Source organism: Salminus brasiliensis, chromosome 21 (genome assembly GCF_030463535.1).
Source record: "Salminus brasiliensis chromosome 21, fSalBra1.hap2, whole genome shotgun sequence".
NCBI lineage: Eukaryota > Metazoa > Chordata > Actinopteri > Characiformes > Bryconidae > Salminus > Salminus brasiliensis.
In genome coordinates, this window is record NC_132898.1 from 23,064,030 (window position 1) to 23,208,208 (window position 144,179).

The following is a 144,179-nucleotide window of genomic DNA, read 5'->3' on the forward strand; positions in this document are numbered from 1 at the left end:
AAGCAAAAGAACTTCCCAAGCCAGAGGATAATGCTCACCCAGACATGGACCTTTCAGTTAAACGGGTGCATACCTCTCAGGTGTCTAAGCAAAGCACACCTTTATTGGATGAACAACAGAGACGATGGGAGAGCCGTTTAAAACAGGACTTGTTACCTGATTTTTCGAGAAATTCTGAAAAAAGACGTTTAAACCGAAAGTATTTGGAATATGGACTTTGGCCTGATTTGGAGCCTGGTGAGGTACGCTCAGACTCTGAGGAGGATCGAGAACACAAACCAAATTCTCCTATGCCTTCGACTTCCATGTCCTTCCCCGAACGGCATCGTGGGGACAGGTTACCAGAATCTAAGCTCACCGCCTCACTGGAGAGGAATAAATTCTATTCCTTTGCTCTTGATCAGACAATCACACCTGATACTAAAGCTTTGTTGGAACGCGCTAAGTCTTTGTCCTCCTCAAGGGAAGACAATTGGTCTTTCCTGGACGGTGACTCTCATTTTGCTAGTTTCCGAAGCAGAAAGGATACAGAAAAGGTAGAGTCAACACCACGACCAACACCTTCATGGTACATGAAGAAAAAGAAAATTCGAAGTGAATCTGAGGATAAAATAGATGATAGAAAGGAAGATCCAAAGCCAGAAGAACAAGAACGACGAGAGCTCTTTGCATCTCGCTTTCTTCACAGTTCTATCTTTGAGCAAGACTCAAGGCGACTTCAGCATCTTGAACGAAAGCATGAAGATTCTGAACATGGCTATCCTGCCCAGCAAGGCCAAACGGATGGCCAGCCTGATTCTGAACCAGTGGTTCTCTTCCATGATCGCTTTATGGAGTTAACAAGGCTGCAGCAACAGAAGATGAAAGACCAAGCTCAGCAAGAGTCAAAGAAAGAGGAAAGTGTAGATGAGAAAGTTAACAGTAAATCAGAGGAGGAAGAGGAACCAACCCAACAAGGCAATACTGCTGAATCTAATGTACAGCAGACTGAAGTTAAACCCATCAGCCCTGTGCAAGCTCTTCAGATAAGCCCTGTCCAAACGCTTAATGTAAACCCTGTACAAGAAACTCCGATTTCCCCACCTGTTTTGACAACTAAAGAGATGTCCCCAAAACAGGAAGCATGTAATGTCGAGACCCCTTCTCCTAAGCAGGTTGATCTACCAGTAAAGGAAGAAAAGCAGCCTGAACCGCTCTTGGCGACTCATCCACTCCCTCAAGAAACATCAGAGTCAAATAGCTCCGAATGCCAGGAGGTGAAGCCTTTAGTTAATGAGATGAAAGTAAACCCAACTAATGTTGTGGAAATAACTAATAGAGATGTTGAGCCGCTCTCCAATAGTGAAATGCAGACTGCTGACCCACAGGTTATCTATGAACCAGAACCTGAGCCACAAACCAAGCCCCCTGAGCTACAGAATTCTCCATCCCCTATGACTGTCGATGAAGCAGACAAGTTGGAAAAACAAGAGCCTGTAGCCAAAGGAACTGAACCTACAGTCAAAGAGGTTGACTCTAAATGTGCTGATGGTTATGGAGTGGAGGAACCAACCTCTCCTCCTCCAAGGTCAAGAAATAAGAAAGCCAAGGCCTCACCTCCCACACCAGTAGTCCCTTTGACCTCGCCAAACACACCAGATAAACAAAGCACCCGCAAGAGTGAACGCATTGATAAAGAAAGGCATAAACGTTCATCTTCTCCAAGAGGGGAGTCATCTAAAGCAATTTCAGACAAGTCAAGCAAGTCTCCCATCCATAGTCTTGACCCAGAGCAATCTGTGGAGCAAAATGCTCCTCCTGTAAGGGCAAGGCGCAGGAATGTACGTTCTGTTTATGCAACTGTAGTTGAGGGTGAATCTGGCCCGCAAACTGGCAAGGATGTTGAATCACCACGCAGTGCACGCAAACGTGGTATGGACAAAGATGGCGGACAACAGCAGCAGCCTGAACCAGACAGCCTTACTGTGCCAGCAACTTCAAGACGGGGACGTCCACCCAAGAATCGACGCCAAGGAGATGAATTTCTAGCTGGAAAGAGTGAGCGGTCAAAAATAACAGAGACCAAAGAGATGGACATAAATGAAACTGGAAATAATGAAACGGTCACTAAAGTGGGCAAAGGAAAACATTCCCCCTACGTATCCAAAACAACAAATCCGAGTCCCTCATCTGTGTCTGGACTTGGGAAAAAAGGAGACAAAACAGATAAAGTGCCCGAGGCAAACGCTCAAAAAATAGAGCCTACGGAGATGGATATGGATTCTCAGGACAGCACAAACCAGCGTGAACGGGATCCTTCAGGTGAAAATAAGTCAAAGGAGGAACATAAACCACAAGGTAGTTCTGAACTAAAGCAAGAGAAAGACCATGTAAATCAAATGGAGAAAGACCCTGGAGGCCAAGAAAAACATGAACCAATACAAGAACATTCTTCTTTGGATAAAAGCGGAAGGACTAAAACAACTCGAGTAAACCGCAGTTCAAAGCTAATGACCGAAGATAAATCTCTTGGTCTCAAAAATCTCAGAATCAGGCTTGATGTGACAGAAGTAACTGTAAGGCTTCAAACGGGTGAGAATGAATCTGGACATGATGAGTCTCCTAAAAAGACTGTGCCAGTTACATCCCCCAAAGACCAGTTACTGGAACCTAAGTTTGTGAAGGATGTTGTGGACGATGGAAATACTAAAGAAGAGGCTGTAATGGCTCCTGCAAAGGTCAAAGATCCTCACGAGGCATTGTTGTCACGTCAGATGGAGCTTGAACAAGCTGTGGAGAACATTGCCAAGCTTACAGAAGATCCTACTCCACTTCAATTCAAAAGCCCAACAGAGACCCAACCCCCTTTATCTGAACGTGTAGAGGAGCCTGTTCAAGAAACAGAAGACGAAAAACCTGCTAATCCTGCTAGTGAAACTGAACTTGCTGCCGCTATTGATTCCATCACGTCTGAAGAGGTGTCTTGCAATCTGCCACAAGACCCAGTCATCAGCTCTGTCATAGATACAGACCCTGATATTCAGACTTTAGTCCCAGACGCTAAAGTTGCTGAAAGTAACTCTGGCACTGTCCAGGAGGAGACCTCCAATGCAGGAACCCCTAGAAAAGGTAAAGGCAGAGCAAAAGCCCAGAAGAGAGCCAAAGGTCAAAAGGCCAGTGTAAACAAGAAAGAAGCAAGCAAAGAGATACCACTGGATCCAGAGAGTCCCTCTGTGAAATCTCTAGAATCCATCCCAGAGTTACCAACGGTCACCGAGTCTTCACCACCAGTTACTACTACTGTTATTACTCCTTCATCTAAGCAGGATATGAACTTGACAACTAATGTCCCTGATGTCCCAAAAGCAACAGAGGTTCCTCTGAAAGAACAACCTGATCTCCCAAAGTCCTCTGGTCCAGTAGCCAATAAAAGCCCAACTTCCCTCAAACATCTGTCCAATCCTTATGAGTGCACATCCCCTTCCCTGTCTCCCACAAGTATTTGCCTCAAACCTTCACAGCCAAGACTCCCAGTTTCCCCTACAGACCGGTTGAATCAACCCAAAGAGACTGCGGTACTATCCCCTTCAGTAACACCTTCAGTTCCAACAGAGAATCCGGCATTACTCTCAGATTCCTCTCCCCATGATGCCAACACCAGTGATTTGCGTAAAATTCTTACCAAGCCAAGAAGTATACCTATCCCAGATATTAGTCCAATTCCTGGGAGCATGCATGTAAGGGAGAGCGATGCCAAGGGTGCACCACATGAAAATAGGCACATTTCAGCCCAACCAGTAGTTCGACCACCAGCCTCCTTGCCATCTCCAGAGGCAAAGCAAGTCTTTAGTGAGAAGTCGGTCATTTCGGTCATTGCCTCCACGGCTACCTCAGTCATTAGTCGAGTTGGCAATTCCTCAGAGTCTGAGGAGAAGCCTAGCCTTCCAATCGGAAATCCTTTTGTTGAGAAACAGCCTCCAAAACAGATGTACCAACCAAGCATGGATGACAGTAGCGCCTATCATGGCCCAACAGTTGGAGAGGAAGGTGGAAATGCAGGTCGCTACATAGTGGAGAGCACATCCCTAAGTACAGGCCCTACTGCCGGACTCCGGGTGAATACCTCAGAGGGAGTGGTAGTGCTGAGTCACTCGGGACAAAAAATTGAGGGACGACAGCGGATTAGTGCCAAAATCAGTCAGATTCCTCCTCCTAGTGCTGTGGATATAGAATCACAGCAGCTGGTGTCCATGCCCCAGATCAAGCAAGACCTTTACAGTGCCTCTCAGCCAGCTACACCTAAGGGTTCCTTACCTCCTTCAGACCATGGTCATGCTTTGAAGTCACAGCCAAATGTCCCTTCTATTAAGCAAGAAACTGGGTTAGATAAACTAGATCCATATACTTCACTTCAGAGTGGGGTTGTAAAAAGACTACAGCAGACATCTGGACCTTCACAAGTAATGGGTTTCCATCACACAGACTATGGTATGGTGATGAAACATCCCAAAAAAGGAGAAGGAAATGAATCTCTTAATGTGGAAAGTGTGAAACCTGCGTGGGTGTCAACTATCAGCCCTGCCATAAGCCCTCACCTGCCCTCTCCAGCTGGAAATCATGTTGGGTTTATAGCAGGCACCCCTACAGATAGAGCCCCTTCACATATTCAGTCCAAACAAGAACCACGGTCCCCACGGAAATCTGGGCACCCCCATTCCCCCTTTGTGCCTTCTTCAATTGGCTCTTCATCTCCTAAAGGTGTTTCTATGGTATTGCCCACTGGTTTGTCCACAATGTCTCAGTATGTCCCAAATGTACATCACTCTGAACAGTCAGTGATCATGCCCCCTCACAGTGCACATGGAAACCTTGGAAGAATGTCCCCTCACCGCGTAGGTCAGACCATTCCCATCGGTCACCTTTCTCAGGGAGAGGTGCGAGTTAACACGCCACCGCTGTCGATAATGAACTACAGCATTCACACCGATGGCCTCGGCTCAACCTGGCCCCCTGGTCAGCAGCGCCCAACATCTCCCCAGGCTGTGGGAAACAGAGAAATGGTCCTCAAAGTTAATCCAGCCAATACAAGAGGCCATGAAGGAGGTGAGGATGAAGCAAGACGATTTCACCCAGCAATTGGAAGACCACCAACGACTCAGCTGAAGCCGGAGTCAATACCAGCAGAATACCGTGGGCCGATTCACAGTGGACTGCCACTGGAACGATTTAATGTGTCACCAAGAGACATGCGAATGCTAATGCATCATCAGCAGGGGGAGCGCCCAGCTGCAGAGCTTCATCAGGGACATATTGCTGAGGCAGTCCCTCCAACCTCAACCCCCACCAGCATTACGTCATCTCATTCTCCACGAGCACATCTATTACAAAAGAGTGTGGCTGACAAGGATGCTCTGAAACCGTCTGAATTGAAGAGGAACACGTCACCTTCTGGAAAAGATGGAATGATGGGAATTAGAGGTGCAGTGCCTTCCATGGCCTCTCCCCAGCGGGTACAGCTTATTCCCTCAGGAGCTGTGCCACCCTATTCTGAGTATTCAACGATGTACACCAACTTGCGCACTGTCCACTCACAGTTTCCTGAAAGTTCCCCTTTAGCGATTGCGCAACCTCCTCGCAATATAACTCCCTCACAGGTGGGTAAAACTCTCATGCTAAAATACTTGTGCTGCATATTTCAGATTTGAGCTGCGCTGACGTGTTTTTGTTTTTGTCCTGCTAAGGGTGTTCAAGAATCAGACCACAGTCAGGTACAGACTGAAGGTAAAATGGAGCATGTTGGACACCAGCAAGTCAGCATGGTGCAGCTTCTGACGGTACGTTATTCAGACCAAAGTGTTAAACACTTGGAAGAAATGTTTTTCTCCAGGGGACGTCCAAGGGAGGTTAGAGTATAAATAAAGGGTTCACTGCTGATTTTTGATTGGAGGTTTTCTCTATATTTGTCGAAACAGAAGTACCCAATTGTGTGGCAAGGCTTGCTGGCATTAAAGAATGACACTGCAGCTGTCCAGTTGCATTTTGTGTGTGGAAACAAGTCTCTTGGCCTTCGATCTCTTCCTGTGCCAGAGACTGGCGCTCACCTCCGTATTGTTCAAAGGATGAGGTTAGAGACTCCGCAGCTTGAGGGAGTGGCTCGCAGAATGACTGTAAGTTCCTAAATTAAGTAAGACTTTTTATTATTATGTTGTTTTTAGGGGGCACAGGAACATTTATTTATTTATTTATTTATTTTTGTCCATCCTTTTGTAGGGTGAGAGTGACTTCTGCCTCTTGCTGGCCATGCCCTGTGGTCGTGATCAGGAAGATGTCGTGAGCCAGACGCAAGCCCTCAAATCGGCTTTCATCAACTACTTGAAAGCCAAGCTAGCTGCAGGCATCATCAATGTGCCCAATCCTGGCTCTAATCAGGTATGTGCTTATTGTTCATATTCATGATGCCCAGTTTGGGATGTGATGAAGCATGCAGATACATTTTGTTACTTCTGAAACATCTACAACTTCTTAATATGTTTAACTTCAGTATTTAGACATGTTGTTTTAAAAAGGTGTTGAGATGAAAGTAGTAAGGAGGTATTAATATTAAAACGTTATGCCCCCTCCCCCCCCTTCCTTTTTTTTTTTTTTTTTAGCCTGCCTACGTGTTGCAGATATTTCCTCCATGTGAGTTTTCAGAGAGTCATCTTTCACGACTCGCTCCTGATCTCCTCAGCCAGATCTCCAGTATCTCCCCTCATCTTATGATTGTCATTACCTCAGTGTGAATCTGCATTTCCTCAGACTGAGCTCTACCCACATCAGCTCTCACCCTGACTCGCCGCCTCCACAGCTGTGTTTGCATTTACAGCCTGAAGGAACTCTGGAGATATTAGTGTTGTTTGTCTGGAATCCTACATATCAGTCTTTAACTCTAGTTCGTCTTTCCTCTGGTGGCCATCCCGTCTCTCCGAACAGCTCAAGGATTTGTCTGTCTGCAACACCACTCCGGGTTATGTACAAGCTAATTTGACCATTTCTGCTGTATTTGTATTTATTGGTGAATTTTTATTTTTTTGCGTATGGAAATTCTTTGGGAAATCAGGATGTTTTGAAGAACAAGGAAAAAAGAAGAAAAAAGGTGACGAACTGGACGCTAACTTTTTTTTTTCTTTTCTTCATTCTTCAGTGATTCAATTCTATTAATTTTTTAAACAGATGGATAATAGAAATCATTGTAACAGACTAATGGGTTTTTAAGTAACCATGCACATTCATTGGTCAGTGCGCCTTCTGAAGAGGAAATAACGTTGGGAATGTACATTTCAGGGGATCTTCTCATCAGCCTTGCTTTGTCACTCACTTTGCTAATCCAGATTACAGCAGACTCATCCGTCGGCTCAAAACAGACAGCCAGCTGCAGGACTCTGGAGTTTTCGGATTGCAGGACTGTAAATATTTTAAATATTTAAAACCCTGGCAAGTTGGCTTAAAACCAGGAGAGTTGCCCGTTATTATTTTCGACCATGGAACTAACCACCGAAATCTTCAGTGGAAGAGATGAGCGAGGAACATCGACACAAAGCCGAACTTAAATTTGTGATGTAAATACTTAGACTTTTGGGCTGGCAGCTCTTGCGAGGGTTTGTTGCGGGCACTTCAGTTTTTCTTACTCAAATAAAAAAAGATCCAGAAAACTTGAATATAACGGTCACATGCTCTCTCATTTCATTGTTTGTGTTTATTGATCCTCCATGAGAAAAATCATTTTGTGTGAAATAAATGTGTCTAACCAAACAAAAACATCAACAGTAATACTTTTGTGTTTTTGGTGTAAGAACAGAGATGGTTTTACAAGGTTTGGTTGTGCTAATTTGGACGAAGGGTTCTTCTCGAAGGACACATTGTTAAAACCATTTGAAAATTGAGGACCGGCTCCTGTGGTTTGGCTTCTAGTGTAAAATACTGTTGATGCACACTGCTGTAAACTACAATTCAAAAAGTAGCTGTTCTCATTTTCCTTCACATATCAATATCATGACATATAATGAATCATTGACTTCTGGTGATATCTTTTTTTTTTTTTTTTTTTATTATTGCAGATTATATCGCAGAACAAGAAAAAAATCAGGTTTTGGGGAGTTTGGGCTTTCAGGAATGTTGAGATGTTGCATTTAAAGACTTTGTTATGGGGAGAAAATACACTATATGGACATCCCTGTGTAATGACTGCATTCTGCTACACCGCCCCCAGAGCAGATAAGCATGAACCTGCTGTTTCTGGACAGTAGAGACAGTTACTCCAATTTCTCCTCAGAAAAGACAATGAGCAGGAGTCCCAGCGCTTTTGTCCATATAGTGTAATTTCTGCTGTGGTTTGAGGAACATATGTTGAGTTTGGTCGAGTCTGGTAACACCTGCCACAGAGGAAGAAATACAGAACAAAGCCTACTGGATAATCCTCACATTGGGTTTAAGTTATTCAGCTAAACGGGACATCCTGCTTTATAAAAACGCTCTCGGGGCTTCCTCAGTGTTTCAGATCATCACTGGACCCGAACAGCGCCACCAGCTGCTCCTTATATGAAGCGATGTTTCTCTTCATAATCTCTTTACAGGGACCCAGCAAACGCTCAAACGCCTGAACGTCGATCACTGAAAGAGAAACAGAGACACTACAGGATGAGCCACACGGAGGACAGACAGCTTCACCTAAGATACACTATGGGGGGAGGGTTACAGATAACAAATATCTGGCAAGTAAGACAGTCAGTCAATACAGACAGTCATGATTTTACATCACTGTGTTCATTAAAACACCTTCAAAGTTCTCCTCATGGAGTCTAGTATTAGGTATAGTTCTCATCCAGCACCTGGTTTAATAAATCAGTTCTTAATGATGGTAAATCAGGAGAACTGCTGCTGCAGCTGAACACGTCCCCGCTGTGCTGGCTGGGGATGTCCAGGAGAAACCTGGAACCAAGCCTAGTTCTTCAGACTAGCTCTCAAGATCTCAACTACTTTCTTCAAACTAAGAAAAAAATAATGTAGTTCGGTGCCTAAAACGTCTGAACAGAACAAGAATATGATCTCAATTATAATTTTTAAATCTATTTGTTCCAGAGCCAACAGATGCCTAATTTTCTGGAATGTGGCCTCGCCATTTAATCTTAATTTAATTTAATTAAAGCTTATTATTAAAGTGATCATTTGTTTAATAACATTGACCTTCATTGAGTTTCCTTTTATCTAAAATGTGATCAACCAGTGTCTGAAATTTGCTGTCCAAGTGTTGGTGTGAAGCTAATGTAGCTAACATGTAATAAACACTTGTATCCCACCAATTAGCCTGGTGCTAACTAGGGCTTCTCGCTGAAAGCCAACGAGTTGAATCATCACTAGAAGAGCTGTCAGTCGACTGAGATTCTTCATGTCAATTCATATTTATTTATGTAGAGTTTTTCACACGAATGTTGTCACAAAGCAGCTGTATAGAGATCAGGGTTGTATATTCGGGCGGGGCTGAATATCTGAGTCTGACTCCCTTGCTAAAAGGAAATGTCCGTGACAACATGCGCTGGTGGTTCACTGATGAGGCAATCGAGTATTTCAGAAAGGGTCTAAAGTATGGAGGCTTTTCTGAAGGAGAATTCTACCAAACGTGAGCAAGCTCTGTCTGCAAGAACCCGCTCAGCATTCAACAAAATCAAACACGGCAAACCACCACCGAACATGGCCTTCCTCCGGTTATCTGGGCAGACTGAATGCAGGCAGTAATTCTATTGACAGGCTAATTCTAACTATGTGCTCTGAATATCTCTGCTGGGTCGGTCATAACACGGGAAGGTAGGACCACGCATCTGCCCTGTGATTTCTATAGGCCAGGCCAATCTTTCAGTTTACACCTGTTAGATGTTTGTTGTGCAGGAAAAAGAGACTGAAGACAAACATTTGCTGTTTAGTCTAAATCCCATTCATTTGTTTACATCTGAGATTGATGAATATTTAATGAAAAGTACAGTCAACTAATAATTCTGTAGAAATCATTATTATTATTATGATTATATGATTTAAACTGAAATATAAATATATATTATTAATTTATTTTAATGTAAATACATGCTGTCTGTCTCAATATTCCACAAACCCATATGACAGCTCAACATTATATGTTGGTAATTACAGTACATACAAATAGTCTGCAATCTTTCATCATATGAAGCGTCTCCTTTACTGATTTTTAAATGCTCAAAAATGTTCCCATATGAGAATAAAAGTGGAATCTTCCACTGACAAAATTCTGACCCTAGTGCTACTGTAGGCCTAAATACTTTCATAGCTAAAAACAGTAGCAGTATCTCTACAGTGTTCACACTTCAGTCCATGTATCTACCTGAGTCAGAAACCACACAATCGAGTCTATAAGAGATTACTGAACACCTCCTCTTGTTCAGGTGGAGGTGTGATGAGGAGAGTGTTAGCGCTAGCAGTTAGCGGCATGCCAATTGGTCCTTTACGTGTAGCTCTAGTGTAAAATCAATAAAGCCCACTTCTGACACCAACGTCTGGTTTGCTGAGTAGTGAAGAAACACCATGCACTCTTACCTAAACACTTGGTCTCACCCACTGCGTAGACAGACGCCGCTCTAGGTTTATTAGTGACCAGTGCCAGCTCTCCGAAATACTGCCCCCTGCTGCAACGGGCGACTTCCACCTCCTCGTTATCCTTCTGACCTGCTTTAGTCTGTGGAGAACACACAGTGGGCCTTACTCACCAACCGTCCTTCTTAAAACCCACTTTTGCAGCTTTCCACGATTCTGGAGCTGCAGTCTTTTATTTTAACCCAATTGATCCAAACAGAGAAGAACCGAGTCTAACACACTTCAGGTCCTGTGCTGAGAGAAGCTGGCTGGACTGGATGAAGCTCCACGAGTTCGGAGTTAGCCTACACCCCTCTGATCAGGGTGGGGAAAGTTATCGATTCTAAGATAAATCGCTGCACAGAATCAGAATCGGACAGTTTCGCAGACTAACACTAAGTCTAAGCCTGGACTGTATGATATTTTAATGGGAACGCCACTTGACCCCACAGACAGACAGACAGATGGACAGACAGACAGATGCTGGACACTGTGATTTACTTTGCTTTTAATCAGAATCTTCACCACTCCAGACTCCACTATGTAGAAACAGTCTGCAGCGTCGCCCTGCAGAGGAAAAGAGCTCTTCTTATATCAGTGTGTCAAATATTTATACTTATCAGTTTAGATTTCTCTGTCTTTAATTTAATATTACATTACGTACAGAGAAAATGGTAAATTAAATATTACATTCAATTAAATTAAATTAAAATGTATCACATGATTAAATCTCAGTGACATCACTAAACCTGTTTAATAATCAGCTCCCCGTCTCTGAAGGCTTTCGCTCCTAAAACGTCAACAATCTTCATTCGCTCAGACAACTGGGAAAAGACAAGAGACAAAGACAAGTGCATATTATTATCTTAAAATCTGATAGAATAAAAAAAAATCATTTTATGTACTATTTAAATTGCTCTTGTTTGATTGGTTGTTTGAAAACAGCTGTAGGTTATAAATAATCCTTATTCACAGTGAAGGTTAAATGATTTCCATTGCAGCGGTAACTGGGCTGTCATCCCAGTTCCAGCCCTGAGCTGACTTTAGTGTCCGCCTGCACCGGGTGTGTGTGTGTTTGAGCAGAACACAGACAGAGAACAAAAGCACACACTGACCTCCAGTGACTTCAGCAGAGGAACACACTCGATGAAGGCCTCGTACATCCTCCTCTTCTTCGCATTATTTCTCACGATTAGTCTGTGAAACGTCGCTCTGTCCTACAAACACAACACAGCAGAACCTAGACCTTCATGGATCCTCACTGCTTTACAGGTATGCTTTTAAACAGGGTATCATATAAAAACACGTTAAATTACCAGTGCCCACAGCGCCCCTGGCTGGGTGGCGATTATAGTGGCCGCTCGTGGAGTGTTGTACATCAGCGCCAATTCCCCAAAACTGCCTTTATTATCGTACTTCCCCACACAGCGGCTCACTCCATCCTTCATCACCTCTATATCATACACTCCCCTGAGAACAGAGAGCGAAAGAGAGGTAATGAACATGTCTTATTGTGTTGCTCATTAAAACACACTGAAAAGCGGTACACGTAGACTGGGAAAAACAGTCATCTTAAGTGTGTTTAAGGTGACAGGCACTTCAGGCTTGAAGATGATCAGGCTATAAATTCCTGTGGGGTGTGTGATGGGATTCATAGATTGAGAAGAGGTGGTGCAGTGCAGTGAAGGCCTTGTTGGACGTCTGGGAAACGGGTCGCAGAGCAGATGGGAATGATTTGCAAAAAAGAGTGATTGCATTCATGCGCACCAAAGGCCATAGTGTGAAGGAAGTAGCTGAATTTGCAGGTGTAGCCAAGCATACGGTCATACGGCTCTACCAGCAGTGGCAGAAATCCCAGTCTACATGCAAGCGGGTTTCGCGGATTGTGAATGAAAACTGCTTGTCCGGCGATTCCTGTCCGGCAATTTTGCCTTATGATCGTAGACTGTACATCTTGATACACCTGCAAATCCAGCTACTTCCTTCAACCACCTCTTCTCAATCTATGAATCCCGTTGGTAACCTCTCCAGTATTTATAGCATGATCATCCTTGTGCAACACCACTTGTAGGAGCCAGGTGGTTACCACCACTTTACACAAGCAAGATGACTATTTGTTTGTCGGGGGAGCTGATGGTGTATATAGAAACAATCACAATAAGACAAACCTCTCAATGACATAAAAATTATCTCCATCATCTCCCTGGTCTATTATGTGCTCTTGAGGCTTCACGAGCACCTCAAACATGGCATCCAAAACCTCAGAGAACTGCTCCTGAGAGAGAAAGATAATAAACTGCATAGTTTTTTAAGAGAAAGAGAGAGAGAACATTGAGGAATGTTTCATCTCTGTATTTGAAACAAGAATTTTTTATTTTATTTGCACTTTTGACTGGATAATGACACAGAGCGGGATATACCAGTTGGGTCCACGGGAGGGCGCCCATTCTCCTTCAATGCTTTAATAAGACTGGATACTTGTGCTATTTAATGTGTGTGTTACCTTTTCCAAAGTTTTGAACAGTAGTATGTCTTTGCAGGCTTCCTGCAGTCTGGAGCGCTGCTGGTCAGTTTTAGGGTGGATAACCTTAGGTTCAGAGTCATCATCCTCATCGTCATCTGGATTATATGCCTCTGCACAAACTGAACAAATAAATTAAATGAAATGATTACTTCAACGATTAAAATACTGAATGAGGAATGTGTAACATCACCAAGAATCAGAAGAGCTGGTATTTGATGGTCAAGCTGGTGGAAGACGTCCAGGTGAAAGTACACCCTATACTGGTATGGAAGCTGGTTAGGATGGCTGAACAGCTTAGCTCTTGACCAGAACAGTGTGTGTTTTCATTTGAGTTTAAATGACTAGCTGGTCTATCAGAATGACCAACTTGATGTGGTGGTGGTCAAGCTTGGTCATACTAGTTGTCTATCTTGGTCAGGTTGGTCATGCTGGTCAACAAACTTGGTTATACTGGTTGACTACTCTGGTCAGGTTGGTCATGCTAATCAACCAGTTTAGTAACACTGGTCAACAAGTTTTGCCATACTGCTTGACTATCTTAGTACGGTTGGCCATATTGGTTGACTTGCATGGTCAGGTTAGTCATGCTAGTCAACCAGCTTGGTCACACTGGTCAACAAGCTTGGTCATACTGGTTGACTATCTTGGTCAGGTTGGTCATGCTAAACCTTTAAACTTATATGAAAACACCCTATGCTGGTCAACCATCTTAACCAGCTCAGATCGACTAGACAGTTTTTTTCAGCGGGGATATGATGTACTCAATATACACAGATGCCTCAACACCACACATTAATACACATTATAATGATCAGTACAACAATTGTCAGAATGTCAATTGTCAGTAAGTTCAGTACATCTGACAATTGCGAAATCTACTTTACTGAAGCAGCTTTACAACGACCCACAACACACAATCACACATTATACACACCTTACGCAACAGAACAACACACTGAAAAGCAATAAAACCGCCCTTTACACCCACCTGATACTCTCCGATTGGATTTAGTGGGAGGTGGCGCTACACAGAGAGAGATAAGGAGATGATGAGATCAGTGGTGTCATTATTACCAATCATGATGATCTGATCAAAGCTAGTGAGTCCAAAAACATTGAATGTATTTAATGTAAAAAAGTGAAAAACATTGAAGAATATAAAATTAAAAAATAGAAACAAATTAAAAGATGGGTTTATCTGTAAAACTCTACATGACATTAGAATAAACACAAATAAATATAAAGTCAGTGGTCTGTGCGAGTGTTAACCTGTCAAACTATATATAACATTAGAATAAACCCAAATAAACAGAATTTGGTTAGGTGCTGTTGGTAAGTAAAGTTACTGATATGTCGGTTATAGGAACACAGGTTTGAGTGCTGATCCAGCAGCAGCTCCATGAGCAGCTCACTGGATTTCCCTTAGTAAAGTACTGATTAGATAAACTAAGTGTTGGATTGGAACTTGTGATGCTGGCCACCCTCCAGGAGAGCACTGGGAATATACAGTAGTTTGATTAGGCAGTGAAAACGCTGCTCATATAAAGGTGCTAAAGGGACTGGTTTAGGAAACCTACGTCTAAATGTGAAATCATCTGGGAAATCATCATCTTCCTCCTCATCCTCATCCTCATCCTCTTCCTCCTCTTCCTCACTGGACTCTGTTGGTGTTGTGTCTTTATCAAATGCCACTCCTCTTTGCACTGGAGATCTGATAGCGTTCCGACAGCTGATCTCAGCATTGCGACGGCTCAACTCTGCTATGGAAAAAAAAATGATGACAATAATGATAAGCCTGTTTAGTATTGATCAGCTAAAATAACACAGTCCAGGTCAGTATTGCAGGATTTTAAACTGGAAACCCAATGCAGTGTAAACCAATCAGCCGTAACATTAGTACCACTGATAGGTGAAGTGAAAAACATTGATTATCTTCATGTACAGTGGTATCTGTCAAGGGGTGGATCTATTAGGGAGCAAGTGAACAGTCAGTGCTTGGAGCTGATGTTTTGGAAGCAGGAAAAATGGGCAAGCGTAAGAATCTGAGACACTTTGACAAGAACCAAACTGTGGTGGCTAGACGACCGGGTCAGACCGGACCTCCAGTAAAACATCTGGCAGGTCTTGTGGGGTTTGTCTGACATGTAGAGGTGAGTACCAACCAAAAGTGCTCTAAAGAAAGACAACCGGTGAACCAGCAACAGGGTCATGGACACCCAAGGCTCATTGATGCTCATAGAGGCCCCACCTCACAACTTACAGGACTTGAAGGATCTGCTGCTAAAGATACCCTCCAAGGTCTTGTGAAGTCCATGCCTCAAATGCTCAGATACGCTGTGGCGGCACAAAGGGGAGCTACTCAATATCAGCCAGGTGGGTCTAATGTTATGACTGATTGGTGTACCTGTCAACAGAGTCTCACAAACTTCAGGATACATTTTTCTGAAGCAGACTATTGCTACTTTAGTGCCCTAAACATGGATGGAGACAAAGTCTAGTCATTCACTCACAACACATACCAATAGGGCAATTAGCAGAGATAGCTAACATCAGCTATTTAAGTCAAGTATCTTTATTGACATTTACAAAACTTTGCATATCCCAGCTTAGAAAGCTGTGGTCAGAGTGCAGCCATGCTAATGTGCCCCCTAGAGCTAAGAGGGTTAAAGGCCTAACTCAAAACATATGTATGAGTGAAATATGGTATCAGAGCGGGCCAGTGAGCTAGTTAAGCATTTTTCCTCCCCGATAGGTGGGGTTGCAGTGAGGTAAAGTAATAATAATGTTCCAGCTAACTGGAAACCAGAGGCTTTGTCCTTGGGTTCCATGTTAGCTCTACATATGGATGCCCACTTGAGTAAGTGATGGGACTATGAGGGATTAAACATGGTCCCCAATCAGGGTGGTACACTGCACACGGGGCCTAGACGGGATCAATTTGAGATTAAACTGGGCTTTAATGATTGGGCACATTTGGGAAGCCGAACGGGGTCCCAATACAAAGCATTTAGGAACCCAATCAGAGCCCATGCTCATCTGAAACCCACCTGGAACCCACCTAGCCCACGGTTCACCCATGTGATATTAATATTAATGGTTAATATTACTTGGCACCACTTACCAGCACACAGTGACATTATGTGACATATTTTAAGGGGGCCAAAAGCTGTAATATTGGTATAATATTAAAAAGTGCTTTTACGCTGCCAGCATGGTTGTGATTGTGCCTAATTTCTGTTAGTTCTTTTGTCTGGTCATCACTATGTCTGCACCACTTGTCAAAACAAAGATACAACCCAGCATGTGAGGCTTAAATGTGACATGCACATAATTGATAATTATTAATAATTAACAGTATTGGATGATATGTAAACAACATTACTGGCCACATCGCCCAGCCCTACCTTCCGCGTTTCTCTGTTCCTTCAGCCGTGTAAAATACTGCACTGCAAAGTCCAGAAGGTCAGAAGGTCGCTGCTTCAGCACCTCCACGGTGTAGCCTTTCAGCAGATCTGTCAAACCAGCCGGAATCTCCACACTCATACTAACACTGCAGCCGAGCACACTTTCTAAACACAAGACCACTTTCTGAGCTCAACTTCATGAGAATTTCACAAACATCAGATCTGCTGGAGTGGCGAACATGCAACAGGATAAAAAAAAATCACAGGAAGTACTTTCAGGATAAAAAATATTCAGAGCTCAAAAAAGCCCAGTAAATCCTCTGATACGCTCTCCAGAAGCAGCAGCCAGCAGAAAAGGATGAAATATCTGAGCGAGGGCACCAAACTAGCGTCCGCAATCATGTCTCATCGATGAACAAGATCAATAACTAGTACACTAGCATAGCTACACCTCTGGGACAAACACAGACATAACTGTTTTTTTAAAGCTTTAAAATTCTGACATTTTAATTAAAGAAAAATATGTACACACACATTTTGTTTATTTTTAATGATTTCCACGTTTTAGAAGAGACATGAAAACTATGAAGTCGCTCATCCTCTGTGAACCAAGCGGGACCTAACTGAACTTGACCGGCTTGCCTACCAGCATATTTAGGGGCAGTGTGTAATGGAAAGTATTGATTGTGGTCAGGCCCTGTTCGCTAAATTAGATCTCAGTTCGGTGACTGGGTTAAGCTCAGCGGCTTCCGTTGGTAGAGCAGTATTTACCCCTTAAAAATCCCTCAGGCGTGTTATTACCCAACAATGGCCCCAGCAGTTTCTACAGACGTCCCCGAGTTACTGAATGATACATGTTAGGGTGTGAGAAGCACTGGAGTGTTAAGGGGTTGAAGAAAGCATTCGGGGTGTGCTTAGCACTGGTAGCATTACCCCAGATATAGCTCCCTCACCCAAGACACGTTCAGTATCTTCAGGCTAATGTAGCTAACACGTTTAAAAGATCACACACTCTCCTTAAACACACCTGTGGAGGAGTTCAGTAATCTCTAATTTTAGACTTTATGTTCATTCTGACTCACTGTTACCAATTAACACAGGCTTAAGAATGGACAGGTTTCAGGCCTCAACATGGCTGCTAATGCTCTTAGCTGTTTCACTACAGACTGCAGTCCTCATTTATAGAGAACAGCGGGTCGTACATATTCAAGTCTAACGAGGATTACTGAACACCTCCAAACGGTTTAAGGAGAGTGTGTGAAGATTTGGAGTGTGCAGTTAGCACCATGCTAATGGATTCCATTTTTCAGCAAACATGTAGCGCTAAAGCTAGTCTTGGCTGTACATTATAAAATAAAGTAGGACAAATTGGTGTCTTATTTCTTAAATCCATATTGGAAACATTTTTAAATATATTTTTAAAAAATTGCAATGTATGAAAATGGGCACAAAAAAAAGTTTGGGCATATATTGAATAGATTTGTATTAAATATATATTTAAATAACTATCTAGATATATAGCTAGTTGGGTCATTTAATAACTACCTGTATATTAAATGACCCAACTGCATCTAAAAACCATCATTTGCGCCATGTTAAATGTATATTTGCTAATGCTTACCTTTAAGATATGCTACATATCTGTGTTTAATATTTATGTATTTGTAATTTGTAATAAATGTATTTTAAAGGATATTTGGTATATAGGCAATCAATTCAGTGTAAAATGTATTTATATGTATTTATATACAAAATGCAATATATTAATGCAATATACATGTCCATATATTTGTTTCGCATATGGTAACAAAAATTACCTAAATTAATAAAAAAAACAAACAGGAAAGCTAATCCTGGTTGGTTTTCCACATCTGAACCCTGATGACATGTTGTTGTACATCACGCTCCATTGATGTGCCCTGGAGGATATACAGCAGATTCACCCACACCCCAATGAACTGCACTCAATCAATATCCAGACAGAAGTCCTAAACAGTCTGTTTATTATGCATGATAGACTGAAAACAACAGCAGCATGCCTGCACTAACAAAGGCACATGCCAACAGATGATAATTAATAATGCTGAATGAGCTGAGAAGGACCCCGACACAGTTATTCTGTACTGGTGAAGTTCGGTTGGTCGGTTGACGGATTAGGCATTTGGTTATTCCGCTGTGAATCCAACGATGTGACGTGACCATCATGTGGACAATGAAACCGTAATGCACTTTTTGGATGAAGAATGGCAGATTGTGCCGACACGCACACAAAACACCACAGAGAACGCTGCATGTGCTCTGGCTGGTTTTATACCTGGGTACCTTCAGGAATACTCCAGCATTTTAAACCTCACTTACAGTAGAGGTCAACAGGCAAAGATGTTCGTAAATGAACCTGTTAATCTGTATACACCACACTGCTCTGATCTGATCTGTTTCCAATGGCACCTGTCAAAGGGTGGATCTATTAGACAGCAAGTGAACAGTCTGATGTGTTGGAAGCAGGAACTGGGAAATGGGAAGGTGTAAGAATTTGAGCCGCTTTGAAAAGAACCAAATTGTGATGGCTAGATGACTGGCTGGGTCAGAACATCTCCCAAACATCAGGCAGGTCTTGTGGGGTGTTCATAACGTGCAGTGGACAGTACCTACCAAAAGTGCTCCAAGAAAATAGAACCGGTTTACCAACGACAGGGTCATGGGTGCCCAAGTCTCACTGATGCTCATGGAAGCCCCACCTCACATCTTACAGGGCTTAAAGGATCTGTTGCTAATGTCTGAAGAAGTCCAGATACCACAGGACACCTTCTGAGGTGGCTGATCAGTGTGATTTGCTCCTTCAGAGATGGGACTAGTTTTCCAGAGTGAGTAGAGGAGGTGCAGCAGATGCAGCAGACAGGGACTATGTTTAAAAACACTGGAGTATTCCTTTAACAGTGTTCCAACTACTGTTTTCTTTAACACACAGAGATGGAGATTGAAACAACAGAAGTGTGTTTTTTCCCTGAAGAGAAGACAGAGACTGAATTCACAGCCTGGCACGATAAGGCACATCAACAGTCCTCTTCAACACCATTAAAAATAAACAAACAAACAAACAAAAAAAATAGATAAGTCAAATGGCTGAAGTCCCAACGTTCAATTGTGTGTGTGTGTGTGTGTGTGTGTGTGTTACAGCTTACTAATGGTGTCTGTCAAGGCTGCACAATATATTGCATGTGAATTGTTACCAGAGTAATAACAGTAATACTAATTATTAGTATCTACCTATTAATAATATCTATGGCAGGTGTTCATGATATTCATGTAACCCACCTAAGTACTGCTATCCTGTCTGTATTGTACAGCCAAACCAAAGCCCCATGTGTATGTGTGTGTGTGTGTGTGTGTGTGTGTGTGTGTGTGTGTGAGTGAGAGAGTGACATTCAGGTGCCATGTCTGGCTCTTTGGCCTTCAGTATTCATCACAGGTTTGGTGCGGCCCAATTCAAAAACTTCATGGCCAACTCAAATCCTAGGAAGCATGCCTGCAAAAAGAGAGAGACATATAGAGTTAGAGTGTGAGAGAGAGGCAGTCACACACGTGTGTATGTGATTTTATATATAAACACTTTATTGTTTTTCCTGCATCTCCTGCATCTCCAATGATTTGACTCATCACCTACGTAATTACAGCATTATTACAGGTATTTAAAACATAATAAAGAATAAGAAGAACTATTATTATTACACTTAAACAGCGCCGTTCACGTGTTTAGAAAGACAATTTACAATTTTCTGGCTGTACTAAAAAGACCACATTAAATTAATGAAATCTCTAGTTTACAACATGGAATAAATAGATATAAATATAGAATACATTTATTTACATAGTTATTAGATACGCATTTTTTTAGATATTTCAAATCAATACAAAGGGGTTTTAATATTAAATTAAATATTAAATGCAAATTAACAAATGTTCTACAGTATATATTTATATATAAATGCAGTTTGTAATTAAATGCTCTAAAAAATCATGAGCTGCAGTCCACTGAGAACTGCAAGGGCATGTCAGATGGCAAAATGATTGGCAGTAGCATCAAAATGGCAACTTAAACAACCCCCTGTCAGTAGCAGCTGAACAAGAAAAAGTCTAAAATGCTTATTAGCTGGTATTGTTTATTATTATGGCCATTTGCATGTTTTAATAAAGTGGTGATACTTCACACACACTTATCTCGCAGCATGAAGCTGATTTTAGCCTTAAAAGAGCCGCAGTTACATTCTGCCTCCTGTAAGTTCTGCACCATTTAAGGTGGAATGAAAAATTCCAATCAGTAGCTGGAGAATAACTCCTACCTCACTGGTGCACCGTGCTTGTTTACATAAATCACCAATATTCAGAATTTTAAGGCAGAAATCGCTATACTGAGGTTATGTGACAATTTGGCACAATGCGGCAATGGTCAAAAGCAAATCAGTACCAAGAGCCCTTCCAGCTTCAAGTACAGCTCGGCTTGACCTGCCATCTTTTAAAGTCCACGGAAGACAAGCATCCAGGTTTTTTTCTGTTTTGGCACCGAAGTGGTAAAACGAACTTCCCCTGGGTGTCTGAACTTCAAACTCAGACTGAAGACCCGTCTCTTAATAGTAATTGGGGAAGTGTAGTGTTAAGTATTATGGTTTCCATACTGACTTTCGTACTTAGAAGCATCCAAGCTTCTAAGTGTGCTTTCCAAGTGTCTTTTGCATCCTAGTCTGTACAAACTAGCTAAGAATATTTTGTGAGTAAACAGTGAAGTGAAATTTAGTAGGTCGCTCTGAAAAAGACCATCTGCTAAATGCAGTTAATTCATCACAACTATCCAGCAGATAATAGAAGAGAATCATGAAAAGGAGTAGACAGGGGCTCAAGTGTGTATCAATCATAGCTGGTAGAGAACTGGTGTTACAGAAATGTGTGTGTCGACTGCTTTGCCTTTTTCGTTTTATATACTGATCTCTATGCTAAGAGAAGCTCTGTGTAGTTCAGGGATGTAAACAGACTCACAGCGTTGGCGGGAAACGCTCGCAGCATGACTGCATTAAAACCCTTATACAGCGAGGTCACACCCTCCTCTCTGATCAGCTCCCTCAAGACGTCCCGGAATCCATTGGGGTATTTCCCCTCTGGAGCTGCAGGGGGCAGAAAAACAACACACACGGCATTCATGCTCAGACCCAGCTAATCAATAAGAAAGCCAGCTTTCTCTGAGGGCAAGTTCATAGAACACACTCTGACCTCTGAATACTACATTCACCACTTCCATATATGCAGTTTGCAGTCCTGTGCAGTTATTATTATTATTATTATTATTATGAAAATCAAGAATATATAACGGAATCCTCTCTGTTGCAGAACGTTTGGTAGCTTTTTGGTAGCTACGGTTAAAACAGTCAGTGGAACTGCACAGCCTGGATTTCATGTGAATTCCATGTAAACATCATGACTCTGATCCATGTCTTCTGACCAAGTCTATAAACTACTGATCATCAGATGTAACAAGAGTCTTCTCACCTGTCTGAAAGCGTGATTTTAATACGTCGGGGGGAATCGCCACAGCCCAGTTAAAGATCCCCGCCATACCGCCGGCAAACAGCACACTGGGCACGCTCAGTTCAGTCGGGCTTTAACAACAAAAAAAACACAAGCATAAACACACAGAGAGACAGCCAATCCACACGTCTCAGCATGTCAGCTTCCAAAAATAAAAATTGGTTTTATACCTAGAAATAAATGTAGATGTATTTTTTTAAACCTAATTTCCTCCCCAATTTAGATGAGCCAATTAACCCTCCAACTAACTAGGACCCCTCCCATCACTTTCAATGCTTCAGACACTAGGAGGGTGAGGACAAGCACTTGTGAAGCCAGCCATTGCCTCTTTTCTAACTGCTGCCAAAAGCATCACCACTACCCAGAGGAAATTGATGGCTCCCCAGCACTGGTACATTAGACGCCTGCGGCAGGCAACATCATAATGAGCGTGATGAGGGGAGAGAGCGCCATCTACCCAGCCTTGAAGTGAACCACAGAACTAACATTCACAGCTCAACACTTTAAGGTCTATGTTTAGGCTTATTTAGGGGATTCTGCTGAACAGGACTGACCTTTGATTATCTGGCTGGAGCCCTATTTGGTTGTGACCAGTTTTAGATGGGTAGGTGAAGTGATGTAATTTTACTACAGGTTTACACAGAATAAAAAAATCTCAGTATAAATGACTGAGGTGGGAGTGGATACTCAATTTACGCACATCTGCCACCTCCAAAAAAACATGAGGATAATAATAATAATCTTATAGCCCACTTAAAATAACACCGAAATATTAACATTTGAGTTTAAAAATTAGCAGCATGAAAATGTTCGTAACGTGTGTAGGCTATAAGCTAGGCTACACAATGACTTGCCTAATGCTGCCAGCAGCATCATGCTTCTGAGGATTTGACTGAGGTTTGCCACAGACAGATATATGTTCCATGCATGCCGAAACTAAATGTCTCCTCAAGCGTCTTTATACTTAAGAAAAGCTGCAAAAACTACTGTTCCACAGGACATGGTGGAATATTTACCCACATGTCGATTCGCAAGGGCTTAATATAACCTGAGGTTATTTTTATGGTTTGTTTTACAGAAGGTAAAGAGTTGGAATATGAAATGGGCGTGCAGTGCATATAAATGGTGGACATGGCACATTTGAGCAGGACTAAAAAATCACAGAGAAACTGTGGTAACTATTTTACCCCACCTCCCCATGTAAAACTAGGCCCATCCAAACAGGGCTTAGGAGAGAAACGGCTCTTCATGTCTTGAAGACATTGACATTTTTATGTCAATTTAAGTTCTGACAAACCTCTTGCCCTCCGGTGTGAGGATGTTCTTCAGCCACTCGTACGTCATGAAGTACATTCCACTGGCCGGCACGTCTGAGACACAGAGGGAAAGCTGTCAATCACCCACAGAGGTAGGAGTCAGTCACCCCTTAGCTGATATTTTAAGAGTTTCTGCACTTTTTTTTTGTCTTGGTGCTATCATATTTAATGAAATCATTTAATGAAAAGCTCGGTTTTAGAGAAACCCAGTTGTACTGTTGACATTGGTAGTGAATGAAATCAGATGCTCCCTCACAGAAAGTTATTACACTAAATGGTTATGAATACGCTGCCTGATGCCCGAAACACTGTTTTACCAGAGTCTAAATGGTAGAGGGATACATGCAGGGCGTTGTGCAGCCAAAAAAATAAAAAAAGTCCCCAGAGAAAACGTATTTGTTCAGATGTGCCTCTATTTTACAATCATCAACTCAGAAAACACATGTAGGTTCACTGGTGGGTTTGGATAGTAAAAAAAATGGCTAGATTTGTGTTGGAGTCAGTTAAAAGAATCTGAGTAGGTATGTTTCTCCAGAATAAATCACAATTTCACACCAAACCCCCACTCTGTATGTGTTCATCTCAAACACTGCCCTTGTATCCTAATGTATAATCTTATGTTTCATTACTCAGTCTCACTCTGCTGATATCCCTCATTCCACACAGTGATGATTACATTACTGCATCAGTCCACAGCGGCCAAAAACTGGCAAAAGCTCAGATACACAGCATCAGGTCATTCTTTCTGAAACTGACCAGAGTGAGTTCATTCCCCAGTCAGAATAAATGCCACCCAAATGCAGCACTACAGCCTTTACTAACCACAACAACCTTTCTCTACTCAAACAAACCCCAATTATACATGCCTGTAGATTCAAGCTGCACAATTATATTGTTTGTTAATCAGGATATTAGTCTTTATAATACCGGCAATAGTATACTAGTCCACTAGGAGCCCTGTTGTTTACTGTGTGTTCTCAGTATCCTAAAAACAACCACAGCACCAGAGGAGTTTCAAGACATCCATATAATCATACAAAAGGAAGTTATTTTGGTTAGCAATGTCACATCACAAATAGTACACTGTTATCATGTAAAAACCTTGTATCTCCAAAATCACAACTTTACAGGAGAAGGAAGAACCTTCTAAACTTGCAATGGAAGGTAAATATCAAGGGAAAAAGATTTTATCCCAAGTCGTTTAGAAGCATTTCTACTGGTCCATTCACCATTCAATTATAAAGAACAACATAAGGAATAGAATAGAGTGTAAAGCTTCAGGTTTAGGTGTAGCTGGCTTTGCTGTGTGGGGTAATGATGCAGTTAAAGGAGAGTAAACAGTAGAGTACCTCTCATTAAAGTCAGTGCGGTGCCTTTATAAATGCTCCTAATGCCACCTTCCCTGTAGATCTGCTTCATGCAGTCCATCGGCCCGGCGTATTTCACCTCTCCGGAGGCCGCCTGGATCTATGGGATGGAAGAAACAGAAAACACGCACACAGCTTAGGACCTTTCGTGCTACTGAAAATGTTGTGTGTTTGAACCTGGACACTAGTGGTTTCTGACACTGTTATCTAAAAGTATGGACAGAATTATGAAGCAGAGATGAACACAGTAGCATTCTGAAGCATGAACCGTGTCTCTGCAGGTCTGACTGAGGGAAATGTATGCAATTTACAGCACATCAAACATTGTACCCTGATGTCAAGAAGAACCTCCTACAAGAAGCCCAATTAGGCTCAATTTAAGCCGGTGATGAAGGACAGACCTGCTGAAACACACATACCTGCAGGAGGCATTTAATTCTTTCTCCAGGTGCCATAATGGCTGTAGTGAAAACACCAGACAGCATACCAGCTGCAAACAGCTGAGGATACCTGAGACACAAACACACACACACACAAACACACACATACAGATGTAGAACCAGGTTAGATATTAGAAGCCATGCTTTGTCAGGTTTAACCAGCATGTTGTCATGCACTCACGAGAGAATATCATCAGGGCTTTTCTGCTGAAGCTTCTTTCCCAGACCAAAACCAAAGAAACACACAGCGAACATGGGAGTGACTCCAATAATGGGAGCAGCCATGCCCTTATACAACCCTCGAACACCCTGAGAAAGAGAGAGAGAGAGCGAGAGAGAGAGAGAGAGACTGTGCATCAGTGCTGTGAACTGCAGACTATTTTCAATCTGCATCAAAATTGGTTTTATTGGCCAAACTTGTCAACTAGTATAAACAAACGTGTGGATCACCATGACCAGAATGACCACACAAGGCCTCCAATATGATCAAGCTTGTGGACCTAATGATCCTAATGGCCAAGCTGGTCGACAAGCTTGAGCAGTATGACCAAGCTAGTCAACCATTATGATCAAAAACATTGACCAGCATGACCACACTGGTCCAAAAGTATAACCAGCTTCACCAAACTAGCTATTCAACTATCATGAACAAGATGGTTGACCAGCACGAACACGGTGGTCCACAAGTATGTTGAAGAGTGGTTGACCATCATGACCACACTGATTGACCAGCATGACCATCAAGACCATCTTAGATCATCAACTGGTCTTGCACTGGATTTTTTTAGCAGGGTAAACACATTTTAGAAATGTTGCCCACCTCCTTTGCGAGGGTCTTTTTGAAGCAATCAAAAGTTCCGGCATAGTGAGGTGACTGACCCGGGCCTGGCTTTGGCTGAGTCTGGAGCCGCACCTGTGAAGAAGAAGAAGCAGAAACATCATCTGAAATATCTTTACAATATACCTTTACAAAAGCACCCATGTTTCTCTGAATTTTGACAGACTTATTGCGCAAATTAACAAAAAAATGAAAACCTATGACATCAGCAGAGGTGTCACATCTACAACACATGTAGGTCAAAGGTGAACAGTCCATATACGTCAGACAGGGCTCAATAAGGCTTAAATAAGGCAAAATAAGACCCAAACGCAGACATACAGTGTATTCACCAGTATATATAAACCAGTGTGTACTGCTTAAGGGAAACCTCACAGTTGTGGCTTGGAATGACTTTGTGGAGATGAATGACCCTGGACTCAATGCCCTAACAGTGCAGGCTGAATTCAGAGCTGGATTAGAGTCTGGGTTATTTTACTGGGACTATTTTACACACAGAAGAATATTATGTCTGTTTAAGCAGAAACGTGGAGCCAAATGTGAGTTTTAATGAGCTATAATCCTCCGTCCCACCTTAAATACTGCAGATCCATTCAGGCGCCTGCAGAAGCCAAGCAAACGTGACCCTTACAGTATACGAGCGAGTCCGACTCGCCGTTCAGTTCACACTCAGTTCACACTCAGTTCACACTCAGTTCACACTCAGTTCACACTCAGTTCACACTCAGTTCACCTCCTTCATGAAAGTAAAAGCAGGTCCGTGCTGTTTTACCTTGATTGTGTCCAGTGGGTGTCCAGCAAACACCAGACACACACCTCCAAACCCCCCAGCGAAGAAATTCTTCACAGGACTTATAGGCTGCGGCTGCTTCGACATGTTTGGCAAATCTTACGAAGACAAAAGAGGGTTTAAGCAGTGTGGATAAAGAAAGAGAGGAGTTTACTGACTGACAGACCTGCTGGCCCTGTTACCGCTCAGGGGACAAAATAAATGCGGTATAGAGACCTTTCACCTACATATCCGCCCGGACACATTTCACTGTGGCACTGCTGCTCTCACTACAGAACTGTAGAGGGCGCGCGAGAGTGATTAAAAAAGTGTGTGTATATATATATATATGTGTGTGTGTGTGTGTGTGTGTGTGTGTGTGTGTGTGTGTATTATTATTATTATTATTTAATTTAATTTGATCAATTTTTTTTTTAAATATAAAAGTTTATTTACTTAAAAGTAACAAAGTGAACAACGTGACCGTGTGACATTTTCTGTGATATTTTTGTAGTATTTTTTATTTTGAAATTTATTACTAACATTTAGACTAGTGTGTCAAAAAAATATATTATAAATATATATTATTAATAATAATATTTCATAAAAATGAGTTGTTTCTGAGATTTAAATTTAGAAAAAAGAAAAAGAATTCTTTTCTCATAGTAAGTCGATTTTTGGAGGAAAACAAGACAACACACAGAGAGAGAGAGAGAGAGAGAGAGAGAGAGAGAGAGAGAGAGAGAGAGCAGCCACAGACATGTGATCTGATAGATATGTATAAGAGAGGTAGGGGACGAGACATGAGGTGATCTGTATATCTCGTGAACAGACTAAAATAAATAAAAAATCCACCAATTTACAAAATTCTTTGCATAATTTATCAGTTAAGATAATTAACAAAGTCACAGAGACTTGGTGTGAAATGCTCTGTTCTAGAGAAATGTACTGTTCTCAGATTGATCCAGACGTCTAAACCTCTGAAAGTGTGATTAGAATGACTATCAATTCCAATATTACTAAAATTATTCTTATCTTCTCAACAATAATCACAGTATAAGTCATTATTTCATGCTAAAGTGAGAAAACAAGTCATTATTTCGAACAGCATACCAGCTGTCCAATTGTAAGTCACAGTTTTGAGATACTCAATCAGGAATCCTGATGTGCTGTTTCCAGCAACACAGAAAAGGGAGTGGAGTTCTCAGAAGGCCTACTATTCGTTTGATCACCTGTAGTGAATAAAAAGTCAAACAGAGAGAGAGTTTGTGTTCATCAGGACGGCTGGCGTCTTTATTAGTCTTGTAAACGTTTAAGAAAATACATTTTGCTACCAATTCCTTTTCTGAACACTCTGCTGGGAAAATATAGCACAGTCAAATTCTCCTTAAAGGTGGCACAGAGGACACCCCACACACACACCGTCGCTCTGGTAAACACCTTAAAACTCAACAAACACACACATTCTGCGTTCATTCACCACATGCAATTGCATCTGTGTAATACCATAGTGAGTAGTGTGTGTGTGTTTGAGTATGTGGGGTGAAAGGGTGTGTGTGTGTGTGTGTGTGTGTGTGTGTGTGTGTGTGTGTAATATCACAGTTATAATACTTAGGAAATGACATTAGGTACCGTTGATTAAGTGGATAATAAGAGAGAAACACAGAAGAAAGACACAGACGTCTTATGGACAAGAAGATTAGATTGCATTAATGGAATTAATCGACTAAATGACTGATAGAGAGAGAGAGAGAGAGAGAGAGAGAGAGAGAGAGAGAGAACAGCCATGTCGTCTGATAGATATGTATAAGAGAGGTAGAGAGCGAGACATGAGATGATCTGTATATCTGGTGAACAGACTTAAAACAAAAACAAAAGGAAGGAGGAATTCCACAGATCTACCAAAAATCCTCATAGTCCTCATAATCCTCATAATTAATCAGTTAAGATAAGTCATAAACAAAGTCTGACTGAGAGGGTTTGGTGTGAAATGCTCTGTTCTAGAGAAGCTTTCCCAGTCAGAATCACACCCAGGTCACAGTGGTGGCGAATGGATCCAGACGTCTGCAGGTCTCCTCCCTCACAGACAGTTATTCTGTATACACCAAATGGTTAAGAACACAGCCTAATGCCTGAGACACTGCTGTACCAGAAGATTTTGAATCTAAATTGTACTTTTTTAAAATCAATGATCAATAAATTGGTGGAGGAAGACATGCAGGGCGTTGTGTGAGGGGAAAATAGTCCCCAAAAAAGACCCAATGTTACCATCATCAACATTCCATATAAACCCCAGAAGACGCATGTAGGGTCCCTGGTGGGTTTGGATAGTAAATAAAATGGCTGTATTTGTGTAGTATATTTGTAGTCATGGCAACTGACACCCCGGGTCCATTCCCCACCACTGTAAAGAAATTAGAGTCTGTACGTTTCTCTACAATCAACCAAATTTCGCACCAAATCCCACGCTGAACGCGTTCATCTCAAACACTGGATTACGCACAGAACTCTGAAAACGCAGAGGGGACCCTTTAACACAGCAATGGCAAAGTCAACAATTATGCCCCTCGTTTTATCAAATCCCCAAACACTGGCATTCAGGACACTAGAACACTTTTATATTGCAGAGTTAGATGCAGCTGAGCAGGGTTCGCAGTAAGGCTCAGTACTTTACAGTGCAGCTTTTGGCACCAGCAGGAACTCTAGAACTGAATCTACTGAGACGCTGCTTTAGGACATTAGCCAATTTGGTTAAATGGCAGCAGTAGCATAAAAAGCAACATGCCAGCAAAGATAAGTCAGCTGAGCAGGGCTGTCACGATTACTGGACTGAAAGAACAAAGAACAAACAACACAATAAAAACGTGACCTCTGAGGCCGGGTTTTAGTCAGCAATCAGCATCCACAGGAGTCCTGGCAAGCGAGCTAACGAGGCGAACATTAAAACTATACACAGTTAGCTATATAACAACACCAGCTACACAAACATTCACCCAACACTGACAAAGCCTTTTAACAGCCACACTGAGCAAAGCCTGCTGGTTTGTCTGGGGTATTTTGATGAGGTTGCCAGTTTTTTTTATGTCAGTTCAGTCCACAGCAGTGTTAGCAGGTGTGTAGCAGTAATAGCAGGACGATTTAGAGGATCCACTGACGCTATATGCAGGACAAAATGTATCTGAACACTGTTATAGAAGTATATATTTTTTCCACATACAGGACAACCTAGACCAGGAGTCCATTGTTAGGCTATGAAGCGGAGTACAGAACGACGTCACATCCTCAGACAGTAAGGCTAATGCAGCATGTTTGAGAGCCAGCTAGACACACATTTATATGCGTTTGTTTGAGTGTGTGTTATTTTTGATATTTTAAAAGGCTCATAGCTAATCTTTTCCTGGCTTTTTTTAAAGCATCAGCATGCTGGGCACATGGCACCCATCATTATGGTTTAGCCTCTTCTGTAAAATTGAGATTGCTCTATACACTTGTGGCACTGACTAATACGTACCCAGTGACAGCCCCACAGCTGAGATTCAGAACAGAGTTAGCATTGCTGTACCTCCTTAAACCTAAGAAAGACCAATGTCCCAAATCTGCAGGAGCTTACTACCGCAAAGGCCCCCAGAAGGGAGAACACTGATCCCCCAAGATCAAGGGAGAACTGATCATTTAATAGATTATTGAGAATTCTTGTCTGTGGCTGGTGGAGGGTGCTACAGTCAGAGTGCTAAAGCCAACGCTGTGTTCCACTTGTTTACTAAACACATAATTTTGAACTAATAGTAGAAGTTTACATTATCAATTTGATAATTCAGTGCATTATGAAATCTCACATTTGACCATGATTTAATTAGAATAAGAAATGACAGATCAGTATGAATGGGTGTCAGCATTGATGCATATTAATGCGTATGGTTGGGTATGACTGGGTGTAGATGGATATGATTGGGGAAGGATGGGAGTGTGGATAGGGCTAAATATAAATGGTGATGGATTGAGGGATGATTATAGATATGAGGGTGGTTATAAATATAGGGATTGATGGGTATGGGTATAAATGTAATTATGGTTGAGGACAAATGGGGATGTATAGATGTGGGGATGAATGAGAGTGTGAATAGGGATGTATATGAATAGTGATGGACTGGGGGATGACTATAGAAATGGGGGTGGTTATAGATATGGGTATTCATGTAATTATGAATGAGGACAAATGGGAATTGGTATGGATGTATGGTGGTCAGTATTAGAAGAAAATGGATGGGATATTGGATCGAAAACAAAAAAGAATCTGATCTGATCCTGCAACAAATCTAACTTCATGGTGTCATGATATAGCATCATCTCGATTAGAATTAATTCATTTGAATATTATCGCAATTACTATTTACTGAAAATCAGTCCGAATTAGTGTTTAGTTTACAATTGGAAGACACTGTACAAGTAGTTAGTCTGTTAGACTGTTTGCACTCAAGCTTCACAAACGTTTCATAGAGTACCATGCAGAATTTCCAAACCCAAACACTAACTCATACAGAAACGTCCGGCCCTTGATCATATTGCTTTTTTTATTTTAGCTATAGGGCCTTCTGCAGCGTGCTCTTTCTAAGGGCACTCTCTGGAGCATGCTCCATCAGCCGTTAGGGACCAAGCCCTCAGTTCTTGCTGATCTGAGGGAACTCTTTATAAATCTGCTGAACTATGAGTTTGTCCATCTGCCGGGCCGTGGCCAAGCCTTCGTCTTCTCCAGGGTCGTCTTCCTCTCCCTGAATTCTCTGCAGCGTGGCCTGCAGGTCAGGCAGACGGTGCTGGTGCTGCATATAGTCGGTGGAGCGCATAATGGCGTGCATCAGAGAGAGATACTCCATCCTCAGCTAGAGAGAAAGAGAGAGAGAAAGAGAGAGCAATATAACATCTATATTGGACGCCCTACATCTCAGCGCAAGTTTATTTGTAAAATATGGTGTTGTCTGTACCTTATCTCCTGGAGACAGATCTGATATCTGCCGTACAGCGATATCAATCATCACCATCATATCAGTGTGATAGAAAATGTCTGCTGAGTCACGGCTGGCAAAGACGTCCTGCAGGAACTTCAGAACGGAGTGTGGAGCAGGAGGGGCGTGTTTAAAGACACACACAGGGTCCTCTACAGGAGACAGGAAACGGGGGGGTTAAAAATAGAACAGTGGTAGTGACGTGAATCTTGTCAATTCACAATTTATTTGTTTTTTAAAATCAGTTATTGATTTTTATGAATTAAGAAACAGGGGGGGGTCCACTGGTGGTTTACTGAACTACTGGTGTAACTGATTGGACACCTAGTGTCACACCTTCAAGTGATTACACAACTCAGGACCAGAGCCTGGATTCAAGGTGTTGAGATGAAGATCTCTGTACTTATCAGTGATCTGTTTGTCTGTTTGTGGGTGTTTGGGCATGAGAGAGTGTGAGTGAGGGACCTCCTCTGTTGAGCAGCAGCAGAATCTTCTCGGACAAAGTCTTCACATTGTGTCTCTTTATCAGCGTCTGCATCACCATGTTACTGTCCGGCACTGAGAAACAACACACACACAGACACACACAAAATAATAATCTTGCAATTATGTATCACATATATATGTATCATCTGTCCATCCATATACCCTCCTGTTTATCCCTCATCCATTCACCTGTCAATCCATCTATTTATCCATCTATATGGCTAATTAACTATCCATTCATGTGTCAATCCATCTATCCATTCATCGATCATGTCTCTCTGTTCATTTTTCATCCATTCATCTACACATCTGTGCATCCATCTTTTTATCCATGCTTTCTCCAACCTATCTATCCATTCATCTGTCTCTTCATCCATCCACCTGTCACTCTATCCATCCATCTTTCCACCCACCTCTCCATCCATCTATTCATCCAATCAAACGCATACCATTCTATACGTTCGTCTACATGTCATTCATTTATCTATCCAACCAGCCATCCTTCCACCTGCCTGTGCATCAATCAATCAATTCATCCATCCATCTACTCATCCATCCATACGCCTTTCATGCCATCTATGCATATGCCTATTATTCTATCCATCAACCGGTCTCTCCATTCATAAATTCATTCATTCATTCATTCATTCATCCGTCCATCCATCCATCCAGCTTTCCACGCATCTGTCCAACTATCTACTCATCCATCCATACATCTACCATTCTATCTCTCCATATGCCTAACATTCTATCCATCAACTGCTCCCCCTTTTATCAATGCATGTATCCATCCATCCACCGGTCTGTCTTTCCACCCACCTGTTCATCCATCTATTCATCCATCCATACACCTACTATTCTATCCATCCACGGGTCACTCCATTCATCCATCCACCTGTCTGTCTTTCTATCCAACCACCTATCAATCTCTCTACCTATCGTTCTCTCAACCTATCGTTCTCTGTACCTGTGAGGTGCAGGTTGAAGGCCAGTAGCATGTTGATGAAGAGGTCAGGCAGCTGTTCAGTTGGGTCAGAGGGAAGACCATCCTCAATCACGTCCAGGAGGAACTGAATAAAACTGGAGTTCAAGTGGTCTAACAGTAAAAGAGCGTAAGAGAGTTAGTTAGAGAGTTAGGCTGGTGAACTGGAGCAGGTGTAGATTCATTAAGCCCAGTTGCTGAGGGCTGGTTAGTATATGACATATTAATATAGGTGTAATATAACTCTATGTACATGTACCAGTACTGATATATGATATATATTAATATTATTAATAGCAGTGTTAGCGTAAGTATATGTGTAGTATTGGGCAGTGTGTGGTCATTACCATAATGGCGGTAGGGCACCTGCTCCCCCATGGAGAAGATCATTGCCAGAACCAGAACGGTGTAACACATCTTCTGATGCTCTGCAGAGTAAACAAACACAAGCTGTCAGCTTAGCGAGAGAGGAACCGTTCCGAGAAAGCACTGCTAAACATAAAATGTTCAATAAAAATACATCACAGTGTACATTACAGTGTATATTAATGGAAAACAGTACAAGTGATTAGCCCCTCACTCCCACCCCCCCTCTCAGTAATCGAACTAACTCTCTGCTTCTGATCTGGTTGATCTGATCCACACTAACAGACATAATACATAATTGCAGCTCTGTAAAATCAACACACAGATTATTAATGATCTTTCCTATAGGCCGTACACACCGGCTTGCAGCTGGAGAGGGGGACTGGAAATTCCTGTTCACAAGGAAATAAAACAAAATCTGTGTATTTGTATTTTCTGACCCTGTGTGTTGGTCTGCAGATCTCTGGCCAGTTCCATGGGAAGGATAGAGTTGAGCAGCGTGGAAATAAGGGAGGCGTCCAGACCGCACATTGCTCCAAACACCTTTAGCAGCAGGAGACGCAGAGACACCCTGTGCTCCTGCACAGTTAGACAGTTATCCAGCAGTTAGTACTCATAGTCATCAATAGTAACAAAGCATGTTATATTGATTTGGGTTAAATGTGTGTGTGTCAGTGTACCACTGAGTGTGTGAGTGAGAGTGGGTTCACTGTAGTTTGCTCACCATTTGGTAGTAGGAGACGAGGGACAGAACTGGCTCTGAGTGATTGGCTCTGCACATTCTCTTACATACTTCTGGATCTGCATCAGTCTGAACACACACACACACACAAAAACAGAATGTGATTCATATGGACTGCATTATCTTGACTTATTTTATGGATGTAGAATGTATACTCAATAGATATCACTGTCACACAAATATATATTAAAGATATATATTACAAATACTCTATACACACATATAATAACATATTGGCATTTATATATATTTAAAATTAAGAAGTAGCCCTTTTTTTGCTGTTTTACTAAAAATACACAAACAGACACACTGTCACCCACCCTGAGGATCTGAAACTCAGCTACGCAGTACTGAAACTGGTTTATTATAGATCAGAGGCATTTGGGCTTAAAAAAGGACTTTTGTTTATGCATGAATGTGTCTCAGCTCGTGGCTTCCGTATAATCTCATCCTGTGTTAATTAAAAAAAAACAAAAAAAAAAACGATCAAATACAAAGTTAAATGTGTTCTCAGGGACAATAACAAATGTTAAACTGCTGTGAGTCAGGAACGAGAGAAGCTGGTTAGCATAAGCAAGCTGTTCACTGCAGAACAAAAAGCCTCGTGGCCGGCTCCCTAGGCATAGGTAATCTAGCTAGCAGGCTAAACACCTCAGTATGGACCGTGTTCCAGCTGACTGAAGCTCAAATCTTCTGAATACATTTGGAGGATAAAGCCTCATATCTGAGAGCACAGAGTCGAGTGAATAACCTTAGAGTGTTTTCGACTCTTTGCAAGCACATTTAGTAGACTGTGTTATCCAGGTTTGCTTGCTCTCCCTTTTGACATCACACACATCGTAATTTTCATATTCATTTTCATATACCTCAGCCCTAGTCTCAGCTCATTTACATTGATTTCACTTGAAACGTGCTCCTAACGAAAAGCAGAAGTACAGTGCCACACTGACATGATATTTGTGTGTAAAAAATACAGTGTGTGTGTGTCTGTGTAATGTATAATGTGTAGTGCAGTAAATGTGTCTCACCAGTATCTGCAGCAGTTCCTCCAGGTAGCAGGCTATGAGCTCATGATCCTCGTACAGAGCCCAGCTGCGCTGCTGAGCGTCGTCACGGTGACGAGCCAAATCGCCAAATATCACCTCCAGCCGCTGCTCATCGTGACACACCTGTCCTCGTGGCAACGCTGCACCCAGCTCCTGCAGGAAGTCAAGGACAAAACACTTTTGAGGATAATATCGAGGCGAACATCATGACCCCACACAGGAAAGCCACTTCTAGTACAGAAACACTATGACCATGATGATTACGTGGCTGCTTGATGCCACTGGAATGCAATGTAAACATTTCTGACTTCTGGTCTTATTAGAACAACTGGGGAACTGTGAGGAAACTAGCAGATCCTAAGCTTGTTGACATCAGATTTGAACCTGTGCTTCATATAATCCTCTTACCATAAAGGAGCACTGTGCAGTTCTACAACTACAGACTCTAGTCCATCTGTTTCTCTGCAAACTTTGTTAGCCTCCTTTCTCCTTGTTTTTCAACGGTCAGGACCACCACAGAGCAACTATTATTTGGGTGGTGCGTCATTCTCAGCCCTGCAGTGACACTGAAATGGTGGTGAGTGTGTTAGTAGTGTGTTTTGCTGGTATGAGTGGATCAGACACAGCAGTGCTGCTGGAGTTTTTAAACACCTCCGTGTCACTGCTGGACTGAGAACAGTCCACCAACCACAAATATCCAGCCAGCAGCGTCCTGTGGGCAGTGTCCTGTGACCACTGATGAAAGACTAGAGGATGACCAACACAAACTGAGCAGCAACAAATACAGAGCTTCTGTCTCTGACTACATCTACAAGGTGGACCAACTAGGTAGGAGTGTCTAATAGCAGAGACAGTGAGTGGACACAGTGTTTAAACACTCCAAATACTCCAAAGTATGCAGAGAAACAGATGGACTAGAGTCTGTAATTATAGAACTCCTGTATGGTGCTCTACTATATATACTAATATTTGTTCACTAAAGCTTAATGAATGCAATCAAATTTCACAGCAATGCTCCAAAATCCCTTATCCAACTGTATGCGGTATATTTCTAATTCTATATTCTCTATTTTTATTCACATATATATTTTATCTCTTATCTTTATGTTTTTTTTTTATTGCTTCCTTATTTAGCCGCTGTATGCTAACCTTGCTCTCCACCAATGACAGCAGGACTTGTTCCAGGTCAGCTGACGCACTTGGGATGGAGGTCTGTAGATGTCCGACGACAACCCCCACAGCAACGCGCGACATCTCGTAACTAAGGCCCGTGTTCTTTCTCACCAGCTCGATTAACTCTGCCCCCGTTGTCATGGGAACGGACGCTGAACTGTGCGTCGGGCTATCGGTGGGGCTGAGGGAAACAGGGGGTGGGGCCGAGGGCCACTCTGCTTCTGACTGGTCTTCGGGGGCAGGTTGTGGCGTGACAGGCTGTTGCGTGACAGGCTGGGGCTGGGGTTGAGGGGCAGGGCCCTTTTTAGGGGGAGCTGGTTGTGCATTGAGGAATGGCGAGGGTTCAGGGGGAGGAGGGGGTGGAGCTTTTGCTCGGCTTGGCACAGGAGGTGGAGTGCTGCCAGCACTGGGAAGACTGACATCGGAGGAAGTAACGGAGTGGGTGGAGCCAGACAGTGAGGAGGTGGTGCTTGGGGAGGGCGACGGTGCAACAGCAGCTGGCTGATCAGGGCTGTGGGCGGGGCCAGAGTGGGTCACTCTGACTGGCACATCAGGATCTGCAGAGAGTTCATACATATACAGTAAGGCTTAAGCCCTGTCTGGGAAACCTAATTAAATACACAATGATAGTGGTCACCTATACAATAATACACATACTAACTTAAACAAATACTCCAAATAATACTGTTTATACTAATCTGACTACGTTTGTGTGTGTGTGTGTGTGTGTGTACTGACTGATTGTCAATGCTTAGGTTACACTATATATAGGTTATACTAGATATAGCTTGTCTAAACTGAGGTGAGGGCGAGAGCGAGAGAGATTATCATAAGAGTGTTAAGAGGACGAGCAGCATGTCAGCCACTGATTTTCATCAGCCTGATTAAAATGTGAGTGAAAAGATTAAAGTCTGAGCTGATGCCAGTGTGTATTTAGAGAAATGACACATAATTTCATCCTCAATAAACCTGCACTGTCCAGTTTGTGGTTACAGAGTCCCCCCTAAGCTTCCTGTGGTGTATTACAGTCTTTCCGAATGAGCAAGTGGATCATATAAACATCACTGAGCATTGTTCACCCTGAGCAAGCGCCCCCTATGCTTCCTGTAGTGTATTACAGTCTGTCAGAATGAGTGTGTGGATCATATAACCATTACTGAGCATTGTAAAGCGCCCCCTATGCTTCCTGTAGTGTATTACAGTCTGTCAGAATGACTGTGTGGAATAAATGAACGTTATAGAGCATTAGGATGTGTATGTACCCGGGCGTCGGGTCTCCCTCCGTTTCTCTGGAGGAGGGGGTGTTATAGGAGCGGCTCTGCGGGGCTGAGGAGGAATCTGCAGAGGAGAGAACGTTAGCATGATGCATTACACACTGTAACATCAGAGGACAAAGAGTGTACAGAGCAAAGCTTTATAAGTTTCCTCTCTACCCTGCATAACTTCTCTCTAATCAGATCTAATCAGCTAATCAGATCTAATCCCTCATTAGTGTTAGAGTTCACTCACATGTTTAACAGGGGGGGAAACCTGAAAAATGTGCACACCCCCTCCAAATCTACCACCCGAGGCAGCAGTAACACCCCCAGCACAAGTTCTGCTTTTATTAGTAGATTTAGGACAGTGTGTGAAAGTAAACACTGCTAAGCTAAGACGCAGCTAATGCACACCTCACCCCTTTACCGAGTGTCACTCCTTTACTGCCTTTCACTCAAACAGTCAGTCATCATTACTAGGATTGGTGGGGAAGGGTGTGGCTTATGCTATGGATACACCCACACTCAAATGTCTGAGCTTTTTCTTTTCTGAAAAAATGTGATGTTTGGGATTTATTTTGTTAGAGGGTGGCAAAGCAGGAGCTGAAAACGTTCTACAAGAGAACTTCTCTTCATCTGAGCATTACCAATATGAAACAGCTCTGAAAAACTCTAGCATGTAAAATATTACAAATCAATTCCAGAATTCAAAATCTGGGTATATTTTCAGGAATCAGACCTAAAAATATATGTATCGTTACACGGCTATGCTAAAGTATTAATGCTGTAACCATGGCAGCCACGGGTTAAAGACCGGCGCTGCAAATGTGTAAAGACAGCCTTACTAACTTGTATTTAGCTAAACATGAATGGTTTTAGCTACGCCCCCTGTTGTACCTGATAAAGTCCTGGCACGTTCTCCGTGCTATCTACGATCGGCTCGCTGCCCTGGCAGCTGAAGGCCCGGCTGAGGCCATTGGGGGGCTGGGGGGTGTTGCTTAATGACAGCTCACTGCTGGAGGTGGGGATTCCCTGCTTGTGATTGGACGGAGTGGGACTCCGACGGGAAAGTGTTTCCTTCCTGTGGTGAATCAACTTCCTGTGGAGATAGGAAATCAGAGCAAGTGTAGTAAGACAATTTTACACTCTCTGGACCTTTCAGATCGGAGTGAACCTCAGAGAAGCCTCCCAAAATTGATTCAATGCAGCAAGATTCAAATCATCTGGTATCTGACAAAGAACCCAAGAATATTGTCTAAAAAAACACTGGCCTCTCTTCCCTCAACTGAGGTCAGTGTTCAGGACTCAACCATCAAAAGAACACTGGGCAACTGGGTCTTAAGTTTGCTAAAAAACCCTGGATGATCCTCCTGAGATCTGGAACAGTGAGTTGTGTACAGGTGAATCCAGTGTGGGCCCCAAAATGCCTGGTGAAAAACAAACTAGAACCTGATACCAACTGTGAGGCAAGGTGGTGTTGGTGTGATGCTTTGGGGTTGCTCTGCTGCGTCAGGACCCAGACACCATCTTGCTTACAGCTGAGAGAACCATCAGTTCTGCTCTGAATCAGAGAATTACTCTACTAATCTCTAAAGGCCATCAGTCTGTGAGCTGAAGCTGAAGTACAGTTGGGTTGTGCAGCAAGACAATGATCCAAAGCCCACTAGCAAGTCTACCTCACTGTGGAACAGCCTTGTCAAAGTCCTGACCTATACCCTACTGAGATGCTGTTGCAGAACCTAAAATGTGCAGCTCATGCTTGAATGCAATGCAATGCTTGAGAGAGAGAGAGAGAGAGAAAGAGAGAGAGGGAGAGAGGGAAAACCGTCCTTGAGGATTTCACTGTTTTGCTGAAGGTAACTTTAGCCGATGTGTGTGTGTGTGTGTGTGGTGTTTTGAGACTCACTGCAGCACTTCTCTCTGCTCCAGGTTGTATTTCCCTCCGTTCTTCATTGCCATGTTATGGATCCCCTCAATAGCTCTATCAATAGACTGCAGAACCTCATCCTGCTCTGGAGCCTATAGTGTGTGAGAGAGAGAGGGGGACAGAGACTTCTGAATGAATCCATTTACCATCTATTTAAAAAACACTCACATACTCCTTTAATGACCCACAGTAAAAAGACATGAGAGTATATACACACTGTGCTGTGCAAAGGCTTTAGTCCCGGGGTTCTGAGAGGCTCAGCAGTATACCATTATGGCCCACGCATTGTGAGTTCGAATCCTGAGCCATGCTGCTTTGCCATCAGCAGCCTGAGTCTGAGAGAGCTTATGTCTTTGCTGTGCTTTCTCCAAATAGGTAGATGGCGCTTTCTCCCCTCATCACTATCAAGCGATGTTGGCCGGCACAGGCGTCTGTTAGCTGGTGTGGTAAAGCTGGGGACCTGGCGCCCTCCGAGTCTGTCGCCGGCTTGGCGATGCTACATTGGCAGCAGTTTGAAAAAAGAGGCGTTGGCGGGTGTCTGTTAATCGGAGGGGACAAGTGTTGAGTCTTTACCCTCCTAGTGTAAGGAGAATTGCTAGTGCTAGGAGAAGCTACAAAAGGTGGGTTAACGTGCAGAACTAATTTGAGGGTCATTCAGTGGTTTGGCATCACTGTGTTCATTAAGACACCTCCAAAGCTCTCCTCATGGGAGTCTGATAATTAGTTATAGTGCTTATCCAGCACCTGTGCTCTATCCAAAACTGTGCCCTATTCACTATGTAGTGCACTACTTTGGGGTTCTGTCATTTTGCAGTGCTGTCTGAAAGTGCAGAATGGAAGCAGACATGGAATACCCATAATCCATTGCAATGTTTGGTGTGAAGATTTGCACAGCTTCTCAGAGAAAGTTTAGATAGAGGTCCGAGATCTTTCCCTACCTTGTTGAATTCTGTTCCCTACAATAGTGCTCTATATAGCGAGTTCACATGTAGAGGACAGTGGATGGGGCACAGTTTTAGACACAGCTCTGGTTTGGTAAAGCAGTGCTTAATGATGTGAAATCTGGTGAGCGGGTGATGGCGTGATCTTTTTTTTACTCAACATACCTTGCTTATCTAATTTACATTAACAATTCCAAAAGCAAAATTGTGCCAGACTACTGTTGGTTTGAGGGTGAACGCTTCCTCAGGCGTAAAGAACTGGGGCAGTTACCCAACAAGCACAGTCTGTCATCAGCTAACACACACACACACACACACACACATACACACAAAAATACTTCTAATGAAAGTATAAAAGTACTGCCAATAGAATAGGAGCAGATAAACATGAGCCTGTTGTAGAGCTGGGCAATATGACATGATATTTTATCATATCGTGATACATTTTTTATTGTGGTACACAATATGCTTTTATGAGTGTATCCTGAATATCGTCAGTGCTTAAAAAACACCGATTATCTGCACGTTCCATTACAAAGAGTGTAATCAGTCTTATTTAATTCAATAGAGTGAAGCATATTTTACTTAGTATGGAGTTTTTGGATAGCAGTTTTTCTTATTTTACGCTGTTGGTGCATTTTGTCTACATAACAAAATATTGTGATAAATATTGTATATCGTAAAAAATGTCTTTAAATTTTGGGATATATTATTTTTCCATATCACCCATCTCTAGTCTATTGGCACTATCCCCAATGCCAGGCGTGGGGTCGGCTCCACAACATTGAGCATCCTGACATCACTGATGCTCTTGATGCTGAATGCAATCAAATGATCACAGCAATGCTCCAAAAGCTAGTAGAAACAGTTACTCCAACAAAAGCAGAATCAACTTATATAATATATATATATATATATATATATTTCAGGAGAAGCAACAAACGGGTGTCCCAATACTTTTGTCCGGAGTGTACATATTCTGTGAATAGCAGACTCAGACTTCAAACACAATATTTACAGTAAATCCTAATGCACAGTTATCACATAGATCACAGCTTGTAAACATTTTCTGTAGATAAAACCTTCACTCGTGCAATACTGCAACACAACCCCAAAGCACGATGCATCCGTCACCATGCTTCACAGTTTCTAAGATGTTCTTTTCAAGAAATGCAGTTCTTTTTTTTCCCTCCAAACCTTTTTGCTGATTGTGTTCAATTCTGAATTCATCACTTGTTTCCAAAACCCCAAAAAATGTCCTGTAGCCCTTCACAAACTGCTATCTGGGAGGAGGTCATCAGAGTCTACATTAGCCTGATAGAAAGTCTATTAAACAAAACCCAAGCCCCTGGTCTAGACTCTCAGTCTTATGTGGGGAGGATGGACAGTGTAAATGTGGAGGTAGTTTTGTGTCCAGTGCTGGTGCCGAGTGATGGGCAGCTAAATCTGAGGATCAGCAGCTTTAAAAGCAGAAAATGATTAAATAAAGAGCAAACTCAGCCAAAGTCACTTTAGCATCACTGAACCAACTCCAGGTCCCTCACCAGCCAGGAAAACTCTGCCCTCTGATTGGTTAATTCACACCAGCCCCCATTAAAAAAAAACAGGGAGACCAGATGGCTTCTATTGGCGTGCCAATCTAATTCAATAATTCATAAACGCTTTCACTTCTCCCTTTAATAATCTATTCCTTTAATAATCTATTCCTTTAATAATTCCTTTAATAATTCCTTTAATAGCTGAGGGGCATTAAAGCAGAACTTTGCTCTGACTAAAGAATATTAATGAGGTGTTTTAACTGCAAAAACACACCAATACAGAAAGAGAGAGAGAGAGAGAGAGAGAGAGAGGGACAGAGAGAGACAGACAGAGACAGAGAGAGGAGAGAGAGACAGAGAGAGGAGAGAGAGAGACAGAGAGAGAGAGAGAGAGACAGAGAGAGAGAGAGAGAGAGAGAGAGAGAGAGAGAGACAGAGAGAGAGAGAGACAGACAGAGAGAGAGAGAGACAGACAGAGAGAGAGAGACACAGAGAGAGAGACACAGAGAGAGACAGACAGAGACAGAGAGACAGAGAGAGGAGAGAGAGACAGAGAGAGACAGAGAGAGGAGAGAGAGACAGAGAGAGACAGACAGAGAGAGAGAGGGACAGAGAGAGACAGACAGAGACAGAGAGAGAGAGAGAGAGACAGACAGACAGAGAGAGACAGAGAGAGACAGACAGACAGAGAGAGACAGAGAGAGAGAGAGAGACAGACAGAGAGAGACAGAGAGAGAGAGAGACAGACAGAGAGAGAGAGAGACAGACAGACAGACAGACAGAGAGAGAGAGAGACAGAGAGAGACAGAGAGAGAGAGAGAGACAGACAGAGCGAGACAGAGAGACAGACAGACAGAGAGAGAGAGAGAGAGAGAGACAGACAGAGCGAGAGAGAGACAGACAGACAGAGAGAGAGAGAGAGAGAGAGACAGAGAGAGAGAGAGGAGAGAGAGAGAGAGAGAGAGAGAGAGAGACAGACAGACAGAGAGAGAGGAGAGAGGAGAGAGAGAGAGAGAGAGAGAGAGAGAGACAGAGAGGAGAGACAGAGAGAGAGAGACAGAGAGAGAGAGAAGAGAGGAGAGAGAGAGACAGAGAGGAGAGAGAGAGAGAGAGACAGACAGACTATAGATAGATAAATAGAGAGACGTACAGACAGACTGATAGACAGACAGACTGATAGACAGATAGACAGATAGACAGATGCACTGACAGACTTTATTGTAATGTTTGTTGTTATTACTGTTTGGCAGTGTTGCACTCATTACAGTCACACCCAGCTACTGTAACTCTCAAATACTGACAGACAGACAGACAGACAGACAGACAGGCAGACAGACAGGCAGACAGACAGGCAGACAGGCAGACAGGCAGACAGACAGGCAGACAGACAGGCAGACAGATAAAGGCTTTACTAAAGGCTTTGCTGGTACAGATGTCAATAAAGCTCTCAACTGAACTGAACGGGTGTGTGTGTGTGTGTGTGTGTGTGTGTGTGTGTGTGTGTGTGTGTGTGTGTACCTGGATCTTTTCTATGTAAGACGCGGGGATGTAGCCGGTCTCCCCGGAGCTGCAGCGGGACCCGAGCCACCAGTGCTGGTTACTGCGCTCCAGGATCAGGAAGCTCTCCCCGGCGGAGAAGCGCAGGGAGTTCGGCTCCGAGGACTTAAAGGCGTACAGGGAGCGGTACATGACTCCGCTTCAGTCCGGACCCGCTCTACCTCATTCCCTCCTCGCCGCTCCGAGTCCGCAGAAACCCCCAGAACATCGCGGCGCGGCGCGGCTCTAGTCCGGGAGTCGGTTCTTTTGAACCAGTTCTCTGTTCAGTAAAATTGATTCACAAATGAATTGAACGTGTTTACCGCCCCGTTACAGACTAACGTCATTTAAGGGTTTACAATAACAACCTTTCAATTATAAATTATTTTCTAAGAGTGTTTTTTTATTTGACACTTTAAACATTGTGTGAACAAGAAGCAAAGGTAAAGGTTATATAATCTTTCTCAGTCGTTTTAAAACCACCAGCACATTCTGGGATAAATTATTAGAATCATTTTAAACATGAGTCTGCAAACAGGGTAGTTATAGTGTGGACTATTGTGGAAGATACTGATTCCAAACGTTTGAAAAGTAGTGTATAAAATATTATTATTAGATTAATGATTGTTATTGGTATCAAATTGTTATAGATTTGGAAGATAAAATCATTAAAATGAGAATAATTGACTGTTCATCCTTCGAAAACACCGGATAAAAATGAGAACAAACCCCTTTGAGTCGATGGATTATATGTTCGGTTCATTGAACTAAACAGTCAAATCGAATCAGTTCACTCAACTGAATCAAACGACTCGTGTACAGACCACGCCCCCCTTTTCGTAATCAGGCAAAAATAATCGATCGTGTGGGTAAAGTAAATGGCGTAGCGCGACACAGATAAAACACACGAATTAGACACAGTGTGTAAATAAAGGCCAATAAAGTGAACCAACAGCTTAACAATGGCGTTGGCGAGCGTTTCTGCGAGCACTGGTATTTTATAGGTAGTCTGTTCGCCTGAAGAAGCTAAGCTAATGGCGTTGCGCTTTTATTACTGTAGATGGGCTAAACTAATTTCTGCTGCGCATTCGGGTGGTAAATAAGACGAGCTGAGGTGTGCTTTGTCTCGCATTTTACATTTAAACATCAATCTCGTTTTTAAGTATTTAAGGAAAACGCGCCGATCCAGGCCGCGACCGGATGTTTACATGGGAAGCATGTGCAACGCGTATAGTGTCCGTCCCTCCGCGCCAGCAAATGTGGCTTGTGTCCGGGCGGCTTAACGTGGGGTGTCTGAAATGGCAGCAGCGGCGTGTAATAGATTGCTCCTTCGGGGAAGTCTTTACGGACTTCGGTTTGGATCAAGAAGACTCCCAGCCCTCGCCAGGTAGTGTGATAGTGAATTATAGCGCGGTGTGTGGAACTGTTGTGTGTAAGCAGAGCTGCCTCTACAGGATGACCTCTGTTCACGAGGGGAGGTTGATGCCTGCTTACCTAAAGAGGTTGACTCGATTTGAGTGGGATACAGGGGGAGGCCATCAGACTAAGAAAATTAGCTGTCCGACCCCCCCCCCCCCTTATTTTTTTTATTTATTTATTTTTTTTGTTTGGATCTGCTCACTTAAGATCTTTAGTATGGATATTTTAATCCATCATTGCACTGCAAAAAAGGGGGTTTAATGATGAAACCTCAGCTAATAAAACTAGTCAACAATTTGAAACGTAAACATACAGTTGATATAACCATGTCTTCAGTTTGTAAGTCAAATAACTCTCCAGCTTTGGTTTTCGGAGGGAAAAGCTCAGATAAATGACTTTCCTAAAATGGTAAAAAAAAAAAAAAAAAAAAAGAAAATCAATACAGAATAAATACGGATGCACTAATATGAAAACTGGGACAAATGTTGTCGTTATGCATATTTGTGGTGATATCTAACCATCATTACAGAAAAATCTAACAGCAGAGGTCCCATTCAGTAAAATGCAAATACTTAGTGCAGTTCACTCTTCTGGGGTTCACAGACAGACCCATCATCTGAGAAGTGGGTGTGTCCTTAACATAAGCCCCACCTTCTGATGGGCTGCGCCCCCCCTGTTGTTTTTTGTTTGTTCACTACTTGTAGCACACAGTTCTGATTTTCTCCTGTGGTTCTTTGATTTTGGCCCCTCCAGCCCCTTCTTATCCCGCGGCCACAGACTGGGACCTGCAGATGATGAGATCTATCAGAAGACGTCGGTGACAGTGATGCAGAAAGAGCCAGATAGTGGGTTCCTCATCCTCAGCTACAGCTCAAGAGGGTTCAACATCAACGGGAACAAAGTGATTGGGCCCTGCGCGGTGATCCCGCCAGCTATCCTGCAGTGGAATGTAAGGACAGACTTGCTTATTTGTGATGGACGCTATTATATTATGCATAGTCAGAGGAAAGCCTTTGGGTCATTCCTATGGGTTCAGTCCTCATAAAATTCTGATACGATGTAAATAATGACTGGTGCTTTAAAAAACAAACAAACAAACAAAAAAAAAAAATGAAATTAAGAGACAAGGGGCTCAGGGGCCACAAATTTAGATCTTGAGACACACCACTTTGCCATCAGCAGCCAGAGTCCGAGAGAGCACAGTTGGTGTTCTGTCCCATAATTACTTTTAAAGTGATGTTTTTTTGAAGATGGTCTTTTAGCTGGTGCTGTCCTCCAAAAAGAGGTAATAGCTGGCTTTGCATGTATGGGAAGTGTTAGGAGCATTGCTAGTGCTAGGGGAGTTACGAACGGGTGAATTGACAGCACCAAACTGCGAGAAACAGGAAAGAATTAGACAAAAAATAAATAAATAATGAAGATACGCAGACTTGTCATCAGAATGTGATTAATTATGATGACGTTTGGTGTAAGAATCGTTAAAGTTGCTAAACTGTCGCTTTAAACCTTTCTTCAGTAAATAGCTGTTTTACACTTGTCATGTTTGTCCTGCTAATGTGATGTAATTGATGTGTTCTTACAGGTGGGCAGCTTTAAAGACATCACATTGGATAGTTTGGCTCTGTTTTACCTGCTGGAGCCTCAGATAGGTAAATGCACTATATTGACAAAAGTATTGGGACACCTGCTCATTCATTGTTACTACCGAAATTAAGGATATAAAAAGAGCTTATCTTGCTTTTGTTGGAGTAACTGTCTTGTTAAAATGTGCACATATCACACATGTGGGCTGTACTGGAGTCCCTTCCTCACAAAGTGTGTGCACAGGCCTGGTGAGGGAAACACCTGAACTGTGTGAACTATAGGTTAAAAGCTATTTCACTGTCAGGAAGCATGATCGTATACTGTGTGTGTGTGTGTGTGTGTGTGTGTGTGTGTGTGTGCGCAGAGATCCTGGTTTTGGGCACAGGAGCCCATACAGAGCGTCTGGACCCCAATGTTCTCTCCTTTCTCCGGAAGAAAGGCGTCGCTGTGGAGATTCAGGACACGGTGTGTACTCTGCTCTGTACACTGGACTTGTGAAATCGGGGGTCCAGCAGATTAAGAAGCCGCCACTATGACCCAAGGCTTGCTGGTTGCCCCAGGTCACGCTGCCTGCCATCAGCAGCCGGAGCCCGAATGAGCACAATTGGCCTTGCTGTCTGTGGGTGGGTAGATGCTGATCTCTCCCCACATCACTTCGGCGTGATGTGCACAGGCGTCTGCTAGTTGACGTATCAGAGTACCTATGGTACCCAGCGCTTTCCTCCGAGCACGTTGGTTGACCGGTGACGTTGCATTGGCAGCAGTTCGATAAGAGGCGGTGGCTGGTTGCACATGTGATGGGGGGGGAAGAGTACTAACTAAGTGGGTTGGGTATTGACCTTAAGCACTTTGCACCAGTGGGTGGGGCCAAATAATATTAAAGCTAGCTCAGAGACCATCCCTGATGCACACTTGCAGTACAGAAAGAGGACGAGGTACAATTTCCCACCATTAACCCACCACTGACTTTAAGTGATCTCTAATAGACTTGATTACATTGGCTGAGGTATTGACAAAGTTCTGACTTCTGATTGGCTGCTAAAGTTTTTAGCTATGCTAATGTCCTTCAGTACTCCATGTTTATAGAGAACAGTGAACCATACAGTATCAGGAACCACACAATCAAATCTATTAGAGATTACTGAACACCTCCACACACTTTGAGGAGAGTGTGTGATCATTTAGACATGCAGTTAGCACCATGCTAATTGAGGGTGTTTACGCTTCTGTTGTTAGCTACATTAGCCCCGGAGCTCCGGTGTTAAACTAAAGATGTAAAAATTCAGACACTGAACACTACACTGGGGTAAGTCAGTCACACTCTTGGTTTTAGAAGGTTTTTGAAATGTCTTTTTTTCTTTCTTTTTTACCCTCTGCAGGCAAATGCATGCGCCACGTTCAACTTCCTGTCCAGCGAGGGACGAATCACAGCAGCTGCTTTAATCCCACCTCCACCTTCAGTGCTCATAGAGTGATTTCCAGTTTGCACAGCAACCGGCCTATAGAGACTGTATGTGTGTGTGTGTTTGTGTGTGTGTGTGTGTGCGCATGCTTCTTACTCAGAGACTGTCTAATTCACTCTGTGGATCTTCACACCTGAATTTCCAGATTCACCACTTTGAAAAAATGAGTGACTGTCCAGCTCCTACTGTACATAGTGGACAATGGCAACAGCTTTCTGTGGACGTCTGTGTGTGTTGGTTAGTGCTGCGGCTGTTATATAATGTCAGAATATAAACATGTAATTTTTGAACACTGTCTTTCGTTCACTGTTGGAGTAAATATTGTTATTGCAGTGCTGAGAATGACACACCACCCAAATACTACCTGCTCTGTGGTGGCCCTGTGGCGTCCTGACCATTTTATCGAACCGGGTGAAAGGAGACTAAGGCAGTATGCAGGGCTCTGTAATAACGGTATGGAAAGGCACAGGTTAGGGGAAGGATACAAGAAGATAACAGTGGCTTTAACCCTGTGAGCAGCGTTCAGTGCATTATTAAAAGTGTATGGCACCACCAACACCTTGCCAAGTTCCGTCCGTCCTTCCAAACTGCATGACCGAGCCAAGAGGATATTGATCGCGGAAGCTACCAAGAGGCCAGTGACAACAACCTGACAAACCTCACACAAAGCTGGCCTGGAAAAGCGTCTCACTGCGGCTCGTTTGTGCTTTGCCAAAACACTTGGACGATTCTAATACCATGTGGCAGAAGGTTTTATGGTGAGATGAGACCAGGATTGAACTTTTTAGACTGAACTCCAAGCTGTAGGTTTTGGGGGAAAACCAAATAAAGAAACCCATCAAAAATAGCAAAAGCACAGTATTAGCAGTGTTACATTATGGAGTGTCTCTCTTCAGCAGAAACTTGGCAGTTGGTCAGGATTAAAGGAAAAATGGATACTACCAAGGACATCCAAATTCTTAAGGCAAACATGGCGTCCTCTGCTAGACAGCTGAAGATCGGCAGGAGGTTTAACAATGCAACAAAGTGCAACAATGACACTAAACACACTGGCATAAAAAAAGAAAAAAAAACAGGTGAAGGATAGGAATGTCCTTCAGTGGCCAAGTCAGAGTTCTGACCTAAATTCGACAGAAAGACGAGAGCAGTGCATTGCTGGTCACCACAAAATCTGACTGAACTCAAGCAATTTGCAAGAAAGAATGGGCCAATGTTCCCCAGTCAAGGTGTGCATATGTAGGCGTATCAAAACCGACTGTACTGTAATTAAAACGAAAGGTGGCTCTACACAGTGCTAAATCAGGGGTGATCACTTTGGGTTTTTATTTTTGTTTGTTTGTTTTATGCCGCAAGACAAGATAAGGTGTATGAAGCTTTTCTATTGGCACTGTATGATACATATGAGGTTAAATTATAATGTACAGTATTATTAAATAGTATTATTACATTTAGGTTCCTACAAACATAAATAATACATTGGTGCCATATTATGATTACATACGTGTATTCCATTTTATTCGTAATGGCTGTAATTAGTATTACGCCATAGAGGGAGACACACTTATTCATCTTCAACATGCGTCTTCCCCCGTCACATACAAACAAATACGTGAGTGTCTGAGCCCTGTTATACCCACACCTCAGTTATTCACCCTCATCACTGCAGTACTCTCATAATTAACATCAGTTTCATAGGTCCTAAAATAGAACCCTGTGGGACTCCACAATCCACTAGCTAATTCATATTCAGTTTCTACATTAGAACTGATAAAATAGACAAACATGAGAAACATAAGCCTCCCATTAACAAATTACTCAAGAACATATCTGAAATTCAGGCCGCGCAGTGGCTCGTCACTATGGCTGTGACCGAAATGGCTCTTATTTACATCATCAGCTTCAGTTCGTTCCACTGCGAACGATCTTCACAATGCATTTTGGTCCACATTCAGCTGAGGTAGTGGGCTATGACGTTTACTGTCAATTACAAGTGCATTGTGGGAGATTATAGTGCCCTCAAAACCACATTTGAATTCCACTTCTGAATTCAGAATTCATACTTTATTCCAGCTGTTTCACTTTTGGTTCATACAATATTAAAAATAAGTCATAGTCTGTGAAAAGCAAAGAGTGTTAGTCAAAAGGTCAAAAGGTTAGTCCATCAGCCATGTTTGGTGTCTGTGTACTTGAGCTACAGCTAATGATGTAGCTAAGCGAGCAAAGGAACATAATAATCTCACCAAACATAATCTCACCAAACATAATAATAATAATCTGGCCTGTATGTCTGATAAACTACAATTATAGTGAACTTTGTAAATCGTTTCGGGGTTTCTTTTGCCAAACTGTTGCTTTAAACAATGCTATCAAATATGCTGCCATTAAAAGTCCAGAAAGTATAATGGTGATAATTGTGTGGTAGTTCTTACAGTCTTATTTCCAACGTTGCTTTGGCAGTCAGTCTGAGTTGTTGCAGCTAGATCCACTCATTAGTTATTCAACACCGTCAGATGCTCCTGAAGTTCCAGTTAATGACTGCATCAATATATATACAGTGAGTCCAAGAAGTATTTGATCCCTTGCTGATTTTCTTTGTTTGCCCACTAATAAAGACACTATCCTTCTGCACTTTTAATGGTAGATATATTCTAACATGGAGAGACAGAATATCAAGACAAAAATCCAGAATATAATTTTAAAGAATATATTTTAATTAATTTGTATTTCAATGAGGAAAATAAGTATTTGATCCCTCTTGCCAAACACACTCAATACTTAGTGGCAAAGCCTTTGTTTGCAAGCACAGCGGTGAGACGTTTGTTGTAGTTAACCACAAGTTTAGCACACACACCAGGGGGAATTTTGGCCCACTCTTCTTTGCAGATCCTCTCTAAATCATGAAGGTTGGTGGGCTGTCGCTTGGCAACTCTGACCTTCAGCTCCCTCCATAGATTTTCGATCGGATTGAGGTCTGGCGACTGGCTGGGCCACTCCATGACCTTAATGTGATTTTTCTTGAGCCAATCCTTTGTTGCCTTTGCTGTATGTTTAGGGTCGTTATCATGTTGGAAGACCCAACCACGGCCCATTTTCAGATCCCTGGCAGAGGGGAGGAGGTTGTCCCTCAGGATTGTGCGGTACATGGCTCCATCCATCTTCCCAGTGATGCGGTGAAGTAGCCCTGTACCCTTGGCAGAGAAACACCCCCAAAACATTATGCTTCCACCTCCATGCTTGACGGTGGGCACAGTGTTCTTGGGGTCATAGGCAGCATTTTTCTTCCTCCACACATGGCGGGTGGAGTTGAGGCCAAAAAGTTCAATTTTGGTCTCGTCTGACCACAAAACCTTCTCCCAATAACTTGGTTCATCTTTCAAATGATCATTGGCATACTTGAGGCGCGCCTCCACATGTGCTCTCTTCAGCAGGGGTACCTTTCGGGCACTGCAGGATGTGAATCCATTGTTGCGCAAAGTGTTGCCAATTGTTTCCTTGCAAACTGTGGTCCCAGCTGCCTTCAGGTCATTTGCTAACTCCTGCCGAGTGGTTGCAGGACGATTTCTGACTGTTCTCAGCATCATTGCCACCCCACGAGGCGAAATCTTCTTTGGAGCACCGGGCCGAGGTCTGTTGATTGTCATGTTATACTCTTTAAACTTTCTGATAATTGCACCAATAGTTGTTACTTTCACATCCAACACCTTACTAATCTTTTTGTAGCCCATTCCAGCTTTGTGAAGGTCAACAATTCTGACTCTGAGGTCCTGTGACAGCTCTTTGGTTTTACCCATGTTGGAGACTTGAAATCTGTGTGATCTGTCTGATTCTGTGGACAGGTGTTTTTCACACAAGTGATTAGTGAGAACAGGTGGCTTCAGGTCAGGTAACAAGTTGATTGGGAGTGTCTAACTGGTCTGTAAAAGCCAGAACTGCTAATGAATACTAAGGGATCAAATACTTATTTCACTCCATGAAATACAAATCAATTAATATATATTCCTTAGATTTATTTTCTGGATTTTCTTTTTAATATTCTGTCTCTCCATGTAAGAATACATCTACCATTAAAAGTATAGAATGATCATGTCTTTATTAGTGGGCCAACGAAGAAAATCAGCAAGGGATCAAATACTTCTTGGACTCACTGTATATATATATATATATACTGTTAACAATGTTAGTTGTTAGTCAATAAACTTAATGCTAGCTGGCTAACTATATACACACACACTGATCAGCCATAACATTAGCCATAACATGAGGGCCACTGACAGGTAAAGATCAGCCATAACATTAGTTATGCTGATTATGTTCATCTACAGTGGCATCTATCAAGCAAGTGAACAGTCAGTTGACCTGGGCAAATGGGCAAGTCTCTGAACCTGACACTGACAAGAACCAGACTGCGATGGCTAGATAACTGGGTCAGAACATTTCCTTGAAAAAAAAAAAAACTTGCCAAAAGTGTTGTTTTCAGTACCAACCAAAAGTGCTCCAAGAAAGACAACCTGTGAAAAGGCGACAGGTTCAGCACCTTTGGTTCAATAATGCAATCCATGATCCAGGATCTGCTGCTGAGGATGCCTTCAGAGGTCATGCTAATGTTATGACTGATCAGTGTATACCTATGCTGGGAAGCCAGCTGGACAAGCCCTTGACCAGCTAATGGGTAAGTTTGATCGCAGTCAATGTGACCCACTTGACAAAGATGGTTAACCATCATGCTGGCTGACCATTTTACTCAGGTGAAGTTGGTCAGCTAAAACTGCCAAACTTGCACAAAACAACATACCTTGATCTACACTGATCAAGAGCTCAGCTAGTTTACCGCTGTTTTTGTAGCAGTGTCCCTTTATTTGTGGCCTTTTCCCTCTTTGCAGACCAATTGTCCTCAGTTTCTGATGCTTTCAAAACAGGGCACACATTAATGCTTTGACCCAATTCCCCATAGCTGCTAATGCTAACTAGCTAATTATACTGATCATGTCAGTACAATGAAATAATAAGCGATTTGGCTATTATTTGAATACGTGAACGGGTTCTGTGTGCATCAGCCGTCATCGCCGGCCTCGCTGTCTCTGTGGAAGTCCTCGAAGCTGAACTCTGCTCCTGTAATGCGACGAAACAGGTCCTTAATGTCCTCACACTCCGCCTCAGAGTGTGTGGCGGCGTCATACGAACGTGAGACGAAGATCTAAACCCAGAAGAGGCAAAGCAAACGTTACTGTTAAATAGTCCACACTAGTATTTCTCTGTAGCATTGGTCAATTTGTAAGTGATATGGGACAGTTAGCTAGTTTAGCTAACCGCATGCCTAAATCAGGTCACAATGTAAGCCATATATTTCAGCAACTGCTGACCTAAAAGACTGTAGAAAACATGGACATCACAACGTCTCTCAGACGTGTAGACCCCACAGGTCTAACGCCTCTGCTGGCTGGACACAGTATGATGTGTAGTTCCGTGCATCTTCATATCTTTTAATTACAAAATTGTTCATTTTCCATCTAATTTTTCTCCTCCAAGCTGTCTTTCCATCTCCACCCGGCTGGAACAACTTAATCATCTTAGCTCTTGACCAGCATAGGGTATGTTTTTCATTGAGTTGGATGATTTAACTGGTCTACGGGCATGATCAGCCTGACCAAGCCTGACCACGCTGGATGACCGGTATGACCAGCATGACCAGCAAGACCACAGTGGTTGACCAGCATGAACAAACTTGACCAAAATCAAATGCAACATACGCTATGCTGGTTAAGAGCTGATAAAGCAACTAGCTTATCAGAATACTGAATGTTTCTTATCTGGATGACCAGCTTTTCAACCACCTTGACCATCAAAGACCAGCTTAAACCATCCAAAACCAGCTGCCAGCAAAAGCTGGTACTGAGCTGGATGTTTTAGCAGGGTGGTGTCCCACAGTTGATTGACAGCCTTGTCCGGAACATGTACAGGGCCTCCCTGTTCAGTAGCTGCCAGCTGTCTGGGAACTCATTAATCATACTATTATTTACCATGTTGTGTCGTGCTAAAGTTAGCATAGGTAGACATGCTAGACTCTGGTCTGGACCGAGTCCACATACTGTTTAACGTGGAAAGAAAAGGAGCAGGAAATGCCAGTTTTCCATACTGTTCCTTTAATGTCATGTGACAATAAACCTGAGTTGATTTAATTTATTAGCTACATTAGCCTCGTTGCTCCGGTACAAAACTGCACAAGCTAAACTCCAGATGATGATCCAGATGATTTATTACATTTGGATCGATTTTCCCTGAACTACTTTTTTAAAGATGATGAAGGTGCATTTATTTGGATGGTGTTTTCGTATGATATTCAGATAATTACCTGACTACGCCTTCCATCATCTAAGGGAACCATATGGTCACTGATGGAGACAAACCTGCCGAACAGTTTTAGTTAGAGAAGTTGCTTACTACAGGTTTTTAAAGAATCAATAGGTAAAATACAATCATAACAATAATGCCACACCAAATTGCAAAAGTGATATGAATAGATAACAAAAAATGAATAATTAATTAAGTAATTAAATAAATAATATGCAATACACACACTAAGTCACTTAGTTGATCTAAATTAATATTATGAATAATATTATACTGACCATAGCTATAATCTAAATTAGATGATATAAGGACACATACAGGTGTGCTTGTGGTTCACAGATAAGCTGTGTGTGTGTTTATTAGTTGGTCTTACTTCTGTGCAATGGGCTCTAGCAGAGCCAGGCCCGGCTGTACTTCTTTCTCTGGGTTCCCGGTCTCCACATTGGTACTGACCATAGCGATATACTTCCCTTCTGGCGCTACATTATGACCATAGGAAACCATGCACACATAGATATCTGGAAAAGGAGAGAAAAAAAGTATTTATAATTACTTTTCCTTTTCTAAATGGGTTGATAACCAGTATGAATGATTTAGTAACGAGTCTAAATAATCAATGACCTACTATAAATTACCTAGCTTGATATTATTCAGTATCTACTATGAATTATTTAGGATCTACTAAGGATTATTCAGTATCCACAATGAATTATTCAGTATCCACTATTAAATTTTCAGTATCCACAATGAATTATTCTGTATCCACTATAAACAATTCAGTAATCTACTATGAATTATTGAGTGTCATTTATAAATGATTCAGTATCTACTATTAATTATTGAGTGTAATTTATAAATGATTCAGTATCTACTATGAATTATTGAGTGTCATGTATAAATAATTCAGTATCTACTATGAATTATTCAGTGTCTACTATAAACGTTTGGGTTTGTATGTATGATGATAATAAACCGGGATGAGATTCACACTTGTACCTGATTTCCGGTGGACCTGTGTGTGTGGAATGATGATGTGGACGGATCTGGCGTCCTGTGTATTTCTGATTGGATGGTTCAGAAGGCAGATGACACGAATGACCCGCCCTATTTTCCTGACCCGACCCAGAGCATAGCTGGGATCACACAGCAGCTGCTTACAGCGGAAACCCTGCACAAAATCAATCAAAACAAATACAAAACATGCAGAGATTAGAGGTGACCCCGAGCACACAGCAATAATCTCTGCCATGGTAAAGGCTTTCAGTGCCATCCTTAATCTTTTCTTATCTGTCAAACATGTTTGAAATACACCAATTACACCAAGTTATACCACACATGCAAGTGTGGATGTTTATGCAGTCCGTAAAGGCCAGGAAAGTGATTCTTATTCTGATTCGAGTAGTTTACTAGGAGTGTAACTGGGAGGCTTTAGAATAATTCGATATCGATTATAATTCTGTGCATCATGAAACCTCACAGTTTTTGTAATAGGCTGTCTGCAAGGCTACCTCCAGCCACCAGACAGAGCTGCAGAACTAGACTACATCTAGGTAATTTGGAACATGCAAGTACAGCGGCGATAACAGCTTTCCTAAAAAATATCAGGATGGGGTTAGACGAGGTGCCATGTGGACTCGTACTGTTAGACGCGCCACTTAGGATTTAGTCTAACCTGTTGACCTTCCAGCTGTAAAAAGTTATATTTCATCCTTACCTCTCCCTGAGACTTCACCCCCACCACTTTGCCATTCTCCATGATGATGTCATCCACATGCCGATTCTGAAGGTATGTACATCCATTCACAGCACTTAGCCTGACACACACACACACACACATACACTGTGGTTAAATGGCCTATCCATTAATGCTTAAAGGAGAGCTGAGTCAGCATATTTATTTAAACACTTTCACCAGCCTCTAAGAGTAAGACAGGTGAGCTACATTATGACTACTGAAATGGAGCTGAGCAATATCTTGGTTGATCCCCAGTGCTGCCACAGCCATTTGTAATTAGGAAACTGTCCATTTTCTCTCTTGGTGGGTTGGCCTGGGTACAAATCCACTCCCTTGTCATTGCAAGGGTCACACGTTACCAGCTTAAATAAGTAAATAAATCTAAAATATACAGATAAATTGATGCTGTACCTGGCGAATCCCTGTGGTAGTTCCCCCAAACCGTAGAGGGGATAAAGGTAAGGACTGTGGTCATAACGGGCAAGGGAGTCAGAGTAAAGCTTTATCCGCTTTATGGTCTGCAGGCACGGCTGGTCCAGATATCTGCCACGGGTGGATGGGAGTAAAAGAGTAGAAACTGTACTATAGTGAAAGTATGAGAACTGTATCACAATCTAACTCAATTAAAAGAGCAGAAGCTGAACTATAGTGAAAGTATGGGAACTGTATCACAATCTAACTCAATTAAAACAGCAGAAACTGTACTATAGTGAAAGTATGGGAACTGTATCACAATCTAACTCAATTAAAACAGCAGAAACTTTACTATAGTGAAAGTATGGTACTGTATCCCAATCTAACTCAATTAAAACAGCAGAAACTGTACTATAGTGAAAGTATGGGAACTGGTTCACAATCTAACTCAATTAAAAGAGCAGAAGCTGTACTATAGTGAAAGTATGGGTACTGTGTATGTGTATACTAACTCATCACCACTCTGCAGGGCAAGTGCATGTCCGATAAACTCCACCACATCTGTTCCTAGGTCGAAGTGCTTAAACACATCCCTCATGCTTGTTCTGTTGGGGTCCATATCCAGGTAGGTCCGAGGATCATGCTCGTCAAAGTTCAGAATGAACAGCAGAAGCTTCCGGAAGCGGCGCTTATCAAACATGCCCATCAAATCTGCAACAACACAAAACAGACCATTACTGTATGAACCAGTCTGTAGTACAGTCTCTGATTTTGATTCATTTTGATTGTGATACAGTATTCATACTTTCACTATAGTACAGTTTCCGCTCTTTTAATTGAGTTAGATTGTGATTTTCTGTTTTGCAAATGTGGAATCATGAAAACCATCAATTGATTAGTTAAACTACAACTCAATTTGTCAGTGTTGGTTCATTTGATCTGTTCCAACTTGTTTGTAAACAGGTGATTGTTACCTGAAGCTTGCGAGTCTGCTTCTGTAACTGGAACCTTGTGGATTTTTCCAGCTTGGTACACATAGCTGCCCTCCACCACTTTGAAATCCAGATAGCGTGTCACTTCTGTGTACAGCAGCATCTTCACCATCTGCCCTGTAACACATTACAGCATGACACAGTGAACTGATAGTAAAGAAAATGAGTACTGATATTGCGGTTAGCTCCAAACTCACAGTCTGACTACTATTTTGGCGAAGGAAATTGAGAATATTAAAAATATACATGAATGTTAAAGGTGCTAAATAAAAATCCCATAGCCATGAAACAGCTTCTATTTTCTATTTGCATTTACAGCTTTCACTCACCATTGGACATCAGAAATTTAGGGACTAGGTCGATGGTCCATTCTTTGCCCTGTCCCATTTCTTTAGGAGGTCCTGGCACATGGAACCTCTTATAGAGCTGTTCAACAAACAAATGGCTGTAAATGTGCTGCACATTACATATACACTTCTACATATACAGTCAACTGTACTGATACACCTCCGTACAATCATTTCGTAAATTCCTGGCCATGTTGCTGGTCTATATGCATGAATAACCTGACCAAGCGGTCAAGTGTGAGTTGCAGCGCTATTGCTAACAAGAAATGGAAGCTAATACTCCACCAACTGTAGCCCTTGTTTCTAACAGTGAGCCACACAGTGTTAGAAAACACACAATCAAGTCTTATGAAGATTAATGAACACCTCCACATGGTTTTAGGAGAGTGTGTGATGGTTTAGACATACATTGCCTCGTAGCTTCAGTGTAAAATGAATGGCACCAAACATTATAAACATTGGCTGATTGATGGCATGTGGGGTTACGATGAGAAAACTGTACAGTTTATTTGTGTATTAGCTAAATACTATTTGTGCTAAATACAGTCCTGTAAATAATAGCTGAATTGACTGAATGCATATGATAGTAGAATTGAATGGAAATGTGTGTGTGCAGACCTCTTCCAGAGGGGATACAGAGGCGCTTTCACCTCCATAGTGTGGATTCTGGTCAATGTGAAGCACCTTTTTCCCGCAGATGGACAGCAGGCCAGAAAGGATACACTCCTGCAGAGGGCAGACAGTGTGACAACAGTATGATCAACACACAACACAGTACCAGTTCTGACTTACACACCAAAGGTGGAAAAGAGATTTGAACATTGGGAAGGACTGAGGCATTGTTGAGTAATGACATTATACAATAATTCAACAGGTTTTTTTGTATTTTGCATGTTGTGAATTGCCCAAATATGGACATCTACGCTTTATTTAGTGTAGGGCTTCCTCAAATGAATAAAAGTCAATAAAACTATGGGTTAAGACTATAGTACAGTTTCTGCAGTTTTAATTGAGTTAGATTGGGATACAGTTCCCATACTTTCACTATAGTAACGTTTCTGCTGTTTTAATTTAGTTAGATTGGGATACAGTTCCCATACTTTCACTATAGTAAAGTTTCTGCTGTTTTAATTGAGTTAGATTGGGATACAGTTCCCATACTTTCACTATAGTAAAGTTTCTGCTGTTTTAATTGAGTTAGATTGGGATACAGTTCCCATACTTTCACTATAGTAAAGTTTCTGCTGTTTTAATTGAGTTAGATTGGGATACAGTTCCCATACTTTCACTATAGTACAGCTTCTGCTCTTTTAATTGAGTTAGACTGTGATACAGTACTCATACTTTCACTATAGTACAGTTTCTGCTCTTTTAATTGAGTTAGATTGGGATACAGTTCCCATACTTTCACTATAGTAAAGTTTCTGCTGTTTTAATTGAGTTAGATTGGGATACAGTACCCATACTTTCACTATAGTAAAGTGTCTGCTGTTTTAATTGAGTTAGATTGTGATACAGTTCCCATACTTTCACTATAGTACAGCTTCTACTCTTTTAATTGAGTTAGATTGTTATACAGTATTTATACTTTCACTATAGTACAGTTTCTGCTGTTTTAATTGAGTTAGATTGGGATACAGTTCCCATACTTTCACTATAGTACAGTTTCTACTATGGGTTAACACAAGCTGTTATGGCCTAAGATCAAAATGACACAGAAAGTGCCCCGGAGCAAACATGTCCCACATTAGGCCAGTTCGCCCTATATTAGCCTCAGATAGCCTCAGACTACTCAAATTTGTATACATTTTATTTCTTTAATGGTCTCAAAATTCCATATAGTTCAGGTCATTAGTTTTTTTGTATTTAAAAAAATAATGAACTGCAGGTTGTATGAAGAATGTGAACACAGCAGCAGCAGCTCATTAGTCCCGACACCTTCTTTCCTTCCTGCAGTGCGAATGTAGAGGATTAGAGCTAATCCAACAAACAGCTCAGCGCTACGGCTTCATTAAAACCTGCGTCAACTTGAATAAGAAGGCTCATTTTACACAGAGACACGCTTTCACCCAGGAAGAAGATCTGATGTAGACTTCTGCATATGACTGCAGACATGCAATGAGGCTGAATTACATCCATAAATAAATAAATATAATAAATGTATGAAACCAATATATATGATTTCCTCAAGCTTGGACCTGGGAATTCATTTATTCTTATATAAAAAGTAAACATGTTGTACATATTGCACACATCACCACCACACAACCATTTTCCAACCTTTCCTTACTAATTAAACAGGCTTTTTTGTGGCTGCATCTTTTAGACTGATGTCTGTAAATGAGATCAGTCCTGATTGGCTGCCTTTATTGTGCCTTTATTGTGTAAAAAGCACTCAGAGTTGAAACGCTCTTTCCAACTTCATCACTAGCGTCAGTGGGCGGAGCTAAAGTGCTGTGAGCTGAATAGGTGGAGATATGTGTGTGACATCACAAAAACAATGAACTCAGAACAGGTATGGGTTTTTGCTGCTGAGAGTGGGGAGTGGACGCCATGTTCTTGGACTTGGTCATATTCTGTATCGAACAGTTTTATATAACAAAAAAAAGACAAAAACTATTTTCTAGAATATGTGCCCTTTAACTTTTACGTTTATGTTAATGTAGCGTTATGTGGAGCATTTCTATTGGTCCATTCCACGTGAAATGTTCATACAGCGTAAATGATACGGATTATCATACTCATATTTTTGTTCATTGTGGGTTATTTACCTTCTTTAAAAGCTCTTAATATGGCTTAATATACACTGTATGGACAAAAGTATTGGGACACCCGTTCATTCATTGTTTCTTTTGAAATCAGGGGTATTAAAAACTGTTTATCCTGTTTTTGTTGGAGTAACAGTCTCTACATTCTAGGGAAGAAAGAATTCTACTAGATTCTGGAGCATTGCTATTGTAATTTCATTGCAGTCAGCAACAGGAGTGTTAGTGAGGTCAGGATGTTGGACGGTCACCACCCCACCTCATCCCCACCTCCCCAAATTATATCCCAAACTGGATTGGTATTGGATGGAGCACCATCCTTCCAGAGAACACAGTTCCAATGCTCCAAAGCTCAATGCTGGGGGGCTTACACCTCTCTAGCCCACACCTGGTATTAGGCATGGTGCCAACCGGTTCATGTTTGTCTGCTTCAGAGAGTCCTATTCTATTGGCAATGCTTCTCTACAGGTACTAGACAAGGTATGTGTGTGTCATGCAACGGGTGCAGCTTACAGTAGCTGAATGCATTCATTAGAAAGTGTAAGTGTAAGTGAGCTGGTCATTGTAAAAGAGCTCTGTGCAGATCAGTAGAAAGGCAGGTAGGTCTTACCTTCAGCCCGGTTCCCAGCACAACAACGTCAAATTCCACCATCCTGAGTATTACCCTGCTCTGCCTTTCAGATGGACCAAGCCTGGTCTGCCTGGTTTAGTTAAGTGTGTGTGTGTGTGTGTGTGTGAGTGTGCGCATTTACACACGTCACCTTCACCAGACATAATATTACATGATCCCTTCAGACATAATCCTCTCAGCAGACTGAGAAAGAGAAGCCCTCAGTGAGGCATTGTGGATCATGCACTGCAGTCCAAAAGTATCCGGACAGTCCTTCTAATGTTTTGGAGCAGCTGTGAGCACCCCAAAGTCATCTTACCCAATGCAGAGTGAGGGCTAAAAAAAATGTAAAGTTCCCCAGCACTGAACTGTGGGGTTCTCTGAAGTGATAATGGACCTCCAGACAATACCTTTGAGATGAGCATGTGATGGCTCTCTGATGCTCTCACTCTTATGTGGCTGAATGCAATCAAATCCTCCTCACAGCAATGTTCCAGCATCTAGTGTAAAGCCTTCCTAGATTAGTAGAGGTTTTCACTGCAGCAAAGAGGAACAAACATCTGGTTAATACCCTTGATTTCAGAAGGCAGGTATCCACATAGTTTACGCAGTGAATGTGAGGCTTTAATAAAACAGCCTGTAGGCCGGAATCAGAAAAGCTTAGACATCTAAAAAGCCTGATCGGTTCTAGAAGGAGGTTCTTCAGACAGATGGAACTAAGATTAACCAAGATTAACTAGAATGATGAAAAAGGAAAGGAAGGGTTCATGATTCAAAACATACCACAATGTCTGTCAAACATGGTGGAGGCACTGTTATGGCATGTGTGCATATTGCCACCAGTAAAACCGGGTCACAGAGGTTCACTGATGATGTGGCTGCCGGTAGAAATATCTTTTTCTAGAGCTCTACTTTCTGCTCAGATGCAGCCAAATACTGCGGAATTGATAAGATGGCGCTTAATTGTGCAGATGGACAATGACCCAAAACATATTGTGAGAGCAACCGCAGAGCTTCTTAGAGCAAAGACACGCCTGGTTGACTCACCTGACTTGATCCAATTGAGCGGCTTTTCACTTACTGAAGACAAAACTGGGGTGGAAAGGCCCACAAACAAGCAGCCAAGCAGCAACTGAAGACAACTGCAGTAAAGGCCTGCTAAAACATCTTAAGAGGACTCTCCGATGTTTATGAGTTTCCAACTTTAGGCGAAATTAATTAAAATTATTTGAATCCAAATGTTAGAAACCATATTTCTAATCCTATATAATGATAATCTAATAATAATAGTCCATGTTTCTCTCTCTCTCTCTCTCTCTCTCTCTATATATATATATATATATATATTATATTTCATTTCATACTAAATATGTTTAAATACTGTCAGCTCCTTCCACCAAAAAGTAGTTCCACAAGAAATGAGTTGATGGATGGATGAGTTTGGATAAATCAATTATAACAATTTTAAAACCCAGCACAGACACAGTAGCGGTTCATTAAGTTACTTGTCGAACCCTGAATGCAGTCTGAGATGACTGCTGATACTGTGGAGTCGTAGAACTGTTGAAATATCAAGTTTGAGCCTGAGACGTTATGAATGAGGGGACCGGCCACGGGTTGAAATGTGAATGGGAGTTTGCATAACGCTCAACATGCAGCCTGGTTACAGATAAAGTCCCACCTTCAACAAAAACAGCCAACCTGCGGAGGAGGGTCGACGTACTAGTGGGACAATGGTGCTTTGAGGAGGGAAAACTCATGAACCCAGAACACTTGACTCATGTTCATGTTGTCCAAGTTAAAAAACATGGAGACTGCAGAGCTTTTGCACGTACTTTTTATGTTTTATGCAAAATAATATATGTGTTTATTGTAGATGTTTAAATAACGTTACTGTTAAAATAAACATGCAATTTATTCCGTATTATTTGAGATTGTACCGTTAATGAATGTTCGGTCATGTCGTAAACAGCGTTTACGCCACATCTAGTCTTGTGTTATTGGAAATTACTGCACGGCGGCGTTGCAAAGATGGCCGAAGAGTGAACACACTTTCCCCTAAGGACTCTGTTTAACTTTATTATATATTATTATTACTATTATTATATTATAAGATTATATATATATATATATATATATATATATATATAATCTTATAATACACACTCTGTTTAACTTTATTATATATTATTATTACTATTATTATATTATAAGATTATATATATATATAATCTTGTAATACACACTCTGTTTAACTTTATTATATATTATTATTACTATTATTATATTATAAGATTATATATATATATAATCTTATAATACACACTCTGTTTAACTTTATTATATATTATTATTACTATTATTATATTATAAGATTATATATATATATATATATATATATATATATATATATATATATATATAATCTTGTAATACACACTCTGTTTAACTTTATTATATATTATTATTACTATTATTATTATATATATATAATCTTATAATATAATAATAGTAATAATAATATATAATAAAGTTAAACAGAGTGTGTACTGCTCATTCATCCGCGACCACCTCTGCTGCAGGACTACATTTCCCAGCAAGCTTAGCGCGAGCCAAGCGCCTTTCGTTCATTCGACGCGTCGAAAATCAAGTCGATCTAAGTTTATTTCATGCTCGCGGTGCCTTCCCGGTTATAGCTGCACATTCAGGACTGTGCAGGTTTGAAGTGGCTCTATATATTGACACTGGTCAGGCCTCTGGAGTCCAGCGAGGTGATCGGGCTGGTTTGAAGTTTCCTCTTCCTCTTCTTCGATAAGACTTCAGGACCTCTGGGTGTTCCAGATCAGACCATGTCTGTTCCAGTAAGTCCCAGTTCACTGCTGTCTCATACTGGTTGCACTGTTCTGCACTGTTCTGCTCTGTTCTTCTTAGTTGTAGTATATGGAGAAGCTGGGCTGCTGGTGAGGAGTCTGAGTGGTGTTGGATGGTCGTTTCTGGCTGCAGGAGCACACAGCTGCTGTAGGATCTTCCCCACCCAGCCTGCTCACCACCTATAGCAGATATTTCAGACCAGATCAGTACCTTATCCCATGTGCAGCAGCCCTTGTTCATTTGCAGGAAATTTATATTTATGTTTATATGCATCATGTTTTATAAAGCAATTTGCAGATTACAGCCATCCTACACCTAACTCTCCATGTTGTTGTAAATACACTCATATATTTATTATTTATTATATTTACACACTGAGCAGATGAATATCCTGCAATACATCTGCATATATGCTTACCTGATTCATGTAACATATACCTGTGATATCCTGTGGCACTGTATTAGTGTGTATTTGCATTGTCTACATTAAAGCCACCTGCCCTGTATTGTATAGTTTCTCCTTATGCTGCCAAAACAGCTCTGACCTGTCGAGGCATGGACCCCACCTCTGAGGGTGTCCTGTGGTATCTGGCCTCAAGACTAATGTTAGCAGCAGATCCTTTAAGTACTGAAAGTTGTGAGGTGGGGCCTCTGAGTATCAATACACCAGTTGACCACTGCATACTGGGAACACCCCAGTGGAGATGTTCTGACCCAGTCGTCTTGCCTTCATGATTTGGTTCTTGTCAAAGTGGCTCAGGTGCTTGCGTTTCAAGCACTCGCTGTTCCTCTACTAAGATATCTACCCCTTGACAGATGCCATTGGAACCAGATCACCAATGTTACTCATGTCAGCTGGCAGTGGTTTTAATGTTTTGGCTGATTGGTATGTGTGTGTGTGTGTGTATATATAGATGGGGTCTATGTCATGGAAATGGCCTTTGGGACTAAAGACTTGTTCTTTAGTATAGCCTGTGTGGTAAACACTGCTGTATTGTCCATGTATGGACACACCACATCTCACTGGACGCTGACGTATGCAGTGAAATGCTAACTGCTATATTCTGTGTGTTTGTTAGTTCTCAGGGATGGAGGGCCGGGACCAGCACTCCCGCATACACACTCGACCCAACCCAGGATTTCTGGAGCGTCTAGGGGAAACTATGGGCGGGATGGTGGTGGGAGTTGGCCTGTTCTTCGTCTCCTTCTATGTGCTCTTCACAAATGAGGTCAGAGGTCAAATCTTAGCTTCACCTACACAGAATTCAGCGCTTAGTTTAGTGCGGTCAGTGAGGGCGAGTATCAAACCCAGAGTGCGTTCCTAATACGATGCTATACCCCTCCTCCAACAGGGCAGGGCCATCCGTACCGCTGCCTCTCTGGACGAGGGTCTCTCTCAGGTCCTCTCTCTGCACCCTGACATGTACGTGGACCCCCAAAACAACAATCGGCTCGTTCACCTGTCCAGCCCACTACGCACTTCTCAGGTAACGCAGCACTGCGTGTGTAACGCCTGATCCACACTGCTGTTCAGATCTCCTGGAGCTCACCTCACCTCTCTCTGTCTCTCTCTCTCTCTCTTTGTCTCTCGCTCGCTCACTCTCCTTATGCCTCTCTTGCTCACTCTCTTCTTGTATGTCTCTCTCTCTCTGTCACTTTCTGCTCATGTCTCTGTCTCTCTCTCTCGCTCGCTCTCTCGCTCTCTCTCTCGCTTGCTCTCTCCTAATAACTCTTTCACTTTATGCATCTTTCTCTCTCACACACTCCTTATGTCACTCTCTCTCTTTCTTATGTTTCTCTCTCTCTCTCTCTCTCTCTCTCTCTTTCTCTCTCTCTCTCTCTCTCGCTCTCTCCTTTTTGACTCTTTGGATTTCTGCATATGGCACTCTCTCTCCTTATCTCTCTCTCTCTCTCTCTCTCTCTCTCCTTATCTCTCACTCTCCTTATGTCTTTCTCTCTCGCCAACCTTATGCATCTTTTTTCTCCATATGTCTCTCTCTCTCTTCCTATAACTCTCTTTCTTATGTTTCTCTCTCCTTCTGACTCGTTGGCTTTCTCCATATGTCTCTCTCTCTCTCTTTCTTTCTCTCTTTTATGTCTCTCCTTCTCTTTTCTTTCTCTCCTGTCTCCTTTCCTGTCCCTCTCTCCAGCCTCTCTATGACCCGAACTATAAGGTGGCGGTCCAGGCGGTGAAGCTAAAGAGGAATGTGGAGATGTATCAGTGGGTGGAGTATCAGGAAACGAGGTGGGTAAACGGAGCAGAGATCTGCTCCAACCAGACCTTCAAAGCCAAAAATCTCATTTAGCTGTCCCCACTTATTAGCCCAACTGTAGCCCATCAGTCAGGACATGTTTGGTTTCTGAGCTTCAGTTCTTTAGTTGTACACAGGAGCTACAAGTTCAGAAGCCTCTAATAGACTCATGTGCTTTCTGACACTGTAGGAATCGCTGTTATCTAGAACATGGGCTGACGTACAGCTTTAACATGCTCGTCAGTTTCCTGTGTGTTGTCTCCTATACAATCTGACCTCACCGCATTTTCTCTCCATAAACAGGGAGTATAAAGAAGGTGACGAAACCAAAACGGAGACGACGTACACATACAGTGAGTTCCGCCTGAACTCTGTCTCTCTCAACAGCCCATCAGAACAACTTTAATGTATCCCTCCACCATTTTAATGATGCACAATTTTAAAAACATGTTTTAACGGAACTCAGTAAACTCTGTGAAACAGTGTCTGGGGCGTCAGGCAGTGCGTTCATGACCGTTTGGGGTAATAACTTTCTGTGAGGGGGCTTTTGGAGGTTCGGCCGTCTACTTTTTCTACACTTTTACAAAATGGGGTTTTCCAAGGGTTCTTTAATAAAGGCAGTGGTTCTGTTTAGGACTGGGAGAACTCAAATAACTATTTAAATGTTTTAATGGTTCTTTGTCTGAGTTTGGTGTTCGGTCTTCAGTCTGTAGCTGTAAGATAATTTTAGAACTCTTTTAATCCAACCTAACCAAATCACCCCAAGTGACTCGGTCCTGTGACGCATCTTAACCAATTCTGAAAGAGAAAAAGTGGTGGAGTTGCCCTTATGTGCTTGTTTTCATATCTGGTCGTGTCTCTTGTTTAGATACGGAGTGGAAATCAGAGCTCATCAACAGCCGACATTTCGATCAAGAAATCGGACACATCAATCCCAGGTGCAGAGTTTTAGCTAATATCTCTCCCTTTAACTTCTTATCCATACACACACACACATACACACACACACACAGGCACGACTCACTCTCTAAATCAAGTGTGATAGTGAGTGTGGTGTGTTTGGCAGTGCGATGGCGGTGGAGAGTGTGACAGTAGTAGCCCCTGAGGTTTGGGTTGGACACTTCTTCCTCTCCAAAGGTATTTACTGACCACGTCTTTCCCCTTCAGCCAAATCCATAAAGTTTTGATGTTCCGATTCTCTTCAGGATTGCATATATGTGTGTATCATGTATATATGTGTGTGTGCGTGTGTGTGTCTGTGTCTGCAGGGCTGATCGATCAGGTTAATAATTTCCAAATGCTGCATCTGGGTGGGCTTCCTGTTACTGACCCATTCCTCACAGTCTACGAAGATCATTTCTACCACACTGCCAACCCCCGGAGACCAGAGGCAAATACACCCCCTACCCCCCTCCCCCCTCACACGTTTACATGCAGGCTGATAATCCGTTAATAATCCGTCTGATAGCTCAATCTGAATAAAATACGTCCAACAGCCACACGCATTATAACTGGAATAGAGGCTCTTCCAGCATTCTCTGCCATGGCGAGATAATCCTTAAATACCGCAAGCTAACATGCTGACCGTAAACTGTACTGTAACTACACTAACCTGGAGCTATTTAAAGAGCTAATTCAGTTAGTTGGAAACATGCTAATGCATAATGCTAACAAGGTTCACTGATTTCTTAGGCACTGAAGTATAAGGCGGCGCAGGCAGCAAGGCTTTCAGAGAGCGCCCTTCAGTTTCCGACTAGCCTAACTGTGAAGCTGGTTACTGCAAGCTAATACCCTATCCCTAAGCTTATGCGCTAGCCCCGAACTAACACGCTAACCACAAGCTAATGCGCTTGCCTTGAGGCACATGCACACACCCAGTCTCACACACACACACCCCACCACCACCCCCACTTAGTCTCACACACACATACACACCACCACCCACACCCATATTTATGCCATTAGCAGTGCAGACACACACAGCCTCGGAGATTTTACAGTCAAGTTATTCTCTCTCTCTCTCTCTCACACACACACACACACACACACACACACACACACACACACACACACACACACACACACAATTCCTGATGAAAAATCCAGCTTTGGATCTTTTTGTTCTCTGATGGTCAGCATGCTTGAGAAAATGGTCATCATTTCGGCGAAAGCATACCCTATACAGATAATCCAGCCGGCTAACCAGCTCCTGACCAGCACAGTGATTCTTGCTTTTGATTTTGGTCAAGCCTGATCAAGCTGGTCAACCAGCATGGTCTTGCTAGTCAAGGTGGTCAACCAGCCTGGTCGTGCTGATCATCTTGGTAGTCTAGCCTGGTCAGGGTTAGTCAGGCTTGTAGACCAGCTAAACCTTCAAACTCAAGCTGTTTTTGTCAGTAGTCTTGACTGTGTGTGTGTGTGTGTGTGTGTGTGTGTGTAGGTTGGAGATGTTCGTGTGAGTTTCTCTTATGCTGGGCTCAGTGGTGAAGGCTCTTGGCCTGGACCAGCTCAGACAGTGAGTACCGCTAACCGCTAGCAGCACTCTGCTAACACACGTCCTCATAGACACCTCCACTCACCGTTTACAGCTCGAAGAGCTACACGACTGATGTAGCTAACAACTGATGACAACTTGTACCCTACACCTTTTAGCCTGTTTAGTTATAAAAAACAAATTGCAGCGCATACATTTATTTACAGTCAAAATATTACCGTAAAGATATGCTAACATACTTTAGTCCATATTTAGAAATGTGTAGCCGGTCAGTCATGGTTGAGGTCTGAAATTTGCTTTTTTGATTTTTACACTGGAGCTACAAAGCAAATTAATGTAGCTGGGTGTGTTTGTTTACGTCTGTGTTTTTATGCTAGCTAGCTATGCTATCATGGTTTAGCCCATATTAGCACCATGCTAATGTGTTCCATTACCTAGTTGGCTACATTAGGCTCATAGCTTCAGTGCTCATACGAAATAGGCCAACAACAGATGACATGAGGTAAATTATCCAGTATGCATATTGATAAATGCATGCACTCATAGGAACTGATCAAGGTGATTGGCTGTATTGGCATGAGTGGTCAGTACTGGTTTTACTGATGCTGAGCGTATGCCGTGTGGCTCGTGGTGTAGGTCAGTGTGGTGGCCATGCAGAAGGAAGAGAGACTGATGCCCTTCAAAACTCGATCTGGAGACACTCTGGAGATACTCTACCTGGAGGAGCTCACTGCTAAGGTGTGTGTGTGTGTGTGTGTGTGTGTGTGTCATCATTTCTAATAATTGAATAATCTGATGTTCTTGCTGATGTATTGATTGATTGATTAAGTGATTGACAGCTACGGTTACTGATAGGAAGCCAAATATGACCTAATATTATCTTCATTTATTAGTTCTTCTACTGATGTCTAGGTTCGGTGACTTGGTGATGTTTTTGGTGTGTGTGTGTGTGTGTTTGTATAGGAGGTGTTTGATAAAGAGCATCAACTGAATGTTATGAAGACATGGGCTCTGAGGGTTGGCGGATGGTTGCTCATGTTCCTTGGCATCAGTTTGACCACACGCATCATCTACACACTTGGTAAAACACACACACTCATACTCATGTTTACATTAGAGATCTGCAGGGGCATGAAAATGAAGCCCAAACCTGACCTGTACTCTTTAAGCTTAAGACCTGACTTGAGCTCAGGCTCAACTGGCACTTTGAATGCGTATGTAGAATATAATGATGTGAGAGCGAGCGAGAGACACATGGAGAGAGAGAAAAAGTGCAGGAGAGAGGGAGGAAGAATATACACCTCTTTTATATACACAAATACCAGCTGTCATCAGGAAGTAGCCAGTTCTGTCCGCGGTGATGCCACAGCCATACGTAATTAGGGCTTGCAGAGAGCATAACTGTCCTCTTTTCTCTGGGTGGGTAGGGCAGTCCTCCTTCCATCTTCTCCTCCATCGTATTTGGGTGGGGGTCATTTTCAGCTCTGCAGTGAAATTGACATGGTGGTGGAGAGCTGGTATGAGTGGATCAGACACAGCAGTGCTGCTGGGGTTTTTAAATAATGTTTCCACTCACCGTCAACTCTATTAGACACCCCACCTAGTGGGTCCACCTTGTAGATTTAAAGTCAGAGACAAAAGCTCTGTATCTGTTGTATTTGTGTTGGTCATCCTCTAGTTCTTCATCAGTGGTCACAGGATGCTGCCCACAGGACGCTGTTGGCTGGATATTTCTGATTGGTGGACAGTTCTTAGTCCAGCAGTGATGCTGAGGTGTTTAAAAACTCCAGCAGCACTGCTGTGTGTGATCCACTGACACGCAAGTGTCACTGCAGAGCTGAGAATGACCAACCACCCAAATAGTACCTGCTCTGTGGTGGTCAGTTCTATGAGGTCCTGACCATTGAAAAACAGGGAGAAAGGAGGTTACAGTATGCAGAGAAACAGTCTGGGATTATAGAACTACACAGTGGAGCTGATCTGATGGGCCGAGATCATTCCAGACCAGGGGTGGTCATAGTATTCTGGTATAATATACTAGACAATATGCTTTTTAAGTATTTTATTTAATAACTTTATTATAATGGGATATTTGTGTGTGTGTGTGTGTGTGTAAGTAAATGTATCCACACTGCTGTGTTTGTGTCTGCAGTGGACTGGGTTCCTGTGCTGAGGGAGCTGGTGTCCGTGGGGTTGAAGGTGTTCGCTCTGTGTGTGTCCTGCTGTCTCTCCCTCCTCACCATCGCTGTAGGCTGGCTGTTTTACCGACCCCTGCTGGCCGGGCTAATAGCAGCACTTGCCTTCGTCCCCATCCTCATCGCACGCTCACGAGCAGTAAACAAAAAACACCAATGACCCCTAAAGACTCGTGGGGCCTTCCCATGAAAGTTTAGCTGGACAGCTTGAGCTTGTGTATGTAAAGATGATCCGACTGGAAGAGTCCTTTAGGTCTTCTCTGATTGGACAGGCTTGAGTTTAGGTTTAAGTTATCTGGCTACTTAAGTGGTTTGGCCCCCAGGTACCTTTATCACTCTTGCACAATTTCAGCTCTGCGCTGGAATGCATGCATTATTACATACACACTACATGTCCAAAAGTATGTGGAATGCTGTTCCTCCAGCGGTTCTTTGGAAATTAGGCTATTCATAGAGAGTTTGTCCTCCTTTGCAACAGTAACAGCCTCTGCTCTTCTGGCAAAGCTTCATATTAAATACTACATGAGGATTTGATTGGATACAGCCCCTTAAGCGCGAGAGCATCAGTAAGGTCAGCGTACTGATGTTGGGTGAAAAATTCTGGCACTCCAACTCATCCCAAAGAAATTGGATCACGGTGACCTTAGGCTCATGTGGTCACGGCTGTTCCAGAGTGGCCTGTTCTATTGGTCAGTGCATTTTTTTACATTTTTTTTTTTTTTATGGAGACGCCTGGGTCACCAGTGGGTCCTCAAAGCCAAACTCACTCATTAGAAGGGCCGTCTGGATACTTTTGGACATGTGGTGTGTGCGTATTCTTATGCATTATATACTTAGAATGAAATTGTTACATTAATGTTCAAAAGTTTGGGCACCCTGGTCAAATGACATGTATTGTTGAGGTGAGCATAAATAAGATTTTAATTACATACTGCATGTGAACATATATAACCTCAATTTCTGCCAGAAAATGAAGATTAGGACTAGGGGTTTATTGAATACACAACCGTGCAACCGTGTTTGTTCTATCTAGAGCTGTATAGTCACCCTGAGATAGTTAGCTAATACAGCCTGTAGTGTGTTAATTAAGCAGTAAAGTGTAAACATTAGCTAGCTAGCATGTTAACTGTGTTCACACACACACACACACACACACACTCCCTACAACTCCAACACATCTTCCTCATCCAATGCGCCATGATTTCAGGAGTTGAAATAAGATGTTAAAAGTAGTTTTAAAGCCACAACTGTGAACAACAGTGAGGGATAAAGAGTAAAGGCAACAGAGACAAGGGGGGGCAGTCAGTACAGTCAGTACAGCAGTACTCCTAAACCATTACAGCTCTCACAATACCATCCAGGGGCTTGCAGCTGACGGTTTCCGGGTGGCAGGCACGCTTGTAAAATTACCATATTTACCATAATAACTTGTACCGTGTGTTCTCCGTGCCCCGAAACGTGTACCGTTACATCCCTAATTAACTAACTGAGGAATATTTCTTCATTTACAATTAGCACATCAATGCATGACATTTGAACAGGATGCACACATTTGTGCATACGTTATCAGTATAGATAGATAGCTGAACATAAAGCTGTGTGCACACAGCATATGTGCCCAGTGTTGGGTGGTACAAAAGAAGGGCCACTGAATAATAATCCAATGAAATAATAGAATAAATACATTAGTAAAAAGTGCCTTTAATAACTCCAGGTGTTAGATTGTGAGTTAGATTGTCCAAAGATTTGACTGCAGTATGTATAGTTGTGCCATTGAAGAACCACTGATTCTTTAAAGACCATGTTAGCACTCGCACCTCAGCTCTCTGAAGAACTGTCCACTGAACGGTTCTTCAGGGAACTAAACGTGGCTCTTGTAAGGCAGTGAGGCACAAAGATCGCTTTAGCAAGTTCATCAGAAGTGCAGATGCAATGCAAATGTATGCAATGTCTCTTTTTTTTATTTTTATATATATATATATATATATATATATATATATATATATATACACACACATATGCATCAGACCATGGCATCTGTCGCGTGGGCGTGGTGGATGTTTCCATTCACAACCTGAGGCGGTTAGCCGTGGAGGGGTGTGTGTGTACTGAAATGTGTCGCTTGTTATTGTTTGTTGCTGCAGATTTGGGTTTGTATTTGTCTATAAACGGCCCACAGCTCCTCATTTTTACCTTCAGTTCAGTTCATTAGGTGTTTTAAGTTAAAGGGTTAAGTTAAAAGCTGTTAAAGGGGAACTCCACAAACGTTACAAAATGTTCTGCATGATTCAGTGTTTGAGATGAAGCAGTTTAGTGTGGAATTTGGGGTGAAAAACTTCCCAACACAAAATTCTTTACAGCGGTGGTGAGTGGAACCTGGCGTCTGACGCCATGACAACACAAATATGGTCGTTTTATGAACAGGGACTATTTGCTTACTGCACAGCATCCTGCAGCATGTGTTCCTCCACCACTTAAATAATGTGTGGTAATCTTAAAAAAAAAAAAATCCTCTCTGAACTCTGGTAGAACAGTTCTGACTGGGTATGTTTCTCTAGAATGGGGCGTTTCACGCTAAACCCGCCCTGAGTGACTTTGTTCACACGTTTTGTTTAATTATGCAGAAAGTCTAGTGGAATTCCCTTTTAATGTCTACTATAGTCAACAAGAAAATACATGGTTCTTTAATGGTGCTTTGTTCTAAGTGTTTTTGGGGTCAGTAAGTGTAAAATGCTAAATGTTGTTCAATGTTTTTTTTTTTTTTTTTCCTTCTTAAAGAAATAAAAGCCAAAGTTTTTCTCACAGCGTAATGACACGTACCAAATTATTTCCTGATCAGTATCTTTAAAAAGCAGTTTGAGAGTGAATCCAAACAGCCACAAGCTTCGTAAAAAGTTTTTTTAATACACAAAGATACCAAATTAGGTTCTGTTTGTTTTGAAAGAAACAGAAAAGAAAAGAAAAAGAAAGAAAGAAAAAAACCCAAAGGAAACAAAGAAGAAGAGTTTCAAGTCTTGTCCAAGTGTATGCATTCCAGAAAACACACAAACGTGTATTTTCTGTATTGCACATTGGTCCTGATCATCTTTTTCATCTTCATTGCATATTTGTAATCCGAAATAACTGCATGGGCTATTGGTCACAGTGAAATGACAAAATGCACCAATACAAGTAGCTCGGTTAAGCAGACACGACTCGAACGTCAACTGGCAGACCCATTTTACCATTGGCTCGGCAGGAGTTAATATGGCAAATTCAATCGGTATGTATATAAAGGTACAATAAACAGCATTGCTCCTTATCTGCCTCTTTAAATACTGACAAAAAAAAAACTTCCATAACTAGTTGTACTGGTTTCGTTTTAAAAGACATAAAATAAAAAGCGGTTTATGGTTGAGCACAGTCATTTTAGGCTGAGGAACCCGAGGGGAGGGGCAGTTCCACCTCCCCATCCTCCCCGCCGCACAGGAGTCCTGTCCGTTTACAGTAGGAGGCATTTACTGCCCTTCTTGCCCTTTCTGGCCTGCAGTGCCGCCCTGGTGGCCATTTCGAACACCTCCCTCACGCCATCCTTCGTCTTGGCGGAGCACTCCATGTATCCGAAAGCGTAGATTCGGTTGGCCATGTCTCTGCCTTCCTCTGGTTTCACCGGTTCCTGTAATGAAAAAGAGAACCCATTCTGTAACTAATTATAAACACATCTAAAGAATGTGTCAGATTGCTTGCTTGGTGCAACAAACTGACCACCATCCCTTACAAGGCCTAATCACTGTATTGACAGTTACTCCAACAAAAGTAGGATAAACTCTCTTTAATATCTTGATTTCGAAAGAAGCAATGAATGAGCAGGTGTCCCAATACTTTTGTCCAAATAGTGTGTCAATGTTGAATTTTACACTGCCTAGCAGTAGATTTATCTACTCTTTATCCATCTTGAGTATTGCACTGTCACAGCTCACTTAGCCCAACTTTAGACTTATACAGCTACCATATTGAGTCAGCCAACTGTGAGGCTCCTTGGTTTCGTACCTGCTTCATCTTGGCCAGTTCCCGGCGGGTGTGCTCGTCGTTACGCAGGTCCTTCTTGTTGCCCACCAGGATGATGGGGACGTTGGGACAGAAGTGTTTCACCTCAGGAGTCCATTTTTCTGGAATGTTCTCTGCACGTGGAAACAAATTGTGAAAGTTATTCAGTGAAGCAGTTCTCAAAACTGTCCTTGAGAAGTGGCACCTGCCTCTTTTCCAGTTCTTGGATGGCTGCACCACTAATGTTGGGTCAAACACTCACCAAGACTGTCTGGGCTGTCGATGGAGAAGCACATCAGAATGACGTCAGTGTCGGGGTAGGAGAGTGGACGTAGTCGATCATAGTCCTCCTGGCCTGCTGTATCCCACAGGGCAAGCTCAACCTGCCAACATCACACAGCCACATGACCCAACAGTGAAGCAAAAGTAGCTCTCCAGCTAGCGGTCAGGTATCGGCTATTTAAGCCTGATCCAGTTCCGCTCCTTTGTTTTTACCACAATGTTCTGGCAGAACGCTCTCTGGCCTTCTCTGGGCACATAACATACATTACATACATCAGAAAGAAAAGATTCTGCAGTGTGGAACCATTTTACAGTGGAACATGAGAACGTCACGTAATGTGTGGTTCTAGAGCGCTGACTGCATTTAAAATGCTTTTTTCTAAGGACGTCCCAATCAAGCATTTTTGCAATCTGATTGGCCGATACGATAACTAACAAACTCATTATCTGCTGCTCTGTGTGTCGTGTGCTGTTGCTGCGTCACGTTTACAACTAGGCTCCAAGCTAAGCTAAGCTAAGCTGAAACGGTCCTCTCCACCTTAAATAATGCAGCATTTACGTTCCGCTGTTGAAATGTACACTACATAACTGCGGCACTATTTAAGGTGGAATGGAGAGTTCGCATTAGAAGACAACTCATAACGCCACCACACAAGATCAGATCAAATGTTTTTTTTCTCCTTTTTTCTTTAGGTATGAACTCACGGTATAAACAAAAACTGTCTAGGGTACGTTTGAGAGGGGAAAAAATGGATACCGGTAACAGCAGAATAGCACAATGCTGTCTGTAAAAATGATATGAACTGACAGCACGATGCTATGGACAGTCAAAGCCCAAAAATGATGTATATTGGGTCAAGTTTTCATGTTCCACTGTACAGTAGCTCAACACTGCAGGCTTCATAGTGTGGTAATGTATTTATTTATTTATCTATCTAACTTGTATTCAAGCAGGGTCACACAGATTACAAATCTCTTTTGCAAGTGAGCCCTGGCCAAACCTGAATTAGCTATGATGCGCTTTTCAATAGCGTGTGTGCCTAGGCCTCCTCCTCTTGCTTCTGAACTCGCTGTTCAGATCTGTCTTAGAACCAAAGAAAGGAGTGTGGTTCTCTCACAGGTAGAACACAGCATTGTCATGATAGTTTCAATGCAAAACAGCAAAAAATAAATAAGTAAGACCAGGAATGGGCCCGATCCTGATCCACTGGATCAGACCAGGTCGTCCCTACTTCCTCTCCCAGACGTGTGTCTATTTTCTGCTGCAGACAAAACTATGTGGGGAAATACACCTCTACCACGTCTTGTTCTGCCTGCAGGTGAACCGGCTATCTTTCTTAGGAGGAAGTGAGGGAAGAGGCTAATACTCACACACACACTCACACACTAAAACCAAAGCATAGCACAGTCCCCACACTAAAATAAAGTTATTTTGCATGCACCCTACATTTATTTGATATTTTCTAATTATCGACACGTATGATATTTGTTTCAGAATTGTTTTAATATCCATTCATATTAAGCTGTCTACTTTTCATGACTTGTGCCTTGTAGACTGACATGTAAATGAGCCTCACTCCCAACACTCCTTATTACTTCGCCATGAAAGGGGCGGGGCTAAACTGTTGTAGGCTAAATAAGGGCTCCTACATTAGAGCTTTTGTTTCTGTGACATCGCATAAACCAAACGTGTGGACTGGAGTGAAAATTCAGCACGTTTTACATATACAAATGTGACATTATTATAAAAGAGAAGGCACTCCATAATACAGGTCCTTTAGGTAAGGAAAAAACATAGTGAGTTCTGAACTGTTTAGGCCCTGATCCTTCATACTGCCCATGCGTTCCTCTTTACGGGCGTGAGATGGCAGCACTAGACCTGGAATGACCCAAATCTCTCCCACTTTACCTGTTTGCCATCCACCTCAATGTCGGCCACGTAGTTTTCAAACACTGTAGGCACATAAACTTCAGGGAACTGGTCTTTGCTGAAGACGATGAGAAGGCAGGTCTTTCCGCAAGCCCCATCTCCAACGATCACCAGCTTCTTACGGATTGCTGCCATTTCTGAAGTGACAGGAACACACCCAAGCTGGTTAAGACCAAGTCAAAGACACGATCAGAACATCTCTCTTAAATAAACACACACACACACACACACACACACACACACGTGTCGTTTTACTCACCGTTAGTCTAATCTAAACCAGTAGGTCTAATTGCACAAGGAAAGTCAAGGTGTGGCTTCTTTCACAGGTACAAAACAAGCAGGGGACTGTAGGACTGCTGGGCATTTGTTAAATAGTGAGCAGCAGGTTTTAGACACATGTGTGACAACCAGCTGTTCAGATTAGGCTGATCCAGACTGCATCAAGTCGTGCAAGTTAGTTAGCTAGTGCCTTAGTTTATGAAGCCAGTTAAATGACAGACCAAACCCAAGCACTCAGTCCACAGGCCTGGATCTACAGCTTGGTGACCAGCAGCCACAACACAGGAGAACAGTAGCAGCAATATCTCCACTAATAAAGAAGAATATCTGTGATTCATAAGGAATAAACCCAGCCAGGCAGCAAACCGGCCAACTTAATAATAACAAGAATTGGCGCTTATTAGCTGGGATCCATGTATCAACAGCACCATTAACGGAAAACCCTCAAAATAGCACATCTTATACAACGACACAGCTGTATTCCGCTGTCTAGGGTATTAATAAACTATAAGAAGAAGCAGAAAGCTGACAGGTTACCGTTCTGGGTTGTGAAAGTAAACGACACCCCGGACGAGTTATTTAGATCGGCTAAATTAGCTTAGCATTATCCAGCTACTTCTCGAGCTCGATAAGCGGAAGTCTGTTTTGAAGACCGAAAATGATCCACTTTCCGCGGATAAAACTCCCGTTTGTGAACCTCTGCGCAGACACGGAAGGGTAAACATGTGCAATAACATCTTAAAGCGATGAATAAGTGAGAGAAATCCGAGTTTTACCTTTGTGTTTGAGGCTTAGCGACTTTTTTTTTTCCGGTCTCCCACCCTGAGGCTAAGCTCGCTGTTATCGGCAAACCGTGTACCCGAACAAAATGTCCGCCATTTAGACCATCCTTTAAAATAAAAGTCATCCAGTTCAGTCGTTTCATAGTTTTACTTTTTATTTTACGGCTTGAGAATTGAGGTAAATAGTGTCTCGTTAGAGTAAATAAGTGTCTAAATAAGATTATCTTAAATAAGAAAACTTAAATGAACGAATAAAATATTAGTAAAATAAATTCAACAAAACAACAACACACATTTAAATAAACACAATATTTAGGTATTATTTTCCTAAAATCTTCTTTCTGTTGCTACAGTTATCGGTCAGTTCACATTAAATAAAAGATATTATATTTAACAGAAAGGACTCAAACCCAGAAAATGGATTAGGAGCTAATGCTAATGACTTAAATGGAACTAAGATAAAAGTCCCCACTAATAGACAACGTATTAGCAACTGAAAATACTCTCAAAAGCATGAGAATTGCACATTGTAAAACATTAAATATAGAGGCTTGTCATAAAGTACAAAAGTAAGGAAATTATAGTAATGTCATCCAGAATCAGTGACGTAACGTACTAAGTCTAAAATGACCTGTGAGTGTGTTCATCAGAGCAAAACAACGATATTACAATAAATACAAATGAACACACTTTACTATGTCCAGTATTCTCCTGGAGGAAGACCAGAGTTCCCAGTTACCATCCAACACTTATCCAGTCAGTTCTTTATCACAGTAAATCAGCTGAGCTGCTGGTGCAATTGAATAAATCCATACAGTGCCACAGAAGTCAGCAGCCAGTTTTTGTAAGCAATATATCAACTTTAATGATGAAGTGATCAGTAATGTTATGTTTATTTGGATTGTATTGTTATACAGTGCTATACAGGTGATATTCCAAGCATGCATACATATTTCAGACCAACATCATTGTAATAAACTGTCACTGTCATTTTTTATTTAATATTCGTTTTGCCAGTGTCCTCTGATAACTCCTGCTTGTGTTCACCTGCCGCGCACACCATCCTCTCCTTCAGCTTCTTGTTGGAGCTGATCATGAGGAACGGGCTGAGGGTGGCGTAGCAGGACGAGAAGAACACCCTCATATCCGCCACCACAGCCGGCACCTGCGCCACGGTCAGCATGTAGATCCAGATCACGTTGTCGATGCCGAAAAACACGGCATACAGGACCACCAGCATGACCACAGTCTTAGCCGCCCGCATTTCCATTGAGCTTCCCTGAGAGCGGCGGATGGCCCTCACCTGCCTGCTGTGCTTGTGCAAAAGGACCAGGATGTATCCGCTGGAGCCTAGCATGAGGCCTACGAAGGCGAAATCTCGGACCGAGACGGCCGCACCGTTGATAACGTAGGACAGATTGTCCCGGAAGTCAACGTGACAGAAGCCCAGGTTGAGGGTGAATGCTGGGACGGTCCCGTTGCGAGGGGCGACGGAGAAGAACGGAGCAGCAATGCAGACTGCCATGTTGAGCAGCCATAGGCCTATGAAGGTGGGCACGACTAGCTGGGGCAGCCTGGCCTTTAGCTTTGCCAGCTTCGGGCCGGTCATAGGGGCAATGGTCAGGGCCTGGAAGACACTTAGCATGCAGGTAAAGCAGACGGAGAGCGCCCGGGTAATTCGGTACGTATAGATGACCACCTTGCAGCCGGCATCGTCCAGTAGGTGGCGCAGGCCAAAGACCGTCATGGTCTGAGGGACGCCACGCGTTAGCAGCAGCATGAGGTTAGCAAAGGCTAAATGGGCCATGATTTGGTCCACAGGCTGCAGCCGGGGCTCCACCAAGGCGATGTTGCCGTAGGCTGCCAACACCAGCATGTTACCCATGATGCCCAGCCCTGTCTGCAGGAGGAAGGAGACACCTTTGATAGTGATGCAGAGGTCCATGGAGGCAAGTCTGCGGGTTGTGGTAGCAAAGGAGTTACATATAAAGGAGCATAATTCATTGTACAGTTAATGATAATTATAATTATAATTATATATATAAGTAAATTGGATGGTTGGTGGAAATTGAGCAATGAAAAGTGACATTTTGTGTATTTATCTGAAATAAATAATGCCATTTTTGGCATAGTAATATTATATCACTACACTATATCCTAATATCCTGATATTACCATATTAGGTCATGCAAATATTACTACTATCCCAATGCTAGGCTACATTAGCTATGTTGTTTTTAGTGTAGTATAAATAAAGTAAAATAAGTTTAAATGGCATGGCTAATGTAAAGAATGCTAACGCAATACAATTCTCCTGGTTTTAACATCTTTAAAAGCAATAATATCCAGTGACGTACCTGTAACCTCTCGTAGCTTCGGCCTTCTCGCATTCGTAGGCAACACTGTAAGCGGGAAGTAAAAGTTTTCTGAATTTATAGCATCTGCCGTTCCGCTGGGGGCTTCTTAGAGACCTACACAAACTGGAAAAAACACCAGAACGTTTAAAGTAATCATGGAAACGGAGTCCACACACACCTGCTCACCTTTTCAATTACTGATTTGCTGGGAAAACAACAAAGCTGTTGTTGATTCATTGTTTTAAGAAGTCTAGGGAATGAGGAACTCTCATGTAGTGCTGAGTAAAGCAGGCATGGAAATAATTGTTAGTTATTTTAAATTAGTTATTTTAACCTTTTTTATTCATATTCATATTCATTTATATTTATGTTATGTTATACAGCTATACAGTACATTATACTTTGCATATACATATTCAAAATATGTTTTTACACAAAAGCATTAAATAACACACTAAAACCTATAAATTTCCTTTAACATTATAAATGAATTCTCTCATTGTATCCAACGTAATGCTTTTCCTTCTTCATTTGATCACCTTTTACTCTCAGTATCTTTAAATCTGGTCATTTTCCTAAGTTTCCCAACTTGGGAACGGCCTCGGCCCAGTAACAGAAGTTTTGGAATTGGCCTTTTGTGCGTCTAGCCTCAAAGCTATTTTCAGTAGTGTTGTGTAAATTGTTTAATTTTTAACGCCGTCCCCCCAGTGTACACTGACATGTTAATTAGTCCACCCTGTGCACTCAGGGGTCCAAGCACCGAGCTGATTTCCCTCAGGTACATTTCTAACCTCAAATGAAAACACATCATTATGTAGACAAGTCAGCACACGCTCATGTTCTACTTCAGAGTTTCATCATTTGAGTTTTTAAGCATCATAAACATCCCCAGCCTTTCCCCAGCGGACCCCTGTGAGACACTGGAACCAAGAGTCTTACACACTTTAAAATATAGGTTACCTAATGGCCATGGGCTTGTAGTTGAAGGCAGGGGTGCAATTTGATCTGAGGCAGAAGCTTACATACAACAGGCTTTATACATAAAACTGGGTGAACAGGGATGATCATATTCTAATCATATCTAATGTCATTATTAGGTCTAATGATATCTAATGTGCGCATTCAGTTCAGACATTACATTTTACTGCCTGATTGCATTTTTGCAGTTCAGACACATTCTAAAATATTACATTATTATTCTACAGTGCCTATAAACGTATATAAGTCACCCCCTGATTTTTCCCCCTTTTATAGCTTTGATATCATATCTCATATGCTCATATAACGGAATCATGGTCAATATAAATAACAACTTAATAATAATAAAAATGTTTTTGCTTTTTATTTGGCAAAAAAAAAACAGAAGTGAAAACTCTCTCAGTAATGTTAATGAAATAAACATATATAATGTATAAAGAAGTGCTGGCATAAATATTCGCCCCCTTTAAAGCGACTATCGTAATTGAACAGAGGTCCAGGCAATTGGTGCTAGCAGTCCACAGCTAGTGAAATGGAGATGACCTGAGTGCAGTGAATGTGTCTCGAGTGACTGTAGTGTAAAGACGTCTGTCTGAAAGGTCCAGTCACTGCTTAATCAGTATTCCTGGCTACAAAAACACCATGAAGACAAAATAACACTCCCCACAACTCAGAGTGTGAAGAGTATAAATTGGGGGATGCATACAAAAAATCTTTCAAGTCACTGAACATCCCCTGAAGTTAACTTGGAATGAATATGGCACATTTACATTTATGGCATTTAGCTAATACTCTTATCCAGAGCGACTAACATGGTTACTCATGTTACAGAGAAGGACCAATGGAGTGTTAGGAGTCTTGCCCAAGGACTCTTATTGGTGTAGTGCAACATAGCCACCCAGGAATCGAACCCCAGTCTCCAACATGGTGTGGTAGCTCATTGGCCGGTTGTGGTCTTATCTGTTGCGCCACACCAACCACAAAGCCTAGAGCAGACTAGTGAGTCTAGTGATGGAGCCCAGATGGAGGCAAGTCACCTTTGACTACTCTGAAGCAGCTAAGACGGGAGAGACTCTGCATACAACAACAGCTGGCAGGGTTCTTCACCAGTCAAAGCTTTATAGGAGAGCGGTTCACCCAGCGGCATGTGGGACACTCCAGGGTAAACTGGAGGAAGGATCTTTGTTCTAATGAGACCAAAACTAAGCTTTTTGGCCACCAGACTTTTTTTTTTTTTTTTTGGAGGACACCTAACACTGCACATCACCACAACCACAACACCGCCACAGTGAAGCATGGTGGCGGCAGCATCAATTTAACTCCTTCGGAGTAGTCATAGGTGTCTCATGAGGCGGCTTACCTCACTGATCTTTTTCGGCCTGCTCTAGGCAGAATTATACATCCGCCATATTCCTTCCATCCCATCCAGACGATTAGACTGACTAGAAATGAATCCATTTTTAAAAGCAATAGAAGGGAAAACATCTAATAGGGTGAAATGAACAAGATAAAAGTTTTACACTAATAAAATATGTTCAACAGGAACCGCTGTGACTCGAAAGTTACACACACACACACACACACACATAAATCCAGCATTTTATTTGCCTTAGAAACAACTTGAATGCACTTAAGCATGAGTGTTTGGATCGGACGTCACTACGTTAGCTAGATACTAGACTTTGCGCTGGCTACGCCTGAGCCTTCCAGAGCTCCATCTGATAAACAGACGCTGCTTTAGCGCTACAGTGTCGGAGCAAACCTTGTGCGCTCCAGGGACTCGTTAGCTAAACCCAGACGAGGGACAGTACAGTGTGAACACAGTAATTAGATCATCAGTGATGGGATTAGTGCACTGATGGGCTAAAGTGCCACAAACATCACTTGTTGTTCACTTTTCTCACAGTGGGCTGGCTAATGCTAATGCTAAAAACATGCAGAAAGCTTAGCTGCGTTTCCTTTTTTTAGATTATTTGCTCTTGACAAAGCTATACACATGAATTGAGTTCAGGGGTTGATCTCATAGATAATGTTATTTTCATGGTAGGCTGACAGTACTAATATTAAGTGTATTTATAGTGAAATTTTTTTTTTTTGCTTGCTAGCGCTCGTATCCTGTGACCTCTTGCCCCCTCCTCTCTCTCTCTCTCTCTCTCTCTCTCTATATATATATATATATATAAATATACATATATATATATATATATATATATATATATATATATATATATATATATATATATATATATGACTGAATACACTCTCGATGGCATAGTTATTGTTGCTAGTGACCCTCAACCTGGTCAGCCTAGCTTTTCGGCCTGATTTGTGTAGAAGTTACGCACAGTGCAAATATCAAAATATGGCAAAATATTTAATTTAATTATTTAATGTTACTTGTATTGTCATTGCCGTTATAGTGTTTTTACACTTCAACATTTTATTGGCAGTTTGCAGAACAATTTAGAAGTATATATAAATGTAGCTTAGCATTTATTCCATTTACTGCACATATTTGTATTTGTTTATTTTTGTTGATCATATTTATTGTCTTTGTTGTTATTGTCTATGCACACTGTCACTGCCTGACAGTGGACAATGTTTTGTCCACTGTCCTTGCACTACTGTGTCATGTCTTACCAATTCTGCACCAGAGACTTAGTCTGTGCCCTGTCTGTGTTTTGTTGTACTGTACAAGTCTGTATTAGTACAATTACAACTAAGTTGAATTGAATTAAAGTTGGAAAAATGATGATCAGGATTATAACTGGAACTAATGCATATTTTATGATATACAGTTTAAACACACAGTCATTTGTAAGCTTTGTTCAGGTCTGTTCCAGAAGGAGCAGGCAGTTTATCCACTAGAAGGTGCTGCGGCGCTGCAGCTCAGTGTGTAATCTGGACTAGGGATGAACAAGGACAGTAGGCTGGGTGTGTGGTTAGAAATGGTTCATCCTGGTTAGCGCAAGTTATTGTGCAAGAGTTTTTTTTCTGCATTTGCTCCAAACCACCAGGCAGGTCTTCATTAGAGCTGGAACACTTACTACGTCTATCTGGCCCACATAACAGTACTGACTTCATCTGAACCTGAAAAGACTATTACCTAACTGTCTACATTTGAGCCAGTTTTGGCCCAAACATAAATGCTGTAGGAATGATTGACATGGTAGGTTGCAGATAGGTCACATGTGGCCTACAGGTCAAATGTTAAAACAAACCGTATACGAGGCGGCTGCGGTTGTGCCAGGTTAGGCCAACAGTGCACTTGCCATTGCCATAACTGACTATGTTTGGTTCAGAATCATCTGCTATCTGAGTATTTCTTTTCAGTCACTCAGGCTGGAATTGCCTGACAGCCTTCTTACATAAACAGTAGAGACAGCTACTCCAACAAAAGCAGGATAAAGAAGAAGAAACAATGAATGAGCAGATGTCCTAATACTTTTGCCCATATAGTGTAGAATTGTCCTGCCAAGACATGTATGTTGTCTGAAATTTGCCTAGTTTTACCATAGTGCTACAAGGCTAATAATTGAGGCCTTAGTACATCTGTTTTTAGCTATGCTAGCATACTTCAGTCCATGTTTATAGAAAACAGAGAGTGGTACAGTGTGAGAAACCACTAGAAAGACTGTTTAAGGAGAGAGTGTGATTATTAAGGAACACATTTAGCACTATGATCATTGCTGGCTTTAAGCTTTCACTGATAGCTAGGTACACTACATGGACAAAAGTATTGGGACTCCTGCTCATTTGCTGCTTCTTTCGAAATCAAGGGTAGGTCTATTCATTTATTTGCTTATCCTGCATTTGTTGGAGTAACTTGTTGGCTTATTACAAGATTTTGGAACATCGCTGTGCGGATTTGATTGCACCTAGTGACAAGAGCATTAGTGAGGTCAGGAGGTTGGATTATCACCACCCCACCTCAACCCCAACTCCCCAGATCATCCCAAAAGTATTGAATGGAGCACCAAACATATCATCCCAGAGAGCACAGTTCCATATATAGTTATTATTATTATTTTTCTTTATATACAATATCGAAATCAAAGAAGCAAACCTAAGACTATGAACATGTCTTGGCTGCTAGATTATGTTTGGAGTAAAGAGGAGAACGTGTGTAAATCAGATTTATTGCTGAATGAATAAATGTCACTGTCCAGCTGCCAGTGGTGGATCAGTCAGGTGTGTATCATTTAGATAATGAGAGGCAGGTGGAGATGGGGCTCAATGGGAGTTCACTGGACCATACAGTGCCTCAGACTCCCTGTGGTTCTGTCAGTAAAGAGTATAAGAGTGACAGGAGGTGTTCAGAGCTGGAGGAGTTAGGGGGAGACGGCCGATGTGACAGGACACACTCCAGCAGTGTGTGTGGTGGCGCTCCGTCAACACCTTAGGTAAGGCTAATGAATGACACTTCTCGTACATGTTGCTGTATGAGTTTTTTGTTAGAGATGATGTCCAAAATCTGACTACCATAGGCTAGCTGAAGAGTTAAAAAGTATGCGTAAAGAAATCCTAACTGTGTCAAGAAATTTATTCAGTAAGTTCTATAAGTCACTGATTGAGTTCTGTGGATTATTACTATAATTCAGTAACTACTATGAGTTCTGCACTGTCCACTATGAATTATTCAGTAACTACTGAGTTCTGCACTGTCCACTATGAATTATTCAGTAACTACTGAGTTCTACACTGTCCACTATGAATTATTCAGTAACTACTGAGTTCTACACTGTCCACTATGAATTATTCAGTAACTCCTATGAGTTCTACACTGTCCACTATGAATTATTCAGTAACTACTGAGTTCTGCACTGTCCACTATGAATTATTCAGTAACTACTGAGTTCTGCACTGTCCACTATGAATTATTCAGTAACTACCGAGTTCTGCACTGTCCACTATAAATTATTCAGTAACTACTGAGTTCTGCACTGTCCACTATGAATTATTCAGTAACTACTAAGTTCTGCACTGTCCACTATGAATTATTCAGTAACTACTGAGTTCTACACTGTCCACTATGAATTATTCAGTAACTACTGAGTTCTACACTGTCCACTATGAATTGTTCAGTAACTCCTATGAGTTCTACACTGTCCACTATGAATTATTCAGTATGGACTGTGAGTTATTTAGTGTCCAGAATGACTTACTCAGTGTTCACTGTAAATTATTCAGTAACTACTTTGATTATGAATGTCAAAGTACTTTGATTATGAATAATTCCATATTTACTATGAATTATTTATTTTGTATTATGAATTACTAAGTAGCCACTATGAACCTTTCAATATCTTCTATGATTTACGCAGTAATTGCTGTAAATTATTCAGTATCCATTATGAGTTTTTCAGTAACCACTATGAATTACCCAGTAACTGCTATACAGTATTCAGTATTAATTGTAGTCGTAATTATTAAATTAGTCTTCTGGTAGTGCTCATGGAACACGTCCTCTGTTTGTCAGCCGAGTGATGGACCTTTACTTTATGACCCGTGGGCTGCTGTATCTGTTTCTGCCCATGTTTGGCATCCCGGGAAACTGCACTGTAATCTGGGCCTTTCTGCGGGCGCTGCACCAAGAGGGCAGCCTCCTGCCAGCCGACGCCATCGTCCTGCACCTGGCCTGCGCTAACCTGCTGGTGGTGGGTGTTCGCTGTGTGTTTGAAACACTCGCCAACTTCCAGGTTTTTAACGTTTTCAACGACACCGGCTGTAAGAGCATCTACTTTATGTACAGGTAATTATCAGGTATACTCAGTTATTGCTTACAACTGGTGCTGATATTGCTGCTTATTGTATTGATATTATTGCACAGCTTTGCAATGACTGTATTACATGTAACAACGTACACCTGCTTTATTCAGATATTACTATGAATTATCCAGTAATTACTATGAATTATTCAGTACCCACTGTTAATTATTTAGTATCCACTATGAATTACCCACTGACTACTATAAATTATTCAGTTTCCACTGTGAATTATTTAGTATGCACTATGAATTTCCCAGTAACTTCTATAAATTGTTCAGCATCCATTATGAATGATTCTGTATCCACTATGAATTATTTAGTATCTACTATGATGTATTCTGTATCCACTATGAATTATTTAGTATCTACTATGATGTATTCTGTATCCATTATAAATTATGCAGTACTCACTACAAATTATTTAGTAACTACTATACATTATTCAGTATCCATTATGAATTATTCAGTGATAAATGAATAGTTTGATGTTTAGTTTACAGTAGATCAGTAGGCACCCTTAACCACATCAACAAGTCTGCACCACTTTAATGAAGACTTGGCTGCAGAGAGAAGCGCGTAGGACTGCATTTACTGACAAAATCTGGGTGACTTGACCTTTGGCATTTGTTAGCAATGCTAGCCTCGTAGCTTCAGCACTAAACTCTGTATAAACTGTATGAACTGGGAAACTTGCAGATGTTTCAGTCAAATTTGAATGTAGTTCCATCCTGCAGGACGTCTCGTGGGCTCTCTATCTGGCTGACCTTCACACTGAGCACCTATCAGTGTCTGAGCATAGCACCTCCTGGCTCTGTCTGGGTGACCATCCGCTCCCTCTTCGGGCGCTACCTATGGGTCATCTTCCTAGTGCTGTGGGTCATTAACGTCTCTGTCAGCGGTCCAACTGCGGCCTTTGCCGTGGCGGCGAAGAATGACTCCAAGTTGATGGAGAACAGCATCAACATACAGTTCTGTTTCATCGGTTTCCCGTCTGCTTACGCTAAAGACGCTAATGGCGCGGCTCAGTTGGTCAGGGATGTTATCCCAATGTCACTAATGACCACTGCTAGCTTCATCATCCTTGTCTTCCTCTACCGCCACAGCCAGCAGGTCAAAGGTCTCCGAAGCAGCGTGGGAAGCGGAGGAGGGGGTGGGGCTTCAGCTGAGCGCCGGGCAGCCTTCACTGTGGTGGCACTGGTGACGCTGTACGTGCTGATGTACGGAGTGGACAACGGGCTGTGGGTGTACACGTTGTCAGTGAGGCAGACGCTGGCGTCTCCGCTCTCCAGTGACCTGAGGATTTTCTTCTCGTCCCTCTTCGCGGCCATCAGCCCCATCATCATCATCACTACTAATACCAAAGTGAAGAAGCAGCTGCAGTTCGGCAGAGAGGAGAAGGCCTCGCCAGGACCCAACACAAACCTCTCTAAGGTTTAATAAAGGCTTTTAGCACTGGAGCTATGGGGATAATTAGCTAACAAGCAATGAAAGCTTATAACCCACCAATTAGCACGGTGCTAACTGCAGCAGCAGCAGACAGCAGATAGCAGGTCGTTTCACAACAGAAATGTGGTATGGAATTATTCTACACTTCAAAATCAGAGAGACTCAAACTGTATGGATTAAAATGTTGAAATGCAGCTTTATTGCAAAACTGGAAAAAACATATTTCATTATATTATTATTGGGACAGTTGTTCAAATAAAAAAAGTAAGGTGGGAAATCTTATCATAATATTTTAGAGCTTAAAATCTTTGAAATAAAAGGTTGAGAATATTAAAATATATACTTTCTATATATAATATATTTGAAATACAATATTGCAATGCTGAACAACATTAATTTAACATTAATAAAGTTAATATTTCATTATTGCAAAGCTTTAAAATATCATATTTTAATGTTGAAACTCTTTTCATATTAATTGGTTAATCATTTTTTAATTATATTTTGAAATATAATAAATAATAATAACATATCTAAAATATAATATAATAAAAATATAATAAAAATTTAACATGGTTGGAAATCTTTTAAATATAATATATTTAAAAATATGTCTATATATTTAAATGTGTGTATATATATATATATATATATATATATATATATATATATATATATAGTATATTCTCAAATATATATATATATATATATATATATATATAAATATATTTGAGAATGTAATATTTTAAGGTTAACAATCATTCAATATTCTGCGTTCAGCAATATTTGAAATATAATATTTAAAGGTTGGAAGCTTTAACATTATTCATGGAGCTGCTAATGAGGAACATTTCATTGTGCACTAGAGGGAGACTTTCTGAAGGTGAAGAAATGAAAATCTTTGCTTCACTGCTCCGCTCTGATCAGTTCTGTTATTTTCCCTCGGAGTTGAACCCACCCACCTTTTCACAGTGTGTTTTCTTATTTATGCAAATTCAGCCTGAACTTCTGCCCTGTAATTTCTGAGCGGATAGTAAAGGGACTCCGAGCTCCTCTCCTGTGGGTTCTGTAATGGTGTTGTTTTGTCTCTTTAGTGGTCATTAACAGTTTGCGTGCGGTGTGTGAAACGTCCCATGGGTAAATAATGAAAGTGTCTAATTGCCTTGGAGAATAAGGCCTAAAGCCCATGGGACAGCGAGCGCTCTCTGCAGGACAGTACGCAGGAATAATAATAGAATAATAAAGACGTCAGTCATAACAGCTTTCAGATCAGTTAAAAATGCAGATAGGAGTCTGCCTGACCTTTATTAAAGTTAAAATTAGAGTTCACATACTCATTAGTACATGACATGACCGGTGTCTCTTCTCAAATCATGGCTAGTAGCTGGGAGTTTGCCCCTTTTCACTGCAGTAACAATCTCTACTCTTCTGGGAAGGCGTTTACACTAGATGTTGGGACATTATACACTGGCTCCATCACTCCAGTGTCTAAGGGACCTTGAAACTTATCTAATATCACTCATTTGAAAGGTGTCTGGATACTTTTGGACATTTAGTGTACATTTAGAATCAGTACTTGTGTGGTCATGATGCTGCTTCAGAGTTTTTAGGAGATCACTCCAGTCTGTGTGGAGCTGTGTTGGTGGGGTAGTGTTGGTGCAGGTACTAGGCCATGCTAGCATTGTGTTAGCAACACTGAGTGGTGTACAGGTCATCATCTCTGACTTTATTTGCACCTTCATTTGTGGCTGCTCATCATCCCTGGTCAGTGGAAATGCCTTTTAGCACAGTATACATTTACAAAGAACAGATTTAGAGCCCCTGACTCTGCTATTACACGCTGCTAATTAAGATTAGACACAGCAGATTCAATCCCTGCTCCCTCTTGGGACGATGAAGATTATGAGGATGTTGGTAGTAATGAAGAGGTTTGGGGTGATGATGAAGATGGTGATGATTGGCCCATGCCTCATATTCTTCACACCACTGAAATCTGATTGGTCAAAGACACAGACTCCGGTGGAATGAAGGATAGAAAGCATGGATGAGTGCAGGGACGTCCTTCTGCTCGCTTCTGCTGAGAAAACACCACTGACCACAGCATTCCATTCACTTTACACAGTTTCACTTTCAAATACGGTTTTATAGAAACAGTTTAGCCTTTAAACTTCTACCGGAAGACTAGCAATTACACTCTTAAGCTATTACCAGTTTCCCCCTGAAAATCAACCCCTTAAACAGTCCATCTGTGGTCCCCAAAGTCCCTCACTCTTATGACTACTTTACCTACACACTAGTTTCATTGTAGTTACCAAGTAATTAGTATTAGTAGACTCTGAATAATACTGAATAATACAGAGTGGATACTGAATAATACATGGTCTCAGTAATTCACTGTGGGTACTGAACAATCCTTAGTAGATACTGAATAGTTCATAGTTGATACTGAACAATCCATATTAGATACTGAATAATTCATAGTGGATATTATACAAGTCCTAGGAGATGCTAAAGACACTGGCAAATTAAACATAGATACTGAACAATATAACTATGAACTATGAACAATCCACTATAGTAACTGAATAACTCATAGTGTATACTGAATACACCGTAGTGCAACCTGCATATTTCATAGTGGATACTTAATTAGTCATAGTAGAATACTATATACTAATATTAAAGAACTCATACTGGATACACATTCATTTGTTTAGGTTGTCTAACAGCATTAAATGTTTCAGCAGACTGAAGTTGTGTGTGTGTGTGTGTTTGTGTGTGTGTGTGTGTGTGTGTGTGTGTGTGTGTTTGTGTGTGTGTAAGCTCTGCATGATCAAACCTGTAGAGTGCTGGTCGTGTCCCTGCAGGCCAAACCCAGCAGAAATGCCTCTGTGCCTGTAAAACATGTTGAGACGAGCACACACCTTCTCTTTCTCCCTCTCTATCACCACACACACACACACACACACACACACAAACTCACTCACACACACATTAACGTTTTAGTTTGCAACTGTCCAAAGTACTTTAGTGCTTTTTTTAATGTCTCTCACCCCCACCAGCTGTTCTGTCTGCCAGTCTCTTCACACCTGTAAACACAGACAGTCAGTTAGATGTAACAAACACAAACAACAACAAGCAAATAAACAAACAGAGCTGCAGTAACGGCAGAGTGTAGTGGTGTGTGTGTGTGTGTGTGCGTGCCGTTTAGTCTGGGCGGCGCTATGCGGAAAAAAGAAGAGAAACCCACAAAATTACACAATCAGAACAGAACAGAAGGAGAAGTGGAGAGAGAGAGAGAAGTAGAGAGAGGCAGAAAGATTGTGAAAGAGAGAAAAAGAGAGGAAGAGGAGCACACAGAGCGAGACAGAGTGAGAAGAGAAAAGAGATAGAGAGAGATACAGAAAGAGAGAGAGAGAGAGAGAGAGAGAGATGTGCAGTATTCCAGAGATCCGCTTGCTCTGTCTCTTTCCCTACCTGTCTCAGGTACACACATTTAGGTGACTCCATGAACCAATGGCCTTGCAGAATACATAGTAAGCCCCGCCCCCTCCCAGCCCCACACCCAGGTGGGTGTAGTCACCGCTGGCTCCTAAATCTCTGCTCTGACAAATTTCAAAAGGAGCTCTGATTTCAGCTCACGGTTTCACATATGAGACATGGTGGTCATAATGTTTTGGTTCATCATGTTTTTGGTTCATGCAGAAGCACACACACAGCTTGTCTAGTCCCTGTGAAGAAGTGCTGCCAATAGAACAGGATTCTTTGGAACAGATAAGCATGAACCTATTGGCACCATGCCTAAAACCAGAGAAATGCTAGAGGGCTATAAAGCTCCCCAGCATGGAGTTGGGGATGAGGTGGAGTGGTGGTCATCCTAACTGTCTTTTTGCTGAATGCAATCAAATCCTCACAGCAATGCTCCAAAATCTAGTAGAAAGTCTTCTTCCCTGGACAGTAGAGACAGTTACTCCAACAAAAGCAGGATAAGCTCTTTTTTCATACCCTCGATTTCCCATTTCGGAAGAAGCAGTGAATGAGCAGGTGTCCCAATACTTTTGTCCATATCGTGTAAATATACAGCATTACTCATTAGATTATAAAGCAGGTCAGAATTACGCTTATAGACTTTTAAACAGTGTAAACAGACAGCTGACAAACTGTGCTATTTCTGTGTGACCTTATCACTGTCAGAATCACTCAGACACCCCCTACACACACACACACACACACACACACACATACAAAACCCCCCAAGGCCCTGGTTAAGATCTCCCACTAACACTTCTATTTGTCACTTTGCTGATGTACCTTTAGTTTTGACACTAGTGTTTTCTGTAGCGGCAGAAGTCTGGCTGCCGTCTCCTGTGGGAGCTTCGTTTTCTGCTAAACACACTGAGACTGCCTCATATCGAGGCCCGAACAGTGGAAAATTACACAGGATTGTTCAGAGTGGTGATGAATAGAATCAGACGTCTGAACCTCTCAAAGCTCCCACACAGAAAGGTATGACACCAAATGGTTATGAATACACTGCCTGATGCCACAAACACTATTTTACCAGAGGTTTGAGAAGATTTCGGGTCTAAAAAGTGTTTTAAGATGCCATATCATTAAAATAGAGGAGGGATACATGTGGAAAAACAGTCCCCAGAGAAAACGGATTAGTTCAGATGAGCCACTATCTTCAACATTTCGTATGAATCTCAGAAGACGGCGCTGCTTCACTGGTGGGTTTGTACAGTAAAAGAATTGGCTATATTTGTGTTGTAGTCATGGCAACCGATGCCTGGTTTTATTCACCACCACTGTAAAGCAATCCGAGTCTGTAAGGATCTCTGCAATGAACCACAATGTGGAAATACTGTGGAATTCCTGATTAAGTACTTTCTTAAAAACAAGGGTTCTTCAAGGGTTCTTTAGTAAAAGCAATGGTCCTGGATATAATCATGACAGGTCAATGACTGGATTTGGATTTTGTTCTTGATTAAAGTTCTCTTCAGGATTGGTGGACAAACCTTTGTTAGATTTGTGACCTCAGTGAGTCCAAGTATTCTTTTAAACCAGCTACTTAATCAACAGTACTGCTGGAGATCGGACTAACAGGTTTAGATGGGTTTAGGATACAGTCTACAACTCCAGGGAACCATGGTTCTTCTTAGTACTACTGAAGGGTGCAGGTAACCGATCTGCTGCCTTAATGATGTCAGATTTCTTCCAGAGGGTTCAGAAGTAGCCTCAAAGACACAACTCAACCAACATCTCGCCCTTATCTGGAGAACCAGCTGACAGAACGTGTGAAAGAGCACGACTGTCGGAGGACTTAGAGACGGGTTCCAACTTGCTTGTGGTGTTTGTGATAGAGTTACCCAGTTTATGCACAGAGGTTGACCTGTTATGGAGAAAACGAAGAGGAAATGTGTTCACACTCCTCCTCCTTCTTCTCCGGCAGTCGCCTCAGCTCTCCTCCAGACCCGTTCCTGTGAGCCTGCCTGAACTCGCCGCTCTGGAATGCATTCACTTTCTGCAAATGAATAGCTGCAGGGGTAAATGACAGTGTGTTTCTTTTGGGAAGAAGATAGAATGCAACATGCTTAGGCTAACACACCACATTCCGACTCACCTGATTTGTTCAAACAGGCTAATGCTGCACTCACACCACTGTGTAGAAGACTTCACCCTCAGTAACACCGTCCATCTGAGCTGTAAGACTTTATTAACACTACTAAAAATACAAACAAACACATAAACAATCTATTAAGCATTCCCAGTGCGATCCTGGAGGAGGGCCAGCATTTCCAGTTTCCACCCAGCACCTAGATTATCTATTCAGTCCTACATTCAAGTAAATCCTGCGGTTTTAATGTTATATAGAGTTTTACAGGTAGACACTCTTACTGACCACTGACTTTATGTTTATTTGGGTTTAGTCTAATTTTATATAGAGTTTACAGGTAGACACTCTAACTGACCACTGACATTATGTTTATTTGGGTTTAGTCTAATGTTATATGGAGTTTTACAGGTTAACAAATTCACTGACCACTGACTTTATGTTTATTTGGGTTTATTCTAATGTTATATGGAGTTTTACAGGTAGACACTCTCACTGACCACTGACTTTATGTTTATTTGGGTTTAGTCTAATGTTATATAGACTTTTACAGGTAGACATTCTCACTAACCACTGACTTTATGTTTATTTGGGTTTAGTCTAATATTATACAGAGTTTTACAGGTAGATACTCTCACTGACCACTGACTTTATGTTTATTTGGGTTTAGTCTAATGTTATATAGACTTTTACAGGTAGACATTCTCACTAACCACTGACTTTATGTTTATTTGGGTTTAGTCTAATTTTATATAGAGTTTACAGGTAGACACTCTAACTGACCACTGACATTATGTTTATTTGGGTTTAGTCTAATGTTATATGGAGTTTTACAGGTTAACAAATTCACTGACCACTGACTTTATGTTTATTTGGGTTTAGTCTAATGTTATATAGACTTTTACAGGTAGACATTCTCACTAACCACTGACTTTATGTTTATTTGGGTTTAGTCTAATGTTATATAGAGTTTTACAGGTAGACACTCTCACTGACCACTGACTTTATGTTTATTTGGGTTTATTCTAATGTTATATGGAGTTTTACAGGTAGATACTCTCACTGACCACTGACTTTATTTTATTTGGGTTTAGTCTAATGTTATATGGAGTTTTACAGGTAGACACTCACTGACCACTGACTTTATGTTTATTTGGGTTTAGTCTAATGTTATATGGAGTTTTACAGGTAGACACTCTCACTGACCACTGACTTTATAGATATAAAATATGGAAACATACTGTAATGAAACGTGTATTGGGACTTGTATGTGGCACATGCAGAACAACTTTTTAATATATCACAGCTGTCCAAAGGAAAATCAGTATCTCCAAAATGCTAAATTAGTACAGTGAAAAAAAACAAAATATATAAACATAGCATAATTAGCCTCATATTTGCCACAATAGGCTGATCATCTGAAGTAAGTGTAGAATTGTGTAAATCTGACTTTTGAAAGAAGAGATTCTTGTGTAACAATGGAGATCTTGTCTTTATTGTTCCTTATGAACTGAATATGACTCATCTGTTGCTGATCTCTGTGTCAGGTTTGCTTCCTTCTGTGCAACTGTGCTGTAACACGCCTGGAACGCTGCACTGTGATTGGTCCACACGGGTGGTGCGCTGTGAGAAAACACTATGTTTTCAACTTTATACCTCCTGCTCCATACTCCACCTGAACACATGCCTTTAAAAAGTAATGCTGAACAGACCATAATAAACATTCTAACATCACTATCTTAAAGAATCCAGTGCATTGTCCACGTTTGGTTTCTAAAGGGGTTGAGATACCTGCAGGCCCTGTGGCACCCAGGCCTGTGTTCGTTCAGCCTCTTCATAGGTGGGAGTGTGTGAAATGTGTGATGTGTCTGAGCACGCTCAAACACTCCGTGCATGCAGTTACACACACTGTAATAACAGCAGGAACGGTGGAAGACGCTGTGTGTTTTACAACCACTCGGACCAATACGGGCCTTAAAACACTGTATTGTCTTTCCATTTATGGGCAAACAGGCTTTTTCCCAGCTGAGACAAGCCTCCCAATAAACTCTGCGAGGCTGTGAGTTTGCTGAGATCTGCCCAATGTATCACTAAAGGGTGTGACTAGCTGCTATGTTGGCTATCTGCCTTGTTGTTTCCACTTGAAGCTAGGAAATCTACTAAGGCCCAGAAATTAGCGGTGACATTGAAATGTTGACCGTCTGACATTTGGGACCACCATGAAACCGGGTCAGATCTGGTCCATCAATGTTTTATCAAAGGACACCACTGCATTTTACAGCTAATTAAAAAACTTGTAGGTCTGGATTAGCTTCAGGTTTAGGAGTTTACAGTGTTAACAGTGTTACAGCATAGAGAGGGCCTACGAAATAAAAAGATCAGTAATGTAAAGTAAGTTATATCTCTTTTAAATCAAATAATAATGCATAACACTGCTTAGCTTTGGGGCAATGCTATGGTTAGCTTTGCCTTTGGAGAATTATTTCACTTTTTCATAATTTTTCATTACATAACTCAGTCTTTGCTGATGTTTGCAGTCATTCGGAGTGGGGGTCTGGTGAGAAATTGGGGTTCAATGTAGAGAAACTTACAGATTCAGATTTCTTTACAGTGGAGGTACATGGAACCAGGTATCTTCATTACTACAGCACAAAAATAGTGTCTTGAGAACCGATACTCTGGTACCAAATCAATACCAACATTCTGAAAACATGTCGGTACTGGTTTTGTATGGTACCGAAAGGGACTGAAACTAACGGAACTAACGAATGCAGCATAATAAGACCAGAGTGACTCGCAGCTGCCATTAACATTGAGGCGAGCAAAACACTGATTTCATAAATCTTAATTTCTTCATTGGAATAAAGGTCGTATTCTAGCATTAGCTGGCTAGCTGAAGTTACCACCAAACAAAGCAGAACTCCAGCAGCAGTAATCTGTATCAGTATCTCTATTGCTCAAAACCTGTTTGCTGTAAAGTGAAAATATACAGGTAGACAAGTGGTTAGACACTGTTTTGACTTTAAGGTTTTAGCTGTTTAGCTTCATTCACCCCCATTCATTGAAGACTCGCTCAGAGGCTCCCCCTGGCGTTTTGCAGTCACAAGGAAGTGGCCAACCTCTCCATAAACCAGCTCTGACTGAAAAGACTACTCTGTGCTCTTGTCTGTACTTGTGTTCCTGTGTTCTTGTGAAACATCAGCAGTTGCAGCCCAAGTACTGCTCCACTCAAAAAGGCCACATCTAGCCGAGTACAGTCTGAATGCCCAGACGTGTTCTTGTTCTGCCTGCGTTATCGAGGATGAATGAGGTCGTGACTTGTGTGGACTTGGCACAGCCAAATATCCCAGACTGCATTAGACACCACACTGCTGATCCAATTGTGAAATTACCGTACATAAACCTCCACTCAGTATGCAATCGGTGTCACGGGGCATTCACACCTCAAACTCACCTGAGCACCTCAAAGACAGACATCTAGATCTATACACAGAATTCAGTGAACTTTGCCAAAACCTTCGTAACCTGAAATGTTACAGTTATTGTTTGTAAGAAATTTCAAACTGTGCACCGGTCTGACCTGCTTATACCTAGAAGTGCTGATCTGTGGTCAGCTGACTGCTGTGACTGCCTACTAGAAGCAGCGTGTTGGTTTTACCGGTTTATAGTTTATAGAGTCTTTACACAAGGAAACTGACATATCGCACTGAAATGTATATGAGCATTGTAGAATTTCAGTGGTATACCAAAATGTGGACTACCAAATTTCTGGTATTGTGACATCCTTAAATATTGCCATTTTATTTACTATCCAAACCCACCGGTAAACCACCTGTGTTTTCTGCCTTTGATGATGGTAAAACAGTCCCTTTTTATTAGGGACTGTTTTTTTGCAATTCAGCGGTCTTAATGTATATCATTTTAATAAAAGGCCATTTTTAAAACCCATTTTAGATCCACAATCTCAACAAAACTATGGTAAAAGTGTCTCAGGCGTGAGGCTGTGTATTCAGAAACATTCAGAAACATGGAGCTGTCAACCGTGCACTGCTATCATAACGCCTTGTATGCCTTGCGCAGCTCGAAATGCACAACAGCCATGTACTAAGTCTCTTAATTAATCATGGGTGTGTTTTGGGCGTAACGTGCAATAAACCAATCAGTGTGTCACTCTCCATTCCCTTTAAGAGCCAGGTGCAGTCTGACTTTGGCGGATTGCTATTTCAGTGGTGCAAAGGAGGAGTGTACGCTCGTTGGGCACGCGCCTGTGCTGACAATTCACTGCCAAGATAGCGGCGAACGTCTGACTATTGACGTCTGTCTAGGTTGTTTTTCAGTCAGTGGAGCACCTGTTTTCCGTTGCCAAGATAGCAATACGCCAGAAACGGACCTGAACACACCTCATTAGATATAGTCACAAGCACCGCCGCTATTTAAACGACGCAGGTGGAAGGCGCGGAAGTACACTGCTGGCGGCGTGTAGGATAGCAATGAGTATCGTGACGCGTCTGTGCAGGGTTTAAGATTGGGCCCATGGTGTTGAACTGTCTCTTAGACATCTGGACTGGGCTGCACTAGTTTTGCTTATATTCATCCTTAAGTTTGTGAGTAAAGCCTTTACTAGCATTAAGTTCTTAGTTCACACTAGTTAGTGTCAAACTATCCTTTTGCTAAATGTGGCTGTACTACAAATTGTAATGTATTTCCCAACTACGACCCATGTAAACACTGCCGCTTAAAGATGACGACAGCAAAGGTACAACTTGTCAATCAACACGCTGCCATGGGAACGCGAACGGCAACCCGGCGCAGATTTTTTAGGTATATATATATATATATATATATATATATACTTATATAATAATAATATACTTAAATAATAATAATTATTTATTTATTTATAAAAAATAAAACTGAATTGCGTCCCCTATAACAGAGCATACTTCGCTAGGCTAGATGTCCCCTGAAGTGAAATCGAGGATAAGATGTCCACATCACAGTTATCTAAAGGATGTAGCGCTAAACTGTCCCTGAACACCTGACGGCACGAGTGATTTCTGCCATCCAGGTGTTAAACACTTCGTCCTGACCATAGGAACTGTCCCACCGGTGTTACGTCACGATCCCTGTGCTTGGCGGTCCGCCCATAATTTCATCCTACAGGACCACCTCGTTTCATCAGTGCAGTCTGATAACGTGCTATTTATAACGTTTTACTGAGTTTTTAATGTTAACTGCTTTATTTAAGTGTAGTATATAATCCCAGATACATGTTGTTATTTGTTCCATCGTTTAAATTGGGCACGTTTGGTTCAGAATCGTAGAAATGATGTTATAAACGTGTGCACAGTAGTGCAAAGTCGTTTAAAATATGTAAAAAAAAAAAAAGGCCGTGTAAATCAATGAAGGTGATCCATTAAGTTAACCAGATAGTAAATTTCATTTAAAGTTAAAATAAGCACGAATGCAAGCTTCACCATGTATTTCCAGTAAGAGGCTAGAGAGCTCAGCGCCGGCAGGGGGCGACAAAACTCTTTCTGCCAGTTGCAGATTTCACCCGTCTGATTGAACGAGTTCCTGGAACCAGTTCCTGCAGGAACACACGCAGGTTTTAATGCCAGGTATATTGTAAATTTAACTGAGCATTACAGATTATTACAGGAACACGTTTCTTTACTATCTGTAAGCTCTGCTGAAAATTCCTTTTGCTTTTGCTGGTTTCAGATGGTGAAGGTGGTTGAAAGAAGCTGGTCCTCCAGGTGGAAACACTACCTGATACTGGTAAGCCAGCTGCTGAAATTGGCTGATCAGCTTAGCTCTTGTCCAGCATAGTTTGTGTTTTCATTTAGGTTGGATGGACTGGCTTGACCAAGCTGGTCATCAGGCTGGACATCAAACCGGTCATACTCTTGGACTATTTCTGTAAAGCTGGTTGACCAGTTTGGTCGAGCTGGCCTTACTGGTGGACCAGTGGAATCAGACTGGCCATGCTAGTCAACCAGCTTGGTCATGCTGGTCATACTGTTCAGCAAGTTGACTACCATGGTCAGATTGGTCATTTGTAAAGGTCATTTGTAATAATAGACCAGTTTCATGACTTCTTAGGGAGGTGAATACTTTTCCACACTACAATGCACAGGTTTGGGCTCCATGGGTTCCATTGGCTTCTGTTGTTGCATTCATTTCTCTCATTTGCTTTAGGATTCAGTGAATTGACCCCTTAAATCCTTTAAACTCTGCATGTAGGACCACAGTTCCTTAATATCACAAGTTGCATCACTTTTGTAGGCCCTAAAATAGACCCTTGCCCCCCCCCCCACACACACACACACACACAATCACGTAAAGTAAATGGCTACTAAACAACTAGTAACAACCGTTTCCTCTTTAGGATTAATAGCTGAATCATTATCTTAGGGTTGGTTCACCCAGACAGGGATTAAGCCTAGTTATGAAGGACACAGCATGCTGAATAAGGATTCCCTATTAAAAGGACAGGGTAGTTCAGGACTAGGCTTTATCCCTGGCTGGGGTCACTGACCCTTAGGGTTTAGGGGTTTAAAGGCCTTTATGAACCAGACTTTTCTGAAATGACCAGGTCTGCAATTACTAACTTTAGATTTTCTCTCTGTGCAACCAGATGAAATCCATTACAGCTTAATTTCATGCTGTATTCAATTGGTGTCCGTCTCCATAAAATGAATACTGCAGCTGGCTCGTCTGAATTAAACATGGACTGCACAAAAGCACAAGCTTAGGCAGATTTAACACTAAAGAAAAGTGCATTAAAAGTCAAGCGTGCTGTTAAATAATCCATACTGAAGTCTGCTGATGCACAGTGGTGTGTGTGAGGGGGGTTGTATCCCCAGTGTTGTTCTGGCCCGTGTTTCTGATTTGTGAGCCGTTTCATCACATCAGTGTGTGTGTGTGTGTGTGTGTATGGTGTAGTGTGTACAAGGTAAGTACATGCCAAAAACCTCAGATTGAGGAACGAAATACTCCCCCTTAGGTTTTGTCAATATGCTTGCAGGGGGCAGGAGGATATCAGCACCTACTGAGAATTTTTTGGGAAAGCTTTAACTAATGTATATGTATGTATATATTAGTTATTATTCAAAATAACAATGTAGTAGTTGAGTCTGGATTGAGACCGTAAAGGGTTAATCCTATTACATGATGCTCCCATTGCTTGGAAGGTGAAAGCTGGCACGGTCTATGTTAAAAAAAGCTCCACAACATCTTCTTCTTAAACTGCCGCTAACACAACACCACTGGAGCTCAACACACTAGGAGGAGAACCCTAACTTCTAATTCTGATACCTCTGTTAACAGACCTATGCCAAGTGATGGGGGAGAACCCATGTACCCACCCAATGGGAGGACCATTCTACCCACCCAGAGAGAGAGACACAGACAGGGCAGTTATAGTTCGGGACTCACAGTTACGTATGACTGTGGCATCACCTGCAGCCTTTTGGTGACAGAGCCAACACTTATATGGAACAGAATGCCCATTCCTACTTAGGATACGATATTTTGCTGTATTCAGAAACGCCAAACTGGCAAATACAGTCAGTTTATTATTTTGTAAAAGAAAATCTGTTAAACTTAGTAAATAAATTGTATTTAAATATCATATTTTAGCTCCTGTAGAGGATTCCTTTACTCATTTACGCCCAGAACAACTCATAGTGTTTAGACCGGGGTGCTCAAACCTGTGTACAGAAATGTATCCAAAATATCACAGTATGAGAATATCGTAGAATATTATACGATTACTTAGCCTCATTATTTAAACTCACTGCAATCTGAAATATTAAACTGCATAATTTAGGAACGACTGAACCGTTGAGTAGCCTATGTGAGCTAATATTTCAGGAGCAATCCACCCAACATATCGAGACAGCAGACAGATATTCTATATGATTACTGTCTGGGTTTATCCGCTTATAAATATCCGAAAATGTGAAATCAGTATAGGTCTATGTACAGTATTTAAGTTACCAGGATTTATATAATATGGATTTATACTTGTAGAATATGCTGAAATGTGAGCAGATCAGGGTTCAAGTTAGACTATGAGTAAGGCAGAAACACAAGGAGGTAATTAAATCACCCCTGATCCTCTCAGAGCAGCAGAGAAATCAGCTTTTTCTTACGTTGGCCCTCACAGAGCTCTGTTTTGGTTCCAGCGGCATAAGCATCTGCCTTTCCACCCAGCTAAACCGCAGAGTCATCCTCTCTAATAAGCTTTGACTGAATTAAACACCTTTATTTACAAAGCAGATTCGGGGAATTGTGGAATTAGCATTTATTAAAAAATGCACCGTCGCTCTACCCATCGTTTCCCTCCCGTATAAACTGCAGCACATGCCTTAGTGCCTTAGTGCCTTAGCTTAAGCAGTCAAGGATTGCTAGCATAGCTAGAACCAGCAGCAGCATATTGAACCCTGAATTGCGTAGTACTACTTGTTCTAGATAACAAAGAGCCATACAGTGTCAGAAACCACATAATCTAGTCCTAATGAAGACCTCGACGCTGGAGACATTTTTTACAGAAAAGATTTGGGTGACTATTGGTTCTTAGTGTTTGTTAGCAACATTAGCCGGCAGGAAAGAAGTAAAGCATCAAATATATTCATAGTCAGTGGGGAAAGTGTATGAATTAGAGTATTATTGCTATTTATTTCTTTATCATGGTAGAATATGTGTCTATGGAGTAGCATTACCTAATGCTAATCATTTTACAGAGGCTGTGTGTTAGCTTAGCTAAGAACAGTAGCAGCATTTTGAACCCTGAATTGCGTAGTACGACTGTCCTAGATAACTACTATTCTAGATAACAAAGAGTCATATAGTGTCAAAACCCACATTATCTAGTCTTTTAGAGATTACCTAGAACATCTCTGCAGGGTTTAAGGAGAGTGTATGATGATTTAGACGTGCAGTAAAGCTATGCTAATTAACTAGCATAGACTTTTATGACTTCGTAGCCTCGTGGCCTTAAAAGTCAACAAACTTTTTACAGACACTGAACATGTCTCCTATGACCGACTACAATTGAGACAATTTTCAAAAACCTACTTTATTTATTACTGTAATAAATAATAGTATTTATTATGAGATAATATTTCAGCTGATCGTATGGGAAGACTTTAAAAACTTTAGCTGGCCTAATAGTTATAGCTAGTTGTTTCTTAACACCAATTAGCCATAACAGTAGTACCACTGACAGGTAAAGTGAAAGACATTGCTTACATGTTATTAGTCAGTCATGTTATTAGGGGTTATTAGTCAGTGGGGAAAGTGTATGAATTAGGGTATTTTTTGCTATTTTATTTCTTTATCATGGTAGAATATGTGTTTATGGAGTAGCATTACCTAATGATGAGTGGCCTTACAAATTCCAGTTGATGTCTTTTTATAGATGCTCCTGATCATTTCTATGATTAGTTTGCAGTCATTTATCAATTATTAGTGCATGGCACGGAGCATTACCTGGATCTAATCGAGGAGCTGATTAGCATATCTGATATGAATTTGCATATAGTAATGACCTTTCAGGATGTAAATAGGGTTTGCTTTGAAACTCCCTCGCTGAAATCAGGTTATTAAGCTATCAGCGATCTTGGACATTCTGTTTAGAATGCAGAAGCTCGCCGCGATGTCAGTTTTTTGGTGGCTGTTTTCTATTTCCATCACTAATTGGAGGCTGAGTGTGGAAATGGCTGTGCTAATGAATATCTCTCCATTTACAGATCGCTAATTGAAAAATTAGAAATGACCCTTTGGCATCAGAGGCTGGTAATTAGAGGAGGAAATTGAACGGAAATTTACATTACGAAGCCGATCTAACGTACAATTTCGGAGTGATTTCCCTGGAGAGCGTGAGAATGGAGGACAGAAGTGGACTTGGACATGATCAGACGGGTCAAGGATAAACATCCAGCGTGCATTGCAGCCTTTCCCATGATGCCTCGCTGTGGCATGTAGGTGAAGAGGAGGCTTCTTTGTTAAATGTTGCACTTTACTTCAAGGATGGTAAAATGAAGATGTCAGTGGTGATAAATTGGTGCAGCAGCCGAGGCTTGCGGCTCATCTGTTATATTGTCAGTGTGTGTGTGTGTGTGTGTGTGTGTGTGTGTGTGTGTGTGTGTGTGTATATAAGCATGCACATGTGTACAAGTGCTACTACCTCGGATCTGTGCCACCCCTCAAGCAGTGAGTGTCGCTTACAGTGTGTGTGTGTGTGCGTGTGTGTGTGAGTGGCTTCAGTAGGCCTGCGGCCAAGCTAATTCAGCTCAACTGCATTTATATGAGCTGTATGCTGTGTTAAAGGAACCCTCCGCAATTTTTTTCTACTTGATCTCTATCTGCTGCCTCTGTACCGTATGATCAATTACCACCGTAAGACATTTCAACACAATTCCCAAAACTCCTAAAAGAGCAGAAAACCTAACGATCCAGATTTCACTTATAATAGAAGGCAATGGGCAGTTGGGGAACTCACCAAATAAACTGTATGAACTATATAATACCAGTTGTACCGCCTAACAGTACAGGTGTACAGATGTGACAGACTGAAAGAATGTTCTTATTAAGCTGTTCTTATTAAGGAACTACTTTTTTGCCACACAACACCCTGCTACATGTATCCCTCCACCCTTTTAATGATATGCAGTTTTAAAAAATGTTTTAGACCCAAAATCCTCTGGTAAAACAGTGTATCGGGCATGAGGCAGTGTATTCAGGACCATTCGGTGTATTAACCTTCTGTGAGGGGGCTTTTCGAGGTTCAGGCATCTGGCTCCATTCATCACTATTGTGAACAGTTCTGACTGGGTAAGTAACCCACTCTGATCGACTTCATATATAATATAATATATTTTTGAAAAATCTAAGGTCAGTAGTCAGTGTCATTTTTCAAAGGTTCAGATTTTAAGTTCTTCAGTACACTGTTCACTGATATAGAGGTGAATTCATGTAAAGTCATGTTATTACACCTGTTACCTGGATATAATGACAATATTTGAGCATAATATTTAAAAGTTGTAGAATACTCAGTTCTGACTGAATACAATTCAGTCACACTAATCCTTCTGCTCTGGGTTGTAGGAAATCACTGTGTCTTTATTCCTCAAATTCCTCCAGACAACACATCACCATTTATTCATAATCCACACTAGCAGCGCATTTATCTGCCGATTACACATCCTCAGTCGCCTACACACATACACACACACATTGTAGATGGTGCCTGACTGTAGAGGGTGGGGCTGAGGGGGATTAATGAGAGTGTTGATCCACTTATACTGGTTCAGTCTCTTTTCCGACACAATAGTATGATTTAGCCTGCAGTCGACTAGCTTTACAGCCTTTTCACCATTTCACTGTAATTGTTTCATTACACAATTCAGTAAATAGTAATTAACTTTTGATGAGAACAAATAACAGAGAGGAACATATACTGCATATATTCAGCAAACAATTAACAATTACTAGTACCAAGAGCAAAAACCAACTGCACGTGTAAACCGTTTTTTCACAGAGCCATTAAAGAATGGAATTCACTGCCTGTTACACTGCTACACCCTGATGTCTGTTTGTTGGACCCCAGGAAGAATAGCTGCTATTGCGATAGCAGCTAATGGGGATCCAAATAACCCAAATACAACAATAAACAATAATCTGTATTTGCATTTGATCAGCCGAGACATGTCTGGTGTCAGAAGTTTGCTTGCCTTAGTTTTGAACTGGAGCTTCAAGGCTAATGTAGCTCACAAGTGTAGCATACAATGAAAACTGCCTATTAGCATATGGTGTGTGGAGGTGTTCAGTAATCTGGACCAAAGTGTGTTGGTATGGCTGAAAACCAGAGCACTGGTCAGTAGATATAATGGCGCTGCTGGGTGATTCCATAGTTTTTAGAAGGTACGTTTCTCTGTTACTGATGTACACACAGGCCTAAAAGCAGACCTTCTGGTGTTCACTTAGGCCAACTAGCCAATCCAGACTGCCAGAATATGTGTGTGTGTGTGTGTGTGTGTGTGTGTGTGTGTGTGTGTGTGTGTGTGTGTGTGTGTGTGTGTGTATCATTCACTCCAGTATGGGTATTAATGGAGAAACAAGACTGAACCACCTTGCCTGATCACTTTATTATTTGACGTGCTTGAAACTCTGCTCGCTGGCGCCACCTGCAGGTAAATGCATAGACTTCATCAACCTTAAAAAATAATAATAATTATTGCTGATATGAATGATGAATTCCTTTGCAGCCAGTTTTGTAATAATCCCACCTTTATCGGCAAGAGGCTCTTTAGGGGAGAGCTATGGCCTAAAGCTTAGAGAAGTGGGCTTGTGACAGGAAGGGCGCTGGTTCAGCGCTCTAGACGGGCAGGCAAAGAAACTGTGGGCTGGGAAGTCAAGGTCCGAGGCCGAGGTGCCCTATAGAGCAGTGCACCTAACCCCCAGTTGTTTCCTGGATGCTGGCTGGTCTTCCTATGCGTGCCATCAGGCCCGATTTGAATGCAGCAGCAGAACCTGCTAAGTTCAGCCATGTAGCGTCTCTACTGCCTTCTCATGACTGGCTTCCTTTAGCCGCCCTGTTTTAAAACCCTGCTGCTGGCCTACAAAGCCAAACATAGGCTGGAACGTTAGAGGAACGTTCTGAGAATATTATTTTGTCAGCTGCCTCCAGCATAACTCTTAAGAAGCACCCAACATGTCTTGGCTGATCGACTAAGATGGGAGAACTGTCCACATTTTGATTTTAGCTAATCATTGTTTTAAGCAATTGGGAAAAATGTATGATGGAATGACCTCTCAGATCCTGATCAGGGCTGCAGCACATGCTACATCAGGGCTGCTCAATCCTGGTCCTGGAGATCTACCACCCTGCAGAGTTGAGCTCCGCCCCGAATCTAACACACCTGATCCGGATAATGAAGGCCCTCAGGAGCAACTGAACATTAGAGTCAGCTGTGCTGGATCTGAACTCTTTAGGGTGGTAGATCTCCAGGACCAGGACTGAGCAGCCCTGTGCTACGTGATGCTTACCAACATGGTAAAATTCTACATTGATTTCGGCATTGACATTCTTAACAGCAGAAATGTCTGTCAGGGGATCTGATTCATTGCAACAAACAAACACACACACACACACACATGCTGAACAGCCCTAACATTCAGATGCTCTCTCTAGGCCTGCTCTTCTAAAACTTCAGTGTGCTGAACTGCAGATCTGTCATTCTACATCAGAGATCGACAACAGCTCAGCCTGACAGACGCAGCAGTGAGGGGAGTAAATATAACCCCTGAGTGTGACACAGCGGCTCTGTTAAAACACACACAGACGAGAGCCAGAGTCGCTAATGTGAGAGCACTGCTGCTCCTCTGACAGGACACATTACCTCCAAAAACATGAGGCTATACATTACATACAGTATGTCTACACACCCCAGCAAGATGGAGCTACAAGAGAGGGGTTTCTAATAAAGTGGCCAGAGCCATGACATTGTACATGGTAAAGTGAGTAACGCTGATGTTACTAGTGGTATCTGTTAAGGGGTGGATCTATTCGGCAGCAAGTGAACAGCCAGTTCTTGAAGATGATGTGTTGGAGACACTCTGACAAGAACCACACCGTGATGTTCTAGACGCCTGGGTCAGAACATCTCCAAAACATCAGTCAGGTCTTGTGGGGTGTTCCTGGTATGCAGTGTTCAGTACCTACCAAATGTGCTCCAAGGAAGGACAACCGGTGAACCAGGGTCAGGGTCATGGGTGCCCAAAGCTCACTGATGCTCATGGAGGTCCCACCTGACAGCTTTAAGAACTTAAAGGGTTCTTTGAACGATGCCATATAAGAATCAGTTTTAATAGAATTGTAGTTTACTGGTTAAAATAACCTTTACATCAAGTGAAGGTTCTTTCACAGATCTTTAAAGGGTCTTCACATTATCCAAAGGCTGTTCACGTGTGTGTGTGTGTGTGAGAGAGAGAGAGAAAGAGAGAGAAGTCTCTAATCCCCTCTCTGCCGTGGAACCCATCACACCTCCCCATTTCTCCAGGGTCTGAGAGGAAATCAGAGCCGGGCGGGCTTGGCGATGGCCTGTGGACGTCTGCTCTGTGATATAATGTCAAAGGTTGCTGTTCTGCCTCAGTCCGAGTTTATAAAGCAGCTGACCCGCACCCTTGCCAGCCTCCTTCATCACACAGCGGCTTATTGAGACCAGGATTACACTCCCTATCTGTCACACAGCAGCGTCCACCCCGCTGACAAATTATCTCATTTCCTAACACTGACTGCTCCTCAGAGTGATGAGGGGGAACCTCGGTGGCCCTGATGCCCAGCAGATGCTACAGTGTGTCTACTGTCAAAGCTGGGAATATTGTATTTGCATATTCATCCTCGCTATTACCCAAAAACCCTGTATCTCCAAAACGACAACCTTACAGAAGGAGAAAAAAAAAATGTCCTACACTATATGGACAAAAGTATTGGGACACATACTCATTCATTGTTTCTTCTGAAATAAAGTAAAAAAAAATATTGTTGGAGAAACTAGCTTTCTATGAGATTTTGGAGCATTGCTGTGAGGATTTGATTGCACTCAAGGATATTGGATGATCACCTCACCTCATCCCCAATTCCCCAACTCATCCCCCATTATTCCAGAAAACACAGGTCCACTGTCCTACAGCTCAATGTTGGGGGGCTTTATACCCCTCTAGCCCACACCTGGCATTAGGCATGGTGCCAATAGGTTCATGTTTATCTGCTCCTATGCTATCGGCAGTACTTCTCTACAAGGCTGTACATATTGTTACCATCACACAGAAACTTTGTATCAGGGCAAGACTAAACTTTGCCAAAGAAAAAATACCTAGACAAGGACCAGGACTTCTGGAACTTGCTTGGACAGATGAAACTTTTAGTCTTGCCATGATGGTTTATGGTCTCTCCTTCTGATGGTTGATGCTGTACTTTGACATCAACTGTAGCAGGAGCTACCTGTAGATTCTGTTTTAGGATTGTTGGAGGCTTCTTTACACATCGCGATCTGCTCCCGGGCTGGACTTGTGAGGAAGGCCTGCCCTGGCCATGTTGGCAATTTCTCACTGCATCTGCAACCTTCTTTCTGAAGGCCTCAGAGAGTTCTTTGGATCTGGCCATGGTGACACCAACCAACCTATTGCAAACCAACCTAAATGTCTGAGGTTTAAGTAAGACAGGCTCCTCCAGAATCCCCTCTACCCATGTTCTAATCATCTGCAGCTGAAGTGCTGGAGCTAAATCTAATTTTAGATGTTTGATGTAGTAATAAATGTGGATTCAGCTTTAGGATAGGATGCACCCCTTACTGCCACAGATGTGCATTTGAACCGTAGAGCAGTGAAACTGTGTTTCTCCACTCAATACTTTTAAGGTAGGGTGGTGATCATCCAACATCCTGACCTCACTAATGCTCACAGCAGTGTTTCAAACAGTAAATGAACAGGTGCTCCAATACTTTTGTATTATATATATATATATATATTATATTATATATATATATATAGTGGTCCTAAAATAGAGGTTTGTGTGTGTGTGTGTGTGTGTGTATATGTGTGTGTAAAAAAAATAAATCTCCTTGCAGGTTTGTGACTGACCTTTAAGGGATTAACAGCATGACACGACCCTTACTGATCTTACACACACACACTCACACACACACCCTGCGTTTATCTGCTCTGTTGTTTCCGCAGTGCAGTTTTACAGATATAGAATAAAGTATTCATTATTTGCGGCTCTGAACAGTTCCTACTAGCTGGTTGCTAACGGATACCAATATCATAGCCACACATTAGCATTCGCTCAGGCTGCCTCTCGTTCATGGCTTTGGCACGCCGCCAGGCTGGCAGTGTGCGGTTCCAGGCCGGAGGGTGAGCAGGGTGTGCATGAGGACAGAAATCACGGAGAGTAAACACAGTCGGCTGAAACGCAGCACAATATGGCACTCAGGCTGGTTTCATTATGCTTCTGGCCGGGATCCCGTCCCCCCCGTCGGTCAGGCCGGATCTCGTCTCCTGTAGATGAAGCCCCTGAAGCCCCTGCTTGGCGGCGGAAGCTTCCGGCTGATTTGTGCAGAAGTCTGAGAAAGTATTGCTTTAGTTATTTTATTTAAATGAGAAATAATGTTTATACTGCTGTGACATCCACAGCTACTGTCCATGTTCTACTGTTATGTTTTAATCCGGCTACAGAAATATCATCGTGAATTCATCTTGAGGTTGTGATGTCACAACCTTTGACATATTACCATATGACTACAGCAGTTTAGGCCTACCCATTCAGCCTAGAACAGTTTGACTCCTCCTTACACTGTGTAGTCCCGCCCATTTATAAGTTTAGCCCTGCCCACTTAGCTTTAGTCACAAAAAATGTATGTATATTTATTTGTGTATTAATTCTACAGCAGTGTAGTCCTACCTGGTTGCACTGAAATGATAAAGACTTTTCCAGCACAGAGTTTCTTTTTTTTTCTAAATGAGGCATATTGCAGGGCAGTCAGTTGGAAGAGAGCCCATTGAATGAATGATATTTATATGAATGATAAAAATTTTTTATTTCTAATAACATTAATGTCCAGAATAAAGTTCTAATATCATTCATATCTAGTATAAAGTTATAATAACATTAATATCTAGTATAAAGGTGTAATAACATTAATATCCAATATGAAGTTTTAATAAAATTAATATGTAGTATAAAGGTGTAATAACATTATTATCCAGTATGAAGTTTTAATAACATTAATATCTAGTATAAAGGTGTAATAACATTAATATCTAGTATAAAGGTGTAATAACATTAATATCTAGTATAAAGGTGTAATAACATTAATATCCAATATGAAGTTTTAATAACATTAATATCCAATATGAAGTTTTAATAACATTAATATCTAGTATAAAGGTGTAATAACATTAATATCTAGTATAAAGATGTAATAACATTAATATCCAATATGAAGTTTTAATTACATTAATATCTAGTATAAAGGTGTAATAACATTATTATCCAGTATGAATTTGTAATAACATTATTATCCAGTATGAAATGTTAATAACATTAATATCTAGTATAAAGGTGTAATAACATTATTATCCAGTATGAATTTGTAATAAAATTATTATCCAGTATGAAATGTTAATAACATTAATATCTAGTATAAAGATGTAATAACACTATTATCCAGTTTGAAGATGTTAGAACACTATTATCCAGTATGAAATAATAAATAGGGGAATGAACCTGAATTATAGAATATGGGTGCTTTAATATTTAACATGAAGAAAGAAGAAAGAATAAGAGCATCACTGGATCAAATGAAATGACACTCTGGGCTGTACATTTCCACCACTGCATTCAAATTAGGGAGAGAACTGGAAACCAGCTGGATGGAGTGACAGTGACAGGTGTGTGTGTGTGTGTGTGAGTGTGAGAGAGACAGACTGGAATGACTTGGCTGGTGTTGGGACTGTGGATGTTCCTCCACACAGATATTTCCACCCTAAAGCTCAGATCCACCTTCAGATCTGCGTTTGTGAGGATTTGGTGTCTCAGCTGCTGTTTCAGGATCAGTTGTACACCTGCGCTGCTCTTTAAACAGAGTCACATGAACAGGAAAAGAGCAGATTCCAGATCAGCGTTGACATTACTGAACACACACACACACACACACACACACACACACACTGTATTAAACAGGGATTCCTGGCCTTCGCTGCAGTTTTGGAGAATTTTTAGCTGAACTAATCCAGGAATTAATCTCTCCAGGTTTAAACGTCTGGATGGGTTGAATCAACATATGGTGTTGATTCAGTCACAGTGAATTGGGGCATGAAATAACATCAGAATTCGTGTTTGTCTCCTCCCTGCAGTACCTGAAACACGACTGACCCTGTTTAATCATCTAAACGCAGCGTTTCAGTTCTGTGCTGGGTTCCAGGTGCCAGTACACACACATTCACACATGCATGAGGACTGCATACATGTAAACACACACAAATCCCATCAGCTATAAATGGGGAGCGATTTCCCCCATTGTATCCAGGTGTCTGAAACAGTTTAGCTCAGATGTGTTCTGGAGTCTCACTGCCACGTCTAAAACACCACTTCTATATAAATCTGTAATCCTGTTAGTTCATATAGTACAGTTTACCCAATGGTGTGACTGCCTAAGCGCTGGTTCTGTTATCAGGAGGTCGTGAGTTTGAGTCCTTGAGAGCATAACTGGCATTAACCCCTCAACCCCCCGAGGCTTATTACACACTAAGGTGGATTACTCAGTCACTACAGGGACTTCTGTACAAACTGATGGGGCTATTAGCGCTAGTAAGACGCCACACAACTACAATGTAGCGCTCACATGGCTAAAATGTAGGGCCCACATGACTACACGTAGTCCCTTTGTCAACAAGGGCGGGCATATTGGCGGCAACCAATAGCATGAGCGCCCATAGTGTTCCAAACGCCGACGTTAGTCCAAATCTAACAAAGCACGGGTAACGAGGCATGGTACGGCTTGGGTGGCGGTGTATACGGCAAGCTACAGAAAGCATGAATACTAGGCTGAGCCACTTCCACCATCTCGTAACAAAGTACTATTAGCTTAACCTAGCTAACAACCTAGCAAACCATCCCAACAAATTATTCCCAAAGAATATATAGTTGCACTTACTGAAGATTAAGTTACGTCAGGATTGCGTTTCCAGTCTTCTCCCATCCTCGCTCCCACAGTCCCATCATGCAACTGTTTATCATTTCACAGTACATTCCTGGAAAACGCTCTTTCAGGCCCTTCTACCTGTCACTGTGATCTTCACTGTTGTAAAATGCGGTAATAAACTACGGTAGTTGTTATGCTGACCCTTGATGTATTGTGAAATACAACTATATGCTGTAAAAACAATACAGCAGCTCTCAAAAGTGCTCAAAAGTTTTTTGAACCTCAGCAGACTAAGAAGCTGCCTCTATGACCTGAGGATTGGGAGTTTGATCCCCAGGTTATGCTGCTTTGCCATCAGCAGTCTGAACCTGAGAGAGCACAATTGGTCATGTTCTTTCTGGGTATGCAGGTGGCGATCTCCCCCTTTCATCATTCCAATTGTGATGCTGGCTGGCTCTAATGTATTAGAGTCAGGGATACGTTGCTTTCCTCCCAGTCCGTTGGCTGCCTAGTGATGCTGCATTGGCGGCAGTTCGAAGAGAGGCATGTGCACCCTCCTTGTGTCCGGAGCATGGCAAGTGATGGGGAAGCCTATACAGCGGGTGGGTAAAAACCTGGAGAGTGTTTCCAAAAACCTGCACTTTCAGTGTGTTGGGGTGGGCGGAGCCTGAGAATGAGCACTTCTACAACAGTGGGCCTGTTTGAGTGCAACTTTGTCTGAACTGCACATTGGCTAGATTTACCAAGGTGTCGGTTTCTGGGAAGCGACAGCTTGTGATTAACAGTTCGACTCCTGAGAAGAAACTTTTCCAGGGCTGCGTTTGTTGGAAATCTGCTGTAAAAAAAAAAAATGGTGACAGCTTGGATTTAACAATGCAGTTCGAACCGCAGCTTTCTGCTCAGATGACTTTTCTTTTTTCTCCTCAAATATCCAGTAAGGTCGCGAGCTGTCAGTGCTGTCAGATTACAATCAAGCAAATCCCCCAAAGCGCCGCAACACACCGACATATTGATTAACCTTTCGTGTCATTGAGCAGCAAGTCCAGCTTCTCTGACTGACTGAAGTTTTTTTACCTTACGGAGACTATTATCACACACACACTTTCTCTCTCTCTGAAACACACACACACACACACATAGTGTTCTTTGCGATGCTGTTTCTGGTCCTCCTCATATCTGACGGCCTGTAGACGCTCCTGGCCTTTCGCTGTTTTAGACTGACGGAGGAGTGAATGAAGCTTTTATCAGCGCTGGGGCAGGCGCTCGGCCCCTGATAAGGTGTGTGTGTGTGTGTGTGTGTGTCTCAGTTGCCTTTCGGCACTCAGGTAATGGGCCTGTCAACACATACACACTTCTACACACACACACTCTCGCACACACACTGAACAGAGGCGGGTTGCCTGCGGAGGGCCTGGACAATCTACTGCTGACGGGCAGTAATACACACTTATGCACAAACACACGCAGAGAGTGTGTGACCAGGTCAGCTGAAGCTAATTTAAATGTCTGTCTACAAGTTGCAGAAGTGGTCGAGCCTAAAGGGCATCTGTAACTTTCTGTGAGTGTTTGTGCTTTTAGACAAACTCCACAATTTTCTTTCACACCAGAAACAAAACCACTTCTGATCTGGAAGATATATATAAAAACTAATGACATATATATATATATATATATATATATATATATATATCAGTGCTGTCAACGTTAACGCATTAATGCACATGATTAATCTGCAAACTTCAGCAAGTTAACCGTTTATTATGCAGCAGCGTCGCTACTGTTGAGCTCAGAAGGTAGATTACACTTTATTTATGAGATCATGAGAACAGTAAACAAAAATCACAGAACTGGGATGAGAACAAGGGACCTGATGAATGACCTTCAGAGAGCTGGGACCAAAGTAACAAAGGCTACCATCAGTAACACACTACGCCAAGAGGAACTCAAGTCCTGCAGTACCAGGCGTGTTCCCCTGCTTAAGCCAGTACATGTCCAGCCTGTCAGAAGTTTGCCAGAGAGCATATGGATGATCCAGAAAAGGATTAGGAGAATATCATGTGGTCAAATGAAACCAAAATAGAACTTTTGGGTAAAAACTTAACTTGTCGTGTTTGGAGGAAGAAGAATGCTGAGTTGCATCCCAAGAACACCATACCTACTGTGAAGCATGGGGGTGGAAACATCATGCTTTGGGGCTGTTTTTCTGCAAAGCGGACAGGACGACTGATCCGTGTTAAGGGAAGGGGTCATGGATCGTGAGATTTTAAGGCAAACCCTCCTTCCATCAGTGAGAGCACTGAAGATGGAACGTGGCTGGGTCTTCCAACATGACAATGATCCCAAACACACCGCTCAGGTGAAGTGAAGGAGTGGCTCTGTAAAAAGCATTTCAAGGTCCTGGAGTGGCCTAGCCAGTCTCCAGACCTCAACCCCATAGAAAATTTGTGGAGGGAGTTGAAAGTTGAAAGTGTTGCCCAGCGACAGCTTCAAAACATCACTGCTCCTGAGGAGATCTGCATGGAGGAATGGGCCAACCTGCAAACCTGGTGAAGACTTACTGGAAACGTTTAATCTCTGTCATTGCCAACAAAGGTTATGTTACAAAGTATTGAGCTGAACTTTTGTTATTGACCAAATACTTATTTCCCACCATAATTTACAAATAAATTCTTTAAAAATCCTACGATTAAAAATCTTGTGATTTCCTGGATTTTTTTTTCACTATGTGAATTAAGTAGGAGAACTTGCACAATCAGTGGCTGACTAAATACTTTCTTGCCTCGCTGTATAATATACATAATGAAACAGAGCATATGGAATACATAATACATAATAAAATACAAAATATATTATTATTACATGTAAATGCCTACATATATGCATGAAACCCATGGGCTATATTACTGTTACATAGAAATGTGTGATATATGAGTTATATTTTTACATATTATATCACATTGAAACTATATATATATATAAAAAAAAAAAAAAAAAAAAAAAAAAAAATATATATATATATATATATATATATATATATATATATACGTGTGTGTGTGTTGTTGCTCTGGCCAGGCACATCGTCTCTGCACACTCTTAGAATTATATGACAGAAGCAGAAACCCTGTAGAGTCTAAAAACAAAGTTCTGGCCTCACTGAAGTGCTGGAGTGTCAGAGTTAGTTTCTGAGCACCGGGGCAGGTGGGACGGGATGAGAAGGGAGATATCCTGAGGGAGAAGAAAGAGTGAGATGGAGAGAACAGCTGGTAGAGCCTGAGGTAAAGACATTCAGTGACACTTTAACAGTGAAGACCGTCTTCAGCTTCGGCAAAGCTTATTTCCACCTGAGTTAGGCTCTACGGCAGCTGGTCAGCCTGAGGACCAACGGCCAAGCTTAGCCCATAACAACTGTTTCACTTTGACAGAGGCAGGAGTTCTTTACCGCTGGAGCTCTGAGATGTAAACTTCAGATGAACTTTGTGAACTTTCCTACATCAGCCGGGAGCTGCTTTTTTACACCGGTGCTATGATGGCACTATATGAGCTAACAAACAGTTAAAACCCGAGCTGGGCTATGTCAGTTAGCATTATGCTAATTTACTTTTAAGGCATTTAGCAGATGTTCTTATCCAGAGCCACTTACAAAAGTGCTTCACTGTTTACTCAGCTAGTCTGTATAGACTAGGATCCAAAGATCCCTCTAAGCTTAGATACTACTAAAGCCAGTATGGAGACCATAATACTCTACACTACACTTCCCACAAGTACTCTTAGAAGAGATGGGTCTTCATTCGGCGTTAACCTGGATGCTCGTCTTCCGTGGATCTTAAGGGATGGCGGGTCAAGCCAAGCCAGAAGCTGGGTAGGGCTCTAAGGCTCGAAGGGTACAGCTCGGCTTTTGACCATTGCCACCAAGTACGGAGCGGCTGGTCCATTCTTGGCTTAATAGGCCAGCTTCAGAGTTTTGAATCTAATTAAAGGCCGAAATCATCACACACTCTCCTCAAACTGTGAAGAGATGTTCAGTAATCTCTCATTTTGGCAACTTGGTGTGGTACTATGGTACTAGGTGGTTTCGGACAGCAGCTAACACGTCGTAGAATTTCATATCCCACAATGACCAATCCGTCATTTTGGAGGTATTTTGGAGGCATCAAGGCTGTTCTGCGGTCAGCTTCAATTATTCAGAATATAAGATGAATTATATTCCTTTCATAAATGTATGAATCATATAGTATAATTTTATTATCTGTGGTGTTGTTTTTTCTGTCTTCTAAAGTAGCTAACAGCAGAAATGGCTTAATCTGGTCTTGTTAAGACTGTAAAATGTCCTACAGTCCACTTTCTGCTTACTGCGGGTCTGTCAGACGTAGTGCTCTTTTTAACCAGGATGCCATTTGTAATTTATTCATAATATCTTGCTTTAATGGGAGGAAGATTTAATGCAAATGAAGAAAGGCTGCTATGGTAAGCACAGGTTTCTTGATAAATTAGGACTGTGCTGTAGCAGTTAACAGCTTACCTTTGCTGTTAGGATTGTGCTGTGGCAGTTCTTCTGTAAAAATAGAAATAGAAGTCCTGCACCCATGAAATGTCCTTGAGCTTCAGGGATTTATGGTTTCCGAACTGTTCACAGGTAAAAGCAAAGTTGGCAATATCCAAGTACGAGGTAGGAAGCAGCCATAATAGCATTCCAGTCCTTCAACGTCTAGAGGACAAGTCGTTCGGATCCGTGTTGTTAAAAGATCACAGTTTATCCATGTAAGACTTGCAGTCGTCCTTGCTGAGTTTGTCTCACGAATGTTACTCACTGCAACAATACCCCAACATGGCGCATCAGTGGCGTTTCACACAGTAAACACACCAGTACACTGTGCTATGAAAATGACCAAATGTGTCAGTAAATGCGGTTGCACATGAACAGATTTAATCAATGACATTAGCCGACGTAAACAACTTGGGGTTTTATCGGTATGGGTAAAGGAATGACAAAAATGTGCTGATATTTACCAGTTTACCCCATTTCACAAGCATTGAATTAGCTAAAACCTAAATATGAACACTGTCTTCCTCATATGTGACATGTAATTAATCAACCAACACATGTTCAGGGTCTGAAGTGTGCTTCTTTAGTTCTACACTGGAGCGACAAAGCTAATGTAGCTGAAGTAATGGAACCAATTAGCATGGTGCTAACTGCAGGCCTATATCCTCACACACTCTAATGTGTAATGGAGGCCATCAAGTATGGAGGGCTGGGTCCATTCTTGGCTTTGTAGGCCATCGTCAGGGTTTGGAATCTAGCTAAAGTAATGGATCTAGTTAGCATGGTGCTGGCTGCAGGCCTAAATCATCACACACTCCTGTTCAGTAATCTGTAAAAGGCTTGCTTCTGTGGTTTCTGACACTGTATGACCCACTGTTATCTAAAAACATGGACAAAAACACAGACGAAATTCAGTCTTCAAGATGCTGCTACTGTTTTTAGCGAACAAAGCCGAGCCTAATCTTGCCCCCATGGCCAACCTCATCATATTATTTCTAGAACTGTGCGAGGCAGCGTTCAGAAATGTGAGATTATACAGGAGCACACACTTTAACACACTTTAAAGGTTTATTTCAGTGAATTTTATGGCAATACATTTAACCTCACAATAATCATATCAGGCAGGTCTTGTGGGGTGTTCCCGGTATGCAGTGTTCAGTACCTACGAAAAAATATTCCAAGAAAGAACAACCCGGTAAACCGCCGTCTGGGTCACAAGTGGCCAAGGCTCACTGGCTCACAACATGTGTAGTACATACCTCGACAGGTCAGAGCTTTTTCGGCAGAATGAGGGAGACCCTAAGTCAGTAAATTAATGAAGAACACATTCACTTTTGTAATAATGATGTGGGGTCAGTGCAGTGGTCATTAAAACTGGTGTAACGTAGAGGACACTGTAACTCCACCAGGAGAGGCCTGAACAGGGACGTGCTTCATCACAGAGAAGAGTAATTAGTGTAATTTTGTAGCTGTAATGAGAAAAGTGCTGCAGAGTGTTCAGATTTAATTAGACAACCCGGCTAACATAACTGTACATGATATTTGTGGCGTTTGGGCCAAAAAGTAGCTGGATAATCACAGGCCTAATATTGAGTAGGTCCCCCTCATTCCGCCGAAAAAGCTCTGACCTGTCAAGGCATGGACTACACACAACCCCTGCAGCAGATCCTTTAAGTCCTAAGGGTTGTGAGGTGGGGTCTTTATTAGCATCAATCAGTCTTTAAATCGGGTGATGAATTAAAGAGTAGCCCCCCAGTATCACTTGAGATATGAATGTTAGGGGGTCAATAATCTGCGCCTAGAGGCGGGGCATAGTAAGATTGCCTATTCACTATTCAACTGGTGCGCAAATCTTTAAAACAAACAACGCAATGGATTATGGGTACATTTAGTGTACACTGTTTGTAAACTACTTATTGTGGTGCATTATGGGATTGTTACAGTGCACTGAAAATATGGCACTGTGTTTTGGACACCAGTACAGAATGGCGGAACCCCATTAGTAGTTCACTATATAGAGAATAGGGCACAGTTTTGTACACAGCTAGAGAGTTTTCTGCTTCGTTCGTTGCTACAGCTACCAGTGGGAGTGTCAACACTTAGAAGGTCGCCGCCCACCACTGTGTAATAGTGAGTAAAATCCTCACTATTTCATTATCAGTAGAGGTGGAGTTACAGACGCTTGAAGTTTCAGCCTCTAGGGGGCGCACTAGTCAGACTTGGAACAGTAAAAATGTCATTTATCAACATAAAAGTTTTTGGTTTGTGCAAACCACTAGTTTTTACAAAATGCTACAAGAGGTATGTCTATAATAAAAAACAATATTTCAAGTCGACTGAAGATACATTAAAGCAGCGTTATGTAAGATTTGGTGATTTTTGCTTCTGGGCTCCCCCTACAGTTGGGAAGTGTAATGCACGTTTACTTCACTGGACAGCTGTATGCATGCATTTGTTGGCAAGCTGAGATATAGAGACGCGGCATCTGAAGGTAAATAAGTATGCGGTTAAGCGCGTAGAGTAATAATACAGGATTTTACACTAATATGACGCGAGTTACATTGAGCTTTATGCAGTTCTGGAGAGAGGTTCTCATGCAACTCCACCAAACCTGGCGTTCCAGCCCGGAGTGGCAATGACAGAGACGCCAGTCACCCTGTCACAGTCAGTGGAGCATCAGCATGGTTCTGAAGCTGCTGTTGTGAAGTACAGCATGTACTGAATGCTGGTTTACATTACAGTTTGTAGAAATACAGGTCATTTACAAAAGAGCAAAACTAAACAGAAAGCAGGAATAACAGAAACACAAGTCACTACATGTACTTTACACACACACACACGCACACACACACACACACACTTAGTCTCAGAAATAATATATGTATATATGACACAGAGCGAGATCCTCACACTCTAAGGGGACCGCTCTCTGTCCCATAAGCAGATTTCTGAAAGTTTCAAGATTGAAATAGTGAAATATTTATCTGTTTGGTGGCAGTGAGTGTGTAAGAGAGTGTGTGTAAGTGTGTGTGTGTGTGTGTGTGTATGTATGTGTGTGTGTGTGTATGTGTGTGACAAAGCACACTCAGGGCAGGAGATCTTCCTGCAGAACAGCAGCAGCTGGAACAGCACACATGCTCCTGACCTTAGAACCACTGTGAATACAATATGAGGAGTATATGAAATGCCAAAGCAACGGATCTGTCTAATGTCTAGTCGTGCATACACTGATTTACAGTGTACTCGTATATACACTGATTTACAGTGTACTTGTATATTTACATTTACATTTATGGCATTTAGCAGACGCTCTTATCCAGAGCGACTTACAAGGTTACTCGTATTACAGAGGTGGCCCAGTGTAGTGTTAGGAGTCTTGCCCAGGGACTCTTATTGGTGTAGCGCAGCATAGTCACCCAGACCGGGAATCGAACCCTGGTCTCCCACATGGTGTTGTTGTAACTCAATGGCAGGTGGTGGTGTTATCTGTTGCACCACACCAACCACATATGTGTATATGCACTGATTTGCAGTGTACTCATATATACACTGATTTACAGTGTACTCATATATACACTGATTTACAGTGTAGAGTATATAATTTTTTTATTCACAGTGTGCTCGCATATGCACTGATTTACAGTGTAGAGTATATAATTTTTTTTATTCACAGTGTGCTTGCATATGCACTGATTTACAGTGAAGAGTATATAAATATTTTTATTTACAGTGTACTCGCATATGCACTGATTTACAGTGTAATCGTACATACACTGATTTACAGTGTACTCATATACTGATTTACAGTGTAGAGTATATACATTTTATTATTTACAGTGTACTCGCATATGCAATGATTTACAGTGCAATCATACATACACTGATTTACAGTGTAATTGTATATACACTGATTTACAGTGTACTCATATATACACTGATTTACAGTGTACTCGTATATGTACACTGATTTACAGTGTACTTGTATATATACTGATTTACAGTGTACTTGTATACCAAGATTTATGGTGTACTCGTATACCAAGATTTACAGTGTACTCGTATATTTACTGATTTACAGTGTACTTGTATATATACTGATTTACAGTGTACTCGTATATACACTGATTTACAGTGTACTTGTATACCAAGATTTATGGTGTACTCCTATACCAAGATTTACAGTGTACTTGTATATGCACTAATTTGCAGTGTACTCATATATACACTGATTTACAGTGAGGAGTGTATACATTTTTTTATTCACAGTGTGCTCACATATGCACTGATTTACAGTGTACTCATATATACACTAATTTACAGTGTACTCATATATACACTTTTTATTTACAGTGTACTTGCATATGCACTGATTTACAGTGTAATCATACATACACTGATTTACAGTGTACTCGTATATATACTGATTTACAGTGTACTTGTATATACTGATTTACAGTGTACTCGTATACCAAGAGTTACAGTGTACTTGTTTATATACTGATTTACAGTGTAATTATATATGCACTGATTTACAGTGTACTCATATATACACTGATTTACAGTGTACTCATATATACAGTGATTTACAGTGTACTCATATATACACTTTTTTATTTACAGTGTACTCATATATGCACTGATTTACAGTGTAGAGTATATATACAGTGTACTCTTGCTTGATTTAATTGTTACATGTGTTACTTTGTATATTACATTGTACGCTATTAAGCTTGCAACTCGTGTTATATATTAAATATTTATTATAAAATGTCATATTATTTATGTATATTATAATTTAATATGATAGATTTTAAATGTTAAAAAGTTAACAGTGTATATGATGTAGAGGATTAGTTTAGTGATGACCTGTTTCCATTAACAGGTTCCCTTTGTGATGCAGCTCTGTTGTGCTGGTTTGTCTGAAGTAATCAGGTCCTGTCATCACCTCACACCCACCGGACAACCTCATGGTCAGAACAGCCTTGGCCTAGTGGACCAGGTGTGAAGGACATAACTGTCTGGTGATAATTGACACTGGAATGCCTTCAGGTATTCTGATGAAACAACTTCTACTCTGCACCAACAAGGAAAAAGACCATTACAGCAGATCACTCTCAACTCACTGTAATCACTCTCATCATGCTGCAATCACTCTTATCTCACTCTATTCACTCTTATTACACAGTAATCACTCTCATCCCACTGTAATCACACTGTCATTTTCAACTCTTATTCTGATCACTCTTATTATACTGTAATCACTCTTATCTAACTGTAATATTCTAATCTCTCTGTAATGCTCTGATCACACTAATACTCTCATCTCATTCTAATCACTCTCATTACGCTGTAATCACTCTAATCACACTGTGATCACTTATCACACTGTAATCACTCTTATCTCACTGTAATCACTCTTATCTCACTGTAATCACTCTTATTACACTACTCACTCTCATCACTCTGCTGTCACTCTGATCTCAGTCTAATACTCTTATCACACTGTGCTACTCTCATCTCACTCTAATCACTCTTATCACACTGTAGTGAGGCACACTGATGAGGCAAACATCCACCAGCTCACCTGCAAATACACACACACACACACACACACACACATACACAAACACATGTACAATCACACAACATTAGGAGTGTAAATCTGTGACCTCAATTCAAGCCAGCTGAAACCATTCAGTGCATCAGGAAATCTCTCATTTCCATCACAGTCTACTATTCATTCATTCCAAACAAACACTCCGTAGCGTGAGAACGTGGGAATGATGAGTGATGGCGACAGAATCACACTCACTGTAATCACTCTTATTACACTACTCACTCTCATCACTCTGCTGTCACTCTGATCTCAGTCTAATACTCTTATCACACTGTGCTACTCTCATCTCACTCTAATCACTCTTATCACACTGTAGTCACCTTTTCCCCCACTCTAATCACTCTCATCTTTCTATAATACTCTGATCACACTGCAATACTCTTGTAATCAGTCTCATCATGCTGTAATCACTCTAATCACACTGATCATTCTGATCTTACTCTAATCACTCTCATTGCACTGTAATCACTCTTATCTTACTCTAATAGTCTCACCTCATTCAAATCACTCTCATCACACTGTAATACTCTCATCTCACTTTATTCACTCTCATTGTGCTGTAATAACTCTAATCACGCTGTGATCACTCTCATCACCCTTTAATCACTCTCATCACACTGTGATCAGTCTTATCACTGTGATGACTCTCATCACACTTTAGTCACTTTCATTACACTGATCACACTCATCACACTGATCATTCTTATCTCACTCTAATTACTATCATTGTACTGTTATCACTTTCATCACACTTGAATCACTCATCACACTGTGATCACTCTCATCACACTTTAATCCCTCTCATTACACTGATCACTCTCATCACACTCGAATTACTCTTATTACACTGTAATACTGTTATCTCACTGTATTCACTTCTATTATACTATAATCCCTTTTATCACTCTTATCACTTTAATCACACTTGAATACTCATATATATATATATATATATATATATATATATATATATATATATATATATATATATATATATATATATATATATATATATATTCTCATCACTCTAACCACTCTCCTCACTCTAATCACTCTTGTTTTACTGTAATACTTACAGAACAAATCTTTTCTCTCTGTCTCTATTCCCTCTTCTCTTCCATCCTTTCCTCTCTCTGTTTCAGGCTTTCATTATGTGTGTGTGTGTGAAAGTGTGAAAGTGTGTGAGGTTAAAAACAGTGACCTGGCTCTCAGCAGTGTGTCCGTCCTTCTTCTACCCTCTAAAACACACACACACACACACACACACATTCTTCAGTATCTTCTCCAGACTCTTCTTTTAGCTTGTATAAAAGAGATTTGTCTGTTGTCAGATTAATTAACTGGCCAGTTTCAGGTTTGGGATCACCTCAGTCTTCTGGTTCGGGTTGTCCAGGATTACATAAAATAAGAAAATAAATAATCAAATGAACAGGAATAAACAAACAAACAAATAAATTAATAGATCACTGAAAGTGGTCAGATGGCCTACATGTTCTTACCTAAATATGTTTACAGAGGGGACCAGATATTTCAGAGTTTTGCTGTGTTATGGGCTTTGCTACTTGTTTAAACCACATCTTAGCCCAGGGTATCTCAGCCCCTCTTATTTTTAAATAAAATAAGACAATTAAAAGCATAAAACAGGCCTAGATTTGCTGGCACACCACACACAGGACTCTTATTGTGTCCCGGGCAGTTCTCAGTGGTCATTATAAACAAAGCAGAGCAGATAAATGCTGCTGGACGTTCAGTAGATGATTAACTCCAGAATGATGAAATATGCAAATACTGTATCTTTACTGTTTGTTTGATCCAGCCCTGTTTGTTTATTGGTATTTTGCCTCTGTTCCTCTCTGTATGTGTTTTTTCAGGCTGGGAAAGTTCTCCAGCCAAAAACGTGCAGGAAAAGACAGAACAAGGTCAGTCGCCATGGAGACCGCATCCATCCACACAGCCCAGGAGAGAGAAAGTGCTGATGAGGCAAACACCCACCAGCTCACCTGCAAATACACACACACACACACACACACACATACACAAACACATGTACAATCACACAACATTAGGAGTGTAAATCTGTGACCTCAATTCAAGCCAGCTGAAACCATTCAGTGCATCAGGAAATCTCTCATTTCCATCACAGTCTACTATTCATTCATTCCAAACAAACACTCCGTAGCGTGAGAACGTGGGAATGATGAGTGATGGCGACAGAATCACACTCACGCAGAAACGGATTTCCTCTATTTTATCCATCTGCTGGGAAAAGCGCCCGGCCGCAGTGCTAAACAGCAGCGGAATGGTGGGATACGCCAAACGACTCATCTTTCAGATCCCTAAAGGCTAAAGCAATGAAATAAACCTCCCTCAGGGCTTTCACAGCGTAGGGATAATCTCCTGCATATCCAGAGACAGCTGATAAAATTCATACATCCACTGAACTACTGTGTTCCACTGTGCTTTTCACGCTCTGTTAGACCAGTCGTCATGTGACATTGATTTGACCTTCCGGCTTTAGGAAATGCTCTGGACACTGAGACGGAAGCAACCCAATCACAGTTCTATTGTGAATGTCTAAACTGTGTACGGCAAGTCAAGGTTTATTGTGTTATATGAACATTTGTACAATGTTCAACAGGAGGCTCAGGTAATCACTCTACATCACTCTAGCACCAGTATACAGAACTAAATATACAGAACTAAATATACTGAATATACTTAATATATAGAACTAAATACACAGAACTAGACTATTGAATCCAAAACTAATATATATATATATGCTATAGTTTGAACTCAAGAACTATTTTAGTTTGCACTGTAACTGGGCCCAGCAGGTCCAGACCATAGTTCCCATATCAGTGCATCCCACATATATCTCAGTTTAGTGTATAGAGTAGCCACACTCAGTTAAATAATAATTAAACTTCATCAATCCTAATCAATCAACATCAATACTAATATATAAATATATATATATATCATCTTGCACATCTTTGGAAAAATATCATGATATGGAATTTTCTCATTATCACCCAGCGCTGTAAGCCTCAGTGAAACACACCCCCTTCTAAAGGTCTTCTTATTAAGAAAAATATATTGAAAATATTTCAAGAGCCTCTTTTGTTTAACTGGCATAATGTGAATCTGGCAGTGGTTCTTTATAAAGATAATTTGTGTTTAGTATAACTTGTTATTTTTAGTCTATTTAAACTAGCTGGGGTTTTTCTTCAGTAAATAGTGAAGCACTTTTGTAAGTCACTCTGGATAAAAGTGTCTGCTAAATGCCGTAAATGTAAATGTAATAATTTAATGAGAATGGATATGCTAGAAATGCTTGTATAAAGTTGACATTTTGGAGATACAAGGTTTAGGTACAATGTAAAAACTGAGAAATGGCCACATATTGGATTCCAGGTCAAAATGAATGTTCAGTACAGTTATAAATCTAATTAATAGACACTGATTTAGCTTTTATTCTCTCAGTATTGAAGATATAAAAGTCTCAGCAGGGCTTAATTAAGAATATTTGGCACTTTTGTCATTTTAAATTCCTTTTTAAAAAGCCCTGGGTACTTAAAAATGCCACATTGCTCTCTGCTTTCAAAGGTTTCATTAAAACCAAGACCTTATTCCTTATTTCGACGACTGGCGAATAATTCCACAGCAATTAAAAGAAAAGGTCTTTTAAAGGTCAAAGCTTCATTTTCTGCTCCCTGTTTTATACTCGTCTTCTTTCACCCCCTTCTCACTAATAATGAGCTCTGAACATCAAATAAGAACAAAAGCACCCCTGTAAAAATGATCTCACAACAAACCCAGTCATTATCGTAAACTTGAGCTTTCCATCATTCAGCTTACAGCAGTTTAGCCCCCCATTCAGCCTGTAGCAGTTTAGCCCCACCCATTCAGCCTGTAGCAGTTTAACCCCACCCATTCAGCCTGTAGCAGTTTAACCCCACCCATTCAGCCTACAGCAGTTTAGCTGCTCCCATTCAGCCTATAGCAGTTTAACCCCACCCATTCAGCTTACAGCAGTTTAGCCCCACCCATTCAGCCTGTAGCAATTTAGCCATCCTATTCAGCCTATGGCAGTTTAGCCACTCCCATTCAGCCTATAGCAGTTTAACCCCACCCATTCAGCCTGTAGCAGTTTAGCTGATCCTATTCAGCCTGTAGCAGGTTAACCCCACCCATTCAGCCTGTAGCAGTTTAGCCACTCCCACACAGCCTATAGTAGTTTAACCCCACCCATTCAGCCTGTAGCAGTTTAACCACTCCCATTTAGCCTATAGCAGTTTAGCCACTCCCATTCAGCCTATAGCAGTTTAGCACCTCCCATTCAGCCTATAGCAGTTTAGCACCTCCCATTCAGCCTATAGCAGTTTAGCCACTCCCATTCAGCCTATAGCAGTTTAGCACCTCCCATTCAGCCTATAGCAGTTTAGCCCCACCCATTCAGCCTATAGCAGTTTAGCCACTCCCATTCAGCCTGTAGCAGTTTAGGCACACCTTTTCAGTCTACAGCAGTTTAGCCCCGCCATTCTACTTATATACGTTTAGCTTTGACATAATGGATGCTGTAGTAGCTGTAGTAGTTTGCAACTTTTTATATGAGTGTATTTGTGTGAATCGCTGTAGCTTTGTCAGGGTAGATGTTCAGGCCCTGAGGTTGAAGAAGGTGCAGCAGTATGAGTGTTGATGCTCTGAGCTACGGGTCTGATTATTCCCTCTAACCTGCAGCACAGTTTCACCACAATTTACAGCAGAGTTCCCGTCAGTCCCCTCCGCTCAGGCCCGCAGTGCTGGCTGTACTGTGTTTGTTATGGAGTGTAATTTGGCCTTGTGGCCAGGTACCTCCTTGCGGGCCCAGGTGAACACCTGCCATCTGTTTGGCTTCTGGATGGACATAACTGTACAGAGCCATTTTTCACAGGCAGTAGCAGTATTGTGGGTGTTGGGCATTGGAGATTTGCATATCCAAACTTATCAGATTCATACAGGAGTAAAATCACTCCAGTATTATTCTGTTTTTGATTATTACGTAAATGTATTTTTTTCCATCAGATTGACTATTTTACAAAAATTAATTATTTAGAATTATGTTAATAATAAATCTGAACTGAAGGATTCAACATGCTAACCTACAGTGCTTTCTATTTATTTTTTATTATTTATTCTATATATATATATATGCTATAATCTATCATCCTTTCCGTGAAATTAAAGCACATTTCTCAGTTATGAAGCAAAAACGTAAGCAACAGTTTTAGCCGTTTGGTTCCATTTACTCGCACTTCTTTTGCCCTCTAGCGCTTTTATCGCGCAGTGCAGCGCCCCTGTTACAGTAAGATGAATAAGAAGTGGGCGTGTCTCTCAGCAAACCCGGCTCCGAGTTGCATCCAATCACAATGCGAAATGCAAACGAAGATGCTAATTTAGACGCGTTCCACGCCTCGTACGCGGCAGGGCTGGACAGCGCGAGCCGGGGCTCCGCGAGCTCACCCACTCATTCATTCACTCTGGCGTGGATGAGCACAATGTCATAGCACGGCTGACGCGCGCGAGGAGCCACGTAACGCGCACGTATCGCCTTACTGCAGCGTTACAAACGGGACTCCGCAGCGCATGACCGGCTCGCTTGACTAAAGTAACCGGACGCCCATTAATTCCTGCTTTTTTTTTATTGCAATTTTGGGACCGTAGGAGAGCATGCCAGCTGCACGCGCGTGAATCATCACCTCCAGTTTGGTGCACCGGACCGGTAAGGTGCATCTGTTACTCATGCACGTGAACACAATTTACCGTACATTTATTTAGTCGTGCAACACGTTGCACCCTGAATTGGGAGCTGCTGATTGTCTTGCAGCATGGCATTGCGTGCAGCTATCTGCACAAGCGTGACCCAAGTTCGCGTAGGGAGCGAAATGCATGCACGTAAGGAGCACGAAATGCACGTGCAAGGTCCCTGAAGCGTTGGAGTTGTTGTGTGTTGCATACAGATTCTCGTGCAAGCTCGCGCATCCAAAGGGGGCATTGACTTATGCAACTTTTTGTCTGCGTATCTTTACAGTCATTTCTAAGAGCCCGTGCAATCGTGCGCGCAGAGTGCAGCCCTGATTACAATATGTTGTTTCCAGCTGCGTAAAGGTCCTTTACGCACGCGCTGCTGCTGCTGAATGAATGAACCAGAGAGCTGGAGTGCTGGAGAAAGGCTGCACTGGGGGGCTACTACACCTCTGAGTGGGAGTGAGGGCTGTCTGGCGTGTGTTTGAGTGCCTTTCGCTGAGTCAGACAGTCAGTCCGTGTATTTATGAGATTCTGCATTGATTCCGATGTGTGCATCATCTCAGTTCTGCCAGCATGAGGTAAACCTGCTGGAGAGGTTTTATTCATGTGGAAATGAAGCACACATTTGCATGAATGCATTGTTTTTCTCATCATAAACAAATTAAACAGTGACCATGTCCACCACACACACACACACACACACACACACACACACACACACACACCATGTACAATAAACACTAGGGGGGCAGTGTTCTGTAGATTTGTGCTGCCTTGTCAATATGTCCTACCAGAGTGTCTATTCACAGGTACAGCTGCCTAAATAACTCTGTAGGTATAAGGTATCTTCTGACTGGCTGAAAGCAGCGTATCAGAACAGTCCCCTGGCAGCAGTGCAGGTAGGGTGTTTGAATTTTAGAAGCATATGTCCAAACCAAGAACCATCAGGGACCGTTATTTGTTTATTCGTAGAGTGATTGTGGTAATGCATGTGACGATTTTAAATGGGTTAAGGATAATGATGATGATGATGATGATGATGTCATTATGGTAAGTTCTGTGACGAGGAAATTAGGGTAATAGTGGTGATGATGGTTGAGAAGATGATGATGGTGATGCCAACTCTAATGCCGATGTGAAATGATGATGTGACAGTGTTGATAGTGGTGGTGATGATGTGGTAAAAATGACGGTGGTGTGGTGATAGTGATAGTGATGGTAATGATATAGTGATGATGATTATGATGATGTATGATGATGATGTAGTGATGTAGTAATAATAATGTGGTGAAAGTAATGGTGACCATGGTGATGTTGATTGGGATTACTGGTGATGGTGATTCTGGTGATATGATGATGATCATTATGATTGTGATGTGCACTTGATGAAAATAGTGATGAGTGATGAATATGGTGGTGATGAGAAAAGTGATAGTGATAAGCAAAAGGATGATGATGATGATGATGTTGAAGATGGTGATGATGGAGTGTCAGGTTAAGCTGACCCCGATGGCAGGTCATTTCACGAAATGAGTAAAAGCAGAACATACCTGCCTGTTAAGCAGTGTGATTGTGTGTGTGAGAGTGTGTGTGTGTGTGTGTGTATGATGTCTGGATGTGTAGCTGAAGAGAGCTCTGATAGCCCTCTGATTACACACTTTTACCCTCCCAGCAAAATTACCATCAATTTTCCCACTGTTAGAGGGTCTGTCTGCCTGTCTGTTGGTGGGTTTATGACTCAGAGAAGGAAAATGACCAAAGTCGTGAATCCCGCCCCCCCCTTTCTCCTGCTGCCCCCCAGGCCCCGCCCCCTGCCTTTGTCTGCCTCCGTTTAGACGTCTCATCATCGCACATGGGCAAGATCACTGACCCATTTTCCCTGCGAGCACAAATGTCAACCGTTGCATCATCTACAGCCCGCTACACTGACCACCCTCCCCCATCTGCCCCAGACTCCACCAACTGCCCCCTTTTGCCCTACCTCTCTAAACTGCTGCACTATTCTCCGCTAACTAAGACAAATGCCAATACTATAGCTAACTGCTCTGCCGTCCTTCCTTAAATGCCCAATACACCAACTACCCCACAGTACTCCTCCCCCAATTCACCAAAATACATCCACTGCTATACCATTCTCACCCAGCACTACCCCTACTGCTCCACCATCCTTCCTCAGACTTCCCCCTTTCTTACCAATGGCCCATACTACACCCATGCTCCTCCAGTCTTTCCAAAATGGCCCAAGCTACACCCAGTGCTACTCAATTCTCCACCAAGTTCTCCAAACTACACCACCTCCTCACCATTGGTATCTGAGAGTGAGGTTGAGCAGCTGGTGCCGTAAGTTAGCTAGCAGATTAGATGGGTTAGCTAGCAGCTAACACCCGTTTAGAGGATAAAGCCTCACATATGAAAACACAAAGTCAAGGGAATGGTCTTAGGACTGTTATGTAGTAGACTGGTTCATTCAGATTTGCTTGCTCTCCCTTTTAATTGAATGTAACATGTTGTTTACATGCAACTTATTAACTACAGTGGGCTTATTTTTTTCTCACCTGTTTTGTTGTGGAGTGTGACATCACCAATCAGTGAGATTGCATTGATTCGCCCGATTCGCCGTGGCATCCTAATTTTGCGATACCGTCAATATTGTTAAATATCGTGGTTTTACCATTATACCGACCAACCATAACTACAAAGCATGATCTATCGCAATACCCGGGTATCGATACTTTCTTACACCCTTACTCTCCATTGAGCAGCTGAATTCCGGAGCTGTCAGCTGAGCGGTCTGTAGTTTGTTTGTGTTTTGATGTGATGCTCAGACTGGACGTTAGCAGTGCAGGCACTCTGAAGGAGTTATGGGGTGATGTAGGTCTGTAGCTCAGCGCTGGCTTCCTTCTGGGGTGAGCCGTCAGCCTGCATCACAGATCCAATAGTTAATGGGTTAGGTCACGCTGTCATTTTTACATTATTACAAGGTCATGACTGTGTTTTTTGTGCACTGAGGCTCTGAAGATCCTCCTCTCACCAATGGATCAAAACCAGGAGCCTGTAGAGCTGTCTGAGCTACGCTAAAGCTAATGCTAACCCTGTGCTTGTGTCTGAAAGAGCCTGAACTCCTCTTGCCTGTCTGCTTCTGTCTGTCAATTTAACCACCATCTTCCCTCTTCCTCTGGCTTATCTGTGTGTGTGTGTGTGTGTGTGTGTCGGTCACAGAGGAGAGGAGATAAAGGTGCACTTTTGGCCCTCAGTGGAAGATAACACACACACACAGCCCCTCTGAACACATAGAGAAGAAAAGCAATTACTACGCGAACAGACAGAGAGAGAGAGAGAGAGAGAGAGAGAAGAGGACGAGGTGAGAGTCCAGCAGCTAAATGCTGAGAGTCCACTCACAGTTCGGAGTGTGATAAGAGTGCTTATTGTGTGAGTTAAGATGAAAGTGTTCACAATGGGATGTGCGAGTGCGAGTGTGTGACCTAGGGTTAGTGTTCTGAGTGTGGGTTGTCAGTGAGAGTGTCTTAAAGTGTGAGTTACGGTCAGGTGTTTAGAATGTGAGCAGGGTCAGATTGTGAATTGTGATCAGGGTGTTCAGAGTGAACGTTGTGGTCAGAGTGGGCATTGCAGTCAAGGTGTTCAGAGTGGGCATTGCAGTCAGAGTGGGCATTGCAGTCAGAGTGTTTAGAGTGAACATTGTGGTCAGAGTGGGCATTGCAGTCAGGGTGTTCAGAGTGGGCATTGCAGTCAGAGTGGGCATTGCAGTCAGAGTGTTTAGAGTGAACATTGTGGTCAGAGTGGGCATTGCAGTCAGGGTGTTCAGGGTGAACATTGTGGTCAGAGTGCTCAGAGTGGGCATTGCAGTCAGGGTGTTCAGGGTGAACATTGTGGTCAGAGTGCTCAGAGTGGGCATTGCAGTCAGGGTGTTCAGAGTGAACGTTGTGGTCAGAGTGTTCAGAGTGGGCATTGCAGTCAGAGTGTTCAGAGTGAACATTGTGGTCAGAGTGGGCATTGAGGTCAGGGTGTTCAGAGTGGGCATTGCAGTCAGGGTGTTCAGAAGGAACGCTGTGGTCAGGGTGGGCATTGCAGTCAGGGTGTTCAGAGTGGGCATTGCAGTCAGAGTGTTCAGAGTGGGCATTGCAGTCAGAGTGTTCAGAGTGAACGTTGTGGTCAGGGTGTTCAGAGTGGGCATTGCAGTCAGAGTGTTCAGAGTGAACGTTGCGGTCAGAGTGTTCAGAGTGAACATTGTGGTCAGGGTGGGCATTGCAGTCAGGATGTTCAGAGTGAACATTGTGGTCAGAGTGTTCAGAGGGGTCATTGCAATCAGGGTGTTCAGAGTGAACATTGCATGTGAATGTTGATAATACCGCGGGTTTTGATCAGAGTGTGAGCTGGGGTCCGAGTGTGTGGAGTGTGAGTTGTGTTCAGACTGTCTTGTGTGTGAGAGTGTCAGAGTGTGTGTTTTGTTTAGAGATATTGAGAGTGTGAACTGTGCTCAGGTAAACGGATCAGTTGTGATCATAGTGTTGAGAGTGTTAAAAATGTAAGCCGGGGTCGGAGTGTATAATGAGTGACCTGCGATTGGAGTGTTCAGAGGGAGCTTTGCAGTCAGAGTGTTCAGAGTAATGTGTGAGTTGTTGTCAGAGTGTTCAGTGTGTGAGCTGTGGTAAGAGTGTTCAGTGTGTGAGCTGGACAGTGTTCAGAGTGATCTCACTGTTGAAACAGAGCGAAAGAAACAAGAGATCAAAGGAAATTGAGGATCAAAGTGAAGTCCACAACGGGTCAGCTGATCCGAAAATGATCTACAAAGTTGGACAAAACTGTGACACACACACACGCACACACACACGCGCACTCCAGACAGCACGGGAGCTGAGCACCCTCACACTGATGAACTGTGACTGCTCACACGCTGGAGCCCTGAGGAGAAGTGTGTGTGTGTGTGTGTGTGTGTGTGTGTGTGTGTGTGTGTGTGTGTGGACAAAAGCAGTAGTTGGTCAAGAGACATTCCGTCTCGAAAAACAGTAGTAGGCATATCCTGCACCCCTCCCTCCCCATCTGACCTCACCCCCACCTCACCCCACCCGACCCAGCGTACTCTCTGGTGCTGTAATCAGTGTATTGTTAGCAGGGTGGGCGGCGGCTCTGTAGCGTAAATGTCAGGGTGATATTTCACTCAGTGTTCTCCAGCCTATAGGCAGAACATCGTTGAAGGTCAGGAGACTTAATGATGGAATTGGGAGAGGTGGACCACGTCTCCGGCAGGAACTGATTTAATACATCTTCTGTTGTTCCTTCAGCTGGAGTCAGAGTCTAATCTGGAAGACGTTTCACTTCTGCTCAGCCTCGACCTTCTGTACAAGAAGATCGTCTTTGAAATCCCTAATGAAAAACTGTAGCTCTGCCTCAGTGTATATCACAATACCTACATTTAGAGTGTTATTAATATTCACCCTAATAAGAGACTGTAGCTCCACCTCAGTGTATATCACAATACCTACATTTAGAGTGTTATTAATATTCACTCTAATGAGAGACTGTAGCTCCACCTCAGTGTATATTACAATACCTACATTTAGAGTGTTATTAATATTCACACTAATGAGACCGTAGCTCCACCACCTCAGTGTATATCACAATACCTACATTTAGAGTGTTATTAATATTCACACTAATGAGACCGTAGCTCCACCTCCTCAGTGTATATCACAATACCTACATTTAGAGCGTGTACGCAATATTAACCATAATGAAAGGGTCTGTGTACCAGAGGTCGATGATTTCCTGCTCCTGGACGGTTCAGCGACCTGGAAAGCTGAAGACCTTCACAGACAGATGGGTTTGAAGTGTGTAGCTCAAGAAAACAGGAACAGATTTCCTACGCCTTCTGCTTCCCTGAGTTTCTGCAAACTGGCTCAGAGCTGGCTCGGAGCACTCTGTACAGAGCTTCAGTTCGGTTCAGTTCTGTTTGGTTTGGTCTGGATTGGTTCTGTGTTTTCTTCGATTGAGTTCAATTGGATTCGGTTGGCTTCAGTTCAGATTAGCTCTGTTTAGTTCAGTTCAGGTTCAGTTTGGTTCAGTTCACTAGTTTAGTTTGGCTTGGCTTGGCTTGGCTCCGTTCAGTCTGGTTCAGGCTAATTCTCTGCTCACACTGTGGCTTTATTCAGTACGAGAGAGAGAGAGAGAGAGAGAGAGAGAGAGAAAGAGAGAGAGAGACGGAGAAGTATGTGTTTAGAGGTGGAGAGGAAGTGCTGACAGATCCTCTATAGCTCTGCAAGCAGATGGCACTGTTGGCACAACCTCATCTATCCACACACACACACATGCAAATGTTGACACAAGCATGACAACACACAACCATCTACACATATGTTCACACACCACACAGTTACTCACATGCATGAAAGGAAAGAGAGAGAGAGAGAGAGAGAGAGAGAGAGCGCAAGAGAGGATGAGTCTGTGTTTGCTGTGCTCATGAGGAGCAGTTCAGTATTTGTTCTACAGATTAAAGGTAAAATCTCATCTTCTGCTGAGGATTACACCTCTCTCTCTCTCTCTCTCTCTCTCTCATATATTGTATTTGCTGTGCTGTAAAGCTCTGGAAGAAGAGACAGACTGTAATACACTACAGGAAGCGTAGGGGGAGCTCTATAATGCTCTATAATGATCACATGATCCGCACACTCATTCTGATAGACTGTAATACACTACAGGAAGAGTAGGGGGCGCTCTATAATGATCACATGATCCGCACACTCATTCTGACAGACTGTAATACACTACAGGAAGCGTAGGGGGCGCTCTATAATGCTCTATAATGATCACATGATCCACACACTCATTCTGACAGACTGTAATACAGTACAGGAAGCGTAGGGGGCACTCTATAATGATCACATGATCCGCACACTCATTCTGATAGACTGTAATACACTACAGGAAGCGTAGGGGGCGCTCTATAATGCTCTATAATGATCACATGATCCGCACATTCATTCTGATAGACTGTAATACACTACAGGAAGCATAGGGGGTGCCCTATAATGCTCTATAATGATCACATGATCCACACACTCATTCTGACAGACTGTAATACACTACAGGAAGTGTCTATCTGTGTATCTGCCACTCCCTCTGGTTTTTGGCGCTGATGCTGATTGGCTGTGCCAGTTTCCCTACTCTCTGGCCCTCTCTTTCCCCTGAGGCCAGATGGTGCGTTTCTGGACCTGTAGAGTCTGGAGCCAGAAGATCTACATGTGCACTATGAGAGAGGGAGAGAGAGGGAGAGAGAGGGAGAGAGGGAGAGAGAGGGAGAGAGAGGGAGAGAGAGGGAGAGAGAGGGAGAGAGAGAGAGAAAAAACTACCCTGCATCCCAAATTACAGTTTTAAATTCCCTGTTTGAAGTCTTTGATGTTTCTGAATTAATATTTGTGTGTTTTCACTTAAATATGTCTGAATGACATCATCTCTGAACCACTGAGCAGAAACTCATCATGTGGTCATCTCAGATTCACGGGTTCAGAGCTCTCAACAATATCAAATAATCTGAAGGATCTTTTGTAAATTTTATTAGATTTTTCACCCATTTTCTTCTCAGATCTGGACTGCCAATTACCCAACCTGAACACCCCCCCCCCAATCACATGCAACGCTCCCAACTCTAGTGAAGGCAGACCAACACACCCCCTCTGAGGAGTGTGCAGTCATGCTCTTGTTTTTTTCGAACTTGGAATTTGTTGTCTTCATACTAAAATATAAATAGATTTGAATTTGGGATAAAAGGAGGATTATTTGGGAATTTTGGTGTCACATTCTTGGAATTTTTTTCTACTTGTGATCATTTTTGTGATACATTTAAATTAGTTGATGTATTTTAAATGTAAACTTAATGAACCAAATTCATTCACTGGTTCAAACGTCTGAATCCAAAAATGATGATCCCAACTGCTAACAGAGCTTTCTTGGAATTCCTTTATCAATCACTTTGGTTCTTTGACATCAAGAGTCATTAAGGTTCTTTAGAGTCCTAAAGAATAAGATGCGAAGGAAGTTCTCAAAGAAGGAATTCTAGGAATTTCCAAACTATGAGCATATTTTTGGAACGTAACCTTGATGAATGATTTGGATTCACTGTTTCCAAAGAGAAGGGTGTGAAGAAAGTTCTTAAAATGCAGAAAGAAGGAATTCTTGGAATTTGGTGTCATGTTTTCTGAATGTAAACTGATTCTGAGAATCCTGACATGCTTCAAATTGGGAAAAAAATCTTGGAATTTGGGATAAGGAATTTCCTTGGAATTTCCGGAATCCTCACAGCAGTAAAAGGAATATATTAAGTCCTGTAGTTTGTTGCTTTGCGAGTGAGAGTGTGTTCCTCATTAAAACACCATGCCGTGTTGGCGTTTCTGCTGTGGTTGGAATCTTATCATACGGATGAGGAGTCCCCTCCCCGAGAGCCGTACGGAATAAAGGCATTTGCTGTAAATGTCAAAGCAGATCGTTTGCAAATGAAAGCTCGAGCTCGGAACGTGCAATCTGGAGGTTTGATCACCAGCTGTCTGCTCTCGCTTAATTGCTACACGGTTGAGATTCATATATGCAGGGAGGGCGAGCTTTGATCGCGCGCGCGTGTGTGTGTGTGTGTGTGTGTGTGTGTGTGTGTGTATGTTTTAGAGAGAGTGAGAGAAAGGAGAGACAGGCTGAAGGTAAGAGAAGGACTTGGGGGTGAGCGAGTGACTGAGAGTGACAGTTGTTCACCTGCCGTTTGATCTCGCCGCTCAGTCTGCTGCATGTTAAAGGACCTAAAGGAGACCGCTGTTGTCCGTGCCTTCTATCCCCTCAGTGTTTCTTCTATCCATCAGTGTTTCTTTTTTGTTTGTTTTTCTCTAAGAGCCAGGGAGAAGGTTCTCCTGGAGATCAGGTAATCAGAGTCTGGTTCTAGATATATCAGATCTACACCATCTTTGACTATAGGAGACTGGAGCTGTTCCAGACTTGAAGCTCTACTACACATTGCGTTCTAGAACCATGATATATGATTATGTGAACGTCTAGAACATAATTATGCTCTTGAAGTTTACAACAGAATCCTGCATTGTGATTCTAGAACCAAAGTCTGCTCTCTGGCTCTAAAGCAAAATCCTGCTCTCTGGTTCTAGGACAGAATCCTGATATCTGATTATAGTATAGAACCCAGCTCTATGGTTCTAAAACAGCCTGCTCTCTGGTTCTAGGACAGAATCCTGATATCTGATTATAGGATAGAACCCAGCTCTATGGTTCTAAAACAGTCCTGCTCTCTGGTTCTAGGACAGAGTTCCACTCTCTGGTTCTAGTACACATTCTTATTCCCTGGTTTTGGAACAGAATCCTGCTCTGTTGGTATAAGAAAGCACTGTTCTCTCTATCTAGAGCCATTTAAAAATCTTGTCATCTGTACAAGGTTAAGATGGTTGATCACTGATCCCGAATTCAGTTGATCATACAAGGTGTCAGTTGATCTACAACACGGTCATGATCTCTGGTTCTAGGACAAAAAAACTGCTATCCAGTACTTGGACTGAATTTTTCTTTGCGGTTCTGGAACAGGATGTTCTGGAAGTCCAGCTGAGCAGTGGAGTGACGTGATTTTATTCTTTATTATAGTAATTATTAATAACTACAAAAATGTATAATCATATTCTGTGGTTCTAGAACAGATTCCTGCTCTCTGGAACAATACAGAGTCCTGAACCAATAAGAGCTGAAATCTGTTCCTGTCCTGGAGGAAACAAGGGGAGGAGAGGAAGTGAACACACACACACACACACACTGTCATATGCTCAAAGACACGTACAAATACTTGTATAACACTCACACACACATGTGCAAACACACTCTCTCACTCCAGGCTGTGGAAGGAGCTTAATTGAATGTGTGTGTGTGTGTGTGTGTGTGTGTGTGTGTGTAATGAACAGCTGTTGTTTTTAAGTTGACTAATCCACTCATAGTAAAATCTTAAGCTGAAATTCCACAGAGGCACAGACCCCCCCCCAACACCACCACCACCATCCACCCACCCACTGTCTCCAGGAGCTTCTCTCCAGTGTGGAGAATCTGCAGGAGCTGCATGCAGTGGAATCTGAGCACTGGTTTTAAGCCCACCTTGATGTTTTGGGTTTATATCCCTCAGTGTTTTAGGTTTAAAGCTCCCTCTCAGTGTTGTAGGTTTAACCCCCCCCCCAGTGTTTTAGGTTTAAAGCTCCTCCCTCTTTGTGTTTTAGGCTTACATCCCTCAGTGTTTTAGTTTTAAAGCCACCCTCAAGGTTTTAGGGTTAAGGCTCCCTCTTAATGTTTTAGTCTTAAATCCCTCAATGTTTTAGGTTTAAAGCCCCCATCAGTCTTTCTGGCTTAAATCTCTGTGTTTTAGGTTTTAACTCCCCCTCAAGGTTTTAGGCTCAAATCCCTCAGTGATGTAGGTTTAAAGCCCCCTAAAGATTTTAGGGTCAAAGCTCTCTCTCTCTCTGTGTTTTAGATTTAAAGCTCCCTCTCTGTGTTTTAGGCTTAAATCCCTCAGTGATGTAAGTTTAAAGCCCCCCTCAAGGTTTTATGTTTAAAGCTCCCTCTCTGTGTTTTAGGTTTAAAGCTCCTTCTCTGTGTTTTAGGTTTAAAGCTCCCTCTCTGTGTTTTAGGTTTAAAGCTCCTTCTCTGTGTTTTATGTTTAAAGCTCCTTCTCTGTGTTTTAGGTTTAAAGCTCCTTCTCTGTGTTTTAGGTTTAAAGCTCCTTCTCTGTGTTTTAGGTTTAAAGCTCCCTCTCTGTGTTTTAGGTTTAAAGCTCCTTCTCTGTGTTTTAGGTTTAAAGCTCCCTCTCTGTGTTTTAGGTTTAAAGCTCCCTCTCTGTGTTTTACATTTAAAGCCCCCATCAGTGTTTCAGGCTTAAATCTCTCAGTGGTTTAGGTTTGAAGCCCCCCTCAGCAAGGCTGGGCAATAATCACCCTGACTTTAGTTCGTTTCCCTTTTTTCTTTTAAATCACGTTATTCTTACAGCACAGCGCTGTTGGTTATGTGGGAAGTCTCAGGCCTTTTTTTACCCCTGTCCTATATATGTACAGGCTTTCTCACATACACATACAGCAGATTGAGTGTGTGTGTGTGTGTGTGTGAGCCCCTGCAGCTCTGTAGATGGGGCTGATAGAGCAGGCGGATCACTTTGAGCTGAATAAAGAACATTCCGTTTCATTAAAGATGACATTCATCCAAAAGCCACACTTTAATAACCACAGCCTTCTGGGGGCCATCGCTTCTCTCCATCCATTCTCTCCTCTCTCGCCCTCTCTCTCTCTCTCTCTCACTCACTCTCTCATTCCATCAAACTCTCTTTCCCCCTCTTGTTTCTCCTCTCTCTCTAGATCCTCTCTCTCTCCCTCTCATTGAGGGTTGGATGCTTTATTGCCACAAGGTTATTGGGAATGTTCTCTGGTTCCCTCAGAAGAACATAAACAACAAGGACACTGCAATGAAACCATCCATGCTCTGGCTCCGCCCACCAGTGCATTCCTTCATAGCGATGGTTGTGAGGCGGAGGGTGTTTTTCATTTCAAATAGCTGTTTATTTTGAATGTGTGTCAAATCTTCAAACGTGGGTGAAGAAGCTAAACGGAGGAAACCCAAGGTTGGCGGGATGTCTGTCGAATGTTTGTATGAAAAGCTGTTTGTTAAGGAATCTTCATCTTGACGATTTCTGAAGGCAGTGTATACGTGTCCTTCGCTGCCTTACGCTGCCTTAACATGATCCTTTGGGTTAGCACCGGCTTGTCTCAAGAGAAAAAGCAACATGGCGGAAGCAAGCATCACTCTGTCTACCTTCTTCTTTCGAGGGGGCCAATTACCCACTCCCCACCCATGTGAATTTCCCCTCTATCACTAGCAATGCTTCCAACACTAGGAGGGTGCAGACATGCGACACATGCAAAGCCAGCCACCGCCTCTTTTCTTACTGCTGCTGATGCAGCATTGTGAGGAAAGCATGGCTCCCCAGCTCCGACGCCTGAGTTGACCAATATCGCACTGGGAGTAATGTGGGGAGGAAGCACAAGGCCAATCATGCTCTCGGCCTCTCGGCTGCTGATGGCAAGATTTGATTTCTGAGGAGACGTTGTCAGTATGGTAGCTGAATGTTGGTATTTTATGTCTGTATTTAAATTAGTTTCGCCACCAGCTGACAGTAGTTGTCGGTATCCTGGCAACTGCGTGACGTATTGCTGCCTTTGAAGTGGTTCTCAAATGGGATTCAGTTGTAGGTGCCTTCATCACAATGCTCCCTTTTAAGGTACTGACTTATGAGACAGCACAGGCAGCAAGGTAGCAGCCTTCTGCTTCGGACACAGCCAATGAGAGATGCTAAGCTAATGTTGCTAACAAAGACTTGTCTCATGTCTTAGTAAATAAACACTCCAAACCATTTATGTGCTTCACAGTGCAGATCATAAATGTGAAATTCTTATAAAAAGTTTCTTATAATGGGAAATATTTAATATACTGGGTAAATGTACAATATCTGCCAATAGAACATGATGATTTCTTATTATACAGTGATTTAAAATGAGGGACGTTTGTAGAATGAGAGTAAATAGTCAGTACAACAGTGTACAACCATGAGCCAAAACATTATGAACATTATGCTGTTGGTCCCCCAATTATCAAGACAGCTCTGACCGGTCAAGGCATGGGCTCCACAGGTCCTCTAAAGGTGTCCTGTCAGATCTGGCACCAAGAAGTTAGCAGTAGATCCTGTAATTCCTGTACTTTTAGAGGTGGAGCCCTGTGGATTGGGTTTGTTTTACCCTTTTACAATGTCAACAAAAAGTTCCAGAACAAAAATACTCATAATAATAATAATAATAATAATAATATCAATACTGTTTTAATCTGGATCAAGAGAATCTGAACTGGCAGTGTAAACGCCCCCAAAAAAGTTCCTAAAATTCTCTTATACTACCTCTTCCTGTCTCTCTGTAGGTTCTAGTGTCACCCTGAGGCCTTACCCAACCCCCCCTCCACCTCTTTTCCACCGTGTGCGTTAGTCTGACCCACTTCTGTCTGCGTCTGCGCTGTAAACACATCCACTAATTGCCTTCATTTATTCATTGGGAAGTCAAGTGCAGTCGGGCTGCGTTCACGGGCCACTCATGTGGAAGCCGGACACTCTTGCCCCATCCTCCACGCTAATGCACCCATGCTAACACACAGCAGCCCCCGAGACAACCACAGAGTATATATGAGTGTGTGTGTGTGTGTGTGTGTGTGTGTGTGTGTTCCATCTCATGTGACCCATCTGTGGTTTTTAGTGACATGCTTGTTAGCATTTAGACGTAATTAAGATGAAAACCACTCTTCAATCCTACAGTAAAAGTGAGTGATGCATTGAGAACACACTCCTAACACACTCTCTCTCTCACACACACACACACACACAAATACACACACATGTATACACACACAGAGCACTTAGTGTCTGGTCTGATTCAGACTGAAGCAGATGTTGGTGTGCGAGTTGTAAAAGCGCTGTGGTTTATTGCCACTACAGTAAGTGAGCTGGTTTACAGTGAGAGCTCTAACTGAGAGGTTGTGCTGTAGTTGGCTGTGAGATTGTGCTGTGGTTGAATGTGAGGCTGTGCTGTGGTTGGTTGTAAGGTTGTGCTGTAATGTGCTGTAGTTGGTTGGTTGTGAGGTCGTGGTGTGGTTGGATGTGAGATTGTGCTGTAGTTGGCTGTGAGGTTGTGCTGTAGTTAGTTGTGAGGTTGAGCTGTGGTTGATTGTGAGGCTGTGCTGTAGTTAGTTGTGAGGTTAAGTTGTGGTTGGTTGTAAGGTTGTGCTGTAATGTGCTGTAGTTGGTTGGTTGCGAGGTCGTGGTGTGGTTGGCTGTGAGATTGTGCTGTAGTTGGCTGTGAGGTTGTGCTGTAGTTGGTTGTGGGGTTGAGCTGTGGTTGAATGTGAGGCTGTGCTGTGGTTGAATGTGAGGCTGTGCTGTAGTTGGTTGTGAGGCTGTGCTGTGGTTGAACGTAAGGCTGTGCTGTGGTTGGTTGTGAGGTTGTGCTGTAGTTGGCTGTAAGGTTGAGCTGTGGTTGGTTGTAAGGTTGTGCTGTAATGTGTTGGTTGGTTGTGAGGTTGTGGTGTGGTTGGTTTTGAGGTTGTGCTGTAGTTGATTGTGAGGTTGTGCTGTGGTTGGTTGTGGGGCTCTGCTGTAGCTGGCTGTGCTGTGGTTGCCTGAACTGTAGTTGGTTGTGCTATGGTTGGTTGAGAGGTTGTGTTGTAATGTGCTGTAGTTGGTTGTGCTGGGATTGGCAGTGAGCTTGAGCTGTAGTTGGTTATGCTATGGCTGACTGTAAGGTTTAGCTATATTTGACTGTGAGGTTGAGCCGTAGTTGTCTAAGGTTGAGCTGTGGTTGGCTGTGAGGTTGAGCTGTGGTTGGCTGTGAGGTTGAGCTGTGGTTGGCTGTGAGGTTGAGCTGTGGTTGGTTACGAGGTTGAGCTGTAGTTGGTTGTGAAGTTAAGCTGTAGTTGGCTGTGAGGTTGAGCTGTGGTTGTATGCCAGGTTGTGCTGTTGTTGGTTGTGAGGTTAAGCTGTAATTGGCTGTGAGGTTGTGCTGTGGTTGATTGACAGGTTGTGCTGTAGTTGGTTGTGAGAGCCTATCCACAGCAACAGAGTTAACATAGCTCAGTTCTGTGGATAGCAGCAGTGAAGCGT

General features: G+C 42.0%; 10 protein-coding genes across 16 annotated transcripts in view; 5 read left to right on the top strand and 5 right to left on the bottom strand.

Moving 5' to 3' along the window:
- LOC140542629 (msx2-interacting protein) overlaps positions 1-7,776 on the top strand; it is a 19,779-nt gene extending 12,003 nt beyond the window's left edge. For all 3 annotated transcript variants that reach the window (XM_072665436.1, XM_072665437.1, XM_072665438.1), the window contains 5 exons: positions 1-5,633; positions 5,721-5,813; positions 5,952-6,146; positions 6,250-6,408; positions 6,630-7,776. The exon at positions 1-5,633 is cut by the window's left edge and continues 1,694 nt beyond it. In XM_072665436.1, coding sequence (XP_072521537.1) covers positions 1-5,633; positions 5,721-5,813; positions 5,952-6,146; positions 6,250-6,408; positions 6,630-6,761 — 6,212 coding nt within the window. In that variant the 3' untranslated portion in view covers positions 6,762-7,776. The remainder of the gene's footprint in view (positions 5,634-5,720; positions 5,814-5,951; positions 6,147-6,249; positions 6,409-6,629) is intronic.
- A 727-nt stretch (positions 7,777-8,503) lies between these two features.
- Positions 8,504-27,087, bottom strand: LOC140542730 (mitochondrial carnitine/acylcarnitine carrier protein-like). 4 transcript variants are annotated; one of them, XM_072665646.1, is made up of 15 exons: positions 26,853-27,087; positions 26,063-26,155; positions 24,785-24,881; positions 23,417-23,489; positions 16,550-16,682; positions 14,716-14,872; positions 14,127-14,162; positions 13,118-13,257; positions 12,783-12,889; positions 11,931-12,084; positions 11,730-11,831; positions 11,364-11,438; positions 11,116-11,181; positions 10,579-10,717; positions 8,504-8,628 (listed from the first exon to the last, which is right to left on the bottom strand). In XM_072665646.1, exons 1-15 carry the CDS (start codon positions 26,955-26,957, stop codon positions 8,504-8,506), a joined length of 1,602 nt encoding a protein of 533 aa, XP_072521747.1. In that variant the 5' UTR covers positions 26,958-27,087. The 4 variants fall into 4 exon arrangements, with proteins under 4 accessions (XP_072521747.1, XP_072521749.1, XP_072521748.1 ...); XM_072665648.1 differs by lacking the exons at positions 23,417-23,489; positions 24,785-24,881; positions 26,063-26,155; positions 26,853-27,087 and having other exon boundaries at positions 14,716-14,895; positions 16,543-16,681; XM_072665647.1 differs by lacking the exons at positions 23,417-23,489; positions 24,785-24,881; positions 26,063-26,155; positions 26,853-27,087 and having other exon boundaries at positions 14,716-14,898; positions 16,543-16,681.
- Positions 27,088-28,114: 1,027 nt separating this feature from the next.
- On the bottom strand, positions 28,115-44,068 carry nckipsd (NCK interacting protein with SH3 domain). Its single transcript, XM_072666278.1, has 13 exons — positions 43,825-44,068; positions 39,807-39,919; positions 38,798-38,999; positions 37,907-37,982; positions 36,621-37,201; positions 35,454-35,624; positions 34,408-34,494; positions 34,124-34,262; positions 33,665-33,745; positions 33,303-33,431; positions 32,315-32,407; positions 31,829-32,001; positions 28,115-31,726 (listed from the first exon to the last, which is right to left on the bottom strand). Exons 1-13 carry the CDS (start codon positions 43,993-43,995, stop codon positions 31,508-31,510), a joined length of 2,235 nt encoding a protein of 744 aa, XP_072522379.1. The 5' UTR covers positions 43,996-44,068; the 3' UTR covers positions 28,115-31,507.
- Positions 44,069-44,593: 525 nt separating this feature from the next.
- ndufaf3 (NADH:ubiquinone oxidoreductase complex assembly factor) lies at positions 44,594-50,227 on the top strand. Its single transcript, XM_072665806.1, has 5 exons — positions 44,594-45,229; positions 46,015-46,210; positions 46,844-46,910; positions 47,210-47,310; positions 48,225-50,227. The coding sequence occupies exons 1-5, from the start codon at positions 45,141-45,143 to the stop codon at positions 48,318-48,320; spliced, it is 549 nt and encodes a 182-aa protein (XP_072521907.1). The 5' UTR covers positions 44,594-45,140; the 3' UTR covers positions 48,321-50,227.
- A 2,239-nt stretch (positions 50,228-52,466) lies between these two features.
- LOC140542765 (rab GDP dissociation inhibitor beta) lies at positions 52,467-61,614 on the bottom strand. Its single transcript, XM_072665691.1, has 11 exons — positions 61,520-61,614; positions 58,763-58,870; positions 58,127-58,223; positions 57,780-57,914; positions 57,318-57,516; positions 56,803-56,934; positions 56,371-56,470; positions 55,653-55,824; positions 55,030-55,174; positions 54,658-54,712; positions 52,467-53,502 (listed from the first exon to the last, which is right to left on the bottom strand). Exons 1-11 carry the CDS (start codon positions 61,559-61,561, stop codon positions 53,359-53,361), a joined length of 1,329 nt encoding a protein of 442 aa, XP_072521792.1. The 5' UTR covers positions 61,562-61,614; the 3' UTR covers positions 52,467-53,358.
- Positions 61,615-64,169: 2,555 nt separating this feature from the next.
- On the top strand, positions 64,170-74,135 carry LOC140542758 (transmembrane protein 43). Its single transcript, XM_072665684.1, has 12 exons — positions 64,170-64,380; positions 65,470-65,619; positions 65,743-65,877; positions 66,541-66,635; positions 66,946-66,995; positions 67,511-67,580; positions 67,709-67,779; positions 67,911-68,032; positions 69,083-69,157; positions 69,773-69,874; positions 70,100-70,217; positions 71,289-74,135. The coding sequence occupies exons 1-12, from the start codon at positions 64,369-64,371 to the stop codon at positions 71,489-71,491; spliced, it is 1,203 nt and encodes a 400-aa protein (XP_072521785.1). The 5' UTR covers positions 64,170-64,368; the 3' UTR covers positions 71,492-74,135.
- An 80-nt stretch (positions 74,136-74,215) lies between these two features.
- On the bottom strand, positions 74,216-78,713 carry LOC140543433 (transforming protein RhoA-like). The gene is made up of 5 exons (XM_072666557.1): positions 78,625-78,713; positions 77,549-77,706; positions 75,620-75,740; positions 75,361-75,491; positions 74,216-74,986 (listed from the first exon to the last, which is right to left on the bottom strand). The coding sequence occupies exons 2-5, from the start codon at positions 77,702-77,704 to the stop codon at positions 74,813-74,815; spliced, it is 582 nt and encodes a 193-aa protein (XP_072522658.1). The 5' UTR covers positions 77,705-77,706; positions 78,625-78,713; the 3' UTR covers positions 74,216-74,812.
- Positions 78,714-79,617: 904 nt separating this feature from the next.
- Positions 79,618-80,575, bottom strand: LOC140543292 (olfactory receptor class A-like protein 1). Its single transcript, XM_072666355.1, has one exon. It carries the CDS (start codon positions 80,573-80,575, stop codon positions 79,625-79,627), a length of 951 nt encoding a protein of 316 aa, XP_072522456.1. The 3' UTR covers positions 79,618-79,624.
- Positions 80,576-87,451: 6,876 nt separating this feature from the next.
- Positions 87,452-89,171, top strand: ora2 (olfactory receptor class A related 2). Its single transcript, XM_072666530.1, has 2 exons — positions 87,452-87,717; positions 88,469-89,171. The coding sequence occupies exons 1-2, from the start codon at positions 87,452-87,454 to the stop codon at positions 89,169-89,171; spliced, it is 969 nt and encodes a 322-aa protein (XP_072522631.1).
- A 40,034-nt stretch (positions 89,172-129,205) lies between these two features.
- The window catches only part of LOC140542625 (plexin-A2-like), a 98,898-nt gene continuing 83,924 nt past the window's right edge, over positions 129,206-144,179 (top strand). For both annotated transcript variants that reach the window (XR_011978148.1, XM_072665424.1), the window contains exon 1: positions 129,206-129,431. The gene's annotated coding sequence lies outside the window, so the exon portion shown is untranslated. The remainder of the gene's footprint in view (positions 129,432-144,179) is intronic.

Bases quoted from the DNA above. Each gene is read 5' to 3' on its own strand.
- LOC140542730 (XM_072665646.1), bottom strand. From the start codon at position 26,957: ATGTCGAAGCAGCCGCAGCCTATAAGTCCTGTGAAGAATTTCTTCGCT. The intron at 11,832-11,930 runs GTAATTTAACGT...TTGTGTTTGTAG, and splicing joins CAGGGGCGCTGTGGGCACTG to GACAGAGCGACGTTTCACAG. The intron at 11,439-11,729 runs GTCAGTGTGTGC...GTCTTTTCCCAG, and splicing joins CTCTGCTGAAGTCACTGGAG to TTGTCTGAGCGAATGAAGAT.
- nckipsd (XM_072666278.1), bottom strand. From the start codon at position 43,995: ATGTACCGCTCCCTGTACGCCTTTAAGTCCTCGGAGCCGAACTCCCTG. The intron at 34,495-35,453 runs GTGAGACACATT...GTGTGTGTTCAG, and splicing joins AGGAACTGCTGCAGATACTG to ACTGATGCAGATCCAGAAGT. The intron at 32,002-32,314 runs GTCCCTCACTCA...TGTCTCCTGTAG, and splicing joins GCTGCTGCTCAACAGAGGAG to AGGACCCTGTGTGTGTCTTT.
- ndufaf3 (XM_072665806.1), top strand. From the start codon at position 45,141: ATGGCAGCAGCGGCGTGTAATAGATTGCTCCTTCGGGGAAGTCTTTAC. The intron at 45,230-46,014 runs GTAGTGTGATAG...TGGCCCCTCCAG, and splicing joins AGACTCCCAGCCCTCGCCAG to CCCCTTCTTATCCCGCGGCC. The intron at 47,311-48,224 runs GTGTGTACTCTG...TACCCTCTGCAG, and splicing joins CTGTGGAGATTCAGGACACG to GCAAATGCATGCGCCACGTT.
- LOC140542765 (XM_072665691.1), bottom strand. From the start codon at position 61,561: ATGGTGGAATTTGACGTTGTTGTGCTGGGAACCGGGCTGAAG. The intron at 57,915-58,126 runs GTGAGTGAAAGC...AATGTGTTACAG, and splicing joins TAAATTTCTGATGTCCAATG to GGCAGATGGTGAAGATGCTG. The intron at 53,503-54,657 runs GTAATTATCTGA...TTCTGGGTTTAG, and splicing joins ATGATGGAAGGCGTAGTCAG to ATCTTCGTCTCACGTTCGTA.
- LOC140542758 (XM_072665684.1), top strand. The intron at 66,636-66,945 runs GTGGGTAAACGG...CTCCATAAACAG, and splicing joins GTGGAGTATCAGGAAACGAG to GGAGTATAAAGAAGGTGACG. The intron at 70,218-71,288 runs GTAAAACACACA...TTGTGTCTGCAG, and splicing joins ACGCATCATCTACACACTTG to TGGACTGGGTTCCTGTGCTG.
- LOC140543433 (XM_072666557.1), bottom strand. From the start codon at position 77,704: ATGGCAGCAATCCGTAAGAAGCTGGTGATCGTTGGAGATGGGGCTTGC. The intron at 75,492-75,619 runs GTGAGTGTTTGA...TTCCACGTGCAG, and splicing joins CGACAGCCCAGACAGTCTTG to AGAACATTCCAGAAAAATGG. The intron at 74,987-75,360 runs GTACGAAACCAA...TTTTCATTACAG, and splicing joins AACTGGCCAAGATGAAGCAG to GAACCGGTGAAACCAGAGGA.
- LOC140543292 (XM_072666355.1), bottom strand. From the start codon at position 80,575: ATGGACCTCTGCATCACTATCAAAGGTGTCTCCTTCCTCCTGCAGACA.
- ora2 (XM_072666530.1), top strand. From the start codon at position 87,452: ATGGACCTTTACTTTATGACCCGTGGGCTGCTGTATCTGTTTCTGCCC. The intron at 87,718-88,468 runs GTAATTATCAGG...TCCATCCTGCAG, and splicing joins AGCATCTACTTTATGTACAG to GACGTCTCGTGGGCTCTCTA.